Source organism: Ictidomys tridecemlineatus, chromosome 12 (genome assembly GCF_052094955.1).
Source record: "Ictidomys tridecemlineatus isolate mIctTri1 chromosome 12, mIctTri1.hap1, whole genome shotgun sequence".
NCBI lineage: Eukaryota > Metazoa > Chordata > Mammalia > Rodentia > Sciuridae > Ictidomys > Ictidomys tridecemlineatus.
Window position 1 is genome coordinate 69,388,812 of NC_135488.1, and position 127,447 is coordinate 69,516,258.

At 41.3% G+C, this 127,447-nt stretch overlaps 1 long non-coding RNA gene across 2 annotated transcripts; it reads left to right on the plus strand.

The window, feature by feature from the left end:
* Positions 1–7,812: 7,812 nt before the first annotated feature.
* LOC144369363 (uncharacterized) lies at positions 7,813–64,929 on the plus strand. 2 transcript variants are annotated; one of them, XR_013428950.1, is made up of 5 exons: positions 7,813–9,828; positions 10,624–10,944; positions 14,715–14,847; positions 35,205–35,309; positions 63,490–64,929. It is a non-coding gene; the product is annotated as an uncharacterized LOC144369363 (long non-coding RNA). The 2 variants fall into 2 exon arrangements; XR_013428949.1 differs by lacking the exon at positions 63,490–64,929 and having other exon boundaries at positions 35,205–40,786.
* Positions 64,930–127,447: the final 62,518 nt, after the last annotated feature.

A 127,447-nucleotide genomic window follows, 5' to 3' on the forward strand; every position in this document is an offset into this window, starting at 1 on the left:
AAAAAGTTATTTGGATTTTTATAACCTTATGTTTCTTCCAAATAAAATTGAGGAATCATGACTGAAGAATATAGAAAAATATGCAGAGGGAGATATTATTTTAACTGTTTCTTGGATACCCATGAGTCAGGTAAGTACAAATATGCATTGATCAAATGAAGGAGGAGAGAGGCCTCCATGGGTTTGAGGGAACAGGGAAAGTGCTTGGGACCAGGCTTTGTCTAGGACCTCACAAGTCCCCTTCCTCCATGTGGATTTCCTTCAGCATTTATGCATTTGATCCTTGTTACCATTTCACAGGAGTTCTTTCCAGAGGCTCTCTAGATATTTCCTGTTCTATGAACATGGGCTACCACCCTTGGCCCCTCCTTCCCATCAGAGGATTCTTCCTCTTAATTTTCTTTCACAACCCTGCCCTCTACCCTAGCACACATTTATTAATGTTAATTGAATGGAACAAAACCCGTGTCCACTCTAGGCTGGGCTAGCAATGACATGCTGCCCTAGGGTGGAGCCATAAGCTCTGTTTGCCTTTGCCCTATAGTCTCTATATCTTCTAAAGTTCAAAGGACACAGACAGCTAAGAGAAGTCAGTGTGCAAGAAATCTGAGTCTCCTTCCTGACTACTGTGAATTGTCCATATCATTTCAGGGCCCCATGGAGGGTAGGAAAGGGTTGGAGAATTCTGAGAGAGGCCCTCAGCTGAAGGTCAGTAGGAGTTGGGAATGTGCCAGCAAGCCCTAGAGGGTGACTCAGTGGGAAACAGCTTTTGAAAGAAGAGTGATAGGAAGGGATGTGGCCAAGAGAGGCGTGAGGGGAAGACGTCTTTGATGAAAAAACGGATAAAAAGGCCAAAGTAGCATGGTGGTTCAGTTAGCATTTCTCTCCAGTTTGCATTGAGAACTCTCTCAGCAGGGCTTTGGCCTATACTTTGGTTCTGAGCCAGTGGGGCACTCCCTTGAGAGGGGAATCTGATCCTCCCACTCTCCCACCCATCTCCTTAACTACAACCAAGGGAGCAAAGGAAATCAATGGATATCTTGAGGGTACATGGTGACCACAAAAACAAAGAGCTGTGCTTGTGGTTTGGAATGTCATCCTAGTTGAGAGGAGGTGTGTAATCCCAAGTAAGCAGAAGTTCACTCATGGTGGAATGTGGGACAGATTACAAACTCTGTCATGTGTTTCTAGAAAACACAGATACCCTTTCCTTAGGGATTATTATTAGACCAAAGATGTCACAGGAGGAGAACCTCAACCATGCGTACAGCCTCGGATCTATTCCCCTGGGCTTGGCTCTTGGGGTATCCAAAGGCATCAACACTAGACACTGCCAGTCTGCAAATGAGGCCTTGCTACCTCTGCCTGTGGGCTCTGGTGGCACATGAGCATGAAACCAGTATTGCCACCATCAACCACACACAAAAAGCACTGAGCTCTGCTCAGTGCTTTGCACCAGCTAGTCTGTTCCAGAAAGAGGTGGATGGGTGCCAACCTAATTCATAAAACCTATTTTAATACTCTTTTTAAAGAAGACTCATTGCCAAGAAACTGCTAAATATTATCTACTTGTAGCAGAGTAGAGGACAAAAGATGAGAGAAAGGCATCTCAATTTTTTTACCTTTATATATATAATGTATTAATTTTAAATAACTCATTATCTCAAAAAGTTTCTTCTAGCCAAGAACTTCAAAATAATGTTGCTTTTGTGTACTTACAGTATTCAAATCACAGGTTCTGTGACAGGAATGTTTGTTGGTCTCTGAGAGTGATTTTTTCCCCTCTGGAAGGCCAGAGACTCCCACGTGTCAGACAATAGGGCGGGATAATGTTGTTCCTAGTCTCCAGTAATCTCTTGGCCTCTGAGGAAGGTGTGAAATAGGGTGAGATGACTCCCTACAGCCCATTTCTAAAAGGGACCCCAGAGAGGCAGAAGGGACTTTTGTCCCTTAAGTCTGAGATAAAGAGGAACTATCAGGAACCACAACCCCCTTGGAAACAGAGGTGCCTTGCTTTTAAGGGGATCATCTGATGTGGCTGATTTATCACCAGTCATGCTGAGCCATGGTGGAGCGTGAGGAGGAAGGAAAGCTATGTGCCCCATATAAATTTTTTTAATGATTAATTATTTCTAGAACATTAAAATAGAAGAAAAATTGTGAAATTTTTATTCTATTAAAATTCACATTATTTTAGGTTTAAATATTAAATTTAAGACAACATTGAATTCCTTATAATTTTCGTTCTGCTGGATAATTAAAAAATTATTTAATATTGTCATAAGTCTAAAGGAACAATCAAACATAGCCAGTCTCTCCATTAAAGAAGAGATAAACAGTGAAGTAGACATGGAAAATATGATGGTGGATTTGCTTTTGCTAAAGCCAGAGATGCACATTTATTTTTCTGCTTTAGGCTCCAATATGGCTCTGCCTGGCACTGGTCTTTATGTTAAATTTTGATGTTTTATTCTTCATGACTTCTTACTAATATGTCATTAAAATATTTTTTTTTCTGAATTACTGAAGTTTTGGCATCCCCTTAAATTTTGTACCACAGTGTCCTGGAACTGATCTTTGCCCTGTGAATTGTTTCCTGAATGACTGTTGTCAGATTTTTATCTTCATTCGAATTCTCTCCAACCACGGATAGTCCCCTCAATGCCACCACAGAAAAGCCACTTTCCCTCAGAGAATTTGTCTCTATACTACATTCTTATTCATCAAAACCCTAATCCCTGGAACTAGCTTCACCAACTCTGTAATTCCCCAGCAGTTGTCCTCCAGCCTTTGGCTAGAGGGAGCATACGCCTGTAATTCTTTTAATCTCCTGCAAGGCCCTTAATCATTCATAACACACTCTGCCTGATGGGGCCTGCTAATGGAGTGGCAGCCTGACAAGGAGGCTAACGGAAAGACTTAGACCAACTCCTCCCAGCCCCCCTTAGACTCTGACGGGTCCCATTCCTCCTCCACAGCATATGAGAAGGGGCATCAGTGACTCTTCATTTCCCCAGCTGATGTCCCCCCTCCACACACACCAGATGTGTTACAGCTGGAGAAGAGGGGTGGGTGGTTGTTTCCTTTGTAAGGAGCTGCAGTCTGAATATAATTTTCCACATGCTGACTCATGTGACTGTTGGTGCCCTGGACTCTCGCACATGGTTCCAACTCCTTTGCTGACTTGGAGTGGGGGGAGAAGCAACTTTGATCTAGTAATTTAAGTTCCTCCATTACTCGGTTTTCCCATAAGGAGAACACTTACTCTCTTCTGCAGGCAGGGGACAGACTCAGTGACCTCTCACCATTCCCTCCAACCCCAGCATTCCATCTGGCTATTATTAGAGTTATCTGGACAGAGCTGCAGTGTGACACGATGCTTCTGGGTGTGCCAAACCAAATAAAAAAATGTTCACGGGTGTTCTAACTCACCAAGCCATCTCTGACTGGATTTTTAGTGCCACTCAACTTTACTAGGGTTTTATATCTGAGCATTTCTTTCCCTTAAATGTTTCCACTTATTTTCTTCAATCTGTTCTTTTCCTCGTGTTTTCCATTTTGTCTAGTTTCCATTTCCATGAAAGCAGCAAAATACCCGTCCCTTCGGGTTCCTGCTCCCATACCCAGCATGCAGTGTGGCAGGTGTGAGTATGGGCTTTGCAATCAGGTGGACCTGGTCCAATCTTAGCCCTGCTATTTGTTAGCCCAATGTACAGTTGGGCAGTCTACCTCACCAGTCTTTGGGCTCCAGATTCCTTTTGGATAAAATGGGATCCTAATAAGTGACTCACAGATTATAGGGATTATAGGAGATCAAGTGCACAGCGCCGTGTTCAGCAGCAAGTAAAGAGTCAAAAAATATTCGCTGTTGAATACATTGATGTATTCATGAAGCTTTGCATGATAAAAAATAGCGACACATGAGGTACATGAAGCATTCTTATTCACAAATTCAAATACAAGAAGTCAATAGAGTGAGAAATGAAAGAGCCCTTTCATTGTCTGCCTTTCCCTGTTTCCCTCCCTTTCTTGGCATTAATAATAGTTCTTTTTTTCTTTGTCTCTCTTGCTTTCTCTAGCTCTCTCTCTCTCTCTCTCATTTTTTTTTTGGGGGGGGGGTAAGAAGTTTATTATCTGATATGTGAATATAGTCATGTACTGCCTAACAACACTTTGGTCAATAAGGAACCAGTGGACATTGCTGACCCTGTAAGATTATTTTGCCTAAAGACATCGTAGCCTTCTTAGTTTAGGGAAGTCACTCTAGGATGACAAAATTGCCTAATGACGCATTTCTCAGAACGTGTCCCTATAGTTAAGCAGTGCAGGACTGCATGTTCTTATTGTAAAGATTCAAGTTTTCAGAAGTGTACTGCTCCCCCCAATAAGGAAAATCTCCCTTTCACCAACCCTTTCACTCTGACAGCCTCTGGAAGTTAGCACTTCAAGGAATCTGGACATTCTTCTCATTTCTAGCTTATTTATTTGCTTACATGTAACATATACATACATAAATATAAACACACATGTATACATCTTTTAAAATATTTATTTTTAAAAATATTTTTATATCCCCCAGAATTAAATTATATTTGCTACTCAGATACTGCTTTTTCTCACTTAGCCACACATCTTTCCATGCCAATATACAGAGATCTGTTAGATTTTTTTTAATGGTAATATAATTTTCAATAAAAATATATGTACTCCGGTTTACTTCTATGGGTAGGCATTTAAGGTTACTTCCACATTTTCACTGTTATGTAAATAAGTACCTTTAATCTCTCAAGGTCAAAGACTAATAGTGTCTTTGCTGTCACCCAGATTGGTAATTATCCCTGTGCAACGTGCAGATGATCACCATCCTATCCCAGAAGCACTGTCCAGGCTGAACAAGGATCTCTGGAAGGTCAAAGTCAAGCATATCCTTGCACTACCAATCCTAAAGTCGTTCGTGCTTAGGGCTACCATCAAGGTGCAGCTCCTCTGAGGCCAGATGGAAAGTCTGGCGCCCAGATGATCTAAAGGCTCCACAGTTAGAAAGCAGAAAGGAGCAAGAGGCCTCAAGGAGGCTGGTTGGCCTCCAGCTGGATCTGCTTCCTTGAAAGACTGACTGAAGAATCCTAAGTAATACGCAGTCCGTACTTCTCAGGTATTGAAAAATTTTAAATGTGAGCAAATGTACATTTTAAGTGCAAGCCATTGCCTAAGTGTGTAGACTATAATATAACCCAGTAAAGTGCTGAATGTCCCCAGGTGGCAGAGCTGTGCGCTCCACTTGCACTGCAGGTCCTCCTTCAATGAATGGATGCAGCTCTCTGACATGGAGTCAACTACATTTTAACTTCACCTTGGTATTCCTTATAAGTTTACCTTATCACTCTATCCTCAAAACAGAGATTTGGTAAGGAAATGTCCATTCCATGTGGAAATAGATAAAAGCCTGAGATTCCTGCTCTTTTAGAAAGCCTATCTGGGTCAATATCACGAAAGGATATTCTGTCATCCTTTATGCTCTCAAGTTGGAATGAGTAGTCTCAATCATGTTAATTTAAATATGATTCTAAAACTGCTTTGGGGATATTGCTATGTAAAGTACCATCAATATTATAGATGCTTCTGTGACAGGGATTGTCCCATTTTTAGCTCAAACAATCATTAATTATGTATGGATACACATTACATGGTCAGCACCGAGAGAAGGAACTTCATTCTCATCTGAAATTACGGATGAATTAGGAAGCATACTATATGGTACTACATCAGGATTCCTGTCAGGCAAATAAGAATCAAGGTAAAATGTTTTAAACAGTATTTCAAATGTGTTGGAAAGGCTGAAAGAACCAAAAAGTGAAGTAAGATGTTTTCATTTGCTTTTTCATCACTGTGATCAAAACAACCAATAAAAACAATTTAGAGGAAGAAAAGTTTATTCTGAGCTCATGGTTTCAGAGATTTAGTCCATAGATGGCCAACTCCATTGCTCCAGGCCAAAATGAGGCACCACATCATTGGGAAAGGGCCAAGAAGAAGAAAGCTGCTCAGCTCATGGCGGGGTCAGGAAGCAGGGTGGCACAAAGAAGATGCACCCTTCCAGGTTAGACCTCCTGGGATCCACCTCTTCCAGCCATGCCCCACCTGCCTATCATTGCCACCCAGTCCCATCAAACTAGAATGGACTGATTAGGCCACAGCTTTCACAATTCAATCACATCATCTTTGAATATTCCTGCAGAAACCCAGGAGCTTCTGGGGAACACCACATCCAGGTCTGGACCATAACACAGGGCAACCAGTAAACAGTAAGGAGAGGAAAATGGTGAGGTGAGTATTGTCAGTGCTATTTTTTTGGCTGGAGGCGCCCTTATAACTGCTGATGGTGCTACAGAGTCATGACCAGGAGCTGAGCTTCTCAGGCTGGAGCTGGGGTCAGTAAGGGGATTCAGAAATTGCCATAGATGCCACCAGAAAGACTCCTTCCTTTGTTGGTTCACAAGACTAGGGAATACAAGGGATTCACTGGCTTCAGGGATGACTGGATTCTGGTCTTGATTGATTCCCTGAGGACTCCGTCTCCTTAGAAAATATTGGGCACATAAACAAAGGGCTCTCTTAGATCCCCTGCATGTAGTCACTTTCCTAGATAGAAGCAGTCTGCCATCCCTGGAAACATCCTGGAGATGCTCTCGAGATTTGGTTTAGCACCTTTGCCAAGGTTTGTTGATCCCCAAGGTCAGTCCACCCAAAGCACTGGACGGTGGGGAGTTGGCAGTGTAGATGGAGATTCAGGGACTCCCTTGGGATGACTCCACCAGATTCTGTCTGAGTTCAGGCTCTGCCTCTCCCTCCCGTCTCAGAAACCCCAATTTACTGGGCGTGTTGAATATATTCCATTTGCTGCAGGCTACCCGCTCCCTAGATCTATTGTCTAGACTTTTCTGCCCTGTTCTTCTTCCAGGTGGATTTGGTCACTGGGATTCACTATAGCCTGCAAGGATCAGAGGACAGGAGAAGGCTTCAATATTTATATCTTCCTCTTTCCCTGATTGGCCAAGGCCCTGGCAGCGGCTGGGTCCTCTGTGGCCATAGTTCTGTGAAGTTGGCCCTTTTCTGCAGCATTCACTGGGCTGGAGTAAAGCCATTTTCTCCCTTGACCCCCTTTGGGCTCAGGGATGATCATGGCTTCCCCCTGTTGCTAGCTAGGATTATACTCTGCCCTCCTCTAGATAAACAATTGCTTCATTACAGTCTTTCTAGCTAAGCCCTTTTGGGTGTGCTGTCTTTCTTTGAAGACTTGGGCTGCTGCCCTGGAACTTCCTAGGGCATCCTATGGCTTTCTTGATGTTTTATAGCATTTGACATTTCTGTGTGACTGCAGTAGCCTGGCTTGCCTCTCCTGTGTCCTGTAGCTCTTAATATCTCCTTGCATGTGGAGAATGTCCTGTGCACTCAATTCACACCAGATGCTATGGGCAGATGCCCTAGACCTAGATTCTTCATATTCCAAGAGCACTATAGCTCAGAGGAAATCAATTTGCACTGATTTATTTATGATTTAAGAATGATTCTAAATTTTCTTCATACATCAGCCAAAAAAAAAAAGTTCCTTGAGGATGCAGCCCTAAATTGTTTTTATCAGAAGACCTATGGTGTTCAACCTGCACACTATAGTGTATATTTATAGGATTTGCCACCAAATTTTGATTAACATTTATAATTTATTTTCAGTAAAACTCAGGTTGGATATATAATTAAGGTGCTACTAGGTAGATCAAACTTTTTTTTTCCAAATAAATTTTCCGATATGTCAAATTCAATTTGTTGTGAATAAGAGGTACATGGCATGTATAACAGCAAACTAGGACCGAATGAAATTTGTGAATTTACTAAAAACAGGAAAATAGTCAGAATAATGTAGTAGTTAAGAATGTAGACTCTGGTGCCAGACTTCCTTGGGTTCAAATTCTGACTCTTACTAGCTAGGGGAATCATAGGTTAAATTGTATCATGTATAAAATAGAGGTAATAGTTCTTACCACACAGGATGTTGTTATGAGGATTAAAAAATTAAATGCAGTACTTGCAATATGCTTAGAACTTTACTGACACATAAATATTAACATTATCTACAGGATTTTACTACGCCTCATTCACTCAAAAAAATATACTGAGTACCTATCTACTATAGGCATTGTGGGTTCTTATCACCGGGTTAAGTGGTAAGAGAAAAAAAAAAAAGACGCCATCTGCCCTCATGAACTGGGAGAAATATAAATTAATAATCGCACATAGATATCAAATTAAAATGCTATGTGTGTATCCTTGTTTGGGGCTACAGGGAAACTAGAATAAGAAAAAGGCCAAAGGAAAGCCTTCCAGGTGGAAGGGCAGTTATGGCAAGGCTGAAATATAACAGCACTACAGATGCTCAAGGGGTTCCTTTGGGGCAGTTTTCTGAGATACGTTCCACGGACCACTGGTCTTAGGAGATGCTCTGTTTCCATGTCAAATCCCCTGGAGGAAAAATGGATCCTCCCCACATCCCTTTGTAGAGAATCACAATGTACAAAGAAAAAAAAAAGTCCTGCAGTCAACTAATAAAAAAAACAAAACAAAACACTTTAACCCTTTCAACTCAGCATTTCCTCAACTTAATACATAAATTTGAATAAATAAAACAAAGATTTGCTGGAAAAAAAATAAGTATTTGATGGTCATGAGAGTGTTTCAGGAAAAAGACAGGAGGAGTTTGAATTTCACTCAGTATGCTACAGGGGAACACCGTGGTTACAGCAATTTGGTGAGGACAGTGCTATGGTTTGGATCTGGAATGTCCCAAAGGCTCACATGTTGAAAGGCTTAGTCCCCAAAGCAGCAATGTGCAGAGGTGGGGCTTTGGAGAAGTGGTTGGATCTTGAGGGCTCATCAATGGATTGATCCATTGATAGCTGAATGGATTACTGGGCAGCAGTAGAAGCTGTAGGAGATGGGTCATGGCTGGAGGCAGTCAGTCACTGGGGGTTTGCCATGGGTGGGTATTTCTTATCCTTGGCTTCCAACTTCTTCCCAGATGCCCTAAGGTGAACAGCTTTGCTCTGCTAATTCCCACACCCTTCTCCCATGCTGTTCTGCCTCACCTCAGATCCCTCAGCACTGGAGCCTGCCAACCTTGGACTGAAACCTCTAAAACTACGAGCCAAAATAAATCTTTCCTCCTCTAAATTGTTTTTCTCAGGTATTTGTCACTGAGACAAAAAGCTGACTAACACAGACACTTAGGGGGAGGATATTGTGAGCCATTAAATATAGACTGTGGTTGGGTATGGTAATGCACACCTGTAATCCCAGTGACTCAAGAGGTTGAGGTAGGAAGATCACAAGTTCAAGACCAGCCTCAGTAAGTTAGCAGGACCTTAAGCAAATTAGTGAGACCTTGTCTCAAAATAAAAAATAAAAAGGGCTGGAGATGTGGCTCTTTGCTTAAGCACCGCTGAGTTCAATCCTCAGTACCAAAAAAAAAAAAAGAAAGAAAGAAAAGAAAAAACGTAGACAGTGTGAGGTAGGTAACAGCTGGGGGATCGAAAGACCCATGAATTTGAGCAAAAGCTGACAGGCAGCCTGGACGATGGTTGGGATGGAAAGAAAATTGTTGGGGCTGACCATTTTCTCTTCTTAGAAGAACCTCTGAAAGGAGAAACCCTAATTACCCAACTGCTTGGCTTGTGCTACTTCCCTAGAAATGCAGCCAAGTCCAGGGAAAACCATCAGCAACATCTGCTCAGCATCCCTGGACTTCCAAGCAGGCATCAGAGGAAATGGAGATGAGAAGTATGTGCTCTTCTTTGATTGGAGTCTATTTTTTGTTTTGTTTTGTTTCCTGTAGTGCTGGGAATCCAACCCAGGGCCTAGGGGACACTGGTCAAATGCTCTACCACTGAGCTACACCCTAACCCCTTTTCTGTCTCTTGGAGCAGGTATTCTCAGCAGGGTGCTACAAGCTGCTGGGGTATGGCTGCAGGTTAGGCAGATAAGCCCCTGAAAACTGAGACTAGAGTCTGCTAGAGTCTGCATTCTAGTTTTGATAGACTGATTTCTGTCTGATTCATGCTCCCAAATGAACTCCCCAGAGTGAGGTATGGAAGACAGGAGGATGCATATTTGGCCCAGCCTTTGGGTAAGAGACACTCTGGGATAGAGTTAATGAGGGAATTAGTGCTGGATACAGCAACTCCACCCTACCCCATGATCAGGCAAAGACCTGATCTGAGAAGGGAGATGAGTGAGTGGACATGTAGCTGCATATAAACCAGTTGGCACACTGTGACTGGCCTGTTAAGTGTTCAACAGATGTTACTTAATACTATTATTTTCTTCTATGTGTTTAATCAAAAACATTCTCTTGATTTAAAATCTTCAGCAAATGCTTTTGGCAATAATTCTTTTGAGGGACACCTCTTACCATGTGCCTGGTGCTTTCTGGTTGTGTGGCCCACAGTGATGTTGGGCTCTTCTCAGCTTAGAAAATTCAGTTGGTGGCAAAGAGACCCCCAGATACTCTCATTCTCTTGCAGACACAGTCAGGCCTGTGCCTCAGGGTACTGATTTCATCTTGTTCTCCTCTAGGATTCTCTGGTGAGGAAACTCGGGGAGCCTCTCTGAAAATCAGCAACCTTCTCAAGGGGGCACCTCTGCACCTGGAGGAGGTCCCTGCTCGGGCTCTCCTGCTCACCCCCACTAAGAAAACAACCCCACTCTGGATCTACAGTGGCCTCAGAGACATTTATACCTATACTTATCTGGAAAATTCTTGGGAAATCTGAGGTTAGAAAATGATACAAATAACCCACCAGGTGTTGAAGGTTTACTATCTCAGTACAGTTTGAACACCTTGCATTCTTACCGGAGCCCTCCGATCCACTTTGGAGAAACCAAGGCACAAAGAGGGTAAGTACCTGCTAAGTGAATAGAGTAGAAAGAAATTTGATGTAAGTTTTTGGATTCTGGGGCTCATGCTTTCAATTCTATTTTTCTGCTTTCCCGAGAACCCTCTGCAGTCCTTTGGTTCTCCCCAGCTGTCCTTCTTTTCCTTACAGCTGAGTGCTTCCCAGGAGCTGTGGTCAGCAGAGTATTTAATCAGGAGACTGCGCACATCTCATCCACTCCATGCCTGGTACATGGTAGACGCCAGACTCATATCAGAACCTACCCAGCTCCTATTTCTTCTCAGCACCAGGGAGTCACTCTGGGTGACAGTCTGCATCCCATCCTTAAACGTGCCTGCTTTGATCAAACTTCTGGTTGTTCATGGGATGCGGGAACAAGAAGTGTCTACTTCTCCATTGTCTAATGATTGATGGGGCACCTGCTCTGTGCGTGGTTCAGAGTCAGAGGCTAGAGATGGAGGCATGAAGGATGCTCCTGGTCAGGGGTGAGAGAAGCAAAGGGCTCATTTTTACTGAGAATAAGGGGTCAGTTCCTGGATGGGGGGGAGACCAGGATGGAGTAGGGTGGTCCAGGAGGCTTTGTGAGAGATAATAACTGAGCTGATCTCGCATGGGAAAGTGCATAGGGGAAGATATTACAGCTACAGGAACAGTATGTGCAAACATAAGTTAATGGAATAAATAAGAACAAATAGGAAGCTGTGGAAAAGGAAGAGCCAGGTTGATGCCAGACCAACAGAAGTGATCCTGGCCCCCAGGGGATATTTGGAAATATCTGGAGGCTCTTTTGCTGTTATTTGTGTGTGTGTGTGTGTGTGTGTGTGTGTGTGTGTGTGTGTGTGTGTGTGTTGGGTAGAGGCCAGAGATGCTGCTATACATTCTACAATACACAGGACATACCCACAACAAAAAATTATGTCTGATACAAGAAACCAATAGGGTCAAGGCTAAGAAACCCTGTACTTTGTTTGTGGTGTGGGGTGTATTTGTGGTATTAGGGATTGAACCCTTCAAATCCAGTGATTACTCAACAAATGGTGTTGAGATTCCTGGGTACTAATCTAAAAAAGTATTCAGGTAGTAGCCATACCTCAATACCTTTTACCAAAATAAATTCTGAATGGATTCAACAGTTAAGTGTAAACAATAAAACCACAGAGGCACCAAGAGAAAGCATAGGAGAATTCTTTCATAATCTTAGAGTGGGAAAAATCTTCTAGGTTATGACTCAAAACCACAAACTATAAAATGACAAAGTGATAAATTCAGCTAATAAAAAATTTTTTAAAGTTAAGCTTGTACATGTCAAACAAGCAAATGAGCAAACCTGAATCAGCAAAGTTAAAAGACAAATAAAAACCTGGAAAGAACATACTTGATTCAGTGAACAAAGGACAAATCTTAAATTATAAAGATGTATAAATAATCTTTAAAGGAAAGACCAATAAAAATATGAACAAAGGGTTTGAAAAGCCAACACAAGAATCAAGAAAGGAAGGAAGAAAGGAAAGAAGGAGGGGAGGAGGGGAGGGAGGGATAGGGGAGAGAAAAAGAAATATTAAGTGGTTACTAAATACATAAAAAGATATTCAGCAACTTCATAAGAAAAATGGCAATTAAAAGGATTTAAATGCCTTGTTTTTTTTTTCATCTTTCAAATTGGTAATAACACAAATCTGAGCACAGGAGTTTCCTGTAGGGATACAGACATTCCTACATGTGTTGGTGGATGTATCAACTAGCACAGCCCATAGGAAGGCAATTTAGTAATATTTATCAGAATAACAATTCATATGGCTTCTGGCCCAGCATTCCCACTTCTTGGAGCTTGTCCCACAAATAGATACAATTGAACGCACATATATACTAGATTATACATTGCAACAAAAGATTAGAAACAATTTAAATGCTCCTTAATAGAGCTAAATAAATTAGGAGTCAGCAAACTACCACCAGAGGGCCAAATCTGGCCCTCTGCCTGTTTTCATGGGATTTCAAGCTAGGAATAGTTTTTTAATATTTTTCAATGGTTGAAAATATAAAATGGAGAATTATATTTGTGACTCATGTACTTTAAAGTCTATCAGTGTCCATAAATAAATGAAGTTTTATTGGTACACAGCCATGCTCCTTTTTTTTTTTTTCACATTTTCTCTGGCTTCTTTTGCAACTGAGTCTAGTTTCTATAGAGACTCCATGATCCCACAAATCCTAAAATATTTATAGTCTGCTCCTTTACAGAAAAAGTATGCTGGATTAGAATATATCCAGGCAGTTGAATAACATCTACAAAACAAACAAACAAACAGTGAAAAAGCTTTTTACCATTTGCTATGGAAAGGTTTCTAGACTCAGAAGGAGTGGAACTAGAAAGTGTAGATTGCACGTTACTATTTGGGCAAAAAGGGGAGGATTTATTTGCATTTAATATGCATAAAATTATTACGAAGGAAATACAAGAAATTAGTAGATAGTAGTTACCTTTGGGGCAACGAGATTGGTAAACATAGAACAGGGAGGAAAGAAACAATGTGTGTGTGTGTGTGTGTGTGTGTGTGTGTGTGTGTGTAACTCAAAAAAAAAAAGGAAGCTAAAAAATATTTTTAAAAAATACAGAATGGTAAAGGAGCACAGTTTTAGGTGACTGCAAGGGGTTGGGCCTGGCTTTGTGGAGTGATGAGGCTGGAGATGTCTCAGAGGCCTGCTCAGAAAGGGCTTCCAGGCTGGGCTCTGGAGTTTGCATTTTGCATCTGCTAAGAACAATAAGGAGCAAAAACAGAAAAACAAAGTTCTGGAAAACAAGTGGACAATAATTAGAAGAGATGTGATCGGGGAGGGAGAGAAGAGGATGGGACCAGTGGTTTCCTCTGGAGAAAGAACCTGGGAGGCTGGAAACAGGGGTGGGGGGAGGGGCATTCTTTTAAATATAAATCCTTTCGTTCAACTTCTTTGTATGCACTCTTTTATCTGCATTTATTTCCTATCAGAATAATTTTGTTTATTTTTTATAAGATACATGTGGTGTTGGTGAGGACCTAAGTGGTGGGGGACAGTCCAGAGCAGAGTAGCTGAGATTGGATGCCTCACTGGCAGTGTAGGTGGTGGGCCTAGAACTGGACCTATCGTCCGAGGACCTGAGGAATAGATCCTGTGGGGATGCAGGCTACAGGGTAAAGAGTCCATCTACCTGCTCCTTGCTGACTTTTCTCTGACCTTCTGGGCCACAACACAGGCTGGACCTGCGGTGAGCTCAACAATATTCAGGACAGTCCCTGGCAATATTCCACTTGGGCACATCCCTTGGGCACATCCCATGGGCACTACTGTCACCCACCCTCTCTGGGTCCTTAATTACATTTTTGCCCCAGCAAGACATCCAGAGCATGGTAAGACCTAGGGGAAACCCCATCTTATGCACACAGTGAATTCCAGCCAAATGCAATAGGAATACCTCCCTGGTCCCTTCCACTCACCTTCTCCCATCCCCCACCAACTCCTTCCCTCCTCATTAATTTTTAGGGAGCCTGCCTACAACCAGATTAGAGTGCTGGGTTTCTGGACTGCTGCTAGGACTTCTTTGAGTGACTTATTTTTCTTTTTATTCCTATATGTTGTGCCTGCCTCAACTACATTGTACCATAAGCTCTTTAGGGGCTTAAATGGCTTTGCAACCTCACAGAGCAATCCAATTTTTGTCTTAGTCCACTCAAGCTGCTGTAACATAGAAATTATAGACCAGGCTACTTAACATACACATTTTATTTCCAACAGTTCTGGAAGCTGGAAGTCTGAGTTAAAGGTGCTGCCAGATTCTGTATTATAGGGGCAAAGGTAAAGCTCCTCCTTCAGCCTCTGAAGATCCTCTGGGATGGACTGACTATTGGCGGATTCATAGGATAAGAAGGTATATGAACTTGTTAATGTGCATGGGACAATCACAGGAGTGTAGTTACCCAATAACTGAGTGATGTCCAAATGTTTATATACCCTTCTCATAGGAGTACAGGAGAGAGGGAGATGGATAAGGTGACAGTTTTGAGAAGTAGTAAATAATTTTAAGTGAATGAAAATAACTTTTGTTAGGAATTGAATGGGCCTAAGAGACAGACAATAGTTTGTAACAGAATTGTAATAGTTTGTCCAGGTGTGGTTACATTCTTTAATCTTCCTCCCAGTAGATATGAGTTTAGTTCATACAAACTCAAAGAAGGGACCTTAGGAAATTGTTTTTTGCTTTGGTGGTACAGTCATTAAGCAGATAAGGGATTATTAGAGTAAAGTCCCTTTTAGCATCTGCTGCTTTGTAAGCGTCTAATTTAAAATAATCAGTATATGATTATTCAGAGATATCATGTTCTGAACCCCAATAGTGTCTTACAAGGGGTTGCCCTGGTTCACAGACAGCCATCCTCTGGCTGTGTCCTCATGGTGGAAGTGTGCAGAGCTTTTCTTTACCCAGATGATATCTGCCGATGGACACCCATGTTCACATTACCCATTAGCCAAAAGCTGTCTCTCAACATGTGTTCTGCTTGGACTCTTGCACAATGAAGAGAACAAAACAATGATGATTATAATAAGCAACAATGATCATCATAATTTCAAAATGACAACATTAGTGAGACCTGGGGGTGTCAGTCACTTTATCTGCGAACAGAAAAGGCAGCTCGGCTGCCTCTCCAGGTGTGAAGAACACTCAGCATGTTCAGAAAACTGGAAATTGCCTTATGACTATCTATTACTGTTACTGTTCATAAGGGTTTTGGAATCACAAAATAAAGGTTTTGGATCTATGTGAAGCTGTGCTTGTAGGACAATGGATCAAACAGGTATTTAATGGCAATCTCAGCCCAAATTCCTGGAGACAGGAAAAGAACCTACAACTTAACACCAGGGGAGCACGGAAGCTCCAGTTTTACCACAGGCGGGGCTGGGCCTGGAATGAAAAGGCCAGAAGTCAGGTCAGGTCTCAGCTCTACTCTAGAGGGGATGAAAGATCTGGGCTTGGCTGTTCTCACAAAGGAGCTTCTAGGATCTGCCTCCCCCACCGCCATCTCCTCCTAAGGAAGAAAGTTTTTTTTTTTCCCCCTTCCTGCCCTTGGGCAGAGCAGAAGCTGAAAAGGGCTACTTGTTTCTAGCATTATTTATAGCTTAGCAAAGGATTGGGGTCTCTAACATCAGGTCTGGGGTCCTCCTTCTCCAGCCACTCCCGGAAAGGGGTCCCCGTTAGCAGCAAAGCGGGGGGCTCTTGAGATACTACTCGATCTTCTGGTGTTGTTTTACGGTGGTAGTATATAGTAAAAATTGTCCCCCTCTCTGGGAAGGAGAGGACTTCGCTCTAGAAACATTTCCTGCCCCTCTAGCCCCCCGAAAAGGGTGCATGCAATGCACGAGTTGACTGAATAACGTGGGGTCTAGCGCCACCTAGCGTCTGATTGCAACTTGGCGTGGGTCTCTCTCTCTCTCTCTCTCTCTCTCTCTCTCTCTCTCTCTCTCTCTCTCTCTCTCTCTCTCTCTCTCTCTCTCTCTCTCTCTCAAATTGACTTTAACTGCAAGAGGGACTGAAATAGAGAAGCACATTCTCTGCGCACAGGGCTGTCCTCCTGCCCACGACAAGGGGCTGGGAGTTTGGTGGGAGAAGCTGAAAAGCTCTAATCCTAATGTGTCACAGACGGGGGTGTTGGGTAAGGGGATGGGGGAGTTTTTCTCTTGGAAGAAAGCTGGGTGACTCACAAGTAATATTTAAAGCCTTAGTCGCAGAAGATCGGCTTAGGTTTGTCTGCGTGAATATTTTTGCTCACACAAGGAAAAAAAATACTGGTGCTATTTTATATGGCTTTTATGCTTTTCAAACGAGTTCCCCCAGAGCCAGCATATGGGCTGCTGCATCTTGCAAGCTGCTTCATGGCTAAACCCACTCCTGGTTCTTGTAATTGTCTTTGCAGGACAAGCAACCTACTCCCCTTTCCTGCCCTCTCACTTCCTGGCTGCACCTTAACCCTCTAATCAGAGCCACCATCTGCTCTTTGCTTTATGTCATTCATTAAGACCCCTAAACATCCCAGAGAGTGGATCTTAGTATTTCCATTTTATACATGAGAAAACTGATTCTTGGGAGGGGTTATGTGATTTCCCAAGATCTTTCAGCTAAGCAGAGGTGAGATTTGAACTCAGAGTTATTCAGCTTCAAAACATTATTGGGCTGTTGCAGAGGAAGTCACAATACCCTGGAGGTTCTGGAGGAGACTAATAGCCCTTTAGCTTGGAGGACACTTCCTGCTCTGAGCCAGTCACAATGACCCCTCAGGGTAGACTCCAGTGTCAGCACCTTCCTTCTTCACATTATCTGTCCTGTGCCATCCTCAACACAGACACTTCCTCAGCCTGCACTCCTCCACACTTGGAAACCACCCCAGAGGAATAACCAGAGCAAAGACCCAGGATTTGGCAAATGTACAGAATGCCAGGAGAATCATGGATTTGTCTGACTCCTGAGACTTGGCCTCATCCGTTGGAAAACTGGGGAAATTCCCTGCTGGCTCCTCCCACCCCTCCCTCCCAGCCCTCTCACCAAGCTCCACCAAACAGACACACCTCCAGAAGAAGGTTAAGTAAGGCCAGTCTCTGGATTCCTCTGAAACAAAGTGTTACTTAAATATACAGATTCGGAAATAAAGTTTAAATGAGGTGACACACTGTGGTGGCATCCAAACCCCAACCTGCATGAATGGAGCAATGGTTCAGGCTGCTGGCAGACTGTGGGAGGTGATTTGAGATTATATAAGGAGTACAGGAGTGGGAGACTTGGACTCCAGTCCCCAGGCTGTCCCTACCCAGTTCAGTGACTTTGGGCAAGTCACTTTACCTCTTTTGAACCTCAGTTTCCTTAGTTGCAGAAAGAGGCAGTTCTCTTACCTATAAGTGAATACAGTAGCCCTCCCCCTATCTGCAGCTTTGCTTTCCGTACTTTTAGTTACCCATGGTCAACTGCAGTTTGAAAATATCAAATGGAAAATTCCAGAAACAAATAATTCACAAGTCTCAAATATATTTTATTACAGTACATTGTCACAATTATTCCGGTTTATTAGGAGTTGGTAATCTCTTATAAATTAAACTTTATCAATAGGTATGCATGTATAGGAAATGTGTAGTATTCATAAGGTCTGGTACTATTGGCAGTTTTAGGCACCCACTGGGGTTCCTGGAATGTGTCCCCGCAGATAAGGAAGGGCTGCTGCAGATGAACCAATGCTTTGTAAAGCCCTCAGGGTGTGAGGTAGCTGTGAAATATGAGGAGTCACAGTGGGCATTGCAGGATTTAGGTAGGAGAGTCTTTTTCATTTTGCCTTCCTGCCTTTCCTTTTCCTCCAAAGAAGTCTGTCTCCTGCAAAATGTATCCTAACATCATGCGCATGTACATACACACACACACATACACACACACACACACACACACACACATGATCTTCCAGTTCTTGTAGAGTCATTATTGCCTTTTCTTTCTTTTCTTTTCTTTTCTCTTTCTTTCTTTCTTTCTTTCTTTCTTTCTTTCTTTCTTTCTTTCTTTCTTTCTTTCTTTCTTTCTTTCTTTTTTAAAGAGTTAACTGATCTTGGAAAAACAGCTTTTCCAATAAAGACCCAGGGGCCCCGACTGCTGGATGCACTTTCTTTAGAGGCAGCAGGAAAAGCAGAAGCAGGAAGTGCTATGGCGGCATCCATTATTTGCAAGGGAAAGGCCCCCAAAAGGCTATTTCCTCTGTAGCTGGCTGGGGCCACAGGAAGGGAGTCATCCATAACAACAAAGCTAGTACAGTCATGGGAGAGCCATAAAAGGCTGAGGAAGAACTACCAGGTATAAAGCCCGACTGTGGCACCCTCTCTTCCTGGTGGTACAGCCAGTTGAAAACCTCTTGGTTTCTTTACAGGCTCCACTTCTAATTTAAGGTGTCTCCACCCAGCTGGGCAAATTCTTTGCCTCTTCACTAGGGAGGAAATAGCTTCCTGAGGCTCCAGAATGAGAGTCCCGAAGAACAAAGACCTCATTAGGATCAATCACTTATTCTGAGTACACATGCCCAAGAATTTCCATTGGTGATCTCAGATATAAACGAAGTGGTAATTAAGTATATAATACAAATGATCTTCAGCTTAGTAACTCCCTCTGTAATTGAAATTTGCTAAATTAAGTCTGAAATTTTCGAAACTAGGGCTTTAAAAAAAAAAATTTCCCCCGATTATAATTACCCCCTCTCCTCCCTCCCACCCACCCCTTGGTAATGTAATTAGTTTAAAATAAGATCTGTGGTACAGTTGATGGGGCTGCCTACTGGTATGTTAAGGTGGTTCTTGCTCTCTGAAATGCTGGTCTCCTTTGACCTTCCTGGAAACAAAGAGGAGAGGGTCTTCATCAGTCAGAAAGGCTGCTGTCACACGCTCAACGATGACAGGGAAATGGCAGAGGACTTGCGGCATCCACAATGCTGGACAGGCAGAAATTTCTCAGCTTCTTCCTTCAGTTCTTTTCCACTATGTGTTCAAATCTGGTGCCAGCTAGAGACCCATACAGAGAAAGAAATTGCTTGATTGAAATTGTGGCATCTTCAGAGGTCATGAAAAGGGTCCTGACATGGGAGACAGGGTTTGGGGCAGATCAGAGATTCATCTCTGTATTTCTCAGGCCAAGGAGCCAAAGCTCAAACTGGATAGCCTGAGGACTCCTCTAAATCCTGTCCTCTGCTACCTGATGTAACCATTCCTGGCCTCAACTCATTTGTCCTGATATATCCCAGCAGAGGGCAATGCCCATCCACCTCAGCCTACCCAGAACCCAGAGGAGATGTGTGGCCTGAGATGGGCACCTAGAAGGCACTCCATCCTCCTCATTTTTGGCCCATGTCCAAACCAGAAAGAGGGCTAAAGTAGTCCTGAGTACATCCAACCTTCCAAAAAAGCATGTTAGTCTATTTCATTAAATTTGGATTAAAAGACTGGGCCATCTTTGAAATCACAGTCTAACTTCATTAGAGCTGAAACCTCTCCCTGGGAACTGGGGAGAACCCTTCCACAGCCTTTCTCCTCCACCCCTGTTCTCTCACTCACCCCCACCCTCCCAGCCCACAGCTTCCAGAAACTGTTAAGTAAACAGAAACATCTCAAGCTAAGTGATTCCCACATGGCAAAAGTCAAAGGCTGGGAGTCCATCTTAGGAACACCTTGTTGAAACAGCAACTCTCCGGCAAGTGGCACAGACCTTGAAAGAAAATTCTCTTACTCTTTTTTTTTTTTTTTGTGTGTGTGTGTGTGTACCAATCTCCCTTCATTGAGTCACACCACTAGTGTTAGAAACTAGTAGATGCTGAACTGCAAAACTTCTGATGCCAGAGACCAGCAGCAGTGTTGTTTCTGGAGAGCATAATAAGTGTATGTTCCATTAGTAAGTTAGAGAAAAAAAAAGAAAAAAATTAAAAAGCAGACAAAAAAAAAATCAGACAATGGCAATTTTGTCTCTAGATAAGCCCTTGCTTTAAAGCTGCCCTGAACAAATGTGGACACGTTTACTGTTGGATCCGGGTACCCAGCATGGCAAGTGCTCAGTAAACATTAGCTGAATGAATGAATGACTCTTATCCAAAAGCTTTCAGAACCTTCTCAAAATGGAAAAAAAAGAAGTCTTAATTCTAAAATCTGTAGTTGAGGAGGCCGTACTCAGATGACATCCAGCACCTGCCTGCTCCCCTCTGCACACTGGCTGCATTTGGCCCAGCATAGCAATTACACAGAGGACTTGGTAAAACCCAGTCAGTGGGGTCACAAATCAACAGATGTGGGATGGACTCAAGAATCTGCCTTTCTAACAAGTTCACAGGTGCTGCTAGTCCAGGACCACACTAGCCCGTATCACTGCATTTCTACAAAAGGGATCCACCAGCTAGTCAAAGTCCACCTTAAATGTACCCTTGTCAACAAACTGAACATATTTGCAAAAACACTCTGCCCCCACTCTCCTCCTAACTACTAAGCTCTCTGTTTGGCTTGCTCTCTTTGACCTTGCAGCCTTCATAAGCTCCTGCTTGCCTTTACCTATAGCTACCCGAACTCCAACTCTGCTCTCCACTTCTTGGAATCCCACTCATGCTCCAAGGCCAGGGGAGAGCCCACTCTCCCTGCCAGTTCATGTGGCCCAAAGGTTGATCTGTCCCTCCAATGTCTCACAGCAGAGAGTTAAACCTGCAGTGTTTCCATCTGCTCTGAGTTCCCCCAGTCCATGAATTTTCTTCTCTCTTTCTCCCTTTCTCTAGTCCCCCACCCCCACCCCACTGGTGGAGCTCCTTGGAGTCAGTAGCCAAGTCTAATAGCTTCTCCCACACCCCACAGGACCTCTCTCAATGCAACTTTATCACCCATTGTGGCCACTCCACAGTCCTTCCAGCCACTAAAACGTAGCACCAAGTGCACACTTGACTTCTTGTCTTTGAGATTCAGAAGGAAGTGTTACTTTCAGTGGTAACTCACCATGGGCACCTGAGAGGCGGATGAAAGATGTGCCAAAGTCTGTTTAAATGTCAGTGACTAAGACCCAGTGGTACACAGAGAACAGTCTCACGTCTCAGTTGTAAGCACCTGGAAGGGTGTTGTCCAACCCCATCCTCTGTGTGGGCTTACAGCGTCATGACCTCACATCCCTGTGATCCTAGCCATCAGTTATAGAAACCCAAACTCAAACTGCTTAAGCAAATTAAGGAACTTTTGGCTCACCTTTGTGGCTTGAACCATGATTACTCACAGAATTGAAAAAGGAACTATAGGAACCTTGGATTTAGGGACCACAGTTGGTCTGAGTATGTCAGGACCTCTCTGTGTCTATCTGCTCTCATCTCTGCACCTCTTTGTATGTTAACTCTTGGGCTCTGTTCAGGTCAAAGGTACCAAGATCAGGGGCTGGGGTTGTGGCTCAGTGGTAGAGTGCTCGCCTAGCACACATGAGGCACTGGGTTCAAACCTCAGCATCACATAAAAATGAAATAAAGATATGATGTCTACCTACAACAAAAAAATAAATATTAAAAAAACAAAAGGTGCCATGATCAGCCCATGGATTCCATGCCCATCAAGTTTATGAAGAATGGAAGGGAGACTGTTCTCCAAAGGAGATATGAGTACCAGGCGGATCAAAACTGGACATCCACCTCAAGTGACAAGTAAAGTTCAAGCTTTAGAAATATCCTGGGTGTTGAGGCTAGTCCTTTACATAGAGGATCTCATTTGATCCCCAAGAGGATTCCATAAGGCAGGTCCTGCAAATGAAAAGTCTTAGAATGAAAAGCAAAGAAACAAATTACACGTGGGGCTTTTTTGGCACTCCAGTGCTGGGCTTGGGACACTCAAGAAAACAGGAAGTAGATGTGAAGATGCTTTTGCTTCGGAAGTAAGCAGATGACTGCTTAGGAAGGACCTCAGTGGTTTTAGGAAGAGGGCCTCAGTGGTTTAACTCGGGTTTTCTCTGTAGTTTTGAGGCTAAGCCATGAAAGTCCTCTCGTTAATTCTAGATGTTTTAGATCTCTCTATTAAGCCACCATCTCTCTGTGAATCTACTTTGAAGGGAGAGAGGTCTCATCATGGAACATCAAAGGGACTTTCTCCCAGTCCCATCTAGACTAAAACATAATGTTCTTTGGGATAGAACTTGAATTATATAGTAAGATTAGATGAGGATAACGCCTTGGATGCTCCCTCAGAACAAGAGGCCCTCTATCATTTTAAGGTGTTTTCATGGGTCCTGGAACCCCATGAAAAAAAAGATCCCTTCATTCTGGCTTGATTCTGTAACCATTTCTTGTCTTTATTTTCTCCAAGAAAAAAAAAATGGGCTTTAAGACTTGCTTATTACTTTACTACCAAGAGAAAATGGATCATAAGAGATTCTGGTCATCATCTGCCTATGTAGTTTCCCCCATCCCTTCAGAAGTGTGTCACCTTGAGTTCGGAGATTCCCCAAGGCTAAGACCAGCCCCTCCCACGTTCCTACTTGATGACCAACTTCATGCAGGACTCGACTCCCTGCTCACTCTAACATCCCGTCCAAGCACAGAAGCCAGCATACAGTAGGTGCCCAATACATGTTTACTGAATAAATGAATGATATTGCATTCTCAAGTGATGCTGCAGGTAAACATTGGATCTCTTGGAGACTCCTGGCCAGGGTCACTGTGTTGGATAGTACAGTGACTAGTTCTAGGCAGAAGGGATCATCTTTCCTAGGCCTGAAATAAAGATGCAAGTTTGTCAAAGCAACTACTTCTGGTTTCATTAATGCAAATGCCAACTCTTTAGATAAATATTATCATCAATTCTTCCACAATATTCTGCCATCTGTGTCTTTAATAAAAATGTGATGACCACAGACTTCACAGGTTTGGCAAAAAAAAAAAAAAAAATTAGTAAAGTCAGACAAGTCAGGGTTCATCAGCTCTGTGACCACTAGCAAGAATCAGTATTTACTGAGCACTTGCTATGTGCCTGGCACTTCCAATGCTGAATCTCATTAAATCCTCAGGATAATCTTACAAGGATACTGCTGTCTTCATCTCCATTTTACCAACAAGGAAAGTAGGATTTTTATAGTGAAAGTACCTATCTCAGTGACAAGTAGCCCCAATATCTTTCTTCTAATAGAGATAAAAATCATCTTGCAGGATGAACATTGTGTGATGATGTATATTTAAACCTAAAGCACCACACAACTTTAAAGTTAGCGTGTTATTGCCGCTAATTCAAAGCAGGGTCAGAAGCCAGCATTAGATTGATAAATACTTCTCCCTCTTGGTCATCTTGCCAATACTTCATTCATCAATAGACTTAACTAAATACCTACTTTGTGCCATTCATACAATGATGAATAAGAGGCTGTCCTGGACCTCAGGAAGTTCAAAGTCTTGTAAGGACTTCCAATACTTAAAATAGGGAAGAGGGTCAAGTCTGGATCCTTTTATTTTTATTTATTTATTTTTGGTACTGGACTTGAACCCAGTGGTGCTCAACCATTGAACCACATCCCCAGCCCTATTTTGTATATTATTTAGAGACAGGGTCTTGCTGAGTTGCTTAGTGCCTCACTAAATTGCTAAGGCTGGCTTTGAACTTGCATCCTCCTGCCTCAGCCTCCCAAGCAGCTGGGATTACAGGTGTGTGCCACTGCACCTGCTAAATCTGGATCTTTATATTCACCCAGGAGTCACCTTTCCTTGATGGTCCCTGGTTTCTCTAGAAGAGAGAGTTGAGGTGAAATTTAAGCCTAATGGTCAACTCTCTGTGCTGCAGAGAATAAGAGGACAGGTAGAGGGTGGGAATAAAGTCTGCACTAGCTTTGGGGGTCACAATTCAGGGAGGAAGAAAACTTCTCTTTCCTACAAACAATGAAGGAATAAGTAGTTAATGGGTTCAAAAGCAGCTCCCTGGTTTTCCTGGCCACATGACCTGATACATTACTTATGGTCAGGAGGCAGTAAGGATCATTTTATGTGAATAGAGTTTAGTTCAGAGCCTGCCATGCAACAGATGTAAGCTGATATGTAGACAAAGGCAGCAGCTAGTGCGGACTAGTAATGGTGACCACTGGAGCCACTGCCTGGAATAGGGTGGCGGGGACCACTGGGGATCTAGGAGAAGGAGGAGCACCCCTCCTCAGTAAAACAGGAGAAATCAGTGCTATTAAAAAGCCCTCACTTAGCTTGCTGTAGTGGTGCATGCCAGTAATCCCAGCAATTTGGGAGACTAAGGCAGGAGGATGGCAGGTTCAAAGCCAGCCTCAGCAACTTAGCGAGGCTGTAGGCAATTTAGTGAGACCCTAACAGGGGTGATGGCCAGCATCTAATTGGGGGGGTTCTCCTTCCTGCACAGGAGGGTGTAAGCCACCCTAAAACTTAAAGTCTCAAGTAATTAGTGAATAATGGCCAGAAATATATTTACAAAATATAGCCCCTGATAGATCTAGTCCACATGGGTGCTGGGATCAGACAAAGAAAAGATGGCTCCTGTGGTTTATTTAAGGGGTCCATCAAAGACAGGATAAGGTTTCAAGGGCAGAGTCTTGCTTTGTGATGTCTTGCAGTCAACAGGTTGATTGACATCTTGGTAGGTCACACTCATCTCAGGTACTGTGTAGGCCATGGCAGAGTACAACAGAAATTCACACTGGCAATTGACCAGAGGAAAATGTCCACTGGTCATTCCCAGATACCTAGATGTTTCCATCTACTAGGCTTCTGTGCATGGTGACCCACATGCAACCCATGGACGGCTCATGACAAGACCCTGTCTCAAAAAAAAATAAAATAAAATAAAAAGGGCTGGGGAAGTGGCTTAGTAGTTAAGTGTCCTTGGGTTCAATCCCTGGTACCAACAACAAAAGAACCTCACTTAACTAATATAGCCAAAAGAGAAAAGGGAACAAAACACCAAGTAAAAAAAAAAAAATCTAGATGCCTTCTCTACATTGAAAACATAAGAAGAAAAAGGTCATGTTCATTTTCCAGATGGTGAAATGAAGACTCATAAGGTGGAGCCATTTGATTAAGATGGTGGAATTTAATTATCACCTGGAACTTGTTCCAGGGTTCAACACTGTCTTATCAACATTTTTGTGGATAACATGGGGAAAAAATGTGGATGTTCATCTGAATTACATGGACAAGCTTCAATTAAAACTTCAATTCCCAGGCCTGTGGACACTAGAGCCCGGGAAGCTCTCTCCAGAAGCTGATGCACTTGGGTGGGCGCGGTGAACAGTGTTCAAAGCCAGCAGCAGCAACAATGAGGCTCTGCTTATAGCTGAAGGACAATTTGGAGGCAAACACTCTCAGACTCGTGCCAGCCTCACACAAGCCTCTGCCTGCACAGGCCAGGCCAATGCACTAGCCCACTGACAGAGGTGACACTCCTCAATAATGCTTCTTCTACCCAATCCACCCTCCAACTGCAACCACCCCACCACTCCTCCGTGCATAGAAACCATGTTTAACACCCTCCTCAGTTTTCCAGAGCCTTAGCCTGACTGACAGGCCCAGCCTGATCTAACTGCCTCATCTGTCACTCTCTGATCCCTGGACCAACAAGCCTTCCTCCAGTCTCTAGAACATGGTTTTATTGAGGAATAATATGGAAAGCTTTCATTCCTCATTTGTGTTGTTCATAGCCCTCCCCCTGACCATGAGGAACTCTCACAGTCTTCTTTATCTCTGGTTCGAATTTTTGTAATCATAAAAGGCCATAAAAGTGATTTTTAAGATCTGTCAGAACTGGGTAAGACTCCAAGGCTGTATGAGTTCTGCCTCTAAAAACCACAAGTTGGAAGGAAATGTACAGTATTTAATGTATGTCTTTATTGAAAGTATTGAAAGAAGCACTGGAAACTGAGAGCTTTTCCAGGCATTCTGAAGTTAACAAAAAGAGATCCTGTTATGGTTCAAAGGTCTTTTTTGCCCCCCCCCAACACTGCAATGGGTTGTTAACTTTTGAATTTGAGAAGCAGAGAGAAGATGCAAGTGAATTTTGAGCAAAGAGGAGATGCCTTGCTGATCTGATGGACGGTGCTTCCTGAGACAAGTAGGCAGTGCAGATACAGCAGTCCTGGTTCTGGGTGCCAGATGGCGCCTGCCCTCCTCCCCCACCACATCCTCCCCTGACTCCTGCTTCACCTCAAACTCTGCCAACTTAAAAAAAGGCCAGGGATGGAGTGAGATGATTTAGTCTTACAAAGTACTACTTTTCAGAATCTGAAGATTCCGTAGATTTGTCTCTTTGTGGTCACGTCAGGGAATTCCCACACAAGATGACTGCCTTCAAATCTCACCTAACTCAGACAATTCTGCTTCTGTCCCTGCCACGACCCTGTGTCTTAGGCCATTTGATGTTTTTATTAATCCATTTTCTGTTGTAGATGAAAAAATCCCCGAGGCTGTGTACTTTATAAAGAGAGATGGATTGAGCTCAGGATTCTGGGGATCAGAAGGTCCAAACAGCATGGCACCAGCCCTCTGGCTATGTCACAATGTGGCAGAGAAAAGGAAATGGAAGCACCCATGTGCGGTCCGGTCGGGAGCAAGGGCATGGGGCAAACCCACTTTACAGTATTTCACCTCCTCAAAAACTAGCTGGGGTCCCTGGAGATCTACATTAATCCTTTCCACAGGAAGAAGCTCCTGGCTCCCCATGATCTAACCACTTTCCTTAGGCTCCACCTTTTAAAGAGGACCAGACTCCCCACACATGAACCCTTAGGGGACAAATCACATGTAAACCATAGTACTGCTGGAACAGAAAACCACAAACTGGGTAATGGGTATTTGTCACAGTTTCAGAGACTGGGAAGTCCAAGATCTAGGGACTTGTATCTGGTGAGAGCTTTCTTGCTGGGTCATCTCATGTTGGAAGGGCAAAGAGAGGGTGAGAGAGACATAAGGGGTCCAAACTTTTATAAGGAATCTACTCCCACAATAACTAACCCACTCCAGTGATAACAACACTAACCCAGAACCCTCATTGTCTAATCACCTCTTAAAGGCCCACCTCTAAATACTGTTACAGTGGCCGTTAAATAACATACATAAGCTTGGGAAAGGATAATCAAACCACAGCACCCCAGATTCTGTCCCAACTCTGGCTTCTCTCTGGGGAGAATCTCTTTGACTATTGGAATATGCATTTGATTATTAGAATAAGCTGTTAGAGAGTACATACTTTTGACTGGTTGCAGAGGACCCAGCTGAGGACTCCAGTAACAGGGACATTGGACTTCATAATAGTGAGAATGTCAGGAGACTCGGGGCACTAGGACAGACAATGAATCTAACCACATTTCAGTGAATTTTCTCCTTTTACCTCTGGTGGGTCAGACCCAATGGGGTCCCACCTGCCAACCTGTAACTGAATTTTGAACTTTGAGGTGGGACTGGAAAATGGTAGATAAATGGAAGATAAATTTACGGAGAGTCCAAGAAGACATTTCCTCCTAAATTTAAAGGCAGGATGGGCTGGGAGATTCACAGGCAGGTGAAAAAAAAAATGTGAGAATCGACATTACTCTGGGTTTTTCTCTGTAGGGCCACTGTACAGGAATCTGTAAAAGTTTTTGCAAGCATGTGACCAGCCTTTATTCTGAATTATATGTGATGCCACTTGATAATTATCCTGATGGATGGATGGATTCATCCTCTGGGCAGACACTGTTGGTGTCTTTCCTCTATTCCCTGCACTTTCCCTTTTATACTCCAAAGGCAGCTTATTCCATACACCTGATACTCTTTCTTTGAACCTTAATCTTTATGTGAGGAGCACATTAGGTTTGGCAGCTAAAACAGAAGGGTTAATGCCCTGGAAGCAGCCCTCAATCCTGCTGTTTTGTGGACCTGTAGCTGGACCTGTTTCCTCACATCTCAGTTAGGGTGACTGTAAGGTCTGTCCTCAGTGGCAACTGTTTGATAATATACCCTTTGTTGACTTATTTCCTTTCTTGTCTCCTTCCCGTGTTTCCTGTGATCACCTTCCAAATGAACTACTTGCTCTTGAACCCTTGTTGTGGAGCATGCTTCTGGAGATCCCAAGCTCAGACTTCCATCTCATCAACTGCTCTGAGCATGTGACCAAATAATCTCCAGGGTCACCCTTAACCCTCTGTCTGCTTTCCTGGACTTGAATCATCAAGTCAAAAGAAAGGTGTCACTTAACTTACATCTCATTGGAACAGTAGTAAACTCTATCAAAGTGCAAAATCACGTAGTTTCATCACCAAACAATATGCATAGTGGTAATGCCAACCTCTATACTGCCAGCAACCCACCCTTTCCTTGGATCTCCCTCAGTCTTTTTTATCTCTGAATTTTTACATCATGCATTGTTTAACCCATCACCTAATTGGAATATCATGAAGATCATTCTTGATTAATTCTCTCTGGAAACTCCCATTTTACTAAGTATTTAATAGGAGTTCAGTTTCATTAATGAAGCAGATCAGAGTGTTAGTTAATGACCGAAAGGAGGACAACATCAGACCCACAAACCCATTTTCCTAGTCAACCTTCTTTGATAGCAATTTTCCTAATTCTTAGGCCTTTGGCTTCCCTCTAATTATTAAGTATTTAAATTATTCTCCACAGATCCCAAGAATACCTGCAATAGTTTCCAGCAACATTTTATAAGAGGGGCGGCCCCAGCTGTGCACTAGAATCACCTGGGGAGCTTTCATTGCCAGGGAATCCTGGGTCCCCTCCAGACCAATCAAGTGGCGGGTCCAGGCAGCAGTATTTTTAAAGTCTCCAGATGGCTCTAATGTGCAGCCAGAGATGAGAACCACTGATTTAAGGGGACAGAGATACTACAAAACTGTGAACACCAGCTGGCCCAAGAGCTAGAGCTCTGGAAAAGCAAGAAAAGCTAAAAATACCATAAATGGCAGCCCCAGGTGACAAGGCACTTGTCATGATGATGCAGTCACTGCTTTTGCAGCCTGCTCCACGCTTCACGCCACAGTTCACACCACTCTGTGCTCACACTCACTCCCTGCACTGGAGCCAAGAAACCTCAGGGAGCCCCCTCGTCAACCATGCAATAATCTTCCGCTCTCATAACGTCGAAAAGCCCTCTCTTCCCCAAGGAGACTTCAAATTAGGGCTGTTATTTTCCCTTTAGTAAGTTTGGGTCATGGATCCTGGTGCATTCTCATTTCTCATGCATTTTCATTTCCCTGTCTTCAAATCTGAGTAAATTTTTTGCTCCTGAGTGATTTTTGAACCTTCAGGTATGATTATCTTGACTGTAGTAAATATGGTTGTTTTCATCCCTGAGATGTAACCTTGAGAAGAGGTTCCTCCCATCTGCAGAAACACAGAAATCAGAATGGAGCCTACACACAGTGGCATCTATTCATGATGGGCCTCTGTTAAGCTCTGGCCCTTAACAGGCTTAGGATCCTGGAGAACTCCTTTAAGCCTGATCATGTTCTCTCACGAAACTTTAAGAAACCACAATAACTGTTTGGAACACGGAGCCAAATAGTAACATAACTAAGTATATCCATGAGCCTTCTGGGATGTTCACATTTTTTGGTGTGTACATGCATTTCTTTCTTCTGGTGAGACAGTATAGTCTGTAGTATAATCTGTAGTATAGTTTGTAGCTATTCCCAAACTCCCAAACGGGTATGTGACTTCATAACGTTTAAGTATTTGCAACACATACTTTTCACCTCTTGCCCAAGAGCCCAAACACAGATGTTCTCCCTTGAGGGACTAATGTTGAAACTTTTGGATTCTTTCCCTTCTCTTACCACCTCCAACCTTCACCATCAAGGGGCTCCGGAATGTAACTGGATGTAAGTTCCTCATCACCAGAGAGGGGGATCTAAAGCCACGCACGAGGAGCCAGGAAGCCAAAGGTCAAGGAGACAAAGTGTTCTGACTCCCAAGGTCCAACAGTTATTCAGAATCAAGAGCTGCTGTGGATTCTCATGTGGTCCAGGACTACCACACCTGCAGGTGGAGAACTGGGTTAGTGGGAGAGAACAGCCTCCTTGCTTCTGCAAGGGAATGTGATCATTTTCTTTCCCGAACTCTTTAAAAGGCATGAGAGGAGCTCATTTTTCACTGTCAGACTCTCCATTGCATCAAAGCAGACACTTACTGAAAGATCAAGAAATGGGATTCCATCCCACGTACACCTCTCTCCCCTTGGAAAGGCTGAGTCTCCTTAGTCACTCTTCTGTGATGAAGGTCATTAATAATGACTCATCCTCAGGGAGGTGATGCAGGTCTCTCTAACTAAGTCCTGTAAAAGGGAGGAGCTACGAGTATATTCCCGGGGCAAGAGGGGCAATGACTGACTGTCTGGTATGTGCCAGGCATGTGTTGGATCCTTTGCCCACGATAACTGGCTGTAGAACAGCTGCAGGGGATGCTCAAACAAGGGAGCAGCTACAGCCCAGAGATCACACTGGAGGATGGAGAAAGTCCACGACTCCAAGAGACACACACTTGAAGGGAGAAGAATGAATCTTTATATTGCCTGTGACAATGACTGTAACTATTCTCAAATTCTCACATGAGTACGTGACCAGTATTTCACTCTTTTTTTCTAAAGCAGCACTGCCCAGTAGAACTTTCTACAATGATGAAAATGTTCTATAGCAACGCTGTCCAATATGGCACCAGGAATCATGTGAGGCTATTGAGCACTCAAAATGTGACTAGTCTGACTGAGAAACTGAATTTTAAATTTTATGTAATTCATTTAAATTTAAATAGCCACATGTGACTAGAAGCTACTATATTCCATAGTGAGGTTTTTTTGTTTTTTTTCCCCCTAGTGCTAGGAATTAAACCCAGGATCTTGTGCATGCTAGGCAAATGCTCTATTAAGCTACACACCCAACCCCGGATGGGGCATTTTTATAGTAGTTACAATTTTTAGCTAGACACATGGTCACCTAAAATAAAGACGGTTTCCCACAGTGACTCTTGTAGGCATGTGATACGTTTTGGCCCACAGATATGAGGTTAAGTGATGGAGGTTGACTTCCAGGTTATGCCCTCAAGGGAAGGGTCCTGCCCACTCCATGGCCTTTTATTTCTTTTTTGCTGGCTGGACCAGGATGTGGTTGTGAGCCATCTGGAACCAGGCAATGAAAACAACACCTTAGAGAGAGCACAGCAATAACATAAAAGGGACCCGGATCCCTGAGGATGACCTCATGGAGCAGTGCCCTAGTTCTAGCTCTGACATCTCTATGTGAGAGAAACTAAAAATTCCATTTCATTTCAACCACTGTTACTTTGGGCCTCTGTGACTCTGGGCCACAGCTGTCTTCCAGCCTAACCAATATACTGCCCCCTTGCCTCTGCCAGAGGTCAGGGGAAACAAATGTTCTATTATGATTATGATTTTGATCATGTGACTTTAAAGCTTCTGTCAGGGCTTTAGGCAGCTAAAGGGCAGAGGCCGAGAGTAAGGGTCTCTGCTTAGTGAAGCACTTTGATTGAGCTGGTGAATTTAGCGGAGCATAAAAAATTTAGTGGAAAGGTAGATGGTACCCATAAGAAATAAATTAAGATTTGGGGGAAATGATGAGCCCCTACAGCAGGAAGGAGGGATCTGAGGAAATGGCATCAAGATGGACCTACGGGGTGATAAGGCTAGCAGGAAGCTTTTCATGGCAGCTGTAATGGCTGGGCTTTCTCAAGAGTGGCATCTAATGTCCCTGGGCTGAGCTGTGCATTGACCTCTCTCTTGTTCAAAGGCTGCTGCACACCCCAGCCTTGTGGATGGGGCTTTGGAGAAAATGAAGGCAGCATCTAACATGGGACAAAGCGTGGAGAACAGAGGAAACCCAGAAGGCAAAACAGGGGGTTAGAAGCAAGAAAATCCAAGCAAGGGTGACGAGGAGACATGTAAGCCCCTTGAAAGTCCCCAGAGACCTTGTGGGGAGGGGCATGCTAGCTTTCACCACAGTTGGTATATGGGTTCCTGCCACCTCACTTGAATCTTAGGGATAAGCATCACCCTAGTGTGGTGAGCCGTTTCTATGAACTGTGGCCGCCATTACAAGATGGCGCTGATAAGCGCCATGGCCTGTGATAAACAACTCCTTGTTTTGGGAGAGTTGGCACGTAGCTGTAAAACACCCTATGAGAAAAGTCCACGTGGCAGTTGTGCATTGGGGCTTGATGTGCTTTATCAAGGCTGGGGCCCTCGGTGAGGGGGTAAAAGAAGTAGTAGAAGGAGAAGTAATAGAAGTAGAAATAGAAATAGAAGTAAGAGGAGAAGTAGAAGTAGAAATAGAAATAGGAGTAATGGTAGTAGTAATAATAATAATAGTAATAGTAATAATAGTAAAGAGAAGCTTCCAGAGACACATAATTAAAGGCCTGAATAAACTGCTAAAAGAAGATTCCCGAGTTGCGTCTTCCTTGCAGGCAAGGGGTCACAACACCCTAGAGATCTGTATGGCCTGCATCATCCAGGCAAATGACACTTGGTTTTACAGTTCCCATGGTACCATCTTTCCTCCTGGCCACCTCTCAAAATCCTGATAGCCAAGCTGGGAAGAAATCAAATGTTTCTTTCACATGTTCTCTAACTTTCCCAGATTGAAGGAGAACTACTCCTCACACATCTAGAGTACACAGTCACTGGGAGGAGTAAGAAAATCTGCATTTGATCAGAGGGCCAAGATGGACTGGGGAGCCTGGTAGTTGGAGACATTATAAAGAACAGGAGCTTGGAAATTCTGTTTGAGATGGATCAGTGCTCCTAAGGCAGAATGTGTAACACTTATAGAAAGGTGCTTGCCACTGTTGTTACTAATAGTAACCCTTGAGCTCAATGTCCAAGTATATTTTCTGCTTACATTTGCTCAAGTGATGGAACTTTAGGAGCTGGACTTGGGGTAACAGAAAGGTGACAGGCATTTCTGTGGTAACCCTCCTGCATGTCATCTCTAATCAATTTAAGGATAGATTGGAGGTTGAGATCCTTTGGGAAAATAACGTTTGGGAATAATAATCATTACCGTTTGCAAATATCTGGGGTTGAGGCTACCCAGTTATTAAAATGCAGCATAAAAGTTTCTGTTTTTGTTAGTTACATACATCTGTTTTTCAACTTAGTTATAAGTCCTGTCATAAGATCACCAAAAGTAGAATGTTTCTAAAGCATTTCTGTTACTTGATATTTTTAGCAGTTTAGATTCCAGGCAAACAAGAAAGTATTATAATTGGAACAATAAAAGGTCATTCTCAACCCTAACTTTAACTATAATGAACATGCACCTCATTGTTTCATGATTCATGGTCTGTCTTATCAATGCCACACATTTGACTAAATCTTGCATTTAGTAGGAAGACTATATTTTATTCAAGTACACATATATGATAGTTGTATTGAGTATAAACCTCGATGAAACTCATTTAAAAACACAGTAGAGTATCTGATTGAAGATTGTATGAGTTTCATTTCTCTGTGTCCTTTCTTCAGGTAATAAATAATTGGGGACCAAATTAACTGCCAGCTTGACTTTTTTATTGCAAACCCTGCCAAATAAATAATGTATTGTAATGATTTTGAAACAATTTTTTTCCATTTTAAGGTAATAAGGATTTCATCTTAGAATTTTATATTTAAGGTTTATCTGATACTAACTTTGCATGATTAAAAATACTTTGAATCTGACGACATTAATTGGGGAGGTACAGGATTGTCATTCTGTTATATAAAAAATTCATGTTTTAAACATGTAATACATTTTTAGTTCTATATTTTGGTGTCTGTGGAGACCATGTTGTATCATCATTAGAAAGCAAAAAGAGCTTTTAACCTTTCTTTTATATTAGTAGTTACATCAAGTGTTATAAAGAAGACAGAATCAAGCAGCTTGTAAAAGTACTGAATTTTATTTTTCATTTCTTAAGATTTATAGGGTGATGTGAGAGTTTAACCTTATCCTAAAAAAGCTCCTCAGTGAGCAGTATGTCCCTCATAAGGAAAAGGGCTCCTTCCCATAGGGTTCAGAACGTGTATGGCATCATAGGCCAGTCTCAGGGCTGCTGGTGAAACATCGTTTCTCAGATAAAACAGAATCCCAAGAAATGACATTTATGAAACATGGGTCTAGGCAGCTCAGAGCAAGGATTTGCACATTCACAGTGCAGTCCTCGCTGCTGGCAGGGTGGAGAACATTTTAGCAGGAGGAGCTCGCGCTTGCCGTGAACCCATGGCTCACGCCTGTGAAGAAACAGATAAGAAGCTGCACAGTTTGCTTCGAATGACCGTGTTCTCTTGACACTGTAAATTTTTGCACAGAACTACCCAGAAAGTGTAACAAAATGCTCTTTATTTCAGCAAACCATTCTGTGAGTGAAAAATATACAGCAATCACTAGAGAGACTTGAGTTTGCTTTTCTAGAGTTTTTGGAATGGACTCCTGGTTTCTTCCTGCCCAGGGAAAACTGCTACAGCACTTAGGGAGGGATAATTAAATTGTGTTTGTTTTAAATGCAAGTCATAACAAATCTCAGGATTAGAGTCTTAGAAAGAAGAAAACTTATCTGAGGATAAAGAAAGAAAGAGAGAGAGACCCAAAGCAATATTGGAGGGGAAATCTATTTGCTCTGAGATGTTTTTAGCTCCATATGTCCCTGATGATGTAGAGATGACCAACTGTCTCCCACACTGCCTGAGGAGGTGCCTCAACTGTGTCTACTATTCTCCTTTCAGGTCATCTCCACGAATCTTCCTAGGGTTACCTGAAGAAGGGAACACATTAATATAACATTGCTGATTTCAAAACTACCAGAGTCCACAAGGAACGGAACTAAGGAGGTAAATTCAGAATGTAGGCAATGGGAAGAAAAGGGAATCAAGAAATGGGTTCCCAGTATGGGACTGGGCAGTACCAGGCATGACAGGGGACCTAAGAAGCCAAGGGAGCTCGGAAGCCTACATTTTGGGAATAGGAGGAAAATGATCCACAGCTTCATCTTCATAAACCCTCATCAACTATGACACAGGTACACAGACTTTTTCTAAAACCAGTTTTTCATAAGCTGTTGTGCAACACTTGTCTTCATCCATCATGAAGCCTGCAAACCTAGTTGCACTGCACTGTAGTGTGACTCTTTCCACCCATGAAGCTCTGGTTTCAGCAGCTCTGCCAATCACAGCTGTTTCTGGATTGTTCACCAAGCAAGTAGGTCGAAATGCATGGGTGATACTTGCCCTCATGTGGCTCAGAGTGCTCTGAGCACTTTGAAAGAAAGGCACAGCTCAGATTCCAGCATGGGTGACTGGAACCCACCAAAGCAGCAACCTCATTGCAGCCATCAGCCCTAACCTGCTCTAATGGGATTTTCACCAGAGAGCCCCAAAGCAGCCAAACAAGAGGTAGCACTTCTCCCCCACCCCGGTCCTTGGGCCCCTCTGATGCCTCCCACCCTCTAAAAGGGGTGGAAGATGAGAGGTAAAAGGTCAGGGAGGCTGAACTATCCTCAACTCAAGAACTAAGCCCTAGGACATTCAGGAACCTTTGGGTGTTTCTTCAGTATCCTCCCCTCTTTCCGCTCTGCAGACACGTCAATCAGCAGCCCTGAGTCACGGATCATTTACCAGCTCTTTTACCAGTTGCATTACTTTACAGTGGGTGGAAGCTTCCAATTGGCCTGGAGCCCTCCAAAGCTACAAAAACAAGCCTATTTTCTACCATGTTGAGCTTTTTGGCTCCAGCTAGTGCTTTAATATACCTGAGCCCCAAAGAACATCCTTAAAATAGGGGTGCTTTAGACTGTAGCCCTGACACATGGACCCATCTATTTCTTGCCTAAATGTCCAAGTCTATTTTTTCCCCTTTCTGGGAAGCTGACCTAAACAAGTAAGGATGTGCTATAAATGTCTTTCAAGACTTGACTTGCAGCTTCTAATTATAATTAAGATGATAATAATATTACAAATAAAATTTGGGTCTGAGCTGTGCCTTTCTTCTAAACTGCTGGAAGCACTCTTGCCTGTGTGAGGGCAGGTATCACGTGTGCCTTTCTATCTACTTGCAGATTCTAATGACACCTTTTTAATTCTTCCTCCTGAACTCACCTTTCTTCCTTGAGCTGGACCACACCACTGAGCTAACTTCCCAGGATGCCTGGTGGCATGATCTGAGGGAGGAGCCTCCTCTTGGCCCGGCTGACTAACCTTGATCCCCACATGCCTTTGCTGAAGGCTGTGCTGGCTCCACCCTGCCCCTTCCTGCCAAGAGCTAGTCCATATTTGTCACCCTAGCTCCCAGACTCCCAGGTGCCATAGAGTGACTGGGCTTCCTGCCCCTGACGCCAGGGAAGGGGCCCCTTCACTGCAGGCACTCCGTCCCCAAGCTTGCCCTCAGTGGACTCTCCACTCTCAGTTGTCACAGCTCAAGGGCAGGGACAGACAGGCTCTGACTTGCTTACGTGTCTGCTGTGCTGTGCCAGCTCACGCTGAAGCTTTGCTGTCTTCAGGATCCCTTTGAACGTGCACCGCGGACTCCTCCCTGGTCCTAGAGGAAAATCTGGCAGAACTTCTGACTTTTCTGGTCTCTCTGAGCTAAAAGAGTCCTGCGGGTCATTTGAGTTATGAAATTTAGTCTTGATTCCGAAATTCAATGTCCACACGGGTGGAAAACAAACACTGTGGTCCAGAATTAAAATTGAAGCTCCTCTTTGCTCCAGCTCAGGCCAACTGTGGAGGACAGGGTGGGGATGCAGCAGCGGGGATCAGTCCCTCTCTCTCCCTTCTCCTGGACCCTTCTGACCTTCATACACCCCTCCTCACATTGGAGGAGTTGGAGGGAAAACTGGGGAGGAAGGTGCGGGAAAGTTCTAGGATGGGCCTTCTCAGGACTTGAGTGATATTTCAATCCTGGCTTCTTGAGAGACTCCTTCTCCCTTGTCATCACTGGGTTCTGACTCTGTGGGTCCCAGACAAGAGTCCATGTATCTTTATCCCAGGAATGTTCTATAACCTTTGCATTCCTGGAAATCCAGGGACATTTCTGCTTCTCTCGGCTGAGGTCTGTTTTCCCCCTGATGACTCAGTGGGGCAGCATCCAGGTCCACACACAGCACACACAGTCCCTTTGTCCTTCACCAGCTCTCTCAGCCCAGCTCTCTCTCCTCACCATGCCATCAAGGTCACTGTCCAGCCCTTCTAGTTTTTCCAGGCTGATGCAACCCACTGTGCCTCCAAGCAGAAAGTGATGCACATTCAAGTTTTCCTCTATCGTAAAGAAAAGGAAACGCGTCCTCCATTCACCCCTTATGAGTGAGGGTCCTGGGGGCCTCTCTGCATGCTGTCAGCTCTCTCCAAAACTACTTACTGAAAATCTTGCCTCTCAACTCTCATTTAAACTTCATTTTTAATCTGGATGTTGGAGAGTGTCAATTTTAAATCCAGTTAAGAACTATCTAACCACCACCTCCCATCTCTTTTAGCTTCGTTTTTTTAGAATGGTTTCTATTGTCTTGGTTCTTTTGATGTAACCTGAATCTAGCAGGAGAGTGAAGAACAAGCAGAAATCCTCCCTGGCCTCCTGTTGGGACTTTTAACAGGCTTCCAAGAACATGTTTACTGTTAGAAGGCAGATTGTCCCTTCTAAGTTGGAACTTTTATGAGCTCATCATGTTAAATCTTTGAAGGAAAAGAGAAATAGGATGTCTGTGTGTGCTCCCCTGTGAAGATTAGTACAGCTAGCCCTCCTCAGCTGCCACTAAAATTTAGGTTTCTAGCAAGAGTACAGAGCCATGTGTTTATTTTATTATTTGGGGGGGGGGTATTGGGATTGAATTCAGGGGCACTCAATCACTGAGCGACATCCCCAGCCCTATTTTATATTTTTATTTAGAGACAGGGTCACCCTGAGTTGCTTAGTGCCTTGTGTTTGCTGAAGCTGGCTTTGAACTTGGGATCCTCCTGTCTTAGCCTCCTGAGCTGCTGATATTACAGGCATGTGCCAATATACCCAGCTCTATCATGGTGTTTAAATTCACAAGGTTAGTGCATCTTCTGGTTCCTGGTACCCAGAAGTTTATTCTACCCAATTCTAATTCATTTCCCTAATAAGAGCTAAGGTGTGTCTTGAAATACTTCTTTTAGTATCATCCCAGTGTCTTAATTAAAGAACAAATTGGAAAGACAACCCTATATTTTTAAAATGACAAAGACACTACCCAGGTTATCATCTATATCTTTTCTGTATAAAGGTCAGCCTTTGAATTAACACTTATTGACACTTAGTGCCAGAAAAATACTTCTTTTATCCATAGTCAAACCTGCATGCTTCCTTTTATATGCCAATGAGAACTATGTAACTCGATGTATTTCTCATTTTGCTTTGTGTACCAGTATATTCAGCATTAAATTTAGTGGTCAGTTGCAGTAACTAATTCACTACCAAGGCTGGTATGTGTGTATCTTATTTCTTCTGTTTGGTTTCTATTATTTCTTTTCTTTTTAAAAATTGCTATATTGTCAGTTATATTCTAACACTGTAAAAAAAAAAAAACCTCTCATGCTTTTAAAAAAGCCATAAGGATAGTAATTCTAAATAAATAAGTACGAGGGCTGGGGTTGTAGCTCAGTGGTGGAGCGCTTGTCTAGCATGTGTGAGGCACTGGGTTCAATTCTCAGCACCATATACAAATAAGTAAAATAAAGGTCCATCAACAACTCAATAATATTCTAAATAAATAAATAAATAAGAACAAAACTTAACATTTGTTCATTCCTGTAAAAATAGTTACTGATCACCTTCTACCTATCAGGCGTTTTGCTGGGTGCTGCAGGAAATAATGGTGACCAAACAGACCTTGTCTCCCCTCCCCCTTGTAAAGGTTCTTGAGCATCAAATTCATATCAGGAGGACAGAAACTGAAAACTCAGGGTACCAGGGGCTTTTGACAGTCAAGAGAAGCGAGTGCTTCCAAAGGATAAATTTGCAGCTGTAAAGAGACCAAAGATGGGCCCACACGTCAACAAGAAGGTCAGTGGCTACTCTGCCAAGAACAATTTCACTGGAATAATGAAGGGGGCATGAAGCAAGTACAGACAACTCCTTTAAAAATTTCAGTTGTGGCTGCTGGGGAGAGTGTGATGGATGACTGCTGCTGAAAGCGGATTCAGTCACATCCCATACCCGTCAGTTGCCATCTTGGTCACTTCAAAGGATTATTTACTCTTGGTTTCTAAGTCTTCTTGAGTATAGGGGACAACGCTAATTTCCCCCAGAAAAGAAAGGATCCAAGGGTTCTGAACTATCAGGTCCAGAAGTGACAAAGAATGCAAACATTTTAACTGTTCACTGCTTGGCTGTCTTCTATTAAACATCTCCGTGGCTGCTCCTTTCCAAGAGCACCCAGGATCTCAGGAGCACCCTAAGGACTCTATTCTCAGCTCAGACGTCTCACAGGCTTGGCTGCCAGTCTACGGCTGGCCTCCATCCCAGCTAGATTTTAGAGCACAGAAGCTTAACTCAGGATCAATTCCTCAGCACAGCAAGTGGGGGTGGCCCGTAAGCCTCGTGATTACAAGAAACACATTCACATTTCAATTTTCCAGGCCTGGGATCGAGTCCTGCTTAGACCTCCATTTTGTTTTGGTCCCACATTGCTTGATGCTTGATTCATTGTAAGGATGGCTCTCATGACTTATGAAAGCAATCTGCACTATGATTTTAATGTCATGAGCATAAGAAGGGAGCCAAACATCTTCAAGGCAGACAAAGGGACTATGTGAAGCTTTTCCAAATTTACTTTCCTAATTGATGAAGGTGGTAACTTTCTCCAAAATCACAGTGACTCAATATATAATTACATGATATTCCACCTACTCTTCCTCCTCTATCATGCATTTAATATCACATAAACATTCAATCAGCTCTTTCTGCTATGGTTTGGATGTGGCCTGACTGTTCTCCCAAGGGAATATTGTGATTAAAGTCTTGTCCCAGGGTGGTGCTGTTGGAAGTTGATGGAATCTATGGGAGGCAAGGTCTAGTTGGAGGTCCATTGGCAGGTGGGAGGAAGTTCACATTAAGATCCCTTGAGTTCTCTTGACAGGATTGTTATAAAGGAACAAACTTAGCTCCTTCTGTCCTCCTTCTCTCTGCTCCTGTTTGGCAAATGACTATTTGCTTCTATATGTATTCCTGCCTTCACCAAAAAGTAAACTGATCTTGAACTTTTCTCTTTATAAGTTATCTGCTTTGAGTATTTAATTGTAGTAATGTGAAACTAATTAATATACTCTCCTATGCTAAAATAAAAGTTTTGCAATGACTTGATTTCTTTCCTTGTCTTATTGCCTAGAAGGTCATATTTGGGTTTTATTTTCAGACACAGAAAACTTGAATTGTTTATTCAGTTGGAATATTTATTTATCTGCCTTCTTTAAACTAGTTCAAAAAAATTTTTTGTTCTTATTTACTTACTCTGTGTGACAATTTTGGGGATGCTTCATATATTTTTTGAAAATGAAGTAGGAAATAAATAAAATCAATAAACAATTACACATCCCCCTGTTTTACAAATTCACTCTGCTTTCAGGTTACTCTCATTTATAGTATAAGAAGGATTTTTAACTTATTTTCAAAGATAAACCCCTTGCTATTTCACTGAAGATTGCAGATTGTGGGGTATGCATGCAGCAAGATTCTCAGCACAGTGGTTGAGAATGTGAGCTCTAGGTTCACATTTGCTTATAGTGACCATAAGCAAATTCCTTAATTCAATGCTCCTCAGTTTTAATTATGGGGTTAGTAACAATACCTCATAATATGATTGTGAGGATAACATGTTAATGCAATCATGCATCACTTAACAATGGAGAAAGCAAAAAAAAATTCTGAGGAAAGCATTGTTTATTGCTTTTGTATTTTTGTGAACAACATAGTATACTTATACTAATGTAGGTGGTATAGGTCAATCATTCCACATGGCCTCTTGATGCAATCAAGAGACACAGAGTTACAATTTAGATATGAGGTGTCCCCAAAAAGCTCATGTATGAGACAATGCAAGAGGTTTAGAGATGAAATGATTGAGTTATGAGAGCCTCAATCCAATCAGTGAATTAATCCCCTGATAGGGATTAACTGAGTGGTATTATAGGCAGGTGGGGTATGGCTAGAGGAGGTGGGTCCCTGTAGGAATGTATTTGGGGTTTATATTTTTTCCTTATTGAGCAGAGATATTCTCTCTCTCTCTCTCTCTCTCTCTCTCTCTCTCTCTCTCTCTCTCTCTCTCTCTCTCTCTCCCCCTCGCTCCCCCGCCCCGTGGCTTTTCCCCAGTTGTTTTCCTCCACCACACTCTTCCACCATGATGTCTTGCCTCACTTGAGCCTTAAGGAATGGATCTGGCTGTCTATTGACTGAGACCTCTTAAACCATGATCCTTGAAATAAACTTTTTCTCTTCTAAAATTATTCACAAGTCTTTTGGTCACAGCAGCAAAAAGCTTATCAAAACACAATAAACATAAGAGACATGAGGCTACAGCCAGCATAATATGGCATACTATTTTACATGAAACTTTTTTTTTGCATATGAAGTTAACTCTAAAACAACAATATAAAGTATAATGGAGTTAATACATAAACAAGGAGCACAGTTGTTTATTATCATTATTGAGTATCATATATGGTATAGAATCATATGTGCTATATTTATACAACTGGCATTATGGTGTGTTTGTTTATCAACATCATCAAAAACACCTGAGTAATGCATTAAGCTATGACATTACAACTTCAATTTCTATCACTAGAAATTTTTCAGCTCTGTTATAACTTTATGGGGTCACCATCATACATATGGTCCATCATTGACCGAAACATTGTTATACAGCACATCACCATACATTAATACATGGAGAATACTTACAGCATTAATGTTAATGGCTATTTGGGGTGTGGAACAGGGTAGAGAGTGACACCAAAAATCAAGTCTCCCTCCAGAGATGGAGAGAAGGTAGCATCACTAGCTTCCCTCTTTCCTCTTGGCATTTATCCAAAATATAGGAAGAAAGAGTGGTGATGGGTTTACAAATCACCTCGCTCTGCTCAATGCATCTCACTTTCCTGGCCTAGCCCTTGCTCTATATAATCTGATCCTAATTTTCCCTGCTTTACAGGTTAGACTAAAAAACTCCAGAGGGACCTGTGTTCATTCATCTATTCAGTCTATCTCTTGGGCTTTAATTTCAATGACTTTTATGTTTTTGTTTTTAGAGTATTTATTTATTTTGTAGTACTGGGGATCAAACCCAGGGCCCAGTGCAAGCCTGGCATGCACTCTACCCTTGAGCTACACTCCAAGCCCCTGTGTTTAAACTTTCTTTTTGGTATTTTGTTATTATTCATCAGTCAGTTGTTTTTTTTTTTAAATAAAGTTATATATGTTCATCATTTATTTTTTTAATTTTTAATTTTTTTCTTTTATTTTAAAATTTGTTCTAATTAGTTATACATGAAAGTAGAATACATTTTGACACATTGTACACAGATGGAGCACAACTTTTCCTTCTTCTGGCTGTACATGGTGCAGAATTCACACGGGTATTGTAATCATACATGTATATAAGGTAATAATGTCCATCTCATTCCACTGTCCTTCCCATCCCTATATTCTTTCCCCTCCCCTCACTCTCCTCTGCAAAATACAAAATTCCTTCATTTCTCCCTACCCACATCCCCATTATGGATCAACATCTGCTTATCAGAAAAAAAAATATTTGGCCTTTGGTTTACTCACAAATGCCATTATTTCATTCTTCTTTAAGGCTGAGTAATTGTGTATATATATCACACTTTGTGTATATATACCATATTTTCTTTATCCATTCATCTGTTGAAGGGCATCCAGGTTAGTTCCATAGTTTATCTATTGTGAATTGAGCTGCTATAAACATTGAGGTGGCTGCATCACTGTAGTATGCTTTGGATATAAGCTGAGGAACAGGATAACTGGGTCAAATGGTGGTTTCATTCCAAGCTTTCTGAGGAACCTCCATACTGATTTCCATAGTGGTTGCACCAAATTGCAATCCCACCAGCAGTATGAGTGTACCTTTTCCCCCACCTCCTCGCCAACACTCTATATTGCTTGTATTCTTGATAATTGCCATTCTGATTGGAGTGAGATGAAATCTTAGAGTAGTTTTGATTTTATGCTCATCATTTAAAGGGACAAACAGTCCTAGAAGGCAATGAATCCTCTGTTCTCTTCCCAAGAAATTCCCTTCTGTTTTTTCAACTAATTATTTGGGATTTATTGCTATTTCTTTGAATAATATTTGTAGAGTTGTTTCTCAACTCTTTACTGGTTTACTTTGGTTGGCATTATACTAATATTATGTTATGGAAAATAAGGTTTAGTTCTGTCTCCTTCCCATCCCCTTCCACAGTCACTCATCCTTCCCTGTCCTCTATCCTTCCAATGGTCATTATCCTAAACCTATTAGGTAATAGTCAGTGTTCACATTGTTACGATCATGTAAACACTTTGGGCTGCTGAGCCACAAAGAGTACTAAGAATACTTTTCAAGGGGCTGGGGCTGGGGCTCAGTGAAAGGGTTCCTGCCATGCACATGTGAGGCCGTAGGTTCGATCCTCAGCACCACATAAAAATAAAGATATTGTGTCCCACTAAAACTAAAAAAAAAAAAATATTTAAAAAAAAGAATACTTTTCATTTCCTGTAGCAATTTTTATTTTCCATGGAATCAATACTTGCTTTGTTCAATTGCTTAGTTTTCTATAAATTTATTGCCAATTTAATCCCAACCCTCTGACAGTTGTTTAAACCTTTTCTCCGTATGTTTGGACACATCATACATTCCACCAGCCTTCTCCTTCCTGAAAGATATGCCTGGGCCTTTATTGGTCAAAGTAAGGCACATGTCTACTTTTTTTCCCAAATGCTTTTAATCCTTGGCTGGTTTAATTCATGGATGCATAATCTATGGATTCAAAGGCTGACTGTAATTTCTTTTTTACATCAAAACTGAGACAAGCTTTTAACATTAGCATCATCGCTTGTGTACTCACATTTTATAGATGATATAAATTTACATCTTGCCTTACACACAGCATAACTTCTATTCACCTCTGACTTTGAGTTTTCCTTTCATTTTTGGAATTTGAAAATATCATGTTTTTTATTTAGTTACATATTATAAATATCTTTGTTAAATTTTATCGAGAATTTCTTAAATATTTGGAAGAGTGAAGGGCTTCCACTTGTATAAACAAAGACTACTCTAGCTTTCTGTAGAATACCTAACCCCAAAATTAAACACTTTATAAAAGTTTATGATAGAAAAGATGTTATAAAACCGTGTCTATGTGGGTTAATTCCCGTTCTGCTCTTCTTTTGGGATTGTTTACTTATTTAGGTTGTCAGTAAGGGCTACATCTAAGTCTTAAATATACTAACTCTCTGATCACTTTCCAGAGACATTCAATACTAGCAGAAATAAACCTAAAAAGGACTGATGGCTAAGTCTGCATAAATTTCCTTAATCATTTCCTTTATGGATGGAAAAATTCAGAAACATCTTGGCAACAACCAATGGCAGAACTTCTCTCTGATGTGGGTCACAGTTCTTTACTCTCTTCCTTTTCCTCTTCAAAGCAAACAAAAATGTCCATTAATCCCAGAATCTATCAGACAAATGCCTATCATGCTGGCCTTATTTGACCCCTTTTAGAAAAACTGCATACCTTTTACAAATAATTTTCAGAATTGGGATTCTACCTAGCAACTACACTGTCAATTTTCAGCAAGCTCCTGCTAAGTAAGAAATCAGATTTAACCATATTGGAGAAAGTCAGGTGATTTACATATGGGCCACAGCTATTGGTGGCTGACTTTTGCAGAAAAATCCCAGGCAAAATATTTCCTTTCTTGAAAGGCTCAGACTCCCACAGATTCACCCTTTCACCCTATTCACATGGCAGTCAGGCAACATAGTTCATGGATGAGTTTAGAAAAAAGTTCTCTAGCAGAGAAAGGCAACCAGAGAATATTTCACAGAGAATAGCAGTGAGATTAAACATTGTGTTGTCTTGAAGGGTACAGGAAGACAATAGTAAAAGAATAGGAAGATGCATATATGAATACACAACCCGTGAAACTCCACATCATGTACAACCACAAGAATTGGATCCTAAACAGAATAAATTATGCTCCATGTAGATATAATATGTCAAAATACATTCTACTGTCATGTATACCTAAAAAGAACAAATAAAAAAAGAAAGGAATAAGAAGATGGAGTTCTGGGCCAGGGATATAGCTCAGTTGATAGAGTGCTTGCCTTACAAGGGTCTGTGTTCAATCCCCAGCACCACAAAAAAAAAAAAAAAAAAGAAAAGAAAAAGAAGAAAGAAGGAAGGAAGATGGAGTTCTGTTTCTCCATGGATGATAGCTAACTTCTGCTCTTTGGATTTAGATCTTTATTTTCATGGGTCAGACCAAATGAGACTCTAAGGTTGTTGGTGATTCTCAAAATAAAGATATGACAAAAAGGGTCCTAAATTTCTGTGATGACATATCCTGGCCAAAAATAAAATTGATAATGGACTACAAAGATGAACTAATCAGGGACATGGCTCCAGTGCAGAAAGATTACTTAGTGTTTGGAGGGACAGAGGCAGAAGCAATCTTTTCCACCTCCTCCCTCCCAGGAAAAGGAAAATGGTCCCTAAACCTGGGAAGAGAATGGTGACTTGGGCTCCAGGAGACACATGGGCTCTCAAGTAATAGCATTCCTGCTTTTTTGTAGATGTTTCAATTGCCAAGAATAGTTTAATATTAAACCAGATGGTTGGAGTTAGGGTCAGGGGAGCTGGGTGCCAGGAACTGGGCTTCTAGTCACTGGAAATACTATGAATCTCAACAAGGAATGGGAGTAGCAGAGTAGTTCCTCCCTGAGTGTTCAGACATTGAGCACATCAACAGGGGACCAGTGTAGGCTAAAGGTCAGGGAGCTGTCCAGAAAGTTCTGCTCTGTGTAAGTTCCCTTAGGTCTTCCTATGACATGGGGAGTATATTATAGCCTCAATAGGGAATAAGATGCTAAAAGTAGAAGGTAAGGTGCTGCTATAGTTTGACTGTATTGACCAAAACTCATGCCAAAATTTAATCTCCACTGTAAGGTATTAAGAGGTCAGAACTCTAAAAGGTGGTTAGGTCAAAGGGCTCTGCTCTCACAAACAGATAACCGTTTGTGGATTAATAGGTTATCTATAAGCCAGTCTGGCTTTGTCTTTCATGCCCTTCTTATCATGCAATACCTTGTGCCAAAATCAGGGCTCTGCTGTGCCCCCATCCCCACCAGACATAAGCCCTTGACCTTGGCTCACCCAGCCTCCAGAACTGTGAGCTAAATATGTCTTATTCTTTATAAGTTACCCAATCTGTGGTATTCAGTTATAGCAACAGAAAGGCAGATTAAATTTTATTTAGAAAGGAATTGAGAAATTTTGGTACTTACATGTGGTGTTTGCAAATACATACCTACCACAATTGCCACTTTTTCCCTTTGCACTTATGTGGCAGACACAAAGTTAAGAATGTACATACTTAATTATTACAGGAACCATAAAGATGTGTCTTACCGTTGCTTCAGATACAGCTTTGTCAGGGAATAGTATCTGATATCACATATCCTAGAAGGCAAAAATATTTTGAACTGTTAGAAACAAGACTTTTGTTATGTCAGAAATATAAATCGCATTGCTACTATTCTTTAAATGTATAAAGAATGCAAGGTTTCCATTAACATCAAATATCAAAACAAATAAAAACAAATACTGTCCTATGAAAGACAGCAAGAGTTAGCAGTAGCCCAGGTTTTGAAATGACCAGTTTAAAAGAAGCAAGTGTTCAGAACCATGGACAGAGACATAACCACAAAGCCACCCCCCTGCCCACCCCCACCCCAGCTTCCCCAAACCAAAAAGAAGGAAAAAAAAATCACTTATACGACTCTCTAGGATTAACTCTATTTTATAGATGAAGGAAGTGAGGTGCAGAGAGATTAAGCAGCTGTCTATGGTCACACTGCTGATAATGGAAGAGGCAGGAATTGAACTCAAATTCATCTGATATCAAAGCCATGACATTTTATCATGGACATCAATTCTTCTCTTTCCTTAAGATTATTCATTCTCTTATGATTGCTGTATGTATATAGGTGACTGTATGACCAATGTGATCCTGCAATCTGTACAATCAGAAAAATGAGAAATTATACCCCAAGTGATTCAAATGTATGAATTGCCAAGATCATTCTTTTGTCATGTGTAGCTAATAAAAAAAATAAATGAAAAATTTAAAAAAAAAAAAGATTATTCGTTCTTTCAGTCACATTCTCAGTCAAGACAGAGAAAATTGCACCCGGGCTCCTGCAATGATATTAGAAGCAGCCACAGGGACCTTGCTGAAGATGCCTCTAGACTTCTTCTCTTTCCTTTCTTTGCTCCTCTTTAAGCCTAGAGCTCTGGAAGGAAGGTGGTGTTAGAGGCACACAGAGCTATAATACATACAGATTTACTGATTCCAAAATATTGTTTCAGAGACATTTTCATCCCCCTTTCCTCCCCCTGAACCAGCCAGACGTCCTCCCGCCCACCCTCCATGTGCTGGCCATGTGTAGCTAAGCTGCCTGTCCCTAGCACCTCCATGGGTGGCAACAGCTCTGTCCTATCAGCAATCAGCTGCAGAAACCCCACTGCTCATCAGCATCCCTGCCTCTTGAGCTAGAAATAGCCCTGGAGTCTCCATGCACCATGAAGAGCAGAATAGGGGTGGATGTGGGTAATATTTTTTTCAAACTACTGAATTGTTTTTCTATTAGGCTGTGTGCATGAATTATCTCTAGTATCTGTAGAGGTTATCCACATTCAGGGAAAAGAAAAGCCTCATGAACCCCATACAGAGACCTGGGCAGCAGCCCGGTCATTTGCCATACTACCCTCCTTTGTCATTAGAGCAGTAAGATGGCTCTTTCCCTCTTAGTGACAGCCTTGGTCTTAGGTCTTAGATGCTCTCTTATAAAGCTCTCCTGCTATTGCTAGGAGGAAGTCCTGATGGCTCTGAGAACTGAATGGTTCAGAGGAGTCTATAAGGGGTGTGAGAGCAGGAGGGGAGCCATCACTGGTTCTGCGAATAAGGCCATCACAGTGGACAACACTCTCCTCTGTGTGGATGCTAAGTGCTAGTTCTCTCCATGTGCCCCCTTATCATTTTGTCAGTCTTCTTAAGAACCTAAGGTCTCCTTGCTGGGCCCATCTGTATACATTTGACACAGCCTCTTGCCAGGCTTCATGGCTTGGAAACGGATCTTAGCTGGATTTTAACTTCCTCTTACGTCCTTAGCCAGAAGTCCTCATATAGGACACAACCTGCACAGCTGTGCATGGAGTCCCTTGTTTTCTTTGTCTTCCTGATCCTTCTCGGCAGGGATGGTCATTTCTCATACTTAGTTCTGCTTTCTGTCATGTTTCATCAAGGTCAATGAGTCAGGTGCATTATCCGTATTGTCTCTCCTGAGTAGCTTTAGAGATCAAGACAGGAAAGGAAGGGTCCCCAGGTAATTAAGACCTATGCATGGGGAAGGTTCTTGGTTATCAGGTTTTGTGAGCTTAGGTACCTGTCATAAAGTCTGCAATTTTCCCACACTCTAGGCCATTCTGATAAACATAAGTTGCCTAGTTTTCAAAATGTTTCTGTTTGTTTATCAGCTGGTCCTATGAAGGTCTCTCTCTCTCTCTCTCTCTCTCTCTCTCTCTCTCTCTCTCTCTCTTTGAGTAGGATATAACATGAGTTAAGTTAAAAAATACAGCTAAGAGAAATGATTATAAGTCTTCAATAGGCTGAAATCCCTTCACTGATCCTTTTTCACCCAATGTGTGTTAAGTGTCTATTTTATGCCAGGAACCTGCCCAGATGCTAGGAAAGAAGAGTGAATTTTAAAAGACATCGTTTTTTGCCCTCATAAAGCTGACATGGTGGCAGGAAAATGGATGGAACTTGAGAATAAATATTAGGTTAAGTGAAAAAAGCCACACTCAGATCTTCCAGGGTTGCATCTTTTCTCTCATATGTGGGAGTTAGAGAGGGAAAAGGGAAAGAAAGGTGCAGGAGAGCAGGTAATAAGAATTGAAGGGGGATCAGCAGAGTAGAGGAAAGGGACTAAGGAAGGGAAGAGGAGAGGGAAGAGGGAAAGATTGTAAAATGATATTGGTCAAATTATATCGCTATATTATGTGTGTGTATGAATATATAACAACAAATCCTACTATAATATACATTTATAAGGTAACAATAAAAATATGGCTAACATATATGGAAAAAATTTAACAGTGGGAGAGAGAGATTAAACAAAGAGTCCTACAAATACACATACATATTTACAAGCTGTAAAAGTTCTTTGGGTGAGAGGTATTCACTGTCCTTGGAAGATACACAGTGTGCCTCATTTGTCTTGGTTTCTCCAATACCTGTTACTTAGTAGGTAGCTAAATAAATATTTGTGGAACCAATGGGTAGATGGAGGCTTCGTGACAGAAAAAATGATTGCATGGTGTAAGAATGTTATCATTAATAAGATGTTGTGAGGACTGAGAGCCATTAGTCCTGAGTAACTTTCCCATTCTGTCATTAACTTTAGTTGTAAGGTCAGTCTTTCAGATATTTCTGCAGGTCAGCTGTAATTAAGAGTGTTTACTACTCTCTGAAATTTTTGGATGGAAAATACCTTCCTGGAAACCAGGTAATTTAAATAGTCCATCAATAAGGAATGGAAAATCCTGCTGCAGGTGCTGGGTGATTTCCACTGCAATTAGTTTCATAGCCGAGTTGGGGGTTTCCTATGGGATTTATGGTATTGTGGTAATCTTTGAAGTTTGATTTCCTACTTGTCTTAGATGAGGACTCTTTATAAGATATTGAAATACATTTAAAGGAACCCAAATAAAAATAGGGTTCATGCCGGGCACAGTGGTACATGTCTAATCCCAGCTACACAGGAAGCTAAGGCAGGAGGATCATAAATTCAAGAAGAACCTGGGTACCCTAACAAACCCTGTCTCAAAATAAAAAATAAAAAGGGGTGAGGATGTACCTCAGTGGTAGAGCACCCTGAGTCCCAATCCTCAGCAACCCCCACAGGAATTATAAGGAATGGGGGGAGCCAGTTTGGAAAGTAGAAATATTATTTCTCTGTTTTAGTCAGTGTTTTTATACCTGTGACCAAAAGACCTGCCAAGAACAATGTAGAGGAGGAAGTTTATTTTGGATCACAGTTTCAGAGGTTCAGTCCTCTGTCGGTTAACTCCATAGTTCTGGGTTTAAGGTGAGGTAGAACATCATGCTGAAAGGCTGTGCCAGGAGAAAGTATCTAGACCACAGCAGTGTCTCTCTTTCTATGAAACCATGATATCTCTCTTTCAATGAAATCTTTGCTGTTTGTCTTCCTCATTCTCTCTCCCGGCTGACTTTTTGTGCATGGTTCCTGTTTTTGCATGATACTCTGGCTTTCCATTACCCCCAACTCTATCTTTAATTCCATGTTACTACCCTAGTCAACACTCTCTGGGATATAATTGATATACATCCCAACCAAACTAGCATCTGCAAAAATAATTCAGTCACAGAATCCAAAAAAATCTGAAGGTATTTAGGTTTAGATTCAACTCAATATTCTGGTACTCAAATGTCAGTCATCTCTCTGTGTCTATCTCTCACTGTCCTTCTGCTTTTTTATATATGACCTTTGATCTCAAGGAATTTAATGACAACACAGCAACGAGCAGCTCTAGACTTATTGTTCCTCCTTACAATTTACAATCTCAGAGGAAGAGAAAGCACTTTTCTGAGTAGTTATGGCTAAGATATGGGGTCTCTGGTTGACCTAATTTGGGTTATGAGCCTACAGTGGAATCCATCACTGAGGCAGTAAAAATAGAGTCCATCAACGGAGTCAATTTCTATCATGACTGAGATTAAGTTGTGCAGACTCATGCAATTTTTAGAACAGAAAGAATCTGTAAAGATCACCTATCATAAACTCCTCTTTGGAAAAATGAGGAAACTGCAACCTGGAGGGTTGAGCGGCATCCCTAAATTTTATAGCTTCTTTGCTGTGACACCTGATATAAATCTGAAGTCTGAAATTTCCTTCATCCCAAGATAAGACTGAACTAATATAATCAGGATGTTTTCCAAAGCCTTTGACTATCAGTCCAGCTTCTCTAGGGCTAATTCTGAGTCTACTTTGTTTTTCTCCCTTGAGACCACTAATAGTTGCTTGCTAGAGGAAATTCAGTTTAATGCCCATATTTATTGGGGATGGACTCCAAATCTTCCCCTCTTTATCTAAGTAACTCCTACCACCCTCTTAGATCCTAACTTAAACATCCCTCCTTGGGGAAGGCTTCTATCTAATAGACTCCAGGGGTCCATGTCTCTCCTCTCACTAGCACATCACTCTGTAGCACTTTATGTTTGGTCACTGTCTGTCCTCCACACCAAGATGTAATGTTCTCCAAAGGGAGAGACTTATCGGTTTTGGCTCCACATGGCAACCCATGCTCAGTTCCATGCCTGGCACCTTGGAGACCCTCAATAAAGATTTGCAGGTCTGTGTACTTGACCTCAAGCATGGGAGGTTGAGCAGGCAGCCAGTCTGGGAGGGTGGAGAGTGGCTAAAGCTGACAGAGGAAGTATGCAGAGACAAAAGTTAAGTCAGGGTGTGGGAGAATGTGAGGCAGGATCAGAACTCAGAGAAGGGGCCTGACCTGTAGTACACCATGGAGGATCCATAGAACCAATGTTGAGAGTCACATCACACAATGACAGCAATAAAAGTGAGTATGGCAGATGGGGCAGGTAAATGGGAGAAATCGGTGCTAATGAGGACTCAGGCTGCTGCCCAAGGTAGGTTTCTACATGCCTGAGTATGCAACCACATTTAATGGGCTAAGATTGAAGAATAGGTAGAATGTGACTAAGAGCCTTATAGAGCAATGGTTCTTAATCCTGGCTGAGAATAAGCAGAGGCATTTTTTGTAATGCAAAGGCCCTGGTTCCCATGTACAGAAATATTGACCTTTGTTTTTATCCTAAAGGCAAGAAAAAGTTATTGAAAGTTTTAAGGAGGTGTGTGTGTGTGTGTGTGTGTGTTTGTGTGTGTGTGTGTGTGTGTGTGTGTGTGAGAGAGAGAGAGAGAGAGAGAGAGAGAGAGAATGATGATGATGATGATGATGATGATGATGATGATATTTGTGTATATAACAGATTGAAGAGATCAGGATATGAGGTGCAAGGCATGAGACTCAAAAATAGGTATTTTGCAAAAGTATTGCATGCATTTAAAATATGTGGTAGGGCTCAGAACCATTTCTAAAACAATAGTCCTTAATCTTGACTGCACGTTGAATTCACTTGGGGAGTTTTAAACACTATTGGTGCCTAGACTTCATTTCCAGAAATTCCATTTTTATTGGTCAAGTGTGGCCTGTACGTGGGATTTTTCAAAGTTTCTCCAGATGTTTCTAATGTAGAGCCAGGGCTGAGAACCCGTGCTGAAGTTACTCAAGGAGTCTTGCTACTCAAAATGTGTCTATGGACCAGCAGAATAGACAACATATGGGAGATGGTTAGAAATGCACTTTCATGGGCCACTAAGTCAGAAAGTCTAAGGAGTAGGGCATTGCAGGTGATTCTGGTGCATGCTAAAGATTTAGAACGGTAATTCCAGAGGGAGAAAGTAATAATTGTAGCACTAGGAAAACTTGCCCAATGTTTCAGGAACAAGGGGGTTAACTCAACCCCATAATGTCACCTGTACCTTTGGCTCCCAGTCAAAAAGACAGGATGAGTAACAGTTTCTCTTCTGAAAGGCCTAACTTCCTCCCTTCTTGGGACATATCCAGTTAGGGCAGACTCTTGATTTTTTTTCTCCTGAACTCTAATCTCCCATTCTGGTAGGATCTCTGCCTGAGGCCTGACTTCACAATATCTTTCACTTGAAACAAAGAGAAACCAGGCAAAGAGCAGTGAAGCCAGGAGAACAGAACTATGGAGTCTCAGGGATGCCATCCAGGAAGCCCTAAGGAAACAAATTCTGCTCTCAGGAAGTGAGTTTCTTGGTGGTTCAAATGTGCAGAGGGAGACCTGCTACCTGAAGAAGTGGGAGAAGCCATTGCAATTGACCCAAGGAAGCAATCTCCTTATGGGTGTGGGTGGGTACCTTTGTCTCCTCCTCTAAAAAACAAAGCACAAACTGTCATGATTTTCCCCCAGTATATCCAACTTTTTTCTCCTCCAGCTTGCAGTTTAGTTGGGTATTGGGCATTCTGCAAGCCGTCATGAAGGCGCAGATTTTGGCAATGTAATGAGAAATCTCACACTATTGAGATCAAAGCTGGACTTTCCCATTGTCCTCTGGATTTTCAAGTGGTGTTCCTAAGCACCTGTGAATGTACTTCAGGCCAGAAAGTTGAGGCTTTACTTGTGTGTGTTCTGTGGGAAGGAAGAAGTATTGTGTCTTGATCATCCCCCTTCTGTAGTAGAAAGGAGGAGTCCTTCAAGTAAGAAAGCTAAAGACTTAGATACTTTGTTAGCATAGTGATGAGGTCACAATAATGCGGGATTTCCTGTGATGGGATTATTGGGAAGTTAATTTGAGATTTGTTCCTACCATATATTTTCCTTCCCTCTCAAGAAGATAGCTGGGCCAATTGAATTTCCTTTTGACAGAAAAATTTTCCAAACCTTAGAAATAGGCAAAAGAGAAAAAAATACTCGTTATTTTAGCACAGTGCTGGTGTTGACTTTCTATTTACTAAGAAATGCTTTACAACTATGTAGAGGTAGGGTTGGCATCCAATTTTTGCTGTGAAGAGATGCAAATAATTTTCTCCCAGTAGACAGATAACTCTCCCTGTTAAACATTAATTCGTTTTGCAGCCAACCCAACATTCTATTAAACTGCATTTTTATATTAGATTTACAAATGTTCTTTGGGCCAGTTTTAATGTCTTATTTAATGTCTTATTGTTTCCCTCGTTCAATTGGCATTGGAAACAATCTTTGACATGTGTTCGTGTTGTATTTATATGAGGGTCATGCTTTTTAACCTTCAAATATGGTTTATGTTACAGACAACCTCTCTTTCTGGCTTTTGTTTTTCTAAAGTCTGAGCCTTTTGACAGGTTTATGCTAAATGGGGAGAGGAAGAAGGCAGAAGCAGCAAAACAAAGAGATTCCCCGAGACTGGGAGGGCTGCCGACCAATAGCCCCCAAAGGTCTTGTGGACTCCTGACCTACTCTCTTGCACCTGGGAAAGTAGCAGCATTTCTAGAAAGGAATGGCTAATGGGGCACCTTGGAGGCTGGGGAACTCCTGAAGGGGACTAGAACCTAAGTATGACATTTCCAGCCTCCACCAAGATCCAAGTGCAGAGCAGAAGCTCTGATTCAAGTCACTGGGTTGGAGTGGCCATGTGACTCAGGTAGTGAACAATCAAGAAGGGATCAACATGAGTTAAAAGCCTGAATATTTGCTCTACATAATGAAGAGATGCTTGGTAGGGTCCGCTGGCCAGAAACAATTAGCCTCAGCAACTGACTCTTTTATTCCAGCTTCAATTCTTCAGGTATTCAGATTCCAATATATATATCCCTGGGAAACTGTAAACCTAAATTAGTGTTTCTACTTAGTGTTTCTCAGATAGGTGCTATGAAGCTTCCTGGGTCAGAACCACCTGGAGAACTTGATAAAACTTGCATTTCTGGGGTAAGGATGAAGGGAAGAAAGGAAGTCTTGGAGGAGAAAAATGCAAGATTCAAGTTCAGCAATTCCCAAGAACACTGAAATAATTGTGTCTATGCATGTGTGTCCCTAAGGAAAATGATTGAATTGCTCTCTTTAGGGCTTTTGCAGAGCCAGATTGTAGCTCCCTCCTACAGAGGTACCAGGGCTGTCCCTTGACCCCTTGCTTGGGTCCCTCAACTCCAGTGTACCCCTGCTCAACTTCCATTTGCTCCTGCAGAATGTCTACAGAGGGGAATGCAAATTCAGCCAGGTGGCTGCAGGGCTGTCACTCCAGAGTGGCAAAACTGAGAAAAGTGGAAAGAAAAATGAGTTAACTCACACTCCACCCCTTTGGTTGCAGACCATGTTGGCAAGAGAGACAGGAAAGGGATATGGGTGGGGGTGGTTGGGCAGCATCCTTCAGGCTTCCTCAGAATTTGCTTAGTTCTGTAGCTGGTCCTGACTGCCCTCTGTCTGCTCAGTTCTCACCCACACCATCCTTCCTCTTAAAAAAAAAAAAATGCCTGCCAGAAGACTCACCACTGCATTCCCAATATGCAGCCAGCCAGGGCCAGGGTCTGGCTTCTTACCTACTTAGTAACCACTTAGCCAGAGCTGTGTTCCCCTCCATGAGCAGCAGCTGGATGTCCTCTGTGCCCCATGGGCTGCAAAAGAGTCTCTTGGCTTCTGTGAGTGTGGGTGTGGCTGGGGACTACAGAGGGTGGGGATTCAAAGCTTTCTTTGCTCTACTCTGGTTTAACACCTTCCTGGTCCCTGCCTACTCTATCCCTTCTCTCTTTATTCATCTCTGATTCCTTCCATTGTTATTTCTCCCCAGCTTGCTCCTCAAGCCATTGCTCCCATCTACTCTTAGACAAATGTCTGTCAGTATCACACTGAGCTCTAATGTGCCTCCTTTAATCCCATGTGCCCTTCTAGCTATGGCCCAATTTTCTCTCCTCCAACAAGAAAACTTCTGGAACAATTGTGCTCACCTGTTATTTCCCATTCCTAACTTCCATTCATTCCTGTGCTCACTGGGACTTGTCTTCTGCCTGCAATGCTCCATTCAGCTCTTCCAAAGGACCCCAGGTCCACCCTGTTGTGACTGCAACACATGCTCCAGTCTTCACATACTTGACAGAGCCCTGTCAGCTCTCGTCTCCTCAACACCCTGTTTTCTTCTTAGCTCCTTCTAAGTTGCTTTTGGCAGGTTTTCTTTTTTTTCATCAATTTGATCCATTAATACTGCAATTTGTCTGCACTCAGCTCTGTTTTTTTTTTCTCCCTGCCTTCTCTTTCTAACATTTAAGGCCTAATGATTTCATTACAGAAAATTAAAGACTGTTTTTTTCTAGCACTTCCAGTGTGGACTGAGGTTCATCACTAAAGTAAGCATTAATCTTTAATATCAAATTATGCTAAGTGCTTTGAAGGGAAAATTTAAACAGACAGTCTGGTGGAGACCCTAATTCACACTGGGGGGGGGGGGCAAGCAGGCCTCCCTGAGGGAGCTGCTGGGGCGGGGGCAGGGTCAAGAGAAGCAAAAGCAAATAAAATGGTACAAAAGGCAGTGAATGCCGACATGGACACCACCTCCAACCCAGCCTCTTCTCTGAGCTCTACATCACTCATCCCTTATGATCTGAATTCCATTTGGGTGTCTCTCAGTAGTCTCAGAAAGTTTGGATTTCCTCATGGGTTATTGTTTTTTCCTCGGTATCCCTGGGTCCGTAAATGGCTTCTTTCATCCACCCGTTGATCAAACAGAAACCTATGAGTTCTTTTGGACCCTCAATTTCCTGCCCCTCCCACATCCAATTCAGTGGCCAGATCTGTTCATTCTATCACTAAAATACACCCAGAATCCATCCATTCACCCCTCTGTCACCTGGAGACCGCAACAGACTCGCAGCTAGCTGTCTCCTAGCCTGGACGCAGGACCCCTCCCATCCATTCCTCAAAACACAAATAATAATGAGTTTTGAAAAACGGGAACTTCTTCCAATCCTTCAACAGCTTCCCATGTCACTTAAAATTTAAATTCTCTGTACTACAGAGCCCTGGAGGCCTGGCCCCCTTTCCCCACCTGCCCACCTCACCTTGGGCTACCTTCCTTTCTCTCGTGGGAACCACCCTAATAGCCATGTGTCAGTTCCCCAAAACCATCCGACTCTTATATGCTGCTCGTCGTAATTCAGGTGACTACAACACATGATGTTCCTAAGCCACTGAGTTCCCGTTCTTTGGAGGGGTGGAAACTCATCTCAACCAACTTGGAGTTTCCTTCCTTCCTCCTCTGATGTAGTCTGCCTTCCTAGACGGGTTAATTGTACCAGGTCACAGGGTTGGCGAGGGTCCACCAATCTTGACTTGCTGGTCCACTGAGACCTCCATTGTCCTCCTAATTGTTGGTCCCCCAGCCAGGGAGATCATAGCCAAGATGAATTCCTGGTCTCTTTGCCCCTTCACAAGTGGTGGGCAGTTTCCTTATGGTTTTCTTGTCTTTTGGGGGAGCCACAGCTCCCTGTCTGGTCATATATGGTCCACTGAATAGCCATTCCCTAGCCAGACAGGGCCTTGATTTCTCTTGGCTTATGTCACCTCCACTATTGGATCTTCAGAACAGACAACATCTCTATCTCTTCATGTCCCCTCGGCCTTCCCTTCCATGGGTCTGGGTATCCCTGTCATCCCCTCACAAGTCCAGAGGAGATCCTGCTCTCCTCAAACCTCACATCTTCCAAATATTTTGTCTCTGGCTGGAGTCTCAGGATTTGGGAAACCAAAGCCAGAAAGATTCGGTTTTTCCTACTACATTTACCTTAAAGCAATGGGTCCTGGGTATCCAAGCAGCTTGGCTTAATGGGCAAAAAGGAGAAGTAACAGGAAAATAAAACACTAGTAAATATTTCTGAATTAGTTTCCTATCCCATTTGTTCAATGCCAACCTCCCCTCCCTGCTGTATCAGCTCAAGTTCTCCAGAGAAACAGAATATAACCCAGTGGAGAATTATAGCAGTCGATAGAGTTAAGAGACTGTGGGATCAAACAAGCAGGAACTGGGAGCCAGAACTGAAACACAGCCAAGAAGCAAAAGTAGAATTGAAGAAGCCGTTCATAACGGGAAAGGAAGTAGTTACTGGGATCATCGATTCCCACGACTGGCTGTTTTCACGGTGCATTTCTGCAATGCGAAGTCTGTTTACCTTACCAAGTGACAAGGATCTGACAATTCTGGTTTCAGACTTCACTCAGTCTCTGTTATAGTTTGGATACAGAATAAGCCCAAAAGTTCCTGTGTTGAAGTTTTGGTTCCCAGCCAGTGGCATTATTGGGAGGTGGTGGAAACTTGAAGAGGTGGGGCCGAGTTGGAAAAGGTAGGTCACTTAAGACATACCCTTGAAGGGTATATTGGGACCCTGATCCCTTGCCCTCTCTCCTCTCTCTGCTTCCCAACCACTGTGATATGAACAGATTTGCTCCATTGTGAGCTCCCTACAAGGATGTTCCACTTCACCACAGGCACAGAAACAACAGAGTCCAACGACCATCAACTGAAACCTCTGACACTGTGGGCCAAAATAAATCTTTTCTCCTTTCAGTTGATTTCTCTCAGGTATTTTGTCACAGCAGCAGAAAGCTGACTAACAGTCTCCCCTCAATAGCAAAATGTACAGACCAAAACAAGTCTGATGCCCTGATTCTAGAACATAAGCAGGTATGGTAGGAATAAATAGGTCAGAAGTATTTCATGAGCTCTTAAGGAAACAGAAGTTCTGAGCAGATAATTAGTAGCTTTATTACTTACTTCTCCTCCAAGGCTCTGAGTAGAACCATTTTTAAGTGTGTGTATGTGTTTTAATATAGCATTCATATGTGTTCCAGGAATTGGAAAGAATTGAACCAGGCAAATTTTAAGCATTCATAGGTTGATCATGTCAGTGTGAGTTTACTTTTTTAAAAAATATTTGGTGGTACTAGCTATTTAACCCAGGTATAGTTTACTACCGAGCTATATCCCCAGACTAGTTTTTAAATTTTATTTTAAGAAAGGGTCTCACTAAATTGCCAAGGCTGACCTCAAACTTGTAATTCCCCTGCCTCAGCCTCCCAAATCACTGGAATTGGGGGTATGTGCCACTATACCTGGTATGTTTACTTTTGACCATTTGGGGTGTTGGGCCCACATCAAATCATTTTTTCTTTTTCTTTTTCCCATTACAGAAATCAAGACACAAAATCTAGATTACACATGATAGTGAAGAGTCCATACTGAGATTAAAAGTTTCAGTCAATTCTAAATTTCTAGATACATGTAGATACTAAGCAATAAATTGTTAAGATAAATGACTTGTACAATTTAAAGCCCACTTTAATTATCAGTAGTACATTCCGAGTTCCAAAGACAACAATAAAAACTGACAGAAGATAAAAAAAATAGCTACAAATCTATTGACTAAAATGACTTTTAAAAATTACATAAAAAATGAAATTTGACCCAAACCATATAATTTCTACAAATGGCAATTTACTTGTCCAAGTGATGAGACAAATAGCTGATAAATTAATTAGATCTTGAATATAAAATGGGGGTTTTAATTTGTTTCTCTAACTTTGTAGCAGGCAAATTAATTCCCATTTGATGTCTTCTAATTCACAAATGGATAATGTGTAATAACATGTCACATACATTCTGGCTTTTAAAAAAATCATTTTTTTGGAGGTTCTGTTGTTAAAAAAGAATAGTTTTCTTGCTTCCAACCACTTAGTAAGTTAAAAAGGGAAGTAAGAGTGCCATGGGGTGATACTTTTAATAACAAGAATCAGGTGCATGGTGATACCTACCAGGGTTCCCATAATCTGTAGGAAGTTAAAGAATAGAACTAATAGTCCACCAGTTGGCCCTATTTAAGCATATTTTATTTGGAACCCAATGGCATTCCCTGCCCTTCTGCATCAACATGTGAAAAAATCTGAGCAAAAGATTTTTTTTTCTTGTCTGCCAATTGAATATTTGAAAAAAAAAATCTATGAAATTCTTTATTGTTGGAATACTACAGGCCCCAATTAAAGTGTAATGCCCATACTTTTCAGGTTTCATCCACTTAGGGAAACACTGGGTAATGAAAACAAATCTCAAAGGAAGAAAACCAAAACAATAAATGTCATTCCAAAGGGCCCCTGTGTCACCTGGAATTGGGTTGCTTTCGTTTTGGGGTGGGCAGCTCTTCATGCACCTGTCTTTCCTTTTCTTCCATCAAAACAACAGCGGCCTTTCTTCCCAAGGCCCACTCTCTAAAAAATAAAATAAAATTACGAGGTACAAGGAGCATCAACCAGACGCCACACTCCTTCCACCAATAAATCTGAGCTTGGTAAAAAGCCCTGCTGTTCTGTCCTGTGTCTGCCCTGTCCCAGTGGGTGACTCACAGCTTCACACTGGGCTCAGTCACAGAGGAGGCCAATGGTGGCCAAACTCAACTAAAGCACTTCAGAAAATGAGCGCTTTGGTTTCTCAGATGGTGGGTCCGAGTGTGTTTTCACATCTTGGGATCTCCCTGGCTGTGGCACAACATCTTCTAAAATGACCCCCAGTGATGGTGTGGGCAGGACTTGAGAGACCCCCCTGGCTTGACAAAGGACTTGGAGAGACTACCTGTCTGTGGAAATGAGTGGTTACAGTCACCAGGCTCTCACATTGGAATGTGGCTTATGAAGCAAGGCATTATTATTGCCAGACCCACGTTCTGTGAAGGAAGTGAAACTTCTCCAGTGGGTCACTGAGCTTTTCCGATTTTTAACTCTGGGCTTCCATGGGTAGCTTATTTCCTAGGCCTCATCAGCCCCAGGGGAAGACATGGAGGGTCCAGGATGGTTAGAAAGAGGTATTTGCTTTCAGGCACCACCTGGTTTCCCAGGAAGCCAGTGTTCACCAGACCTCCAAGAGGGATGCTTGAGCTATTACTACCAGGGGCTGAGCTTTCTGTCCCCCGTAGAGCCAGGTCTTCCCTGCAGGCCTTGGAAGCCATCACTGTGCTAGTCTCAGATCTTTAGCTCTATTTGGTGACCTTGGGACCAGTCTCTTCCAACAAACCGGGAAGGGACCCCCCAGTCAATTCTCAAAAAACGTTATGAGCCAATCCTCACACTCAGAGTGAGTCTCCATCACATAAAGAAGTATCATTACTGGCTCTTCTCCTTTACGTGAGGGTCCGAACACAATCCAGATCTTGGAGAAAGGTCTTTCTTCTCCTTCAGACCCTCTTTAGAGCAAGGCCCTGGTGGTCCCTCATATGTCCAGGTCCCAGACGGTCAGGCAGGTGATCTCAGACATTGCAGTCATTGCAAGCAGGTATTCAGGTGCCCTTTTCATGACAATACTTACAGTTAAACACAGAAGCCTCACTCAAATGGGAAACTTACATTCCTCAGATTCTTTGGCCAGAGCAAAGGATGCCACAGAGGCAGCAGTGCAGATGGAGCACTTGTGGAATGTGGATGTTTATCCTTTTTCCTCTCTTAACCTTCTCCATCCTCTGCATCCTCAGGTGTGACAATGGCGCACCTGCCTGTGCCCACTCCTTACCTGTTAACAGGTCTGAAAGGACAGGAGTACACCGTGGTGCTTATGGGATTAACCTTTGGCATGGGAACAGACCCAGGCTCAATCTCCAGACCACTCCATCATTTAAAGGGAGGAGATGGAGGAGCACTAATCACAGGGAAAAGAGGAGAACCAAGAAGACATGGTGTCCAGAAAGCCAAGAAAAGTGAAAGGCTCTCCTGCAAAGCCTTCTGGAAAGACAGATACGTGGACAGAGTCAGGAGGAAATGCACAGTGGGCAGTAGTCTGTCTGTGAGAGGACAAGTTGAGGAGAGAGTTATTTACTTAAGAAGGGGGATTCCTGACCAAGTTTCCCTGCTGTAGGAGGGGTGTTAACAAGGAGTAATGGAGAGAGCAAAGACCCAAGAGAGATTGGCTCTGGGCAGGAGACAGGCAGCTTTTCCATTGAAAATTGAGAAGAGGCCTGGGAGTGAGGGGTAAAAGGGCATAGGCAGCCAGGGCAAGATGGTGAGTGAGGAAGTCAGGGGCAGGGCCAGAACAAAGGAGTGTGGAGAGGGACTTCTAATGAGGTCAGCTTCCTGCTTGACAAAAGTGCTCATGGACATAAACAGGGAACCCAATCAGACAAACACTTGTGCACCATGCCCCAAAGCAGGGGATTCCGCAGAAAAACCAAAACAGAGGCATGAACACAGGGGGCACCAATCAATAATAGTGAGGAGAGTGTGGACAGGAGAGGAGATAAGGAAATTCTAGAGACAATAAAAAGAACAAACCAAACTTCCCCACCAGGCTCCCAGCTCTAGGGCCCCTTCTCTTCAGGAAAGTCTGTTACCATCACTTTTGCAATAAACCTGATGCTTGCTTGTGATCTCTGTATCCTATTCTTCAATTCTTTGCTGAGCAGAGACAATGAATCCAGATAGTAACAGAAGGTGAATGTGGCTATAGAAGCACCTGCAGTTCTGAGGGTGGGAGCTGAGGGAGTTCATGGAATCGATGCTTCCAAGGACTGAATGTTTGCTTCCCCGGATGATGATCATATTTTGAAGTGGAGCCTTTGAGAAATAATTAGGTTTGGTGAGCCCCCGTGATGGGATTGGTGCCTTTATAAGAAAAGGAATCAGAGCCCTCTTTGCTCAACCACATGAGAACATGGTGAGAAGGCAACTGTCTGGAAGCCAGAGAATGAGACCTTATCCGGAACCAAATATGCTGGACCCTTGGTGGAGGACTTCCCAGCCTCAAAAGCTGTGAGAAACAAATGTCCGTTGTTTAACTCCTCCAGTCTGTGGTAGCCTGTGCTGACTATAACAGAAACTTTGATCATCTGCTGAGAGAAGGTGGTCATGGTTGGGGAGGGGACTGGGACATAGTGGGGAAGATTTAGGATGGCAGGGCTGGGGATGTGGCTCAAGCAGTAGTGCCCTGGCCTGGCATGCATGGGCTGGGTTCGATCCTCAGCACCACATACAAATAAAATAAAGATGTTGTGTCCACCGAAAACTAAAAAATAAATATTAAATCTCTCTCTCTCTCTCTCTCTCTCTCTCTCTCTCTCTCTCTCTCTCTCTCTCTCTTAAAAAAATTAGGATGGCAGCTGGGAGAAACAGGAGATGGAGAGGATGTGATGGGGGGCCTGTGAGAGGGTTGATGTGCTGAGGACCAAGGACACAGGTGGTTTAGAACTCAAACCTCAAGAGTGATCATTCTTCTGGCTGCCTTCAGGATCCCTTGCAGAAGGAAAATGGTTAGATTAATCCACAGAGAGGGGTTTGTGAGTCTGACAGCAAAATGAAGGGGACAAAGAGGCTAAGGTTACAGGTAAAAGAGTGACAGAAGACACATCCACACACATAACACATAATTATGCATAATTATATGTATATGTATAATTATATATGTGCATTTATGTGTTTGATAGATCACAGAGGTAAAATTAGTCCAAGTTGCTAAAATGGAGTGGGCTTGAAATAGATAAGGTGGTTCTCAAAGAACGCTTCTAGAAGATTAATCTTTTCCTGGAAAGAAACAGAGGTAGGTACCAATTAGGGGCTGGCAGATCAGGATTAGCAAATACCAAGAATGCAGGCTGCAGTTCTCCTGGGCCCTCCGCAACCACTGTTAATGGCCAATCTCACTCTTCTGCTGAACTTCAACCCTTTCTCAATATAAGGCAATGAACTGGAGTTGACTCAAGAGATGGAAACTGCCTTCAGTTCAAAGGTAATGAGAAGATGAAAGGTAATGAGCCTAGGCTGGGTTGTTAACAGCAACATGGAGAAGAAGATCTCACAGCCAGCTCAGTTCATTGGTTCCCAGAACCCTGAGAGAACCAAGAGGAGCATCAGGGGGCTGGGGATGTGGCTCAAGCGGTAGCGCGCTGGCCTGGCATGCGTGCGGCCCGGGTTCGATCCTCAGCACCACATACAAACAAGAGGAGCATCAGAGATGACCCCAGAACTCAGAATTGCTCTGGGGCACACTTACAAGGGCAGTTTCTATGGAAGCCCCAGCACTGTCCCTCAGAATCCCCAGGTGGAAATCCCAGGTTGTCAGCCGTGGCTGGCCTCCAGAAGTAGAGAATAAGGTCCACCATGGATCTCATGACTCAATAATCTTCCACAAGGGGCTAGATGAGTGTTCTGGCCCTGGCTTGGTTGAACTCATGAGAGGGTGCTGTTTAATTCTCTTTAGTCACAGTGGATCACTAGACCCAGCCTGAGGCTACAAGGAAACAAAAGCAGCTCTGGGGCCATCTCTGAGAAACACCTTTCACTTAATCTAATACCCTTTTCCTCTGGGGTGAGCAACTTCAGACAACAGGAAGTCTCAAGTTCCTGTGGGAACTCCTTAGTTTTAGGCCTTGGTTTTCATCAGCCATTGCAAAGCTGATCTCTGGTTGCACAATGTGGGCAAGCAAGCCAAACACCGTGGCGGAGGCTGAGGAATCCCAGTAAGACCAGTGGTGCTCACAGAGCAGATACTCATCTAGAGAGCTAGCAGTATTAATCCCTGACGTGTCACCAAAACTTCCTCCAGACTGTTATTAATATCAAAAAGAATAAGTCATCTCAGCCTCCAGTTTTGTTGTTGTTATATAATAAAATGGGCCTCCGGGACTGGTTCTTGCCCTTTGTCTCTTTGTTCATGTTTGTTGTTTCTTCTCAGGCTTCCATCAGAAGAACTAAGAATCGGATGTAGAGGAAAATCTCTGCTAGTTCAATGACCCAAAGGGACTAGAATTTAACTGAAACATATCGAGCTATAAAACCAAAGCTTTACTGAAAGAGTTAACAAAGGAAAGCACAACACTGAGGGTATGTGTGCATGTGTGTATGTGTGTGACATGTGCCACCGAGGCAGAAGGAAAGAGGGTGAGAGAGGAAAAAGGTCTTGTGTGGGCAGGTGGAGGTGTGACTGCGATACCTATGAGTTACATGTCTGGCAGGTTTGACGTCCAGAAGTACACATGATCTAAGCTACCCATCGCCCTGGCATTTCTTTGGGTTTAACCTGGATTAGCATCCAGATTCCCACAGCGTTTCCTGTCCTAACTTAATTAACAAAAGATGAAGTTCTCCTGAATCAGTGGCAGGGTCTCTTGAGGTATAATGTCTTTGGGTTAGAATTGAAAGATAACAAGAGAATTCGAAAATTGGTTTAAAAACAAGTTAGTGTGGTGGTACACACCTATAATCCCAGCTACTCAGAGGCTGAGGCAGCAGGATCATGAGTTCAAACCCAGACTCAGCAACTTAGGCCCTAAGCAACTCAGGGAGACCCTATCTCTAATAAAATATCTAAAAGGCTGGTATGTGGCTCAGTGGTTAAGTACCCCTGGGTTCAATCAATCAATCAATCAATCAATTAATAAAACAAGTCAGTATTCACAATGTATGCTAAAGTTCCCAAACCCATAAGCTGCATTCCAAACACGGTTTTAATGTCTACTCATGAGTCTCCCTCGAATCTGCTTGTTCCCAGTTTCCTCAGTTAATAGGCATTAATTGAGCATCTACTGATGAATAGGAGGGACACATGGATTAAGACAAGCTGACCTCAATGTTTACAGACTGGTCAAGTAGGTAATATAAACACACCTTGGGTGGAATGGATTCACAAATACTAGAGGGCAGGCAAGACTTTGCTAGAGGAAATCTGTGAAATCCAGAGTAAAGAAGAAAAGCTTTTCAGAGGACGGGAGCTGTGAACTGATTCTAAAAGCAAAGCCGTGGATTGTTTTAGTTTTTAAAATTAGCTTTGAAGGTTTAATTATAAAAACAATAACTTTTTAATAGAGAATTGTTGTTTAGTAAAAATGTTTAAATTCACCGATAATCCCACCACGAGGAAGAAACCCCTGGGGTTTTAGCCTGCATCCTGGGCCCAGTATTTTCAAGCCCCACTTCCCTTCCTTTTTGTCACTCTGGTCTGGTTTACTTCACACCAAAAAGTGTCATCATTAGATTTCATTTCACAAAATGCTTCTACTGCTAAAAGAAACTTAAAAACTACTGCTAAACCCCTGTACCAGGCACATCTCCCCAAATCCTGCTTTCCCTCCCTCACTGTCCTTCTGATCTGTCTCCAATGGCAACCTCTTCTGCTGAGCCATTCAGGGCCGTCTCAGTCAATTCAGCTGCTATAACAAAAACATATAAACTGGGTAGCTTGTAAACAACAGAAATTTATTTTTTTTATACTTCTGGAAGGTGGGAATTCCACGATTAAGGTGGATTTAGTGTCTGGTGAGGGCCTGACTTCTTGCTGTAACCTCACATGGTGAAAAGGGCATAAGAGCTCGCTTGGGTCTCCTATACAAGGGCACGAATCTTATTCATGTGGGTTTCACTGCAAGATCTACTCATCTTCCTAAAGGCCGCACTTCCTAATATCATTCTGGGAGTTAGAATTCAACACATGAATTTTGGGGAGCTATGAATATTCAAACCATGGCCAGGACCACAAATCTATCTTTCACCTTGTTTTCTAGTAACCCTCAGATAAAACTCCATCTCTGGAATAGATGGAGCACACTCTTCCTGCTAACCTTCTGCTCACGTCTTCCCATTATATTTTGTGCCCTATCTTCCAATATCTCCATTTAAGCGCCATGTTTTTTTGTTTGGCTTCACTGGCCTATGAATCACAGCAACAGCAGCTCCCTGTGCTACAGCTGGCTCCACCTGAGTGATGCAGGACTTCTGGGTCCTTCAACGTCACAGCCAGAAATTTCACCCCAGGGCTTGTTTGACATGTACTCAAAACACTCCAAGCATGTGTCTTTCTCTCCTGCTCCAGGCACACTCACTTCCTGTGTTTAGGCTTCCAGCAGAGGTGATCATTTTTGGCCAGACCATCCATAGAGATCACGAGGTTCTTTCTCCCCATGGCTGCAACCTTCATGGTGACAGCACCATGGCCCTCAATGAGCTAGGGGCACCACAGAACAATACTCACAGCCCTGTGACTCCGTATTCTTCCAGAAAGCAGCTCCTTTGGCATCTGTCATCATCCATAGGCTCAGATCACAGTCTCTCAATGAGGCAGAGGCCTGACAGGCTCTAAGCTCTCCTTGGTGTTCTCCTATCCCAGACCCTTCATAGACGCACCCAACCCACTGGCATATGCAAGTAGTTACCTCTGAGATATTTGCCTGTCTCATGAGATGTGCTTGAAAATATTCTAATTCTGTTGGTGGAAACATTTCAGGTTCAAATGAGGAATCCCACTACATACCCTTCAAAGCCCTGAGATTCAATGTCAATCTTCATAAAATTTTCCCTCTCTCAGGCTAAATAAACTCACAGGCCTCGAAAGCAGTCGTGATTGTACAATTAATTGGATAATTAATCATTTATACCCTGTGACAACTCTTCTGTTCTTTGTGCAAATTGATGTTAAAAGTTTTATTGTACTAAAAATATATTTAAAGGAATATTTTTTTTATGATCCTGAGCATATTAAGCAAAGAATGGAAAATCAAGAAAGACAGTACCCTTAAGAACACAGAAAGAGCATGAATAATTTAAAAGTATCAACATTTCATGTTTATGCCTTGGATCATCACTGATGTAAGGACCATGGTTTTCACTAGTTCATAACATTATGTGTCTAATATGCAGTAGGCACTTAAATAACAGCTGGTTCTTTTATGTTCAGGAAGTTTAAGATTCTTCTTTGTACTTTAATGAACATGGCAGGGAAAAGGGGGAAAGAAAAGGTAAAAAATAAGATAGGAAAAATAATATACAAAACACAATTTTCCAGAAAAAATACTGGAATGACTTGAACATGTCCTGCAAATATCATGTGTTGGAAATTTAATCTCCAAAATCAGGTGTTAATGATGTACAGAGGTGAGACATCTTTGGGAGACAAAATCCTCATGAGTTGAATTAATCCATTCATGGATTAATGGGTTATTGAGGGCTTTTTCTGTCTCACTATATGATGCCCTCTACCATATTATATGTGAAGCTGAGAAGATGCTGATACCTTGCCCTTGGACCTCCAGAACCATGAGTCAAACCGAACTTCTTTCCTTTATAAATTACCCAGTTTCAGGTATTATGTTATAATAACAGGAAGAAAATATTAAGACTCATGGAAGAAAGTTCATTTTAGCATTTTGGTGCTAGAATAAAATATCCCTAAATTAATCTCCCATTTTATAGAGTTTATTTCAAATGCACATACTTAGTATCTAATTTGCCCATTTTAACAAATACTTAAGTACTAACTGTATCAAATAGGCTTCTGATAAGATAGGCAACATCCCTGCCCTCTGGAAACCCAGTTTGTTGTAGAGAGGAAAACACTGAAATAGATTATTTCCTACTCTATATGTTATGAAGAAAATAAACTAAGCAATGATTGAGGAGTGAGTGTGTGGCTCCTTTGGATGAAATGTTCAAGGTGACCTTTTTTAAAGGAGACAGTGTTTGGGCTGAAACAGATAAATGACAAGACACCAACAACGCTTGTGAACTGCACAGGAATTTCCATTTCCTTTAAAATAACAACAGCCGTGCTCCCTAGAATTGTGCAGTGCATTGGCTCAGAGAGTTCCAGGCATGTGTAAGTCAGTTCACTTGTATAATTAGTTTACTTTGCTCAAGTTAATTTGCCCATCTATCAGCATGCTTTAGTCCAGCTGGATACAAGGATCATCAAGTGAGCCATGTGGTAATTCAGCAGTCAAGAAAATGACTCTCAGCAAATTGCAGGCTGGAGTCTATTGTGTAATTTGTGACTATATGTTCCACTTCTGAAGACCAGCCTAGAAATTGACATACTTTAAGTGGGAAAAGCTTGAGATTATTTGGAACCAATCCATTGTCTACTCCTGTAGTCCTAATGCCAGGAAAAAGAAACATGAGTAATTGCTGCCCAAGCCTAAAGCTGGTTTTCATGGTGAGAAATCCTCCTTCTCTGGGAATGATCATGTGTAGGATTTGGGAAAGAGTTTTTGTAATTACAGACTATACTATTGAAAACATGCCACTCAATTAGCCATTTGACTTCATGGTATGGGGAGATCCCATAATGACAGGTTAATAGGTTCCATGCTTAATAAAAGCAAAAGGGACCATTATACTTCTAATAAAACCCACCGTGTAACTCTTTGCTGGCCATGGGTTCCTTGTTGTTGCATTAAACTGGCCTCAAAAGCAAATGCATGTAGATCCCTTAAGATTTCAATCTTGTTTAATCCGTTTCAAGTAAGTGTTCAAAGGTAGCTGTACCCAAAACTTAAAATTGAGGCAGTGGAGGCTTAAATAGAGATTATATGTTGATCTCAGGTCATTCTGAAAGTGGGACTCCAGAACCTGACCTCACTTCCTCTCAGCTGATCCTACTTCCTCTTATAACATCACTCATCAAGGGTAAATTCTATCCAAGTCTATTCTGAGGGGAAGATCCAGTCCCTCTTCCCCATATATGCTGGCATGTAGAGCTCCCAAAGGAGTTCAAGGGAAGGGGAGCTTGCAGGAACATAGCAAGAAAAAGAGGTGGTGTCTTTGTATGCAAAGCTAGTCCCTTAGAATGCAAAAGGCGATGATGCATGCAGTGGCAGAATTTGTTGTGCCTAAGAATTCAGTAGAAATGCAGAACCCCCAAAGCTTCATTCTTTACAGAAGTAGCTCCAGTGGAGGGGTCAGAAATAAGAAAGCCAAGCCCACACAGAGGAAGAAACATGAAGGCTAGTTTAGCAGATGGGAATATTCAAGGACTTCCAGTTATGGGAATCAGGATTGAGGTGTACACCCTGGGGGTGAAAGGGAAGGATTACTCTGGAATATGCAGTACAAAATAGGTGGAAAGATGGGTCAGAGCTGGATCTAAATAATGAGGGTTGAAGAATCAGGAGGCTTCAGAAAGCTACCTAGAGTATGCTTTTCACCCTTACTGTGTATATGAATCTACTGATACCTTACTAAAAATGCAGTTTCTGATTCAGTCAATCTGGGGGTTTGCATTTCCAACAAGTTCTTATGTGATGATGATCGCTAGATGCTACAGGTACATGTACCATCCTCTGCATATCAAAGGCCTCTAGTACAGGGAAAATCCATTCCTTTTTTTCTCTTGTGTTGGTTTTTTTTTTTTTTTTTTTTTTTACTGTGACCAAAATACCTGACAAGAACAATTTAGAGAAGAAAAAGTTCATTTTAGCTCTGGTTTCAAAGGTTCAGTCTGTAGTTGGCCAACTCCATTCCTCTGGGCACAAGGGGACACAGAACATCATGGCAGAAGGTGATGTAGAGGGGTGCTGTTCATTTCATGCAGGCCAGAAAGCAGAGATAGAAAGGGGAAGGGGTTTCAGGGAAGATGAACCCTTTTAGGACATGTCCCCTGTGATCTACCCGCTCTAGCCATGCCCCACCTGCCTACAGTTACCACCCCGTTAGTCCATTCAAACTAGGATGGACAGATTAGATTATGGCTCTCATAATCATTTCACCTCTGGATATTCCTGCATTAACACAAGAGCTTTGCAGGGACACCTTATATCCAAACTATAATTGTCTCTTCAGCAACATTGTCCCAGGAGAAATGGAGAAGCCTGCAGCCTGGGAGCAGCTGAAGCACTGCCATTAATTCCAGGGCAGAAGCTGAGCAGCAGGCTGCTGGATGAGACCCAGGGCAGAAAAAGTCTAAATCAATGGACATAATACAATTAATTAATAGAAAAAAGGATGGGTTATATTTGGTGAGTCACAGGTTTTAATCTCCATCTCTTTTTAATACCACACACACACACACACACACACACACACACACACACACACACACACCAAGATCTCTCCTCTCAGTACATTGAATGAGTGAGGGTCCTCCGCAGAGAGGAACTCAGAGTATGTTGAACAAACACTGTGATCCAGGGCAGCTGGTAGAGTTTATGATACTGTTCTCTCACTCTAGCCTTCTAGAAAAATACAAAGGGAAGATTCCTCAGGTCCACTTTCTTGGGCCTTCAAATTTTGTGCTCTAATGGTTAGTTTTATGTATCAACCAAACTACAGTTCCCTGCTGTCCAGTTAAACACCAGTTTAGGCATTGCCGTGAAGGCATTTTGTAGGTGTGGTTAATGTCTGTAACTTGCTGGGGTTATTTATTGTAGCATTATAATTTTACATAGTATTTAGGTTCCTTTGGACAAAATTATACATGCAAGGGATTTGATATCAATCCCCATTCTCTCCCCTCTTCCTCCCCTCCTGCCTTCCCCTTTTATTTCTCTTTTGCTCTGTTGATTTTCCTTTCCTTTTTTTCTTTCTTTATTAATTTTTCGTTCATTCTTTCTACATATACTTAAAGGTGAAATTCCCTTTGGTTCATTTATATATGTATAACATAATTTTATTAGATTTGTTCTATGTTTCTTTCCCTGTCCTTTACTTCCTTCCTCCCTCTAGTTCTCCTGTGGCCACTCCACACATCTTTCTGATGTTTTTATTATATCTGAGCCTCTCCCACACCACCTTTCCCTTATTTTGCTCTAGCTTCCACATATGAGGAAAAAAAAAAACTTTCGACCTTTGATTTTCTCAGTCTGATTTATTTCATTAAGCGTGATTTTCTCCTCCATTTCCATCCATTTACTGGCAAGTGCCATTATTTTATTCTTCTTTATGTCTGAGCAAACTCCATTGCTGATTGAAGAAAATGTGATCAGAAACTCATAGGAACCTAACCCTAATATGCCACATTTTCTTGATCCATTCATCTACTTATAGGCAACTGGATTGGTTTTATAATTTGGTTATTGTGAATTGTGCTGCCATAAATTTGTAGTGGCTGTATCACTATAGTATGCTGATTTTTTACTTTTTTGGATAAATACCAAGAAGTGAGATAGTTGGGTCATGTGATTCCATTCTTAGTTTAATAGCTGACTTTAAGTAGAGAAGTGATTCTTGATAATCTGTATGGGTTTCATCTAATCGGTTGAAAGGCCTTAAGAGAAAAATAGGTTTCTCTGGGGAAGAGGTATCACCTGTCAACTGCAGCTTCAGCTCCTGATAGAGAATTTCTAGTAGCCTAAATCTGTAGCCTAAACCTACAGATTTCAGATTTGCCAGTCCCAACAACTGCACTGGCCAAATCCCTTAAAATAAATCTTGCTAATATAAAGAATAGATCCTCATTATTAGTGTATTCTGTATTTGTAAATCTGCCTACTTGAATTCATTTGTAAGCCCCAAATCAAGACTTGCAGCCCTTTCATGATCAGAATGGTGAAAAATGTCATCCACCCAGTGCACACATTTCCAGCTCCAGTCAAATGAGGTGACAGATTCTTATTTCAGCTCTCATACCATAAACAACTCTGCTGTTCGTGGTCCATTTAGTACCATGATTTTCCCATTTTTATGGTTTTTGTTGGTGATCTCATTGTTTATAATGAGCTCTAAGTGTAGTACTAAAGTGCTGATCTAAGCACTAAATGTTCCTAAGCACTAGAAGACTGTGATGTGTCTTATAGAAACAATACATGTGTTGGATAAGCTTCATTCAGACATGAGTTATAGTGTTAGCTATGAATTCTATGTCAATGAGTCAACAATAGATATATTAAGCAAAGCATTTTAGAGAAAGACACACTTAAAACAAGGTTATATCTTGACTGATTGAGGAAATTGTGACCAGAAACTCATAGACACCTATAACACTGTATTTCCCCTAGGAGCAATGGTTCACTATTTGTTAATTCGGTGTTTGTTTTGCTTTATTGAATGCAATTACCATGGATAATGAGAATCAACTCTGTGTGTGTGTATGTGTGTACACAGGTCCTACTGGTTCTCTTCCCCCAAGCACCCTGCCTGGCAGGCGCAGCACCACCCTTTCCTTCAGGACTGGCTGTGCATAGCACAGGCGAGGAGTGTGTCTGTCCCATCTTTGCTGTACTCAGATCCCAACAACATTTCAGGAGGAATAAAGGAGTCTTACATACAAACCTGTTAGGGAATATGAATAGTCCCTCTTACAAGGGAAGTTTTACTAGTTCATATTTAGGAACACAAACTATGTGTAGGCCTAGTAATTTAGACATTACTCCATCTCCCTGATACAGTAAGAAGAAAGCCAGATGAGGTAATAACTGGAATGCATTTCAGCATTTGTAATGTAATTTGGATGATGAGTTCCAAATTACTTGCTCAATGTAAACCAATCAAGTATATTCCCATTTGAACATCTTTACCAAAAATAAATGTTATGAATGTGGTGAAAAGATAATTAGACTGTCTCTAAGGCACTGGGCCCATTCCCTAAAGAGGAGAAAAGCCAGTCTGTCTCAGTAAAATGAAGGTACAAATTGAGGACCCCAAAGCCCTCCCTCTCTCACTTTAGTGATCAGTTTTAGTCTTCTCTGAGGGTGTCTGGTCCATGGTTGCAAGCTCCATTCCTATTTCTAAATTTGTCATCTTCTACGTTGTACTGACTGCCGGTAGGGTCAGGGCAAGAGAAAGTAATGTCTTAGCTGAGACCTCTCCCGCCCTGGGCCACCCAAGCTCACACCCTCTGTGGTTCAGCAGCCCAGCTCTGCAGGCAGGATGCTCTTTCCCCCACGACACCTGAATGAGACTTGAAAAGGCTTACAAATAATTCTCTTTTTACTTCAAGAACATGTCACGGCTAAGAATAAACACCACGCATAAGCCACCATTGATCCTGAAATAAAATGCTGTCTGGACAAAAAAGGAAAAAGCTTCTTTTATGCACAGCTTCTAGGAAATCAGAACACCATTCACATCTCAGGCCAACCAGAATATAATTCAAGTGTCCAGAAGTGTTCAACACAAACAGAGGAAGAGGAGAGTGTAATCGTTTGAGATTTGTTTAGTATTCAAAAGCAATTCCTTTTCCACATCTAGCAACTTCCAAAATATGAATAGGACTCTGAGCTATTAAATGGTACAATGGCAGCTGCCCCGTGCTGTGACTATTAAATTGATTTACTCAGTAAGAATGATACACTAAATAAAATTAGAGAAAATAGAAAAAGGTATACCCCACTATAAACAAATAAAATATTATAGAGATACAGATAGTAAACAAATTGATCGAGCCAAGTAATTTCAATCCAGAAAAAAAAAAAAAAGTCTGACTGGCTTAACAAGGCTAGCTCTTAGGAAACTTGGCTCTGAGGGTCCATCTTGGCTCCCTCCTGCCTTTTCTCTCTCCTGCTCTCAGTTGGTTGCCATCTTTGAGATGATTCAACTGAGTCCGAGATCAAGAAACTATTGCACCTGGGCCCAAAGCAGCCTACTTTCTGTTTTCATAAATAAAATTGTATAGAAAAAAGCCATGCTTATCGTCTTTGTACTATCTAGCTATGGCTGCCTGTCACCCTGTAGTGACAGAGTTGAATAGTTGCAACAGAGACTTTACAGCCCTTAATGCCTAAACATTTACGGTCATCAGATCCTTTATAGAAGTTTCCTGGCCCCCTGATCAATCCCTTCACATTAAAGCTGACAGTTTTAATATGTTACTCTTCCAGGGATTCCTTGAATTTTAATAGGGAAGTACTTTCTTCACCTAAAGGAATTAATGGCTAATAACAGGATTTCAGTCATTAGCCATCGGATACTCAGGAGACATTATGGGGTGGGGGAACTTCTTAAGCTTAATTATAATACTTACTCAACTAAGTTGTGGACCCACCTATGAAGGGTTTTAATAAAAGTTGAATTATAATGGCAGAAACAAAAAACTCAAATCAGGTGGATCTGAAAGGAGGTAAGGAGTGCTAAAGGCGGCATTCTGGAGTCAAATACACAAACCAGTCTTACTCAAACGTTGTTGGGTTTGTTTGTTTGTTTTTGTTGTTGTTGTTGTTTGTGGTGCTGGGGATGAAACCCAGGGCTCTGCATATACTAAGCATACACTCTACTACTGAACTACACCCGCAGCCTGCAAATCTTGATTTTTTCATTCAAAAACTAAAGAAAATACTTTGAGTTCCATTTAAAAGGAGATAGATTTCTGACTTTGGTAACCCCCTCACCTTTTGCTTTTTTGTCTTTTCACAGATACTCACCCTCCCAAAGATAAAGTTTTTTTACTACAGATAAGAGATTTTTCTCTCTGATGTTCCCATGAGCAGTGTTATGTATCTCTAAAGAAATCTTCTACAAGAAAACAACATCAGAGCGATCATGGCCCAAGCTTGCTCCAAGAACCCTTGAATGTCAGGAACTTCACACCAGCACCATTAAGCAGATGTAGCAAGACTATGAAGTTGCCCCATGCAAAGAAACAAGAATATCTGGTTTCCCATCCAAAGGTGAATCAGAGGCTAAGCGTGCATGGGAAGTGATGCTTACTCTTAACATTGGCATTGTTCAGGACATTACAGGTCATAAGACAGTAGAATGAATCAGACATAACTTTCCTATGTTCAAATATGAATACACGACCAGTGTAACTCCACATCATGTACAACCGCAAAAATGGGAAGTCATACTCCATGTATAGATGATACGCCATTCCACTGCCATGTTTAACTAAAAATAATAAAACATTAAAAAAATACTCTCCAGGATATTCTTTTATTTAATCCTCAAATGATCCCTTGATGTGAAAAATTGTCATCCCCATTTTACAGGTGAGGAAATGAAGGATCTGAAGGGTTAAATGGCCCATTCTAGAACAACCAGCTGTTGGGGATGGAGTCAAACCAAAAATTCAGGTCTTCTGCACTGTGTCTGGGTACAGGGTTTATTCTCTAAGCCCATGTGGGAAAGACTCGGGTCTCATCGGGAGCAGTGAGACCTGCAATAGTCATTCACCCATTCTTGAAGACCAAGGTTTTGTCACTCTTCCAGCACAGGTGTTGTAAGTGGCAACTCAGAGAGGAATAAGCTCCATTCAAGTGTGCCCCTGAACTATCCATATTGAGTACCAGCACATGGTTCCTGGACCCTCCTGGGATGGAGGGCACATAGCACTAGCACCTTACAGGATTTATTTTGCAAACTGGAGAAAGTCAGACCCATTTCATAACTGGAACAATACAGGGATGCCCTCTTTCACCATTTCTATTCAACATGCTTCTCTCCCAGCTAACCCAGCCCTGGGCCAGGGTATAGTTCAGCAATTTGAGCAGGCTAGATCCAGCCCTTCCTAGGCACCTTTGTCCAGGAGTAGCTGACCCAAGCCTCCTGTGCCTACCCAGTCCAGAGGACTCCCTTCACCAAGAGGGAACCCATCTCAAATGAAAGAGAAGCTGACTGAGAAGAAAGGCATTCATACAGTACAATGGGCACTACCCAGTATACCAAGAAGGTAACAGTCACAATCTAAATTCAGTATGGTTTGTAGTGTAATGACAACCCTTCTGGGATAGAGAATTGGGGTCATCTCCTTTCCATCTAGTTCTCTCCCTTGGTTAAGCTCCTCTCTGTATCCCATTCAATCCATTTTTTACATTAATTCAGGTGCAGCCACATCGAATGAGAACACCCTTGAGTCAGAGGGGAACAACTAGCAAAGGGGTGGAATTATTCTCTGTGAGTTGGTGGGGGGAGATATCTCTTTCTGCGTGTCTTGTCACACTGTGATGGGGCCTCCTGCTGAGTTAGAGCAGCTCCTTCATGCCTACACATGTTCTGGAGGCCAACTGCCATCAAAGCATTCTGATCTCTTTCCACTCCTCTAAATGTTCTGGGGAGCCCACATTATCCTTTAGGCCATGGGGCAAGGGCCAGCTGAGTTCAAAAAAAATAATAATCATAAATAAATTTTAAAAATAATCATACCAGAGTCACCTTTCCTGCTCAGATATCCAAGGCAGCAAGGGCTCATAAACACCTTTTGGGTTGCTTTTCCACAGAATTTGAAGAAACAATGAATCCAAAAGCAAAACAATGGTTCCTACTAAGCTTGGGGGGGGGGGGACAAAAAAATGTCCTTGATACCAAAAAATCACCTTCAATGCTGATCCAATAACGAAGACAAAGTTTGAGAAAAAGGAAAAAGTTTTTATTGCTTTGCTAGCAAAAGAGAAAGACAATGGACTCATGTCACAGAGGTTGTCATTCTAACTTCCAGGGGAAACACAGGGCTTTAAAAAGTTGGGAACACAAGGGCTATTTTCCAAGTATCATTATCAGTAGACCTAATTAATGTTTAACTTGTATCCTTGAAAGAGCTGTTCTTCCAGTTTCCATGTCTAGGGTTTCTTAATTCTTGTGGACAGTGAGTGGAAGGGCAGATAACTTGGCTTAGGACAGGAAGACTGTTAATCTTGCTTCCCCTGTGGTTGGGGAGAGGAAGGAAAAGAGGAAAGAAAACAAAAACATGTCAGTTTTAAAATAAGCAGCCGATGGTCAAGCAGTAAGGTTTATATTCAAAGCATGAATTAGTCCCCTGTTGCATGAAAGGGACCACTGTCGCATAGTGGGTGTGTAGCTACTGAGAATTTGGGAGTAGAGTTAGTTAGGAGTATAGCTAATCCCAGTCACTCCTCCTTCACAAAACCATGAGGAAGCAGCACTGGAAACAACAAGACTAAAGTTGACTAAAAGTTTCAATTTACATTGAATGCACTCAATTTACAAGGTGCCCCGCTTGTCATTTAAATAGTGTGCCATAGTCTTTCCAGGCCTGATGAGCAGGTGAATTTGCCTTCAGTAATTTCCTATTACTTTTTCTACTCCCTTCTTTTAAAAACTCAGTTTACCTTCACATTCAGCTTTGGGTTTAATCATCTTGTTACAAGGTTTGAAATTCAGTTACCATTTTCATATAGTATATTTTATACAGTAGCTCTAGGTCCCTAGCCAACAACTTGTGATAAATGAGGAGGTTTCTAGAGAACTTGACATTGTATGGTGTTTTCAGGAGAATATCCCAGTCCAGCTAGATTGTACCTTTGTGATATTTACTCACATCGATTCAGCCAAAGTTATACAGGTATAATGTAGCCATGGTATGTATTATGATGACATAAGAGTTTGTTAAAACAACTAATGAGAAGGTTATGGTTTTTGAAAATGATTATACAAAAAGCAGTCTTTTGATGTTATATATAAACACCAGTGAGAGAGTTCATTCCACTCTCCTTCTTACAGTGAATGATAGCAGCTGCCATAATAATTGTGCTAAGAAGGTAGACAAGTCAGTAGTGTTCAAATAATCCAGCACCACACTCTGAATTGAAGGCTGCATTAGAAGTCACTATTACTTGCCGGGTACAGTGGGGTAAACCTGTAATCCCAGTGGTTGAGGCAGAAGGATGGTGAGTTCAAAGCCAGCCTCAGCAAAAGCGAGGTGCTAAGCAACTCAGTGAGACCTTGTCTCTAAATAAGATACAAAATAGAGCTAGCGATGTGGCTCAGTGGTCAAGTGTCCATGAGTTCAATTTCTAGTACCGAAAAAAAAGAAAACACTATTACTAGAAAATTGCTGAGGGCACACACTCAAAATGCAGAATAAGGAAAAAGGGGTAAATATGTGATTCTAGAAAACAGAGCTTACAATTGTACACCATGATCAAGTGGAATTCATCCCAGAGATGCAGGGTTGATTCAACATATGGAAATCAATAAATGTAATTCATAACATCAATAGACTCAAAGATAAGAATCATATGATCATCTCAATAGATGCAAAAAAAGCATTTGACAAAAATGCAGCACCCTTTCATGTTCAAAACACTAGAAAAATTAGGGATAACAGGAATATATCTCAACATTGTAAAGGCTATCTATGCTAAGCCTCAGGCCAACATCATTCTAAAGGGAGAAAAATTAAAGGCATTCCCTCTAAAAACTGGAACAAAATAGGGATGCCCTCTTTCACCGCTTCTATTCAACATAGTTCTTGAAACCCTGGCCAGAGCAATTAGACAGATGAAAGAAATTAAATGGATATGTATAGGAAATGGAGGAATTTAAATTAGCACTATTAGCTGACCATATAATTCTATACCTAGAAGGCCCAAAAAGCTCCACCAGAAAACTTCTAGTAAATGAATTCAGCAAAGTATCAGGTTATAAAATCAACACCCATAAATCAAAGGTGTTTCTGTATATCAGTGACAAATCCTCTGAGATTTAATGCAATTCCAATCAAAATCCCAGTGGCATTCCTCATATAAATAGAAAAAGCAATCATGAAATTCATCTGGAAAAATAAGAGACGCAGAATAGCTAAAGCAATCCTTAGTAGGAAGGTTAAAACAGATGGCATCACTATATCAGACCTTAAACTATATTACAGAGCAATATAACAAAAACAGCACGGTATTGGCACCAAAAAAAACTGGTAGACCAATGGTACAGAATAGAGGCCACAGAGACTAGCCCACAAAATTACAATTATATTATATTAGACCAAGGTGCCAAAACATGCATTGGAGAAAAGATGGCATCTCCAACAAATGGTGCTGGGAAAACTGGAAATCCATATCCAACAAAATGAAATTAAAACCCTATCCCTCACCATGTACAAAACTCAACTCGAAGTGGATCAAGGACCTAGGAATTAAACCAGAGACTCTGAATCTAATAAAAGAAGAAGTAGGCCCTAATCTTCATAATGTGGGATTAGGCCCCAATTCCTTAATAAAATTCCTATAACACAATAATTAAAACCAAGAATCAATAAATGGGATAGATTCAAATTAAAAAGTTTCTTCTCAGCAAAAGAAACAATCTGTGAGGTGAACAGAGAGCCTACATTCTGGGAGCAAATTTTTACCCCTCACACATCAGATACAGCACTAATCTCTAGGGTATATAAAGAACTCAAAATATATGAAAAAATGTTCATCATCTCTGGCAATTAGAGAAACGCAAATCAAAACTACTCTAAGATATCATCTCACTCCAGTCAGAATGGCAGCTATTAGGAAGACAACAGTAAGTATTGACGAGGATGTGGGGAAAAAGATCCAGTCATACATTGCTAGTGGGTCTGCAAATTGGTGCAGCCAATATGGAAAGCAGTATGGAGATTCCTTGGAAAACTGGGAATAGAACCACCATTTGACCCAGCTATCCCTCTCCTCGGTCTATACCCAAAAGACTTAAAAACAGCATACTACATGGACACAGCCACATCAATGTTTATAGCAGCACAGTTCACAATAGCTAAACTGTGGAGCCAAACTAGATGCCCTTCAGTGGATGAATGAATAAAAAAAAAATGTGGCATATATAAACAATGGAATTTTACTCAGCAATAAAAGAGAACAAAATCATGGCATTTGCAGGTAAATGGATGGCACTGAAGAAGATAATGCTAAGTGAAGTGAGCCAATCCCCAAAAAAAACAAATGCTGAATGTTTTCTCTGATATAAGGAGACTGACTCATAGTGGGGTAGGGAGGGGGAGCGTGGGAGGAATAGATAAATTCTAGATAGGGAAGAGGGGTGGGAGGAAAAGGGAGGGGGCAGGGGATTAGCAAGGATGGCAGAATGTATTAGACATCATTATCCAAAGTACACGTATAAAGATACAAATTGGTGCCAACATACTTTATATACAACCAGAGATATGAAAAATTGTCCTGTATACGTGTAATAAGAATTGTAATGCATTCCACTGTCATTTTTTTAAAAAAAATCAATAAAAAAATCCACAGAGCTTTTAATTAAAGAGAGAGAGAGAGAGAGAGAGAGAGAGAGAGAGAGAGAGAGAGAGAGAGAGAGAAAGAAAGAAAGAAAGAAAGAAAGAAAGAAAGAAAGAAAGAAAGAAAGAAAGAAAGAAAGAAAGAAAGAAAGGAAAATAGATTTTACATATCTGGGAGTATATGGCAAGGAAGGTTTGATTTCTTCTTCCCTATCACACTGCTGACACAAAGTAGGTGCTCAGAAAATGTATGTTCAACTCAACCAAGTTGCTTTTTGTAACTGTGGTTACGCCTCTACAAATTGAGTAATTTGTGTGATTTGAAGGCAGATCACATTCTGCTGTAAATTCTCTTCAAAAAGTTAGCCAATATTCTTACACAATACACCCTTTCCCAAACAATGATGATTACCATAACCACCAGAGGTACAATACTACTTAATTTTAACCATCACAAGGAAGAGGTTTTTAATTTCACACAATGGGAAAAAAAAATAAGGAAAAAGTCATTTAAGGAACTTTTTGGTTTAGGGAAAAGTCACAGGGTAAAGATGGGGGATGCCCTGCCCCAGCACTGACCCTGTAACTCACAGTTCACAGACTCCTCCCATCTAGACTTCTGGTCAGTCACTTGCATGGAAGGCCCTGGCTCCAGGAAAGGCTCAGGGCTGGAGTTTCTGATGCTGACAAGGAAGCACACAAAAGTTGTCAGCAAATAACTAGGACTTGGCTTCTGCTTTTCAGGGCCACGCTGTCTGAGGGAAACACTGACCTGTCTCACCACTTGTCTTCCTGTTGATCTCTGTGTGCTTTTAGAACCTCATCACTTAGGTCTCATTCCACTACATCCCCCAAAATAAAGGAAAATAATGGGTGCAGATAATTTGTTAGTCTCAATTCAGCTTTAATTCTCTTTTGGTGGGGGAGGTACTGGGGATTAAACTCAGGGACACTCAACCACTGAGCTACATCCCCAGTCCTATTTTGTATTTTATTTAGAGACAGGGTCTCACTGAGTTGCTTAGAGCCTTGTTCTTGCTGAAATTGGCTTTGAATCCATGCTCCTCCTGCCTCAGCCTCCTAAGCCACTGGGATTACAGGTGTGCACCATTGCACCCAGCTAGATGAACCCTTCTTAAGGCAGCCCAGAGTAAAGGCTTCTCATATGAAAAGCTGGTGGGCACATTATGAGATGATTATTCACACTACAAAACAGCTCTTAAAACCCAGAATATAAAGCTGGAAATGGGTCTGACAGATCTCTGATTATACTCACCTTCTAATTTTAAAGATGAGAAAACTGAGCCCCTGAAGGACCAAGGACCTTTTCATTCCTAACTTATACTTTGCAGAAAGTTCAGTTTTGCCACAGGAATTATAAGTTTTTAGAGTAATTAACATAGATAGGATTTTATTTTAAAATATCTAACTTCCACATTCTTGGGAAAACACTATTATCTACAGTGAGGGACAATGGCTTATGAAATGAGTATGAATTTAATGTGGTATTGCATTTCTATGTGTGGTCTATACTCCAGAAAAAGGGAACCTATTCTACGTCCAAACTGGTTTTAGTATTTCCTAACAATTTGTGTTCACAATAAATACATGTTATGGAAAAAATCATCTGGTTAGACAATTAATGAATATTCTTGGATTATATGTTGAAACAAATCTACTTTTAAATTTTGAAAGGAGACAAGTGATTAACAAAGTCAATGCCACTTCATATGCTCTTGATAACACCTGTGGACGCCCTCTGAGCTGCCCAAGTTCACTCTTCAAGTTCAAGTTCTGTAACTTGCCTGAGTAATTTTTCAGGTAGTGCAATGGAAGCAAGTAACCGTGCACACACACACACACACACACACACACACACACACACACACATGCATGCACACACACAAACACACACACACACACACTTCTTATAAGAACAAAGGGTGGTACAGAGCCTTCATTCAATAGAAAAGAGAATGATTTTCTTTCTTTTTTAAACCCCAGTGCAGGCACCCTTATTAGGGCACCCTGTCAGTCTAGGATTTTATCCTGGCTGGCTCCTGATTTTTTAATGCACACTGAAAATACCACTCCTGCACACACACTCCTTAGAGGCCACTTTGGCTTGCTGCCACCTACCCTCACTGTATGAAAAGTGTGGATCCATTGCTATTATAGAGTCTGAAACAGAGCCAAGAAGAAATCTCAGAGGGCCCTCACCCCAGACAAGCATTAGTAGAATCAAAAGGAGATAGATTATATGGAAAAGCCTCCGGCACTCAAGGAGTAAAGTGGAGAGTGTGTTGTAGACCAGGAGGATGTTCTGATCCTTGGGAAAGAAATAAAATTAAAACATGCTATTCTTTACCTACAAAGTTCTTTTAGACCTATCATCAACAGGATGGTTTATTTCTACTGTTTCCCTAGGACTTCTTAAAGCAAAGGCTGAGTTGAGAGGTGTCCCCATTACTTTCTAAGTTCTTAGGGTCCTGATGTTGCTGATCAGATAACAGAAGAAGCAATCTAATAGGTTCAATTACATGGAAGTGCTATGGACTTGATATGTCACTTCTCCCAGAGGTATCTATGCTCCAGGGGAAGCTGCTTTCCAAAGGCCCATGGAGAGTAAACACTATTTCACCTAAAGGAATATACAGAACTAATGGCAGAATTTCAGGCACTGGAGCTTTTAAATCACCCTACCCAGGAAATCGCATATTAACGCAAGGGTGGATCTAAATATATCTGTCTGATGAGGTGACAGGAAAAAAAGGGAGTGTCATACCTAGCCAAGCTTGAAGGGTAAGTCATGGCTTCTGTTATTTTTTTTCTCCCTTCTTTCCTTCCCCATTCCAGCCCTCATAATGGTTCCTGCAACTTCACGTCTCTGATTCCACAGCCCCGCATGGCTAAACCAGTTGTGAAGATTCAGCAAAGCATGTTTCCCATGTTTTATTAGTAAAGATAAGCTCAGTGCTGAGTTCAGTGCAACATGAAATTAAAGGTCAAAAACAATGCCACAGAATACATCAAACTGGCAAGCGTTCAAGTAGAAATGCACACGAGCTAGCAGAAATAGCATGCAAAGCTGCAGGAATCGCTCATGTTTTTATGAGAAAGAAGAACACTTAACCTAATGACACTGCTCCTATTATGACAGTAAGAAAAGAAAAACAAAAATCCATTTGATGGTGTCAGAGTCAGAGAATTTATCAGACTTTTGCTGACCAGCCACATCACAGAGTCTCTCTGTCGTTCCTTCAAAGTTGTGCATGGTTACCCTTTGTTCCACTCTCCAGCTCCAGCAAGACACAAGCATAGTGATTCTACTACACTATGGTCTCCAGGCAGAGCAGAAGGAGACGACACCCCTACCCCACCACCCTGGCAGGCAATCATGGGGTACAGGGCCTGGAAAAGTCTTTAAAACAATAATAAGATCCACTGAAAGGCATTCTGCTTTTTATTAACACCACAGCAAGCAATTCCAGATAATGTCAGTGATCAACTCTTCCCCCTCCCCACACACACAAAATTTTTTGTTGGTCTAAGTTCTAAACAATTGCTGAAGTTGCAGTTGAGTTTTAATAATATAGATGTAAGCTTCAATTTAGCATATTTGTAACTGCTTCACCTAGAGTAAACATTGTTTTCGACATGGAAGTTGATTCAGAGACTTAACTTCATGGATTTATTTTGAAAGCAAGTGTGTAACCAGCTTGCTTTGGGGATAATCTGTATCCTAACCTCCCTGGTACTACATACTCCTGTACTCAATTGATTCAAAATAAACAATGATGGCACAGTGGTGGTAAAGACAATCAGAACTTGAGTCACTTCAATTCTGTTATTCTGCCTGCCTGTGTTTGGAGTTTTTAGTTGTGCTTAAAATTTTCTGGAAGTCATTATGAAATGGGATTTTTGTGCATCTCTGCCAAACGTATGTTTAAGACTTTTTCCTCTTTAATCTGTCCCTTTATTTTTCAAGATTAAAGTTAATAAAAAGTGTTCTGTCATTCCAAAGATGGAATGACACTTCATAAGTACAGAAAGAAAAACATCTTTGACAAAGTCTTTGACAAATTTGCAAAGGCTAATCACAAAAAACAAATTGTAAAATCACTATTCGTTACTGTGAAAGACCAATATGTAGGTGTAAGTTTTTATCCTTTCCTTTAATAAGATATATTAATGTGGGATTGGGGATATAGCTCAGAAGTAGAGTGGGTGCCTAGCATGCACAAGGCCCTGGGTTTGATCCTTAGCATAAAAAACAAAGAAAGAAAAAAGGAAGGAAAGAAAGTAAAAAAAAAAATCCCTAAATTTTTTCATTTCAGGCATTATGGTGTTTATTTTAAATTTTGTTGACACTATACACATTTCAATAAAAGAATATTTCTTTTCTGGCAATAATTATTGGCTTCATTTTGTGATTGTTATTAAAAATAATTTAGTAATATATAATTAGCATACAGAGGAAAGGAGTGTTAAAAATGCTGTGGGTGTCACATATTGGCCCCAGTGCTCTGATTCATTACCATTCTCATTATGTGGCTCCCTAACTCTCCCTCCCACATAGCCTTGTCCTTCCTCTGTCCCCAATCTCATCACCCCAAACAGGAACTGTTAGAAAAAGGAAAATCTGCTGCAGTTAAAAAATTCATCCCTCCTCCCAGGTTCTTCTTTTTCTGTTTTTCTCCCACTTTTTCTTGTGGAGAAAGGAGTTAGGTTATGGAATTAGAATGGTTGAAACTCAGTCCTCTACTCTGAGCAAAGGGCTGACCAGCCAGGACCCTACCTATCCACCTAGAGAAGTAGGGTGGGAGAAAGGAGAATTCAGAAAGTACAAACCTTACTTTGATTCCCAGGGAGCCACTGCCCTCCAGGAGCACTGGGAAGCTCTCCTTTCTGAAGAGCACCCAAGAACACATTGTTCTGAGATGCGAAATTAATCAGCCTTGCTCAGAGCAGGCTTGCCTCCCACCCTCCACACCCAAACTCCACGTCACTCTTGATTCCCCAGGGAGAAGGGAGTTTATGTTTCAATCCACACCCATGTGTCCACCTCCTCTCCCAACTCTGAGGCTTCCAACTCCAGTCAGCCCAGAGCCCTTGACTCTGAACAACTGACTCGAAGCAAGGGGGAAAATATTGGCATAGGATTATCGTCACTCTTCAGTCGATCCTATGTCATCTAATGACAATTCACTATGTCATTAAGTGTCACTTTTTCTTCACTTTGGTAACCAGGAAAAGTTATGATTTTTTTTTTCATTTTCACTTAGCTGAAAATAATGAATTCCACCTATGGCCTATTTCTGAAATCCACCAATCAAAGGAAATTGCAAAGTTCACCATAGTAACAGCTTTGTGTCAGTGGCCCGTGTGAGAACCACACAGCCAGCCTAGGAGGCACCAGCCAATTGCAGGGCAGAGTATGTTACCATCTCATAGCAACCAAAGGATCTGCATGGCAACATCAGTTGCTATATAAAAGAAAAATTAGAAACAATATTCTGTTAGGGAGAAATAAAGGTATTAAATGTTAAGTCATACTTGAGTCACAGTTGTGAGGACCTATTCTAAAATAACCACCTAAACATAGCTCAGATAATACCTGCCAGATCCAAAAGTCCATGTGCTACGAATATGTCTCCTACCACCAAGAGGAACCACCTGTGGAGGAGAGAGAAAATGTCCATGGGATAAATGGCTTCTGAACAGGAAAGGAGAGAGTCCTTTGAATATTAGCAATAGTAATACATATTTGCAGAGCAAATGACATATAAGTCACTACATTTAATTTAATTTTAGTACTGTAAGGGAGACAGGGCAAATATTATCACTAAATTCTCCATCTATACCCCCACCCCAATCTGTTCCTCCTGCAGGTTTCCCATCTTGGTTAATGGCAACACAGTTCTTTCCATTGCTCTGGGCAAAACCCTTGGCATTCTTGTTGACTATTTTCTTTCTCTCACATTTACACCAGCAAACATCATTCTTTCTAAATTCAACCGCTTCTCACTACCTTGGAGGCTACACCCTGGTCCAATCCACCATCATCTCTCACCAGGAGGCACCAGTGTCCGATCCTGTTTTCCCTGCTTCTTGCCCATGCCCCTCTGCAGTTGACTCTCAGCACACTGGCCAGAGTGACCCTTTCAAAGCACAAAGCTCAGAACTCTCCAATGACTTCGCTTCCTACCTGTTGAGGTAGGAAGTCCTTGGCAGTGCTCCATGACTTCATATAAGGTAGTTCCCTCTTGTTCTTACCTGTCTGACCCCGTCGGCTGCTATTGTGTTTGCTCATCTGCCCCAGCTGTACCGGCCTCCTCCACAGTCTTCTAGCACATCAGGCTCCCTCCTACATCAGGGCCTTCTGACCAGCTGTCGCTCCTGGAACACTCCTGCCCCAGAGACTCTCAGGGCTCACTTTGTCATTTCCTTCAAGTGTTTGCTCAAACATCACCTTCTCAGTGGATCCTTCTCTGTCAATTTAAAAACTGGACTTTCTATGTCCATAGCCCCTCACCTGTCTCCTAGTGGGCATCTAGAACAACGCCTGCCACACAGTAAGTATTCACTAAATATCTCATGATGAATATTGAAAGCACTGTTTCACAGATAATCAGACTGAAGATGCTGATTGATATTAGAGCAGAACATATTAGAGCCTAAACTTGAAGCCACGTTTACTGATGATTCCCCAAACTATGCTCTTCCCACTTGACCACAGTTTGGGTTCCTTTTCCAGATCTACCATGGTCTAATAAAAAACATGAGAGCATTAATTCCCTGGGAAAAAGAAAGAGGGCTGATGGGGCAAAGCTGGAGAGGTGGTCACACCTGAATGGAGTGACCCTTCTAGCAGAGTCAGGAAGTATGGCGGAGGCGTGGGAACGTCACTCTATTGGTGGTAACCTCCACTGCCCCTTCCGGGTGTAGGAACAATCCTTTTAAACATCCAACATTCCCACCCTTTTGCTCGCTTGGCTAAAAACAAGGAATTTAATGGAATTTTTAGTCTGCAAAGTGTTTCCTCATTGTTCTTGCTAGTTTGTTCTCAAAGAGTTTCTAAGTTGTGTGAAGCACATGATAAGTGACTGCAGAAAAGTTAAAAATTCAGTCACTAGATATGGTTTCACTTTGTATAATGAAGAGTTGTTATTTTTGTTTGTTTGTTTTACCAGAAATTACCTAGTGTTACAAGATTATGTGGAATAGTGCTTTTCAATTAAGACCATACTGAAAATCATCTAAGCAGCGTCTATCTTCTCCATCCTGATTTTGGAAATAAAGGTTAAGGAGTGGAAGAGGAGCTAGAGTGGAAAGAAAGAACAGACCACCCTTAATCGGAGCAGGAAGACGAATAAACCAATGGCAGGGACACTTTGCTTCCTTGGCTTCTATCAGCTCCTGGGAAACGTTAGTGTAGACACACACACAATTAGCAATCTAGTAAGGTAACTGTGGAGGACAAAAAGATAACATGACTCTTCCACCAAGAAAACAGTAACTAATCCCAGCAGCTGGGGAGGCTGAGGCAGGAGAAGCACAAGTTCAAAGCCAGTGTCAGCAACTTAGCAAGGTCCTAAGCATTTAGCAAGACCCTGTCTCTAAATAAAATGTTTTAAAAAGGCTAAGGATGTGGCCCAGTGGTTAAGCACCATCTCTGGGTTCAATCCCCAATACCAAACAAAACAAAACAGTAACATGAAAGCAAAATCAGTGATAATAATAGCTACCCCTTTTTGAGCATTTCCAATGTGGCAGGCATTTTGATTAGCCCTTTCGTGTAGTTTTACATTTAAATCTCTCAGCAGCCCTGGGTGGCAGGGATTACCTCCCCCATCTTACAGAAAACACTCAGAGACATTGGATGACTTGCCCAATGTCATATGATTAGAAAGTGACACAGATGACCCACTCACCTCCATGATCCTCCTTCTCACCTGTTATACACTGTGCCTCCTCTCTTCCATAAGAATAATTCATGTGATATTAAAGAACAGAGGAAGGCTGAGGCAGGTAGATCACAAGTTCAAGGCTAGCCTGAGCAAGTTAGCCAGACCCCGTCTAAAAATTAAACAGGGCTGGGGATATAGCTCAGTGGTAAGAGCAAGCATCCCTGGGTGCCATCCCCAGTACCAAGGAAGAAGAAGAAATGGGAAGGAGAAGGAGGGGAAGAGGAAGGAAAAATACAGAAACAGAAACAAAACATAAAAGGAGATGGCATAGGAAGCATTTTTTAAAACCACTTTGGTGAAAGTACTGATCCTTCCTAAGTATACAGAGCTACTGTGAGCTAGACAGGTGTATGGGGGCCCTAAAGGCACCCAGCCCACACTCCTGCTCCTCATCTCAGAGGCATCATCCCCTCCATTGCCTGCCAGATAATCAGCTTAATAGTAACAGAAAAGGAAATCTCAATGCCCTGCTCACAAGGGCTCACATCACACAGGTTATGGATCATGTCTTGTCCTACAATCTCTTCCTCATTGTCATAACACTCACAAATAAGATATTTCTACAGGGAGAACTCCAGGAGGGCCAGCTTCCTCCACAGGAAGGGGCAGGGGGACCAAGAAATGCAGGCCTGGAGCATTGTACTCCAGCTTCCTCCCAGCAGGGAGGAAGGGACAGGCAGGAAGGAGCAGCCCTGTTGGAGAGCAGCTACATAAAGTTCCTCATTAACAAATCTGAACCTCAATGGGAGACCTTTTATGGATTCCTGAATTTCAAAAACATAATCCAGCCTAACTTGACAGTTAAACATGAAGCCAATATACCATAGAATCTGGCATTCTGACTTAGTCCAGGGCAGTTCCTACCCAAATTAGACCCTCTCCTTGTGTGGCCAGAGAAGCAGATGGCTCTCTACACTCAACAGCGATTGTAGCGGTGTCACTTAATGGCAGGGCCATATCTCCACCCCTGTCCATATTCCTCAAGTGGAAACAGCTTTCATGGACTAATTACACCATTGCCAGGAAGCTTCCCTTGATCACCCACACCTGAATTCCTTCCGTGTGTGTTGTCTGGACCTCAGAATTAGGCACTTGCCTATTTGCAAATAGTACAGAAGTCAGTGTGACCTAGTGCAAAAGGCCCTGGAATCAGACAGACAGGAGCTCAAATTCTGCCTCTGAGATTTGATGGTTATGATATTTTTAGCAAGTGACTTTCCCTCTCCTACCTTTAGCTGTGTTGTATGTAAAATGAACACGAGGATACCTACCTTACAGAAGTTTTGTGGTAAGGCGAAATTAAACTATTATATGGTGAAAGGGCCTTCAATAATGTCTGAGACATAGCAAGTTCAGTTATTATTTTGCTCAATTATTTTAAAAGCAAAATAAATAAGCAAATGAACCAAGAAATTAGCCAACATGGGAACACAGCATTCGAACTGAATCTCAGTCCTTACTGAATCATCCTGAGCAGTTACACATATATAAATTTCTCAGGACAGAACTTAAATGCAATCAACTCCATCTTCAAAAAGGAGATGCCCTATCTCCCTAAGATTTGATATAAGTCTGCTACCTTTTCTTTAAAATTGAATGTCAACTTTGTTCTCAACACACTCAAGGACAAAGCCTCTCAATCTGATGATAATAAATATTGGATTCAGGTACCACAGTTTTGCTTCTGATCATCACAATGCTTTGCCACATCTCACCAAAGCTGTGGTTAAGGACAGCGTCATCTTTGTCTTAGATTGCAAAGCCTTTTGTTAGCTTTTAAGTCCATAAACAGAAAACATCTGTATAATCATGGTGTAGATTTCAGGCTATAAATCATGTATAAATGCATCCTAGAATGGGTAGGAATCATCTTTTGACAGATAGAATCTCAATTTTAAATGACATAAAGCAGAGCTTATGTTAGCCCTGCCCCATCTTTTGTCTGTATAAATTATTTGGTGCAGCCACGTGGGAAATTAGATGGATGCCCTCCAGTCAACGGGGTAAAAAGATAAAGTCTTCCATTGTACTGATTTAAGAATATCGTTAGGGACCTGGGACAGTTTTATGAAAAGTTGTACCTTTTGTCTGCTTATTGTCAGGAAGTACAGCCAAGATATGGAAATGGGGGCTGGTAAAGGGGCCATGTTACTCTATGGGCCCAGGGCTGGGGATGTGGCTCAAGCAGTAGCGCGCTCGCCTGGCATGCGTGCGGCCCGGGTTTGATCCTCAGCACCACATACAAACAAAGATGTTGTGTCCACCAAAAAGTAAAAAATAAATATTAAAAAATTCTCACTCTCTCTTAAAGAAAAAAAAATCTACAGGCCCAGCTCAGGTTTTGGCTACCAGAGCAGGTACCTCATTTATTTGCTGGATGTTATGATTTGGATGTGAGATATTCCCCAAAAGCACACGTGAGATAATGCAAGAAGGTTCAGAGGAGAAATGATTGGTCTATGAGAGTCTTAATTCAATCGGTGAGTTGATCCCCTGATGGTATTAACTAAGTGGTGGCCCAAGGGAGGTAGGGTGTGGTTGGAGGAGGTGGGTCATTAGGGGCCTGGCTGTGGGGTATATATTTTATATCTGCCTACTGATCATCGTGTGAGCCACTTCCCTCCACCACACTCTTCCACCATGATGTTCTGCCTCACCTCCATCCCCAAGGAATTGGAGTCAGCTTTCTAGGGAGACTTCTGAAACTGTGAGCCCCTAAATAAACTTTTTGTCCTCTAAAATCGCTCTTGTCGGGTCTTTTAGTCACAACAGTGAAGAAGCTGACGAAAACACAGGAGGACTTGGTGAGGCCAAAAGAAAAGAATGGAAAAGGAAATCTGGGTCCTGATGGGGCTTGGAGAAGGAGTCCAGAACTTTGAGGCCTGAATTCAGCCTGGGTGCCCTGGCTCATTGTGGAGTGGATGATACACAGGATAATGCTGCTCAGGTATGTCCTGAGCCAACTGTGGGGTGCTTGTTCCAATTGTCCAGAAACAGGACTATCAGGAATCAGAAGTTAAGTCCATTCATTCAGGACACTAATGCATGAATCAGAAAGAAAGCGCACAATCAGGGCAAGTCTGCAGACAGCCAGCAGGGGCTGCTCCATTTAGAACTGCAAGAACTTATCCAAGGAAGTTTCTAGGGAGTATGAACCAGACTGTCCCTAGGCCCAGGCAGGAGGGAGCCACGGTCTGGAGGACCCCTCATAAACACAAAGAAGAAAATAATTAAAGAACACGTGGGTAGTTGGGTGCTGTGGAGCACACCTGTAATCCCACTGGCTTAGGAGGCTGAGGTAGGAGGATGGTGAGTTCAAAGCCAGCCTCAGCAAAAGTGAGGTGCTAAGCAACTCAGTGAGACCCGGTCTCTAAGTAAAATACAAAATAGGGCTGGGAATGTGGCTCAGTGGTCTAGTGCCCCTGAATTCAATCCCTGGTACCTTCCTCTCACATCCCACAAAAAAGAACACACAGGCAGCTTTGTCACTTAGGATCTGGGTCTCAGCTTTGGCACCCTGATACCTAACTCTGTTCTGACTTACTCCATCTGTTCTCACTTACTCCATTCAGACCCCAGGAAATCATTCCCCTTGTGACTTTTGCTGCTGTGGACTTTGGAGCTAGACACTTCTTTTGAGGGTAGAACTGAGCAGACAAAGCACTTAGGTTGAAGAAATAAACAAATTAACTTGCCCAATCTTTCCTCTTAGATTGAATGGAAGAGCTGGTCACATCAAAAAGTGCTGTTTTGCAATGAGCTCAGAGAGAATTCTCTTCCTTTTTTCAATATTCCAATTTGTAGTTCAAGAATATAATTGATACTCTAATTCATTAGTTTGATTCAAAACATTTAAATAACTCTGTACTTTTGTCTCAGATCTCACAAATGTTAGGGTGATCATCTGAGTTACCCAGGACCCTGCCACAGGACGGAACAGGACAGGACACTCATAGTTGTGATTCTTCTACTTGGCGACTCATTACCTCTGCATCTATTAGTCAAGGCTTGTATGTTCTCTCCCAGAGGGTGTGGCCAGAAAAGGCCAGAGTTACCAAACAAAGAAACCAAAATCATTACATCTGGCAAAGTTTCTTTATTTTTGATGTGGACACTTCCAATTAAGCTCATCAAACAGGTCAACTCAGAGCACATCTGATAGATGACTTGTTTGAACAGAGGAACCATTTTTACTACCTCTACCATCACCCCAATCAATACATACACCCCTACCCAGACCTCTTCTATTGAACTTCCACTCTCTCCGCTTCATAAAGAATGATGGAGAGAGAATCTCCAAATTTTCTCCCCATTTATTTGCTGTTGCTCCTCAAGGTAGGAATGGCTAATCCAGTTGGTAAGAGCATAACATTTATGGAGCCACACTCTTACAAGATGGTGAGTGATAGATCTCATAAAAGGAGAAAGAGGCTCCACTCTACTCAGTCCACATTCTTCTTGCCCACCTTATGCTTCAAATCATAGAAAAAATAAGAAGGGCTTCTTATAAGGGGAGGCTACCCTTCTTCTTCCCTCCCGGTCCAGCCCTGACTGGGTAAGTGAGAGAGAAATAGAATCCATACATGCTATCTGGGTTAGTGGTTGGAATCGTGCTACAGGTTTAGGCATGTGCCCACAGGTAGAGCATGACTTAGTCCCAAGGCAGAGATTCAGGGACAGGAATGGAAGCTCATCAATCCAAGTCATCCTCCCACACGAAGTTTTCCAGAATCCCTGTGTTTTTTGTTGGTGGTGGTTTGGTTTGGTTTGTTTTGAAGATATTAGGCAAGATTAGCTAAGTGGCTGTAACAGAAGACCACTAACTCAGAATAGGAAGGATCACCTCTGTCATGTTTCTGTCTAGGGCGACTGGCTCAGGGTTGGCAGAAGGCTCTGAACCGTACAGGGATGAGGGCTGGCAGCACCTCTGCTATCTTCACCATGCAATCTTCTAGAGCTGCTCTATTCTAGCCATCCAAAGGGAAGAAAGAACAGTCCAGGGCCAAAGATCTCTCTTAAGCAAACAAGGTGGAAGTTGTATCAGTTGCTCCCAGATCATTGATGAGAGTTTAGTCACATTCCCTTGTCTACTCTGAAGGAGCCTGAGAAATGGAGTACTGATTTTGGTGGGTTGTAGCATTGTCCAGCACAAAGCAATTATTGAGCCTTGTCAGGAATTTGCAGGGTGCAGTTTTACTCAAAGATAGACGTTATAGAGGAATATACTGAAGTGTGTGTGTGTGTTTAAAGTCTGAATAGTTGAATGGCAATTGTTACTCATATAAATGTTCCAGCCCAAATCATTGGTTATACATAAAATGGTGCAGAATTCTCAATCATATACTTGTTCATTTATTTGAGCAGATTCAAGGGTTCATATTGGGATAAAAATCAATGAAGTTTTTTTCTTTTAGGCCTCATGTAGCATAGGTAGGGTTGGAAGAGGAATAAACCTGTAAGGTCCCTGAGTTAATGCATCTTGGTGAGTTCTTTTGCCCATCTCTAAAGCTTATCAGCTTTCCTGAGTCAACAATGAGTTCATGACCATTCCTGGTTAAAAGTGAGCTATGAGACTTTTTAGTTAATCATTATAGCCTGAAGGATATATTTGTTTCATTCATTTAGTTTCTCTAAACAATAATGCTAAGTTTCTGTATTTCTAACTTTTCAAGGTAAGATCATTGGAAAGTAATATATCTAGGGCATATAATTTAGTTTCCCCCACTGCTACCAAAAAAGAACTAATAAGAATTTTTCAGGGGCTGGGGATGTGGCTCAAGTGGTAGCGCGCTCGCCTGGCGTGCGTGTAGCCCGGGTTCGATCTTCAGCACCACATACAAACAAAAATGTTGTGTCCGCCGATAACTAAAAAATAAATATTAAAAATTCCCTCTCTCTCCCTCCTCTCTCTTAAAAAAAAGAATTTTTCAAAGTTATGTAATGTATATGACATTTTTAAAAAATATTTATTTTTTAGTTATAGCTGGACACAATTCCTTTATATTTTTATTTATTTTTATGAGGTGCTGAGGATTGAACCCAGGGCCTCACACATGCTAGGCAAGCACTCTACCACTGAGCCACAATCCCAGCCCTGTATATGACATTTTTAAGAACAATATTCTTAAGAACAATATTCTATATAAGATCATTTGCTTTCTTTTACTAAACAGTATATGAACACAGCTTCCTTTTAATTATGATTTCTTCTATTAGAATATATATAGTGAGTTTCTTCTGAAATCCTGAACTGCAAAATGTTATATCTTCAAGTGAATGAGTCTTTTTTTTTTTCCTACAAGAGTTATACAATTTACCCACTTCCTTGATTGTCTCAGTTTTTAAAAAGACTGGCACTAAATTTAATGATCAACTGTAATAGCTAAACTCTGATGCCTGAAATATATGTCCCAGTTTGTTTTATTTTAATGAGCTTTTTACTTTGGAATAATTTAAGATTTACAGAAAAGTTATAAAACAGTACAGAGAGTCCCTATATACCCTTCACCAAGTCTCCCCTAATATTAACATTTTATTAACTTTGGTATTTGTCAAGACTAAGAAATAAACCCGGGTGCCTTACTAGTAACTACACCAAAGACTGTTTGGTTGTCACCAGTTTTTCCACTAATGTCCCTTTTTGTTTCCAAGATACAACACTGCATTTAGCCTAGCCTGTTTTAATTGAAATATGGTGTCCTGGCTGAAAACCATTCCTAAGAAACTTAATAACTAGAAACTGGAAAAACATTTATTTGTTTAAGATTTACAAAAGATTTTCTTTCTCAAAAACAAATTAGAAACACTGAATTATCCTTAGGGCAAATCAGTCCTTTGTTGGGGGAAAAAAAAAATCAACAACCCTGGACAGAGTGTTGAACTACACAAATATAAAGTAAATATCTACTTTTTATGTCTGATGAAGGCTATAGCAGAATCTTGAGTAAACTTAAGTAACTTTAAATATATTCAGGTTTTCAACTAGAAACTAAGTGTTCTGTTTTGTAATTTCATTGGGTCAAAGCTATGTATATGCTGACTTTGTTGCTTTGGGTCAGAGTGGAGGGTCATGAATAGAAGATGGGGTTTCCTTAAAATGAGTGAACATTCCAACATTCCTCCTGTCCAACATCCTGGGAAAAGACAGCTCTTAGGACAGGAAATAGAAACGTGAAAGGAAGCCTTAGATCTCTGGGGCGGGGGTTGGGGGGTGGGATTCTTCCTTCTCTCTCACCCTTGAATTACAAGCCATGAAGACAAATTCAAGGGATCCACAGCAGTGGGAACAAGCTGGCCCTTGCCATGTGAAGACAGGTTGAGCACCTCCAGTCCCAAGAGGCGAGCCTTGGGCCTCTGACTCTAAGAGCCTCCTAATCTACAGCAAGCATTAGCATCTCGCTGGAGCGTACTTCCCTTGCACTAACCTTTCAAGCAAGTCTGCTCCAAATTGCCGGTGCGTTCTGCTGTACTGTGGGAAATCAGCAAAGGATCTGTGGCAAGCGTTGGGTGGAGTGGCAAAATGGGAAAACAATAACCTTTCTCTGAGTGCCACTGGAGTCTGCTTGGTGGCTCAGTACCATGGCTAGGGAAGAAGCTATGGGTCCTACTTCTGAATATATATGAACCCTCACTCCTGAGACCTCTAAAGAAGACCTGGGGCTGGGGTTGTAGCTCAGTGGTGGAGCGCTTGCCACGCATGCGTGAGGCCAGCACCACATAAAAATAAATAAATAAAGGTACTATGTTGATCTACAACTAAAAAAAATATTAAAAAAAAAAAAAGAAGAAGAAGAAGACAAAGACCTGGGTGTATGTGATGGGGATTAAATTCCTGTAAAGCCAGGTGGAGGCTTAAAAAGTCATCATAAAGGGTCATTAAATGTGACTTAAGTTTGTGGTCCAAGACAACTGAGGTCCACATGTATAGGTTTTATTATGATAGTTTTTAGCTTTGTTTAAAAGCTTAAGTTTATTTAGTCACTTCCCCTGTGCCAGTTACTGTTCCAGGCCCTGAGGGTGAAATAGTAAAAAAGAGAGAAATCTGACCTCACCAAGAAGTCCCTGCCTTCAGAGGGGAAAATACACTGCAAGGTGCATTGTGTACCTTTTAAAATCTTATTAGGAGTAGGGAGGATTGCCTACATCTTAATTTTAAGGCTATAGTTTAATTTAAATATGGTTTTGCTAAATGATAAGGAAATCAAATTTAGTCCTTGAAAACTGGAGGAATTTGTTAGAAGTGGTTCAATCAGAATGTTTCGGGAGCACATCTCCACCATGGAATAACTTTCTGAAGAAAGGCTCCTCTTAAGAGTTTTAGCTTTTGTGTACCCGGTTCCCAGATAGCTGTAGAAACTTCCTATTGGCTCATAGCCCAAATCTAAATACGATCTTGGCCACTCACATCTGAAGGAAAACGGAACAATGAAGTCCTTAGAAACAGTCCTTTAGATATTTTCTTTTGGAAAGAGCACTAGACTAGAGCTTCTAAATCTAATTGCCACTGCTGACATAGTCTGTTGCAAAAATACAATAGTGAAAAGGCAAAGACTGGAAGGTTCCAAATTGTCAGACATCAGAGAGATACTACAAATCATCCTTCTTAAAAACTATGGCTGTCAGAGTCTGTGATCTTGATTCTGAAGACATCTGTGACTAAATAATGTTGGTTATAGAGATTGCTGAAAAGATATAAATAAAATGTTAAATAATACAGTAGTGCAAACTCCCCAGGTGTTGTTTGTACTCTCAAGTAAGGATCTACACGAACCAGGTGACAGCACATAGCTCTGCTGTGGGTGTGAATCGCTAGAGAAACTGGTCACTCACATTGCTTATGTTCTCTTACTCATCTGTTTTAATAATATTATTATTTCTTGCTTTGTTATTTCTGTTCTCCAATCCACATCAGCAATCTGTTCTTATAAATAATTCAGCATCTGTCTGGGCATTTGTTTGCAAAATTATCTTACATATTGTTAGTAGGATGAGGGAGGAAAACGCAAAGCATTTTTGAGAGGGTAGTAATGCTTAAATATGGGGCAATACTTTCTTTTCCATCTTTCATGTTTGCAAAATGGTTCTACCACAACCATTGCTCTAAACTTACACTGAACTTTCTCTTATGCCCGGTCTGGTTTTATAGACTCAAACCTGCTGCAAAAATCTCATCAAACTGAGACTTGCTAGGACGGTCTAGTCCATTCACATGGACTTACAAAATTATCTACCATATCTGCAATTCCTGGGGAGCTGCATCTATATGTATGTTCAAATAGGCTTTGAAGGAAGTAAGTGAGATCTGTACATACTACACGGGCAAGCAGAAACTTTTTTTGCCCCCCCCCCCCCCCGCCGCCCCGCAAATAATCTTGAGATTACATTGCTAAAATTTTCCAGGGCAATTTAGGGCTGAGAGCCAGGTGTTCAAATTTGAGATATGTAATTGAAATCTTGCTAGTTTATTTCCCACAATATATCTTCCACATCCTTGGAGTTGTTGGGAAGCTCACTGCAATTGCAATGGACATCCAGTCTTCCGGTTTAAGCAAAATGAAGGAAGATGAACTGAAAACAGAATGGAGCCCATTGAGGACTTTCCTGACTCCCAGTGACTAAAAGTGTAACTTCTAAATTATGACCACCTATAGGAATCCAGGTCAAGTGCTGACTCAGGGCACTGCTCACATGCTAATCTCTCTGCTTAGAATATTGTTCCTTCCCCCACCTATTCCACCCCCAACTTCTAATCTAATTTCAATCCACCCTTAGGGTCTCAGCTTCCCCTCAGACACAGGGTGTCCACTACACGACCTCCGGGGGCTTTCTGTCTCTGCTTTGCAGCATGATCTCTGTTTTTTCATATTAGTGGTTAATTGATGTCTGCTTCCCACCAATAAACACAAACAAGCTGTAGAAGAGCAAAACCACATCTGTCTTAATCACCACTGCATAGCTTTGTTCCAAGTAGTTGTTGGGAAAAAAAGTGGAATAAATAAACCAATGCATGTGAGTGAAAGTTAATAGCTGACCTTTACATGTTTGTTTACCACATGCCAGGCTCTGTGTGGAGTGTTTTACATTCGAGAATGAATGAAAGGATAACCATCAAAGCAAGCACAAAGAATATTTTAAAACATTTGAATGTATAGTAGATCTCATCTTCAAGTTATGCATGAAGTTTTTTTGGTTACATAAGATTCAGAGGAAAATTTCAAAGTTCAGTATGACAAGATTTATCTAATTCTCAGAGCAAGGAAAAATGCAAATTTTATAGGTAAACTGCCAAGAGCAAAGCTTGGAAAAGACCATTTCAGATAAAACAGTAACATGTTCCGATCTGCTAATAGTAGCCAAAGAGAAGACACGATATGGGAGGCCGGAGGTAAATGTAATTCAGATTTTCAGAGAGGTATGTGACCAAAAAGGGTTAAAAACAAGTGCTGTCTATACTGTTTTACAAATGACAATTTTCAGTCAAGACATCCCATCATCTTATTTTGTCATTAAATACTCCTCTGCAGCATGCTTTTAGTTGGCTACAAGAATTCTTATTTCATGTGCATGTGCCCTATTTCTTTAACAATTCCCCTAAGGTTGGACATTTAGGTTGCTTTCAATTTTGGGCTGCTATTAACTTGTAGCTAAATCTTTGCACATGTTATTAATTATTTGCTTTAATACCTGGAAGGGATCAAATCACAGGGACAAATACTTCCAATTATACTTGAGGAAAGCATGACTTCACACATTGTTTTACCCACAAAACCTGATATCAGAGCCTTTCTTTAATTCAACAAAGACAAAGTTAACAACTTCAAAAAATCTACACTTTGCTGCATTTTTATTTACTTGCAATGAGCTGCCTCACCCTTTCTTCATTTTGCTTCCATCAAAGCTGCAAAATGTTATGGATGCTAAATTGAACGAAAATTTGTAGGTGCCATCTGGGAATGGCAGAATCTCAGTTATATGAAAGGAGGTATTCTTGACTAAATATATAAATGCTTACGGTATTTCTTCTAATTTGAGGACATTATAAAATGTATGCAATTGACTGAAAATCTTATAAAGCAATCATACATCTCTCTGCTTCCAAGAAAAATCTCAAGTTTTCTACACTAGTGATTTTTAAAGGTCATATATAAGTACTTTTGATTTTTTTTTTTTTTTTTTTTTTTTACCTTCTAAAAGGCAAACCAGGCCATTGGATAGCTTGCCTGGTAAAAGGAGGAAAGTGTTTCTAAAATTAGCTGGAAGCCAGACTTTCTGTGACTTAATGATGAACAGAATCCCTGATTCCTTAGATAACAGGATTCAGCGTCTATGGGAAGGTCAGCATGGTTGACATTCCTAGAGGAGAGAAAGCTCCTCCAAAGTTGATGCTAGAAATAAAAGGTGAAAAGTCACAATGTTTCTGAAAGAAATCTTAGTCTGAATTTCAGTAGTCACATGCTTAAAGTGCAACTGCATCTCAGATCCTCATAGGCAAACAATTACAGCTAATGAGCCTTGTTGAACTATTTGGTCAAGGATGGCTGTTTGTAATTATCAGGGCTTCTGTCCTGGTAGTCATCACATGAAAAGCTTATTTTATTTTATTATTTTTTTTAATTAATTTATTTATTTTTTTATTGTTGGCCGTTCAAAACCTTACACAGTTCTTAATACATCATATTTCACAGTTTGATTCAAGCAGGTTATGAACTCCCAACTTTACCCCGTATACAGATTGCTGTATCACATCAGTTACCCTTCCATTGATTGACATATTGCCTTTCTAGTGTCTGATGTATTCTGCTGTCAGTCCTATTCTCTACTATCCCCCCTCCCCTCCCCTCCCCTCCCCTTTTCTCTCTCTACCCCTTCTACTGTAAATCATTTCTTCCATTTGTATTATCTTGTCTTAATGGAACGAGACCCTCAGGGTTATACAAAATTACATACAAGAGGAAGTGAGGGGAAAGGGAAAAATAATACAAGGGGGAGGAATGAATTACAGTAGAGGGGGTAGAGAGAGAAGAGGGGAGGGGAGGGGAGGGGAGGGGGGAGTAGAGGATAGGAAAGGCAGCAGAATACAACAGACACTAGGATGGCAATATGTAAAGCAATGGAAGTGTAACTGATGTGATTCTGCAAGCTGTATACGGGGTAAAAATGGGAGTGCATAACCCACTTGAATCAAAATGTGAAATATGATATATCAAGAAAAGCTTATTTTAAAAAATTATCCCAACCTCAGAAAACTCTACTTGAGAGCCAGCATATAAAACTCTCAGGACTATAGCTTTTCTCTCTCAAACCTACCTTTGTCAAGTGAATTAGTTTAATGGACAAGACAAAGTGTCAGGAGCTGCCCTGGATGCAGACCTTCTAGTCCTGAGGCCCTGGGGCACTGACCAATTATTGCCTTCAGTCTGGCAAGGTAGTGCCAGGTCTCCAGTAACTTGGGTGTTACCCCAGCTGGAGTAGCGAGGTGTGGCTCCATATGTAGGCGTCACTCTGGTGATTGAATTACACTCACCTGTTCCTCCTTTGTAATCCTACCCCTTGCCTCATTTGAATGGCTTCTCCCCAATAAAAGGGTTCATCAGGTGCTCCTCACTCTTTTTCTTGTGGCCTTGCCCCCTTTGTAGGAGCTGCAGCTGAGGAGAGGTCACAGAACCCAAAGAAAAGATACTTTCTATGTCTGTGTCTTTATTTATTCGCCGAATTTACTTGGAGTGACCCTGACTGGTTTAGTCATGAGACACAACAACAAAGCCCTTAGGGCCGCCTTAGCTCTGATTAAGGGATCTTGAAAGCGAAAGCCCAGTAGATGAAAACTTATCTTAGAAGTGTTCCCCCTTTTCTTGATGCTAAAGTATTCAAGAGTAAGCTTTGTCACACAGAGAAATTAAGGAAACATGTCAGTGGACTGAAAGGCATTTTTAGAGGTGGGATGGAGCTTCCCAGAGGTGCAAAAATGAAGAAAAGGTATAGAATAAGGCATCCACGGATATGCCTCCACCCGCCCAGGGTTCTGTGCACTTCAGGCACTTAATAAATGTTCACTGGGCTGGTCACACTGATGCATGCCTGTAATCCCAGCAGTTCAGGAGGCTGAGGCAGGAGGATCACGAGTTCAAAGCCAGTCTCAACAACTTAATAAGGTCCTAAGCAACTCAGTGAGACCCTACCTCTAAATAAAATACAAAAAGGGCTGGGAATGTGGCTCAGTGGTTAAGCGCCCCTGAGTTCAATCCCCAGTACCAACAAATAATAAACAAACAAACAAACATTGTACTGAATTCATATGCTTCAGAGTTCCAGCATGAATCCCAGTGCCTAATTAGCTAACACATGTAAGTGCTAAGGAAAGCAGGTCACCCTCAATATACCTCTATTTTATATTTGGGGAACCAGAGATGTGAAGTAGTTAAGGTTATACTCAGGTACACAATGAGTTATACTCATAGCCAAGACAAGAGTCCGGATGCACAAACACCCACCAGCCTCTACTGACCTCCATCACCACTGATGAGGCCAGGAACTGAGGAACTCCAGGATAAGTGGGATTTGAAGTCAGAGAAGTTTCCCGTTTCCTCAACTCACTCATGAGGAGACTTGAAATTTACTTATCAGGCTCTCACAAGGGCTGGCTCAGAAATGAGGAGCTTCCAAGTTCAAATGAGACTCTGTAAACGAAGAATTCCAAGACAGCTCAAGGAAGACTGAGAAGCAGTGAAGTCTTAAAGAGAGGATATGTGCTCAGCAGGCAGGCAGTCCTGACTTTGAGTCCAACTCTGTCACACCAGATGTGGCCTGCAGCACTTAACCTCTCCAAAATTCAGTTTCCTTATCTAAAAAGTGAAAATGGTAATGATCATCTCGCAGAGTCTGTGGAAACCGAAGAGTTAAGCTCTTAACCTGATGACTCGTCCCCAGTTGGCACTTAGGGATAAACTAACAAACAAAATGCTGCCCATAACAATTCCGCCAAGAACAGCAAAGCATCAGACAATCAGACAGAGGTGTGTGTGGTGAAGGTTTCCACCAACTTGATGAAATGAAAGTCTAAAATAATTAATAAGCACATGGACAGGACATTCAATCTGCAGATCACCAGAATAGTTTTTATTCAGTATGAGAAAAATGCTGTCCAGCAGCTCACAAGCAGATGTCACCCTGGAGCAGTGCCCTTGACACAGAGCAAGCTGGTCTTTCCTTGTCTGTTATATCCCTCCCCCCACCACCACTCATCTTTTAATATATGATGTACTATAATAATATACCATGTGCATTGCATGTTTATAAAGGACTTCCAAGATTGAGGGCAGATGTGATATACTCTTAGCCAGGCTTGGTGGTGCACACTTGCAATCCCAGCTACTGGAGAGGTAGAAAAAGATCATAATTCCAAGTCTAGCTTCAACAACTTAGTGAGACCTTGTCTCAAAAATTAAAAAGGTCTGGGGATGTAGCTCTATGGTAAAGCACTCCTAGGTTCAATCCCTAGTACTGGGGGGGAAAAAAGTGATATGCTCTTAAATTTGCCCAAAATCTTAAGAGTTAATTAACTTAATGCTGCCAGCATCCAATGGCACCATTTATGAAAGAGTTAGCTACTGAAAATGCACTTGGGGAGTCTTATTTTCCAATGAAAAACTACATTATACCAGCACAGTGGGCTACACTGGAATTTTATTTGAAAAGTATAATAGCTGATGATAATATCTATGTCTCCGTATTAAAGAAAACCATACCTTTGTTATACTGAACTGATTGTGAAGAGAGTTATATTCTGAATGAGAGAGACTTGAGAGATCTGGACCTGTGAGTCTCAAGAGTGTGGATGTTAATGAGTAGCAGTTTTGAAAGAACCTCAGTCATAGGATGGGGATATAGCTCAGTTGGTAGAGTGCTTGCCTCACATGCACAAGGCCCTGAGTTTAATCCCTAGTACCACACACACACAAAAAAAAAAAAAATTGAAAAAAGAACTTCAGTCGTCTTCTGATAGCCTTGAAATATAGAGAAGTTATCTCTCTCAACCCATCATACCTGTGTAAGTGACATTTAGAGACCTTTGGTAACATGTCACCATTTAAAACAATTTAAGAATTACTTCCAAAGAGCAATCACATGAAAGGGAAAAAACAAAACAAAATAAATATAGGCTAATAAAGACAACTGAGTCCTATAGTGAATAGAAAATCCTTACAACTTTTTTGCTCCTTTAGGGTGATATACGTCAGAAGATTTCAGATTGAGGAAAGCCAGGAATATAAAAGCCAGGGTAGACTTTTAAATTAAATTTACCAATTTATGGTTTCCTTTAACATTATCAAATATAAATTTTTGCTAGGAAATGTTCTCAAAGGCAAGTGATTGCACATTCAAAGACATTTGCAGGTCTACTCAACAGCATGGATTGTGCAATATCCTGTTTTCTTCAAAATTAAATTTCACACTTGTAAATGTTGATCAATAAACTTATCCTGCATTCCTAGATTTCATGTGAAATCATAAATGGCCTAGAGAGACACTATAAAGCTGTGAAGTTTGTAAAGGCTGTTTCCTCTGCCTTCCCTTATGTGTTGGTATTTCACTGAGAATTCCTCTTTCCATCCTCTTCTTGTCTTTCTATACATATTCTCCTGGATGACCTTGCCCACTTTCCCCTAGATGCTGATGACTACCAATCCTCTACCTACCTCTAGCTCAGGCATCTCTCCTAAGTTTCACACCCATGTATCCAAATGCCTACTAGCCATCACTACTCAGATGTCCCGTTCTGAAATTCATCATGCACATCACTGAGTTCTTCTTCTCTGCCAAATGTACTCATCTTCCTCCTTTCTCATTTTCCTTGTTGGTGTCAAGATCCATCCAATCACTCAGGCAGAAACCTAAGCACAGTGCTATGACAGCACAGAGGAGACTACAAGGATAGGCAATTTGCTGCAGGTTAGGAAGGCAGAGAGTAATTCCAGGTAACATAAAATAATCATAGGACCACTGAAATGAGAAAGAGTATAATAAGTGTATTATTGGTCAGAATATGATAAGTTCTGCTGAGATAACAAAGAAAATCCCATGGTCACAGTGGCTTCATTTTTTTTTTCTCATTTAAAACAACAAAATATGCCCATTAGGTTTCCTGCAACAGAAACTAGGGGTCCAGTGTGCTTCCATCTTTTAACTCTGTCATAAGACTTTTGTACACCCCGGCATATGGACGAGAGAGAATAAGCATGAACTCAGATCCTCCCTTAGTTTCTTTGAAGCAGAAGTGTCATATCCCTTCTGCTCACTTTTCTGTCACCAAGAGTTTGGTCACTGTCAGAACCTAACTGCAAAAGAAACTGGGACACATCTTCTTGTCTGCTCAAGCAGATAAAATGAGGTAGTGAACACAGCATTTTCTCTACTACAACATGTTTAGGAAGCAATAAGAAGACAGGCATATCTGGAAACCTAATGGGTATTAAGGGACATAAAATGTTTTGTGTAGAGAGGGTCAGTTGACAGTGCCAGGAGAGACAGGAAGGTGGGTAAGACCAAAGTCAACCTGACCTCTTAGGACTGGGTGGGGTCAAGAGCCTGAAAGCCACACTGGGAGTAACATGCCTGCTCAACGGGAGTTTAAAGATGAGAACAGGGCAGGCAGGGAAATGTGATCAGTGGAGAATCTTAGAGCCCACAGTTATCAACCTGAAGATCCTAAGTAAAGGGCCAGCTCCTGCTCCCAGGACCAGTCTGACAGGATTCTCATTGCTTTAAGAGTCAGTAGCACACAGACTAGGATTTGGGACAGACCTTAAAAAAAAAAAAAAAACACTTAAAAGTTCATTGTGGAGCTGGGCTCATTAGTACACACCATAATCATAGCTGCTCAGGAGGCTGAAACAGGAGGATCACAAGTTCAAAGCCAGCCTCAGCAAAAGCAAGGTAGTGAAGTGCTAAGCAGCTCAGTAAGACCCTGTCTCTAAGTAAAATACAAATTAGGGCTGAGGATGTGCCTCAGTGGTTGAGTGCCCCTGAGTTCAGTCCCTAGTACTCCCCCTGAAAAAAAGTTAATTGTGGTACTATGATCATTCTCTAGACATTGCAGGATCCTTCCTCTAAGGACTCAGCTCCCACAATTCCTCATTAGTTCTCCCCTCATGACTGTATAGCAGGTCCCACTGAAGGCTCATCTCCCTTTTCTTTCTGAGTCTAGGCTTTCTCCTTGATTTTGGTGGATGTGATTTTTTGGCCCCTTAGTTTCTGTTGGGGCTACACCTTCAGCAGTATGTTTTCTATGTGACTGTTTTATTCTAAGCTGTTTTCTGCCAGTCTTGTCTAGTCAAAAGGTAAAATAATAATAATAACAGGAAGAAGGAGGAGGAGGAGGAATAGTGATAGTAGTAATAGTAGTAGTAGGAGGAGGAGGAGGAGCATTTATTAAATGCTTACTATATGTCAAGCACTGTTCAAGTTTTATATAAACGACTTATTTCACTCTCAGATCAAATCCATTATGCAGATGAAGAAATCCATTATGCAGATGAGGCAAAAGAGGCCAATCAAAGAGCTTGAAGAGGTCAAGCTGGAATCCAAAATCTGGAATGTTTTATAACCACTCTGCCATACTACTAAATAAAACAACCTGGCCTCAAGATCTTTAAAAAGGAAAGAAAGAATGCAAGTAGCAGTTGTAATTACTGAGAAGGGAGAAGAAACAGCCTCTGTTACTGTGGTGAAGGAGGAGATGCCACCAGAAGATAAAAAGTCTCCAGTTATTCACACAAAGGGTATTTGTTTCTTACAAAGGGACAAACTCATGGTGAGGATATGCCTGAATTTTTCTCAGAGGAATTTCACTTGCCCTGGCAGGTGGGTAGCAGGGAGATTTGAGGCCTCTTGAATTGCAGCTTCTGAGCCCTGCCTCAGAACAGTCCTTTCGTCTTGGCAAAGGTCTCCTACACAGGCTCAGCGCGGCGGGCTGCAGCCGGCTGGAGGCTGACTCGCAGTCAGCCGAGCACACACAATGAGAGCCGTTTTCCCTGCGTGCAGCTGGCGCACCCTTTCCGCTGCTCGCAGCTGCCGGGAGCCGCGCGCAGGCGGGGCCACGCCCCCTCATGAATATTCATCATCGCCTTGGGCTCAGAGTCTGGGATTTTAAAATCTCTAAAGGGATTAGATGGAAAGGCCTTTCTGATAGGTGGTTAGAAGGAACCAGGGAGCCTGTGCTTTTTCAGGGTTTGCTTTTGAGGACTACAAAGAGGAGAGGGCAAATGGAAAGTGAAGTTCACGGTTGCTAATCCAGGGAGGCCACGCTCTACAGGGAGCTTCCTGCTCCTGGTAATTTATGAAAGTCTCTCAGTGTCCTTACAACGCACCACGATATAGTTACTGGTGTTTCGCAGCCAGGTTCTCTCTGGCACTGGGAAGCTTAAAAACAACCAAGAGTAAGCTGCTCGCTGGAAGTTTTAGTGCTGTTTTCATAGCTCTTATCCAGTTAAACATCTACATTAACAACACTCCCCATTCTCACACGGCCCTGGGTGTGTATTAACTTGTGCACATTCTTCATCGATCTACTCTATGGATATTTTTTTTATATTTCTAGTTCAATCTGTGTTATGGGCTTGCAACTTAAAAAATTTTTTTTTAAATTTATACGATCTTATATCCAGTTGAGATGCAATCAGGGAATTAACCATACATATTAATGTTGATATTTATATATGACTTCCTATGCTTTTTATTAATGGAGAGATTTTCCAGCATGGATAATCTGAAAGAGCAAATAATCTGCAAATGTGCTGGGTGTGGTAGTCCACATCTATAATCTCAGCTACTCCAGAGACTGAGGCAGGATAGTGAGTTGGAAGCAGGCTGGGCAACACAATGAGACCATGTCTCAAAAAATGATGATGTTGGTGATGATGATGATGATGATAATGATGATGATAATCCCCAAATGCATTTTATTGATTTATGATACAAGGTGGACTTTGGGGGAAGTGGATTCATTGTCCAGTTGTTGTCATAGAGTTCACTTTAGAATTCACTGAACAGAAATTGCTAGAAACTTTGTTGAGTACATCTATTCCATTAATCCCTCCATTAAAAGAGAGGCTCTGCTTCTTGCCTACAAATTGTAAATGGAAGAAATACATTAGTGGGAGGAAACCACAGAGTAGAAGCAATACAATGTGAAAGCATTTAGTTACTTAAGTAAGCACAATTTCCTCCCCCAACCACTTCTATTCTAGAGAACTGAACAAATGTCCAGATATAAGGAAGGCCAGAACCACTATGAGCAGCCAATGAGATCTTATGGTAAGTAGGGCAGGGATCAGACAAAGGACATAAATAATGTTCCAGGGAGTAGGGAATCTAGAAATTGTATACTGACAAATTCACTATTAACCCCCAGCATAGTTTTAGATTGGATAGTTAAGCAAGCAACTAGTGAGTACTTAAAAAAAATGACCACTAATAATCAATAAGAGTCCACCAGGAACTGATCAAGACAAGCTTTAATTCTTTATTATTATTATTATTTTAATGAAACATTTGACTTCAACACAATTCGAGGAACATCTTAAAAAAAAAAAAAAAGGATATGCTCTCTCCCTGTCTTCATCCAATTTTTTTTTTCTGTGTTGAATTCAGTATTCAAAATCATCAAGGTGAGCTTTTGGTAGCCAAAAGAACAAACTTTAGAGCAAGAAGGAACTGGATTTGACTTTAGCTCTTCAACTTATTAGCTGTGTGAATAAGCTGGACATCTCTGAATCTCAGTTTTCACAATTGCAAAATGGAAATAGAATATCTACTTCATAGATATTAAAGAAAATATTAAATCGAGCTTGCAGCACAGGTACTCAAGAAAGGGTCATCATTATGAAGACACAATTTAAAAGATAAAAATTCAAATATAAATTCAGTAAAGAGAAAAACTGAATTGACTCATGTAAAAATAAAAATAGCATGTTTCAGGTACAGATTGAAACTTATTAATACAATAGGTATGTGTAAACCAAAAACAATCTCAGTTAATTTTAGTTGGTCAGATCCCATCTGAAATTCTCTACTCTTTCTGGGTAGTGCACTTGAGAGGGAATAAGGAAAGGTTAAATAATATCCAGAATGGAGCAAGACCCAGAAGAAAAAAACAATATCTGAGTAAAGAAATAGTAATAAAGAAATAATAAATAGTAATAAAGAAATGGTGGATTTTATCTAGGAGAAGATGTTACATAATGGCTATCTTTCGATGTTTGAATATGGTGTAAACTTGGAGTACACAGCCCCAGAAAGTAGAATTAAATTAGAAGTTGCTGTGAGAGAGATTTTGGACTCAAGGTATAGAAGAGCTATTCAACAAGGCAATAAATGTTCTTGAAAAATAGCTATTTTAGGGCTGGGGCTGTAGCTTAGTGGTAGAGTGCTTGCCCAGCGTGTGTGAGGCACTGGGTTCGATTCTCAACACCACATATAAATTAATAAATAAAATAAAGGTCCATTAACAATAAAAAAAAAAGGAGAGAAAGAAAGAAAAGAAAAAGAAAAACAGCAAGCTTATAATTACCCAAAGCAATCCTGCAGTAAGTAGAATCCAGCTGTCAAAAATAGTGAGAAGAGATTGTTGCACTGAAAAAGAGTGGCCTGCTCTTAGTGTAGAGTTAGTCAGACAGCTTGTACACCCTATCAGCCCCAGCCATTGCAGGCATGACTAATCAATGTTAGCTTTCTTTCCTGCTGAGCTAAATTCAGCTTGCCAATGCTTTTCAAAGCTGTGCTCCCAGTCATCACCATCAATTCACTGGAGGTGACAGCCTACTGAACCCAGAAGATCCATTTGTGTCTCTAAGAACCTATAATTTAGAAAACTTCCCCAATAAAACAACTATAAAAATGTCTATAATTTAATTAGAAGGAAAGTCACAATTAAGTGCAAAAATATTTCCAGTATGTGTGTGTGTGTGTGTGTGTGTGTATGACTACATATGTACCTTTGTGTGTAAATACATGTGGGCTAATACATACATGATGGTCCTACCCCCAAACAGAAATCACATGAGGCAAATAGCACATGAGCCACAGGAGCCCTTAAATAGTGAATCCCAATTGGGACATGTTGATAGTTAACAATGTTATTTTATGAATGTCTACATATTTGTCCTTTAAAAAATAATTCAACCCTTTTCCTACTCTATTCTACCCCATATAAAATTTCAAACTTATTTTATAAACTGTAACTTTTGAAACATCAGGGCATATTGGTACAAAAGAGAGAACACAATGAAGTGCAGAAATTGTGCTGGGATATTTGTATTAGGGTACTTTTTTAGTTAACAGAAGTGACCAAAGAGATGTCAGTAAGAGATTAGATTACAATGTCCAAAGATATTAGCAAACTTAGAATCCAAGCCAATAGATGGGCAGCAGTAGCTACTTCTAGAATGAATAGTAGTTGAAGACAGGAGGGTAGTAGTTCACACTTTGGCTCCCCAACTAACAATGAAGAGAAACAAAGAACCTAGTCTAATTCTGAAGAAAAGAGACAGAGCTATGAAGACCATTCCCTGGAAAAAGGTAGCCTTCAATAAACAATGCTGGAGTTGGATATTGGTATGCAAAACTGAAAACCTTAATCCATACCTCAATTCATAAACATTAACTCAAAATGAATCAGCTTTACATATAAAATTTAAAACTCTAAAACTCCTTGAAGTTTTCTTTCTTAAAACAAAAAAGCATTAAGGTGTTTATTTTTAAAAAGTGCGTCAGTGTAGAGAAAAGTACAAGCACATGCCTATATCGGTGGAATGCAGATAAGCAAATTTGTTCGGCTGGCACCCTACTTTGCCAAACTCCCTCTAACAGTGAGAAGGAGTGATACAGCCCCATCCTGAGAGGATGGTGTTGAATACAGAACTTTAGTCTCAGGAGGAACCCCACCACCCGTGGGCGTGGGAAACTGTGGGAAGATGGTGAAAGGAAGCTTCTGTCTGCAGCCCGGCATTTCCTAGATTCCCAGGATCTCAAGCTTGGGAAACAGGAATAGGAATCCTAGTTGTCACTGGCCAACACTTGTGCTGCCACTTTCCAGCTGGCTGGCCTGGCCAGAATGGGCTCTGCTTGGCCACCAGAACCTGAAAAAGAAAGATATTAGTACTTGCAGCAAGGTGAACTGATAAAGGGAACAGGAAGATGTGCACTGTGCATCTTAAATTCTTGGAAATTAAATCATGACACTAGTTATAGCATCTTTTTTTAACCAGAACCAAATGCCAATATGTCAAGAATTGGAAAGAAGGTATGTAACTAATCTTTTAAGAGATCCCCCCAACATCAATTGATTTTTTTCTAAGAAAGTAGCAAATGAAATATCCCTTTCTTCTTGACCCATAAGAGCCTTAGAAATATAAAGGTGATATGTGGTAAAACTTCAAAGTATTATCTGTGCTGTCAGATTGCATTCACTATGGGCTCAGATTCTAGTTCTGCCTCCTATAAACTGTATAATCTTGGCCTGGATTCCTAACCTCTCTGAGTCTTAGTTGTTTTAGTTTTTGACTTATTTTTTTCCCCCTGTAAAATGAGGATGGCCAAACAATATAAAAAAGTTAAGTGTGTATTTAGCACATAGTAAGCATATAGTGTGCAGGAATTATGGAACATGGAGGGAACTTATTAGCAGAGCAAAGCCCAGAGATGCTGGTGATCTACCCAACATCTCATTGCTAAATTAGAGACAGAACTGCTCTTCAAAACTTGAAGTATTGTCATTTTTCATTTTAGTTTACTTTTCCCCCTTAATAGTTGGGATCATTTTTCTGATACCTCCTCTTCATATGCCAGGCTGACAACAACTTGTACCATATTTTACTCTGATTTTCCCTGGCTTCACTGTGACCCCACATTCTTTCAGCACTCCTACATTGTGAAAGCTGAACACCATCTGTCATTTGATCAGTGTGCAACAGTCCCTCAAGAGCTTGATAAATGCCTTTTCTCTGAAGCATCCTTCCCTTTTAAGCATAATGCAATGTTATAATTTAACTTTCAAGATCCACTCAGGATAGAAGAGATGATAAGACAGGTCTATATGTAAACATCCCCCCTCCCTGGACAGCATGACTATAAATATACCAAGATGTGCCCTTCTAGAGCTAACAACAAATTACCTAATGATTTTCCACTTCCAGGCTTTTAAGAGCCCTTCTCTCAGAAAGAAAAGATAGTGCATTGGTTTCTACATCATCTCTTCAAACAATAGGCAGAAGCTATTATTCCAAATAGATCATCTAGTCACAAAGCAAATCCAGGTGGAAATCTCCTTTGCCCTTCTAACTCTTTTCCCAAAGTCTGTAGGGTAGAGTCATAAACTATGGCAGATTTCACTAATAACAGCTCACCAGAAGGACAAGCTATTTGGAAATTAGGTCACATCTTAGGGCTTCCTGCCAGACTTATACACAAGAATAGTAACATCACTGCCAGAAGTATCTTTGAGCACAAAGAACAATGATAGATAATATGGTTCTACTGGGAAATGCTGAGCGCCTGGATTCCTTGTGTGTAGGGTCTCTTGGAACAAGAGTTTCCTGACAAAAGTTTAGGGGCTCAGGAATGCTTTCAATGTCTGTCTTTCCAAAATAGGTTCTTTCTGTAGCCGTTCTCCTATTATAATGTATATTCTCTGTTCCTAAAATGTCTGGCATAGGTTAGGGAATTCCAAGGTACAGAATAAAGAAACAAACCATCCATTTTCTTTTCCTCTATTATTCCAACCCCACATGGCCTCAGAGACATATGTAATTAAGAACTAGCTTGACCAGAGAAGAGCTCAGGCTCCCTTTTGGTTCCATTACTAATATTTGTGGGATGTTTGGTCAGGGCTTCGTGTCATCAGGTGAACTTTGCCTGCTCAGCTTGCTGCTCTTGTTCTGCCACCTGTCCTTGCTATCTTGGAGACAGATCCTACCAGGGAAAAGGACAAGTTTAAACTTCTGCAAGGAGTAACACCTGGGGTTACTCAATGGGGTTCCCTGAAGATTCTTGCAAACATTGAAGTTTCATCCTGATGGAAAGTTAGATCTGCTGTTTTCTGAAGCTGTCCAGCCTAACATTGCATTGCCAGTTGACAATAGTTTTTAGAAAAGAAAGAAAAACAAGGAGCCACCAGACTTCCAAAGTTCACAGATGGACAGCAGTCTTCAGATTCATGGCAAGAGACAGAGCATCTACGACGGAGGACAGAGATGCACTGTCGACACGCATAGGCAAGAAAAGCCATTTCTGTACATCTCAGCAAGACTTTGAAACTATCCAGGGCCTTTTGTTATTTTTCTTAAAAACTGTTGCCAGTGCACTTCAAAACTTGAAGTTACAACTAATTGACTATTAAGAGAATAAAACTCCTTGGGGGATGCAAATTCCTATTTCAGAAGAAATCAATAGAAAATTTTAATCTGTCAGTGATAAATTATTGCATGTATTGATTTCCTGGCTTTTAGGGCTCTTAATAGCACCAGGGGAAAGGCTAATCATTCTGGAATGTGTGTGCATTTAAAGCATAGCCCCAGGGAGCAAGGAACTTGCCCGTTAGTTAAGAATATGTTCTAAACAAATTATAGGCAAAAATTCCTTTAATGTGATAGAATTCTCCATTTCAACTCCTCTTTAGCATTTATAATGCAGACAATACCACGCATGGAACAAACATTTAACAGCCATCTGCTTTACATGCAAAATTGGACAGGGCAATTCACAGGCAGCAGAATTCTTTAATTTTCTTTTTAAAATACCGCGACAGCATTAGCCAATGAAATTCTCTCCTTTTTGCACAAACTAAAACACACGCCACGCCGCCATTCTACCAGTTATGATCCTCATAAGCAGTGTCTGTTAGGAGGTTATGTTTAAGAGACTCTATTATTTTTTAAAAGACTGACACATGGAAGATAAAGGATGAGGGAAAAATACTGGAAGCATTTACGATTGTATGACCCTTGGTAGACTGAATTTGTTCGCAGGAGTCCCATTGCCTACATCTTTCTCTCACCCACATCCACTGGTTAAAATCCAATTTATTCTTCATGGAGCTCCTCTGTGGAACCTCCTCAGAGCCCACATGCTAGAATTCTTCGCTTTCTCTGCATTCTCATAACAAGTCATGGGATCTTCCCAAACACCATGGAACTCTTTCTACCTTACAGCATAGTTATTTGACATGCTTTGTTTTATCTGTGTTGCTACACCACATGCTTCATTAGAGCTACACCTTATGAATCCCTGTGGCTTTCCATCCAGCACAATGCTTGGTACACTGGGTACAGTCCATAAGTACACAACAGAAGTTAGAAGAAGAAGAGGAGGAGGAGGAGGAGGAGGAGGAGGAGGAAGGAGGAAGGAGGAGGAGGAGGAGGAGGAAGAAGGAGGAGGAGGAGGAGGAAGGAGGAGGAGGAGGAGGAGGAGGAAGAGGAGGAGGAAAAGAAAGACAAGAAGCCACCACACTTCCAGCTCTTGCACATTGAAAGCAGTCTTCAGATTCATGCAAGAAGCAATACATCTGCTTCAGGGGGCAGAGGCTAGGGTTAGGGTCTCAACAAATAAGGATGTATTGAGTTCTCATTATCCACTAACTCAAACCTCAGTTCCATCAAAAAGCAGTCAATGTGGAAGAGCAAATATTAAAAGAAAAGTAGTAGGACCCCACTAAGGTCTTAATTGTCAGCCAGTCCAACAATATTTAACTAGCACCTATTATGTACTTGGAAAGAGGAAATTATAAAACAAGTAGATCTACTCATACACAGGTTACAAAGACAAAACATAGGGGGCAACTAAGAAGCAAAAATATGTAGCAGACATAGGATTGGAGAGTATCTCAGTGGTAAAGGCACCTCTGAATTCAGTCCCCAATACAAAAAAAAAAAGTAGCTAAGACAGAGTTTTATCCATCATTATGTTCTACCCATTGGTCCCCCTCTGATTTCCTGCCATATTCCCTTGCTATGTCTCTGTGTGTGCATCTAGTGTAGCGCCTATTACTCTGTAAATCAGGAAATTAAGTTTGAGTCTATGTCATGGTTGGGATTCAAGTCTGCTTTCCAACAATAACTCAAGGACTAGGCCTAAGTTCTCACAGAAAGGAGCAGAGAGAAAATCAAGAAAACGATGTGCTCATCAAGAACTTTGGAAGAAAAGGGGCCTGGAAACATTTGAACTCAGTAACAATACATAGCACTGAGTGACCCTGGGGCGTTCTCCCCATTCCCACATGGAAGACATGTGGTTGAAAATGTGGGTTGCAGGATTAACCCTACTCTTTTACTTTTGTTCATTCAGTGTTTTGTATTGAGGAACTGGGAGGTGTGTGGCCCTGTTCCAGGCCTAATGACTACATAGAAGAAAACAGACAAAGCTCTGGCACTTGGAACTTATTGCCGCTGTGTGATGATCAAGAGAACTTTCTGCAGCTCACTCTCCATGTTCTTTTAAAAACTACCAAAAAACTAAAACAGAAAGCTGAGCTTGAGAATGACATGTGGTCTCAAGAACTCTGCTGGTATCTTTCTGTCTTCTAGCTCTGCATGTGCTCACTGGATTAAACTAGCCTCCTCCTTTTGGGAACAGGTCCGAGTGGAAAACAATATGAATTCTCAACTCTGAGCTGTTCTAGAGACATTGGCTACCCTTCAGGCTGCCCACTGCAGAGATTTCTCTGTTGTTAATTGTTGTTCGAAAACAATGTGAAAAGCTTTAAACTAGAATGTTAAACAGGATTTAGACTAGCATAATGAGCAGTATTGTGTTCTTCTATCGCTAAATAAGAATTTTGGAAGTTAAAAAAGAAGAAAAGAAGTACTAGACTCCTGATATCATTGAGGCTTAAAAGTAGCAGCCATCAGCAGAGGAGAGCTGAACTGGAAAAGTGTTAAGTGGCCATGAGAGTCAATGTGAAAGGCCTGACAGAGGTCTAAGTCCCTGCATAGGTAAGTGGGGCAAAGCCTGCAAAATATGAGCTGTTTCTCTTGTTTGTACTGGTAAAACCTGGGCCTATTTGGATTGCATAATAACTTTGTGTGTGTGTGTGGTGGTGGTGGGGATCAAACCTAGGACCTCTTACATGCTAGGCAAGTGCTGTACCACTCAGCTATATTCCCCAGCCCTTTTACTTTAATTTAATTATTAATTTATTTAGAGACACAGTCTCCATAAGTTACCCAGGTTGGCCTTAAACTTGCCATCTTCTTGCTCCAAGTAACTGGGATTATAGGCATGTGACCCCATGCTTGGCTCCATTATAATTTATTTACTTCATCATTCCTCTATTAAATTATGAACACCTTCATTATTGAGACTTCAATCTCACCAGTTCCTGAAAGAGCGAGTGTCATAGCTAGGTGACTTTTCATTGTGTGAGAAAGGAAGGGGGAAATAAAAATATTCAATAATTGCAAATATTAAGATGGATTTTTTTTTTTTGGCAAATAAAAGGAATCCATGCTGAGCCAAGCCTGGTGACAACATGATATATCTCCATCAATATCAGATGTTAAAATAAAGTGAGGATATTGGAAGAATTTCAAAGATATTTGAAAAATGGCAGCATCACTGGAATAGAACTCCTTCCCAGTTGCGACTGCATTTAACGAAACACATTGGATGTCTGAGCTGTGGCATGTGTGCTAAAATTTTCCTGAGATATTATAGTCGCACCTCATGTGTCAAGTGCTAGATTGTGTGTTATTGATCATAAGGCCTGCAGGAATTCAAAAAAGAGCTCATTATCAGGGAAAGTTTTCAGTATTACAAACCTGGCACTGAAATACTGAACTAAAGAAACGGAGAATCAAAAAGAAGTGATATTAAAAAAAAAGCAACAAATGATCTGCATCTTGCCCCTAAATGAGTAAGATCATTAAGAGTGCCCCTCAAAGAAAATCTAAAAAGAATGGTGAGGATGGTTTTGTTTACCAATAACAGAAATAACCTTGGCAAGTTTAAGTAACAAAGAGTACTCCTTGGAGGGATAACAGCAGAGTGATATTCAGCCAACTCACCTCCACATGGTTATCTTACATGTTTTTGGTTGGTTGGGGGTTTATGCTGCACCCTTTACTAAGCATTTCAGCCATCAGCCCTGGACACTAGAGTTCCTCATAGACTCCAAGGGCAAGATGCAGCTATGCCCCCCAAATGGTCAAGAGCCTGTGCATCATTGATTTTGGCAACAAGTTAAAGAAAATTCTGATTCAAACAGGCTTATCACAGGGATTGGCAAACAACAGCCTGTAGGTTGGCCACCTGTCTTACTGGAACACATTCACATCCATTTATATACATATTGTCTAGGGCGCTTTAGAGCTACAGTACCAGATTTGACTCGTTGAGTAGAGCCTGAAGTCTTAAAATAGTCACCATCAGTGCACTTTAAGAAAAAGTTTAGTGACCCTGACTTCTCTAATAGGTCATGTATTATCTCATAGTTTGACTCAGTGTCAAGGTGAACTGAAAAATGCCATTAAAGAACCAAGCTTTTTAAAAATTTTTTTTCATATTTTTATTGGTGCATTATAATTATACATAATGGTGGGATTCATCATAACATATTCACATATGCACATAACAAACAATATAATTTGGTCAACATCGTTCCCCACTATTTCCCAAGGGTTTTCAGAATTCTTGCTGTAATTTTCAGTTGTTGTCCTCTTCCCAAAATACACTCTCACGGTGGCAGGAAAGCTGACCATGGCTATCAGGGATATGTACTTCCTTGTTCATGTCTAGCAGAAGAAAGAGTGATTTCTCCTCTAGGCAAGGAATATAAACCTTCAATCAAATTGGGCCAATTTAGGAAATGTACCCATTATTGGGTCAATAGTTGCCATGCACATATTGTCTTAAGCCTAATCTGTGACCCCCTCCAGGGATGGGTGGGCCTAAAATAACATCATTATGAAAAATGTAGAATGGATACTAATAAGTAAGTTTACAAGACTTTCCAGACAATACTGGAGGACTATGGGATACCTAGGAATCTTTTTTTTTTCCTCCATCTTTAAATCTCTGCTTCTCTCTTGACTTTGATTCGTTGCTTTTTCTCATCACAACCTGGTTTCTTTCACTTGTCTCAACACACAGCTGAAAAAAAATCATTGTCAATAGCTTAGATTTTTATTGGTACAGTCTTTCAACTGAATCTCTCATTTTTCCATCTTATTTTCAAGTTCCTAGGGCAAGGTTCTGGATAGCCCAGCCAGAATCTGGATCATCCTTCAAACAAAAATGGAGTCATATTCTAGAATTTGGAAATTTTCACTATATCCATGTAGACAGTAATAGAATGAGTTAATTCTGGAATGGGGTATTGAGCAGATAAGCCAATAGATATCTGCTACAGTATGTTTATTTCTCCATGTCAGATTAAATAGTAGAATATTTTTCATTACAGGTGATTATGCACATGAGGATTATTTTTTCATTTTGAGAAACACGGATGCTAAAGAAGAGTCATTGGAATAGGATAATTTATCTTCCATATGAAGCTACAAATGTGGGTACCTGGTATGATATTTCTGTCCCTTCATCTACAGCACTGCCCTTGTCCTAAAAGTTCGGGATGGCAGCTAGAGCTCCTGCACACATGTCCTCAACTGTAGACAGCAGAGAGGGAAGGGATAAGGAAGGGGCAAGAGGTAAATACCAGGTTGAGCAACCTGAATCCAAAATCTAAAATCTGAAATGCTTCAAAATCAGAAATCTTTTAAGCACTGAAAGGACCCCCCAAGTGGAAAATCCATTAATTATAATATTATATAAATTATAATTACACAATTATTAAAAATATTATATAAAATTACCTTCAGGTTATGTGTATATGAAACATAAATGAACTTGGTGTTTAGCCTTGAGTCTCATTCTCAAGATATCTAATTATGTAAATGCAAATATTCCAAAATCTAAGAAAACATGAAATCCTAAACACTTATGATCCAAACATTTTGGATAAGGGATACGCAACCTGTAATTCTTCCTCTTAGACAAATTGCATGGGGAATAGTCTCTTTTTTCTTTTTCCTGGACATCTACATGCTCAGCTTAAAAATTGGGCTTTCTATTGCTATGGAAGAAGAGATCACATGTTAAGGGACCAATTGCAGTCTCTGCATATTGATCATTCATTTTTAGGACACATAGGCTAAAAACATTTCTTTTTTGTTGATTTATTTTTCATTGACAATAATTGTATCTACTTATAGGGTCTGTTGTGATGTTTTGATCAATGTATACAGTGTCAAAAGAGTCAACCAGCCTAACTAATTTATTCATCACCTCACCAGCTTGTCTTTGTTTTTGTAGTGAGAATGTTAAAAATATATTCTCTTAGCAATTTTGAACAATGCAGTACATACAATACAATGCAAGATGAGAACAGTTAAAACAGTTTCTTTTTAACTCAGAAAGAAAAAAGATAGTCATGATTAAGGAACACAGAGTTTAGTAATAACACTTATATCTTGGACCCTGCTATTGAAATTTAAATACATTAAAGCAATAGAAAGATACACAAAACACAGCAAGTGTTTATTTATGTCATATATGGCCTTTGAATAAAGGCAATGCTGTGTCCTAGTGAGGAATGTGACCAGTGTATGTCATTTTAGATGAATTTCAATCTAATTCTGTAGATGTTGTGGTATAAAGGAGGAGGATTAACATTCCATAAATTCAGACTCAGTCTTAGAATCATGAAATGCTAAAAAGCTATTATTTAAGCCCAGGATCCTTCTTCCACTGCTAAGCTATCAAAATGTAAATGTCCAGAATGACCGGGTATATTTGTTCAAAAAAGTGTTCCAGTTCTGCTTACTACAATGATAGCTTGTAAGAACTCCAACCAAGGGTTTATAGCTTGCCTTTCAAATCATGATTGATGGTTATAGCCTTTTCATAGCAAGTTTCCTATGGAAAGAAGAACCACATAATCTTCTCCTTGCTACTGATGTATGTTTTTAATGGTGACTGCCACGAGTCTGACTCAGTCAGCTTGGATTTAGAAAAAAATAATAAAGCTCAGGTCTCATGCCTGTGAGTGAATAGGGAGTAGAGAAAGGGATTTTTTTTTTAGTACCTGAAAAGTTCCAGCAAAACTAAGCGTCACTGGCGAGGGTGTGCCAGGAGTACAGGGCACCACCCTTCCTGCACTTAGGGAGTGTAAGAGCGAGGACGTCAAGTATTATTTGGTGACAAGAATAGAGCATTATTCTGAGGAATAAAGTGTTATTCAAATTCTACCAAAGTACACAGATGCTGTAACATGGTAATTATTCTAAGAAAGAGAGTTTAATTTAGAAATTACCTAACCTTTTGGGTTTCTATTTTTGATGACATTTGTAATATAAATGAGCAACCAACCTGTGTCTCTCAGTCTTTTACATCAAACTCCAAACCTGATTTGCAATTTTATTTTAAGATCAGCATCCCATTTTTAGCATTTAGTCTATGTTTCAAAGATTTAAGTCCATTCTAGGCCCAGGTAACCTGCAGAGAAAGAATGGAAAAGTAAAAGGAATGAATCCTGTTGTCTTCAAGGGAGGCAAGAGTCACCATGTCACAGTGTGACTGGCCCCTTCTCCTGAGGTGCTGCCCTTAAAGGTCTGGGCAGAAGAGGGAGTCACAGAATGACTGATATTTACTGAATGTTGGGACTTTGACCTTTCCCTGTGAACCAACAAAATCATCAATATAGCTTTAGTTACGCTTAATTAAGTACAACCAGCAAATTCACTTTTTAATTCATTCCTTTGGCAATAATTTTTCAATAATCTGTCTCCTCTGAGCTCTGTATACACAGAAAGATCAGAAGGAGTCCCCAATCTCAAAGAATTCGCAATCCAGTGACAATGGTATTACTTTCATTTATTGGACTAATCAGCATGCATATAGGAAATTGACAGAAAATATATACAAATGATCACAAAGTTAGGTGGAATAACTCTATTAAATTCCCCAAACTTCCTATAATGTTGTCAAATTCCTGTAATTACATTCCTCTAATGTTTTTAATTTTAAAACACAAGAGTATTTTAAAACCCTAGTGTTAAAAATTGAGTGCTAAGTTTTATTTCTTCAAATAGTATTACTTTATGTAATAGAGCCTCCATTTTTTAATAACACACGGTTGCTGTTTAAAGCATAAATCCATTATTTTAATCATAATACAAATTCTAAGTCTCATATGCTTAACACAGTTATTATAGCAAATCTACTTAAGGCCTCCTTGGAAGAGGGAAAAGGGCATGGGTGAGAATATCAGAGAATAAAATAGCTTAAACAATTTTAAGTCTTCCAAGGAAAAGGACAGTAAGATGAATGACCCTTTTAAACTTCTGTACCAACTACATTATCATTTGCTTCAAACCCATCACACAATGGTTAAGCTTAGCAGAAAATATTCTTGAGCAGGCTCAGAATTGTTAAGTCATTAGTACTTGTAGTCTGCTTCATAATACTGAGAATAGTACTTCTTGAAATGTCTCAAAAAAGAGAAGTGTTACTATAAGCACGTAACAGCTATAGCAGTCATCAGTCATCAAAACTGGTCAATGGTTTTACCCACAAACCAACTTGGAATCTTAGAATCCCACCCGTTTTCAGCTAAGAAAAGAGTGCACATGAATTCAAAGCCCCTAAGCGAGCTATGAATACTCAGCGCTATCCAGATGGGACCTATGTCTTTTATTATCCATCAAAGAAAGTACAAAATGAACATTAAGGAGTTGTTTTGACCATGAACCTGATCAAGTCCATCCTTAACTAACTGCCTTTTTGATGCCTCTGGAGCAGAAATACCAAAGTAATGTGAATATTTCAAAAGGAGATTACCAAAAAAGAAGGGCTGGAAAGAAGAGATGGTTATGAAGTTCTTCAAAAGCAACCACCGAAGTGAACAAACTGTTGTGGGTGCTTTTAATATGTGAGTACAAAATCATGTATGTGCTCATCTCTGTCACCAGGAAATAAGAGATAAAAATCCCCCTGAAGATTACTGAATCAACACAGATAGGACTTTTATAGACTTTTCACATTTTTGCCATTCCCGTCTGAAGATATGAATTTTCATTTGTTCAAATATAGCTTTTTATTTCCTATCATGTGGCAGGCACTGATCTATCTGGTGCTTAGAATAAATCAGTGAATCTGGGCATGGGCAACTTAGTAAAACCCTGTCTCAAAATTTAAAACAATATATCAATGTAAAGGGATGAAGATGTACATACAGCTCAGTGTTAGAGTACCCCTGAGTTCAATCCCCAATGCCACAAAAAAGGAGGAGGAGGAAGAGGAGAAAGAGGTGAGGGGGTGGAAAGGAAGGAAGAGAAAGTAATGGGGACATCAATGAACAAAGCAAAGATCCCTGACCTTATGAAAGTTATATTTTAGGTGGAAGACAGAAAATATAAGCACAGTAAGTAATGTCATTAGGACATTAGATGGGATAAATGTGACAGGAAAAGAAAATACTAAAGCAGGATAAGGAGTCAGGAGTGTTGAGTGTGCAGAGGTAAGATAAGTCCAGTTTGAAACAGGTGGCAGAGCAGGCTTCATTGGGGGAGGTGAGAACTGAGCCAACAGTGAATAAGGTGAGGGTGTGGAGAGATACTCTCAGTGGGGCGGGGAAGGGGAGCATCCCAGGTGGAGGGATCAAACATGTCTGTGTTGGAGGAACAGCAAGGACACTACTGTGGCTGGGGTAGAATGTGTGAAGATGGGGTTAGCAGGAGTTGAAGGCAAAGAGATGATGGAGAGCAGGTCATCGTGATTGTGTAGACCTTCATAAGAATTTGTATTTACCCTGAATGAAATGGGGCACCATTATGAGTTTTTGAGCAGAGAAGAAAATGTGATCAACTTACATTTTTGAAGCATCACTTCCAATTCTTGAGACTAGAACACAGAGCAACAAGAGTAGAATCAGACCTGTTGGGAAGCTATTGTAATAATCCAAGAGGTGACGGTGCCTCAAAGTGGTAACAGTGCTCGTGGTGATGAGTTGTTGGGTTTAGATTCTATTTTGAAGGCGGAGCCAACAAGATTTGGATATGAGAAAAGAGAAAAAGAGAAGTGAAGGAGGACCCTTAAGTTTTTGGGTCGAGTCACCTTCAATGAGGCTGTGCTGGATGTGGGTGGAGCCTGGACTTCCTGAATGACAACACCTGTCTGGACTTCAGTGTGATAGATCAACTGGGCACAGGACCAAGGTCTGCAGTTCTGGAAAGAAGTCTGAGCAGGACAGACATATTTGGTGACTTCTACATGATATTTAAGGCCATGGAGCTGGGTGAGATCATCAGGAGAGAAAGAGCCCTGGGGCCCTTCATGATTATGAGGCCAGGGGGAAGAGTAGGTGCCAGCAAAGGAGTCTGAGAAGAAATGCCCAGGGAAGAGGAGGAAAATGAAGACCGGGCATCCTGGAAGCCAAGTGAAGGAACTGTTTCTGAGAAAAGGGAGTTACCAGCTGGGCCAGAGAGCTACTGACACTCACTGAAGATGTAGCCTGAGACTTTACCAATGTGTAGGTCTTACAAAGTACAGGTGTTCAGGAGCTTTGCAAAGACAAGTTTCAACAGAGAAATCATGAGAGGAACACTTGTTTGGAGAGAGGTTAAGAGTTGATAAGAAGAAATTAAGGCAGAGAATATAGTTTGAATCCTTTAGAAGAATGTTGCTTTTAAAAAGATTAAAAAAAAAGAAAAAAAAGAAACCAGAACTGCAGCTAGCCCCAATTTTTAAATGTTTTCTTTGTTTATTAATGTGAAAAAATTAATAACCATCAAATGAATGCCTTATTTTTTCAAGCAGGCACACATGTCTAATAAATGTCTAGTAAATATTAAGTAATTACTATAAAATTAACTATTTACTAAGGAATTAATTAACCGATTATGAATACTCTTTTCTGTACAAGGTCATTTCAGAGATTATAAAAGCATCTCCAGTATAAAGAATTCCTCATGCAAAAGAGGCCTTCTCAGATTAATAAATACTTGGGACTTCTTTCTCCCATTCTTCTCAAAATGTTATCATTTAGCTCAGAAGGAAAATGGTAGTGAAGCAGAAGCCCGGTGACCTCTGCCACTCACCCAGTACCAGGCGTTTCTTGCACGCAGTACCTCACTTCCAATAATACAAGGGGGAAGTGAGCCAGTTTGTGTGTGGGTGTTGCAGGTGTGAGGAAGATAAGGAGAAAGGAGGAATAGTGTATTAGATATCAAACCTAACTCCAGTGACTCATTGTTGACTGTTATTGAGGTGTTATGTTCTAACAACTTAAAACCCCAAAGATGCATGTGTGTTTGTTTTTTAGGGTATTTTTTTTTTTATTTTGGAGCTGTGGAGATAGCAAATTTTTTTTAAATATTCTGTTCTTTCTCACATTCAAACTATGGCTAATCCATATCATGATATCTCAGTCACTGCTAATATTCTGAAGCTTGTCTTTTAAAAAACCTGATTTAACTTAGTTTTTAAGACATCCTTGAAAAGGAGATAATATTGAACATTGCATCCATACTTAGAGCTAAAGATCAACTCTAGTAGAAGAAATATGTTTTATCTTATAGCTTTTCACTAACACAGATCATTTTTCACCTAGCCATCTAATTTTGTAAGAATAAATGTTGTAATCATTTAAAATAAGACAGAGATGAATTTATCATTAATGCAATTTAAAAACTGCTAACAATGACTAATTTTTAGAATTGTAATTATCTATAAGATTAAATACTATGAGGAAAACGCATTGCTATGCAGTAGCTCTGGGGCCATCAATGACTGATACCTGGCAATAAAGGTGTGACCTCCCTCTCATGGTTCATGTGGGTACCAGAGAGGCAGGCATAGTATGAAGCCATGTCTAAGAGATGGTGGTTCTCATAGGGAAGGCCCTGGAAAGACAGAACATTAGGCGGAGCCAGGGTCTCATTCTCCCACACTGCACCAGCTACTTTGGGGACAGCCAGGTCTCTGCAGCAGAAGAAGCAGTGCATGCAGTACCACACTTGCAGGCCCTGGTGACTCACCAATTGAAGAAGTTCCAGGACCAGCCAGCCCAGTGCACCTACATCAACGAAGCCAATCAATGGGTGGATACAGGGAGCTTGGATCTTTTGCCGTGATCAAAAAAGATAAAAGGAAATAAGAATCTTTACTCATGACCCCAGGGATAGGAGCAGGAATCTATTTAAAAGAATGAAGGTTTATCAATAGATAAATTAAAATGAAATTAAGAAATGAAAAAATCAAGAATTTCCTTAAGTTCAAGTAATAGGTTAACTTGCCTATGAACACTTGGCTCCATCTTACATTTTGTGGATGGGAGGGGGGCAATACTGGGGATTGAACTCAGAGGCATTGAGCCGCTTCCCCAGCCCTGTTTTGTATGTTATTTAGAGACAGGGTATAACTGAGTTGCTTAGAGCCTCGTTTTTGCTGAGGCTGGCTTGAACTCATGGTCCTTCTGCCTCAGCCTCCCAAGTTGCTGTGATTACAGGTGTGTACCACCATGCCCAGGTCCATCTTGCATTTTAATCAATAGTAACAGAAACAGAAGAGAATGATGATATGTTTTGGGTCAAGGGTATCCCAAGATTTTCCAACTGCCCAGATTTCATGCAATGAAGTGTGTTTTAGCAGTGGAGATCTCCATTGTCATACCAAGCCAGGGTTCTCTGAGACACCCACTCTTTTAGGTGCATAGGCAGCAACAGTCTAGCAAGATTCCCAATCTGCTGGTGGTCTGGTGGAGTTTAATGAAGTTGTTGCCAACCTCCCGTACACCAGGAGTGCCACCATATACCTGGTGTGCCACCATCTATTTTCCATTGGCCATGAAGCAACAGCCATGAGGTCATTTCTAATTTGAAGAGGGGGAAAAAACCACTTTGGGGGTATTTGATTTGGTTTTAAAATTCAAGAATTTAAAATTTATTAATTTGTCGAGCTGGAAAGGGTGGTCAGGATAGGAACTTCAAAAGGCTCCTTCAGATGGCTTTTCATTTTTTAAAAAATTATTTTAGTTGTTAATGGATCTTTATTTTATTTATTTATATGTAGTGCTGAGAATCAAACCCACTGCCTCAGACATGCTAGGCAAGCACTGTACCACTGAGCCACAACCCCAGCCCCAGATGGCTCTTATTGCCACCAAGACACAGCTGTGCTTTTCTTGAGATTTTTGCACATCACATCTTTCGGTCTGGACCCTGCCACACTGGGTATGAGACTGCCATGATGACCCATGTACTGTCTTCTCCTGCTGTTCTGTAAAATGGTGGGAAGGGCAGAGACATTTCTCCATTTAAGGGAAAGGGATTCTTTTTTTTTTTTTTTTTGAGATTCTTGCTATGTTGCCCAGATAGGTCTCAGACTTATGAGCTGAAGTGATCCTCCCACCTCAGTCTCCCAAGTAGTTGGGATTACAAGTACATGCCACCATAACCAGCTAATAGGGATTTTGATGATAATGTATACCAATGTCTCTGGGAGTGACTTCACTCCCAGAGTCGTAAAGTGAAGGCCTGTTTCCTCTTGAACAGAATGGGCTGAAAGCCTCATCCTGGCATAGCTTATTTAGCTCTCTGAATTTGCAGAACCCCTCTGAAAGATACCCTGGCAACTGTGAAGATAAGGAAATCACGTCCCTTAGTACATTGGAAGGTGTTTGGTAAAGCCCTCCTTTACCAATGCCACATTCCATCCAGCTAGGAGCCTCTGGGCCATGTTGTGTTCTTTCTCCAACATAGACATCATGCTGATTAGGCTTTTATTCTCTTTTATCACTTGATTTTATCACTTGATTACTTGAAATGATGACATGGCCTGTAAGACTGCTGCTTCAAGGCTATAATAAAAATTTCTCAGTAATTAAACAATAAAGTTTAGGAGCCAGTGATGTAGCTCATTGGGAGAGTGATTGCCTAGCATGCACAGGGCCCTCTGTTCCATCACCACTGCATCATTTGCCTACCTTTGTGGGTCAGAATCAAGTGAGTTAATGCAGGCAAATCATTTGTCAACTAATCAACTCTCAGCAGTTGGTGGCTATCAGAGTCACTGTTTTTTGGCTGAAGAGGACATGGTAAGGTCCCTCTCAGACAGAGAGAGTCCCAGGCAGTGGACAAGGGATGCCCGTGCAGCCACTGCAGCAACCATTCCTAGGAACTCCCAGGAGCTGCCCTTGCTTCAGGGCTGCCTCCAACACCCTCACACATGCTGATGACTCCTGTGGTGAAACTGAAAATACTTACAGAACTTCTCAAAGGTCAACTGTGGCTAATGAGTTATCCCCTGAGAACCTCCTACCACAAGAACACACACACATGCACCCACACAGGCACAGATACCCGTCTGGTTTAAGAGCCATCAAAGTCAAAGAGGTCAATTCTAGAACACAATTTCCCCAGGATGTAAACGGCTATAGTACAGGGTC